Source organism: Mesoplodon densirostris, chromosome 16 (assembly GCF_025265405.1).
Source record: "Mesoplodon densirostris isolate mMesDen1 chromosome 16, mMesDen1 primary haplotype, whole genome shotgun sequence".
Taxonomy (NCBI): Eukaryota; Metazoa; Chordata; class Mammalia; order Artiodactyla; family Ziphiidae; genus Mesoplodon; species Mesoplodon densirostris.
The window spans coordinates 67,803,041-67,945,414 of NC_082676.1; the positions used below are offsets into that span (position 1 = coordinate 67,803,041).

The 142,374-nt window shown below is 50.6% G+C and overlaps 2 protein-coding genes across 2 annotated transcripts; one reads left to right on the forward strand and one right to left on the reverse strand.

Moving 5' to 3' along the window:
• Positions 1 to 8,728: 8,728 nt before the first annotated feature.
• DSTN (destrin, actin depolymerizing factor) lies at positions 8,729 to 46,286 on the forward strand. Its single transcript, XM_060078063.1, has 4 exons — positions 8,729 to 9,015; positions 39,962 to 40,269; positions 42,802 to 42,878; positions 45,112 to 46,286. The coding sequence occupies exons 1-4, from the start codon at positions 9,013 to 9,015 to the stop codon at positions 45,219 to 45,221; spliced, it is 498 nt and encodes a 165-aa protein (XP_059934046.1). The 5' UTR covers positions 8,729 to 9,012; the 3' UTR covers positions 45,222 to 46,286.
• Positions 46,287 to 50,011: 3,725 nt separating this feature from the next.
• On the reverse strand, positions 50,012 to 109,366 carry RRBP1 (ribosome binding protein 1). Its single transcript, XM_060078378.1, has 24 exons — positions 109,102 to 109,366; positions 85,877 to 88,076; positions 73,744 to 73,892; positions 72,547 to 72,669; positions 67,988 to 68,140; positions 67,184 to 67,302; positions 65,054 to 65,207; positions 63,303 to 63,441; positions 61,321 to 61,490; positions 61,171 to 61,205; positions 58,634 to 58,724; positions 57,928 to 58,020; positions 55,957 to 56,049; positions 55,795 to 55,875; positions 55,593 to 55,682; positions 55,060 to 55,152; positions 54,641 to 54,712; positions 54,101 to 54,196; positions 53,557 to 53,640; positions 51,906 to 52,013; positions 51,496 to 51,579; positions 51,247 to 51,345; positions 50,770 to 50,913; positions 50,012 to 50,570 (listed from the first exon to the last, which is right to left on the reverse strand). Exons 2-24 carry the CDS (start codon positions 88,053 to 88,055, stop codon positions 50,529 to 50,531), a joined length of 4,491 nt encoding a protein of 1,496 aa, XP_059934361.1. The 5' UTR covers positions 88,056 to 88,076; positions 109,102 to 109,366; the 3' UTR covers positions 50,012 to 50,528.
• Positions 109,367 to 142,374: the final 33,008 nt, after the last annotated feature.

Consider the following 142,374-nt stretch of genomic DNA (forward strand, 5'->3'; position numbering starts at 1 on the left):
TGTGCAGCCTGGTGCCTGACTCCTCCCTACCCCCCAGCCCAGACCCCTCTCCGGAGGGCCAGGCCGGGGCTGGGAAACAAAGGAAGCCGGAGAGGTCTGAAGCCAGGAAGTGACTCACTGGCTCATGGGGCGAGAAGGAAGGTTTCCCACAGGAGTGAGAAACATAAATGATCAAGTGATTCCTTCCAACCCCAGCGTGGAAAATCTTGCGAGTGGACCACCTCTTAATGACTGAGCCTGAATTTACTGACCAAAAAATAAAAATAAACAAATGACTGTAAGACGTGATATGTTAGCCTCTCACTGACATGAAGAGTATGTGACATGAATGCTATATTCTCCCTTTGTGCCAATCAGCTCCCTTCCCCCAGGTGTGGGTGGCTGAGAGAACCCCATCAGGCCACCACCTGGACAATTACAGCAACTTATTGATTTTGCTGTAAAAATAGGCCCTGTGTCAAGAGCCCAAGGCCTAGAGTTTATATAACAAAATTCGAGGGTCTGCCTTAGTATTACTAGAATAGGATACCCTACAAATTGCCAATACTGTGCTGGACACTCAATAAATCTTCCCTTTAGTGCATTTTTGAGCTAAAGGGGTTAAACTCATCAACACCTTCAGTTTGCAGGTGAGGACAGGAGGCCCAGAGAGTTATGTTGTACAAGAGGTTACACGGCCAGTCAAAGCTGGAACTGGTGACGGCGGTATCAAACACCGCATTGGAAGACTGATGATGGAAATACTGGCGTCTTAGAGGCAAAAGCAAAACAGTTATAGCAAAGGGCCCTGGATTTCACATCACAACCTCTGTCCCTTGGCTGTTCCTGGTCTAGCTGCCTTTGAGCCTGCTTTGAGATCCTCACTGGGCAGAGCTGGGTGTCTCTGTCTGGACCATCATTTGATACCCCTCCTCCCACCCCCAGAAGAAGGGAAAAGAGGAAAGGTAGGAAGCACAGCTGAGCAGCCCCTCAAAGCAAAAACAAACAAACAAACAAAATTCATTTATATCTACCTAGGTATCTTAGTCCACGGAGTCTAGTTTTTTGGTAGAAACATTTGGTGTGCTGTCCTTCCAACCATCAGTCTCTGAGGGAGCCCCTCTCACCACCTTTCCGTACTTGTGTTCACCAGCCTCAGTGAGAAATCATGTGGGGAATTTCCTCTCCTGATACCTCACCCATTAAGCTCCAGTAACATCTCCCTGCTGTGATCTGCCCCTCCAGTAGGAGTCTGAGAATTCCCAAGGGATCCTGGGCGGCGCTGTTCTTGGCATCGATCTGTTTGCACTCGTGATCTCCTTGTGGCAGGGCCCATGACTTATTCATCTTCGTGTTCCTGGTGGCAAACACAGCCACAGCTGGCACACAGTAGGGACCCAGCTGTCAAATCTAACTGAAAAAAATCTTGCAAAGTGGCGTCCCACTGTGAACGCAATGTTTCGCCTCCAAACACAAACTTTCATTTTTTTTTAACATTTACCTCCTCTTTTTCGTATGAGAAATTCGGTTGGTAAAAATAGATGGGATGACGCAAACATCCTTTAAAAGGGCCAGGCTGCTAAGACTCCTACTTGGTTAGTGTGTATTAGATTGAACCATAAGAAAGTCCTGTTTTTGTAAGTCAAAGATAGTTGAGTTGAGTGTTGCCCATTTTCTATGTTCAGACTAACATAAGTGAAAATAATGTAACTACAAATACACCGCTTTTTACTTTTCATCGGACTCTCGAAGGGAACGTTTGGCCCAAGAGGGATGAATAACCACTGGTCGGGGTTATTGTGAGACCACCTACTCCATTTTCTTAAGTATCAATAGTGCACTATTGTCTGAAAAACACGTCATAGTTGTTCAATTTTTAACATTATAAAATAGTGGTATATGACTTTAAGGATTAATAGAGAAATCAATAGTGTTACCATGTGGTACTACATTGTTCCCATGAATGTACTTAAATATATTTAGCCCTTTCCTAAAATAGATGCCCAGGCCCCTGGGGCTGCCTGATCCAGCAGGACTAGGCTACAGTAAAGGAATGTCCAGAATGTATTTCCTATGGTTTCCATTTGCCTCGTTTTGTATAACCGCCCATCCCCCGTGGTGTTAAGGAAGCAACAAGGGGTCCCTAGTTCTCTTGTTCAGCATCACTGTGAGAATAATAATAAGTAGATGGCTTACTCCTCTGGGCAAAGGAACATCTCTCCCCCTAACCTCATCTGTAGAATGGGACTAATACTAATGTCAAGCTATGGCCATCACCACTAGTTATCTCCCAATATCCATTTCCCCTTCTTCCTTGGTAAAGGAATCCCAGTTTCTTAGCTGAGCACGTGGCTACTCAGAGAAGAGACCACACTTCCCAGCCCCCCTTGCAGCCTTATGACCAAGTTCTGGTCAGTGAGATGAAAGGAGAAGCCTTGTCTAGAACTTCTGAGAAGTTTCTTTAAAAGGGAAAAGGCAGGGCCTCCCTGGTGGCGCAGTGGTTGGGAGTCCGCCTGCCGATGCAGGGGATGCGGGTTCGTGCCCCGGTCTGGGAGGATCCCGTGTGCCGCGGAGCGGCTGGGCCCGTGAGCCATGGCCGCTGGGCCTGTGCGTCCGGAGCCTGCGCGTCCGGAGCCTGTGCTCCGCAACGGGGGAGGCCACAGCAGTGGGAGGCCCGCATACCACAAAAAAAAAAAAAAAAAAAAAAAGGGAAAAGGCAGATGTCACATTTCTACTTCCACATTTAAGGAGTTTGCAGCTCTGTCCTAACAACAAGTAAGAAGCTAGACAGACAACTCTTCTTGGATCCATAAGAGAGAAGAGAACACAGGGCAAACCACCGCCCCCAAAGTGGAGACAGACAGGAGAATCCAGGGAGCTGTGGTTAGCCAGAGCAGTCTTACGAGGGGAAACCACCGGGGAACCAGTGCCGGGTGGGAAAACCTGAACTGTGATGGACAAGTTAGGGGAGGCTCAGTGTGGACAAGTCTGAGGGTGAAAAACTCCCGAGAGACTCAGTCACAGGGGGACCCTATGTTTTGCCTCCTGAAGCTTACCATGTTCCCACAGTAGATATCAGAGAAAAATCCCCTCCTGCTTCCTGCAGGGCAGGGCGACAGGAACCATTAGGAAATCCTCCAGAGCACTTTGTTCTTCTTAACAAAGGCTGCCGTCAGGGGAAACTAGTTAACTGGAGCCTAACCAGTCAGGATTTGATCAGAACCTAACTCATCGGAGTAAGGGAAATACCCACCTCCAGCCCACTCTATAGACAACTTGGGGGTGGGTGTAGGAGTGGCTGAGAAACACTTGTGCCGTCCACAGAGGCACGGGCTCAGTAAATGACTGAGACCAAAGCACAGGAATATAGAACACTTCCCCTCCCCTCACACCACACCACCATGTTACTAAAGGCCTATTCACCACAGTTCCTTTTACCTAGGACATCATGTCCAGCTACCAAGAAAAAATGACAAGGCATACCAAAAGGCAAAAAACAAACAAACAAACAAAAACCCACAAAGAAATAAAGAATGCCTTTGGTGGGCTTATTAGTAGACTGGACACAGCTGAGGAAAGAATCTCTGAGCTAGAGGACATATCAGTAAAATCCTCAAAATCAAAAAGCAAACAGAACTGAGACTGAAAAATACAGAACAGAAAATCCAAGAACTGTGGGACAGCTACAAAAGTGGTAACATACATGTAATGGGAATACCAGAAGAAGAAAAAGAGAAAGGAACAGAAGAAATATTTGAAAAAATAGTGACTGAGAATTTCCCCAAAGTATTGTCAGACACCAAACCACAGACCCAGAAAGCTAGGAGAACACCAAGCAGGATATGATTACCAAAAAACTACACCTAGACCTATCATTTCAAATTACATAATATCAAAGATAAAGAAAAAAAATCCTGAAAGAAAGGGAAAAAGACATCTTACCTATAGAGGAACAAAGATAAGAATTACTGACGTTTCCTCAAAAACCATCCAAGCAGGAAGAGAGTGAAGGGAAACACAGAGTGTTGAGAGAAAAAACCCACCAACCTCGAATTCTGTACCCTGCACAATTATCCTTCAAAAGTGAAGGAGAGGGACTTCCCTGGCAGTCCAGTGGTTAGGACTCGGTGCTTTCAATGCTGAGGGTCCGGGTTCAATCCCTGGTCAGGGAACTAAGATCCCACAAGCTGCGGGGCATGGCTGAAAAGGAAAAAAAGAACTTTTACTTTTCTTATTCTTAATTGACGGATTAATGGATAACAGTTTGTTTCAAATAACAGCAACAATGTATTCGATTATATATGCTTTTGTATATGTCATATATGCCTATCTGTGCTTAGATATAAATGAAATGAATCACAGGAATAATATAAGAGGAGGAGGGTATTAGGATTATTTTGTTACTGTAAGGTACTCACACTATCTGTCAAGTGGTGAAGCGTTATTTGAAAGCAGACTTGGATTAGTTGTAAATGTATACTGCAAACTCCAGGGCAACCACTAAAAAAAGTGAGAAAAGTATAACTGATATGCTAGGAAAGAACAGAAAATGAAATCATCTAAAATGCTCAGTTCAAACTACAAATGACAGAAAAAGAGTGGAAGGCAAACATAAGACCAAAGAACAAAGGCAACAAATAGAAAACAGTAGTGAATATTATAGGTGTTCATCCAGCTATATCAATAATAATGTTGAATGTCAATGGTCTAAATGCACCAATCAAAACAGAGATTTTCAGAGTGCCTAAAAAAAAAAAAAAAAAGAGCCAACTCTATGTTGTCTACCAGAAGCTCACTTTAAATATAAAGACACATACAGATTAAAAGTAAATGGAGAGGGGCTTCCCTGGTGGCGCAGTGGTTGAGAGTCCGCCTGCCGATGCAGGGGACACGGGTTCGTGCCCTGGTCCGGGAAGATCCCACATGCCGCGGGGCGGCTGGGCCCGTGAGCCATGGCCGCTGAGCCTGCGTGTCCGGAGCCTGTGCTCTGCAACAGGAGAGGCCACAGCAGTGAGAGGCCCGCATGCCGAAAAAAAAAAAAAAGGAAAATGGAGAAAAATATACCATGTTAACAGTAATCAAAACAAAGCAGGAGTAGCTACATTAATTTCAGACAGAGTCGACTTCAGAATCAGCAAAGTTCTTGGGAACAAACAAGGGGGTTACGTAATGTTAAGGGGTCAGTTCTCCTCTAAGACATAATCCTTTATGTGTATGTTCCCAACAACAGTGTCGACCTAAGTGAGGCAAGACCTGACAGAATTGCGAGGAGGAATGGGTGAATCCATTATCACAGCTGGAGACTTCAACACTGCTCTATCAGACATGGACGGATCCAGTAGGCAGGAAATCAAGAAAATCAGAAAGCAAGCTACGGGACACCACACACCCAGCACAAAACCATGACACAAAGCACCGACAAAAGCAAACCACAACACAAAACACCTGCACATGGCTTATTTCTCCATAAGGCCATTCACCGCATTGATAGCAGTGGTTACCTCTGAGGAGGAAGCTGACGCTGTGGGGATGGAGAGCAAAAGTGCTCTGGGGGCTTTTCTTATTGTATCTTGGAATCTTTCATAATGAGAACACACTCATATCTTACTTACATAATTCAAATTATTTTTAGAAAAGACCACAGACATAAATAAGGGTAGGGGAGAGAGAATAGGTGAATTTGTGAAGAGGCAGGAAAGAAGCTAAAAATAGTTTTTCTGCAATATATACTGGCAGGGTTATGTCCCCTCGCAGGCTTTTCCTGATCATTGATTAACACATCTCTCTTCAAGTGCCTCATTAATGTATATTCTCCCCTGCCACTCATATTTATGGTTTTAAATGAAAGTACCTATATGTTCACAGATGGTTACATATGCAAAATGTTTTCTAAATTAGAAATGGAACACACTCAGTCTCATATTCAAGGGGAGACCTTATGTTAAAACTTTTTCCCTCTGTGGGATGAGAAGGAATGAATATATCTAGGAAACTAATGTGTAAAGGAAGAGGTTAAAGTTCAATGGGGTCTTAAGAAAAATGGGGGCTCATTTTAGGTTAAAATGAACTGATTTAGAGGTTTGCCTGATGGATTGTAAAACATCTTCAGATACTTCACTGACCGAAACAAACATGTATTAAACACCTACTATACATCAGGGGCTATGCCAGTCCATATAAGATGCATCCTAGGGACTTCCCTGGTGGCACAGTGGTTAAGGATCCTCCTGCTAATGCAGGGGACACAGGTTCGATCCCTGGTCCGGGAAGATCCCAGGTGTCGCAGAGCAACTAAGCCCGTGTGCCACAGCTACTGAGCCTGCGCTCTAGAGCCCGTGAGCCACAAGTACTGAGCCCGCGTGCCACAACTACTGAAGTCCACACGCCTAGAGCCAGTGTTCTGCGACAAGAGAAGCCACAGCAATAAGAAGCCCGTGCACTGCAACTAAGAGTAGCCCCTGCTCGCCACAACTAGAGAAAGCCCACGCACAACAACAAAGACCCAATGCAGCCAAAAATAAATAAATTTTAAAAAATTGCATCCTAAACACCCTTTGACCTCAAGGAACTCTCAGTATAAAGTAGTGATGGTGGCAGCAAATGCATATATAAATTACAGCTATACTAACAGTAGGGAAAAACGTTAAGACCTCACTATGGAAGTGTGGTCTGAGGACCCGCAGCATCTGAATCTCCTGGGGCAACTGAGACCCACTTCTAAACCCTTGAATTTGCATTTTAACAAGATCCTCAGGTGGTGTGGATGCTTATCAAGGTTTGAGAAGTGATGAACTGTGGGACTATAGAAGGACCCACTCTTGATCCCTTGGGAAGTGGTCAAAAGTCTCCAGACTCTTGGGAACATTCCAGGATGAGAGACCAACAGGCCCGTGATGATGGCAGTTAGAGCAAGAAGGATTCTGGAATGAGAAGTTTAGTCTGGAAGGAAATTGGGAACTTTGGAAAGTGTGGGAGACAGGACAAAAAAGGCAGGCTGAGGCCAGAGGCAGAAGGGCCAGACTGAACTGCTGAGATTTCTGGAGGAAGCCGCAGGAAATTTTAAGCAGTAAAGTGACAGGATCAGATTCCTCTGTTTGGCCATAACTCTGGTTGCAGTGAGGAGGACAAAACGCATAAGAGAGGCTGGAGCAGGCCCGACTTACATCCTTACATGAGGACGATTCAGCTTTGAACAGAAAAGAAGTCTTTGAGGACTCAGAGATGGAGGGTGGCACTGAGTCCCGGCCGACAGGGAAACACAGGGCTCCAGCTGCAGCTGGATACAGGTGGGTTCTTTCTTTTAAAAGTGCTGATACCCACCAGCCACATCAGCATCACCTGGGAATTGTTAGAAATGCAAATTCTTGGGTCTCACCTGAGATACATGGTCAGAAACTCTGGGGATGGGGCACACAAATCTGACTTGGAATAAGTTCTCTTTCACATTGCAAACCACTGCTCTAGCCTGCCAAAAATCTTGTAGTAGGTGGTAAGGCTTAGAATTGCCACAACTTTCTTTCTTTTTTTTTTTTTTTTTTTTTCTTTTTGCGGTATGCGGGCCTCTCACTGTTGTGGCCTCTCCCGTTGCGGAGCACAGGCTCCGGATGCGCAGGCCCAGCGGCCATGGCTCACGGGCCCAGCCGCTCCGCGGCATATGGGATCCTCCCAGACCGGGGCACGAACCCGTATCCCCTGCATCGGCAGGCGGACTCTTAACCACTGCGCCACCAGGGAGGCCCCACAACTTTCTTTCTTAAAAAGAAAACAAACACAAAACAGGAGAGTAACGAGAAATGAGTCTCTATGTCTAGGGGCCAGAAGAAAAGCCACATATAACCTAGATTTTATATAGTGCCCAGGAAAAGCAAAAGACATATTGACCATCTTGTCCAAAAGCCTCACATTTGGAGAATTAAAATAGTTCTGGTAGAGGCCTATTAAGTTCTAGGTAGCCTAAATTAAGTAAAACTTAATCATCACGGTTGTAAATTCTTTGTTGCCTTTATTCCCCAGAAAAACACCCTCAGAAAAAGCGCTGGGATTCCTTCTGGCCCTCTGAAAATTGTGTTTCTGATGCAACCGCCCATTAAAAAAAACGCAATCCCAAATTAAAAACCCCCAAAACGGAGCAGCGGGGCTGGCGCCACCATCCTGAGGCATCTCTGCCGTTTCCCAGCCACACTGCTGCGGACTGCAGTGCTCCTTTCCCAGGCTGTTCCCAAAGACAAATAAAACACTCCTTGTTTTTTCCAGACCTGAAATTAGCGGTGACTCAGAGCGCTCTGAATCGCCACAGTCGCCTCGGCAAAGAGGAAAAATGTGCAAACTTTTCCTCTCGCCCGAAGGCCCGACGTGCCGGGCTGGGCCAATCAGGCGAGGATGGTGGGAATCGCACCAAAGTAGGTAAAAAATGCGGGACGCGCGGCCCCCGCGACCGACCGCGCCCAGGCTCCCGCTGGTCCTTCCTTCGTCCCTCCCTCCCTCCCTCTCGTCCTCCCTCCTCCCTCCCTCCTCTCTCCAGTCTCCACCGCTGCGGGCCCCGCCCCTCTCACCCCTCCCCCTCCCAGGCCCCGCCCCTCGCGGCGGCGCACACCTGGCCAGGTGGCTACTTCCATGTAAGGGCAACGGCGGCGCAGTGGGCGGGGCTCCACGTGGCCCCGCCCAGGTGAAGGGGCCACCGCCCCTCGCCCGCAGGTGCCAGCTGAAGCTCCGCCCCCTCGTCCAGAGCTGCTGGGGGAGGACCTCGCCCCCACACCACAGGCCAGAGCTGGTGAGGGGTACCCGGTGCCCCTTCTCCGGAAGGCGAGGAAGACCCCGCCTCCGCGGAGTCGGGGTTGGGGGACCGCCGGGGCGGGGCGTTGCCAGGCCGGCCGGTTGCGTAGCAACGGTGGGCAGCGCGTGACGTGCGCCGCCGCGTCTGGGCCCGAGGCGCCCGCCAGTCCCTGGGAGGCTAGCGGGGCTTCTGTGAGGAGGTCGCTCCGCAGACTTGGTGCTCGCCGGCTCCCTCTCCGCTCTGCGGCCGCCGCGGCGAAGATGGTGAGCTGGGGACCCGGGGCGCCACGGGGTCGGGGCGGCGGCGGCGTGGGAGGACCCGGGCTTCGGCCGCCGCGGACCCGCTGGGCCCCGCGCCGGGGCGGCTCCCGGGCCGCTGCATTCTCGCCGTCGCCGCCGGCGCGAGGCCTCCGCCTGGCCTCGGTAGCCCAGCCGGGGTTGACCCCCCGCCCCGGCGACGCCGCCCGGGGTCCGCTCGTGCTCCCGGGTGGGGGCCTCTTTGGCGCACGTTTCGCCGAGGCCGGGCGCAGCCGGTCGGCGACTCGGGCGGTTTCGGCCCCTGAGGTCTGTGCGTCTCGAGGAGGGAACGAGGCCTTTATTGAGCCACCTGGGGGGCGGGATGGCCACCGAGCGTGACCCCTGCGATTCCGAACCGGGCCTGCGGTCCTTTGCTGCCGCCCCTGGTGGTCCGCGTCCCGCAGCTCCTCGTCCTGCGCGTCCGGCCGGGCGGTGGCCTGTCCGGCCTCCATGTACGGTCACAGATTTTCTTTTACCTGCAAACAGGTTGGCTCTGCCAGCATAGCGTGCAGGGGGTGGGCATGATGCTGGGATGCTAATTAAAGCAAATGAAAAAGCTTTTTAAAGTCCATTAAGCTATCCGAGTCGCTAAAAAGTAAACAGATGTTCCTCATATTCTAGGTGTTGGACTTCTTAATTCACGTATTTTCCCCTGTAAACTGTCACTCTCGTTTGCTGCAGAGCCGTGCTCTTAAGTGGACGATCAAGTAGAACATTTTGTCATTTTCTGTAGTCTGCGCATACTGTTACCATTTTTGGTCAATGATTTGCAGGCAAAGGCTTACCAGACTTTGCTGGAAATATTACACTGTTATTGCATCTGTCTGCCGGGAAACAGTTGGTACCAGTTTATCTTCCTACACAATGTTTTCACTGAATGACAATTTGGGTTTTCTTAAGGTATTGCACCTTTCAGGGCTATGCAGACTGGCTCAGTGATGGAAGAAAATTAGAGATTAGACAGTAGTTTCTGGATGACTGAGGATATGTAGTACGAATTTGATGTTGTTCAGTTTTTGGTTCTTCTTTGGTTTGATTTTGTAAGCTACAAAGAAGATCGGCATCTTACAACTTTCTAACTTCTTTAAGATTGTACTGCATTATATACTACTTTATGCTAAAAGACTTAATCTAAGGGCTTTGAGTTTTCATAAATTTAATACCATCCACTCAGACGAAAGTGCTTTGAATCAGGCTGGAGCCGGCTTTAGTGCCTTCTAATTTGACTTAACTTTATTTTCTGTTTGAAAATACGACCAAACCTTTTTACTTTAGCTAAATGCTTAAACTTTAAAGCTTAACTTTCTTATTTCTATACATTCAAATAAAATGAAGAGTCTGTTTTAAATATTTATAGTTCGGAAGGAGGAGGAGAAATAAAAATTAATCAAGATGGGTGATTCCAAGTACGTTTCAAACTTAGGGAGGTCGGAAGAACTTATGAACTACTCTTGTTAGGATGCTTGCAAAGAAAGAGAGTTTAGAATACAGGTGACCATTTTTATTTTATTTTTTTAATTGACACAGTTGACTTACAATGTTGTGTTCATTTCTGCTGTCCAGCAGAGTGCTTCAGTCATACATATATATACATTCTTTTTTAAATATTGTTTTCCAGTATGGTTTATCATAGGATGTTGAATATAGTTTTCTGTGCTATACAGTAGGATCTATATATAAAAGCTTACATCTGCTAACCCCAACTTCAGTCTATCCCTCCCCAACCCCCTCCCCCTTGGCAACCACAAGTCTGTTCTCTTTGTCTGTGAGTCTGTTTCGTTGATCAGTTCATTTGTGCAGATGACCATTTTTAGAGCTTACTCTTGTATTTAGCCTTATGAGCACAGAGCTTCTCCCTTCATTCCAGCTATTAGAGAATATTATGAAGATGTACGTTTATTCCCTGATTTTAGCACTTTACCTCTGTATTTGAAACTGTTTAGATCTGTTGGTTGGATACTTGGTTCCAAGTTTCTAAGCTTTTTTTTTTTTTCAGATTAAATTTTAACTGTTGATGGATTTGTTCTACATTAACAAAATCACTTCCTGGTACTCACCAAGTCTTCTCGAAGCACTTGGGAATAAAGCAATTTGAAACCAACTCAAAAGATCACCCTGAGCACTTTAAGATGAGATTTCATGTTTTTAGAGTCTCACTTTACAGTGCCAAAAAAAAAAAAGGAAAAAAGCCTACCCTCCACAGGACCCACATCTACACACTCCAAACAAAACTTTGGTGTGCGTGTGTACTGGGTGCGCCAGCTTCCTCATACAAAGATTATTTACCAGCCTACCATCAAATTCCTAGGGTTATCTGCTGAGTAGTTCTTCCTGTTGGGTATGGATTGAGACATCACAGGAGACTGGCCTATCTCCTCTTGTTACCAGTGGCTGTCTGGGAAGTCAGAGTGTAGTCTTGTCCCTGAAACAGTAAAGGTCTGCATGATAATCTAACCCTTAACCTTACCCTAATCAGAACTCGGCTCTAACAAACTGACCTGTTGGCTCAGACTGAATTACACGTGTATTCTTCCACTTGATGATTAGCAAAAACACTTTTACTTACAGCAATCTAGTGGAAGAGGTTGGGCATGTGTTCCTGTGCCCATTTAACATATTAGAAAACAGTCTGTAAAGGTTTAATTGACTTGTGGCCTTTTCTGACTCCACATCAGGTTTTAAAATAATTTAAAAATTAATTTTGAAACATTTTAAGCAGGAAGGTACACAGAATAATAAGTTCCTTTGTACAAAAAAAGGTTAACTTTTTGCCATATTTCAGGTTTTTATGTTACCATTACAGGTAAATACGCATCTTTTTCCTCATCCCGTTCCCTTCTCTCCCCAGAGGTAACCACTCCTGTGTCAAAGACGTAATGTACTGGCCAATTAAGGAGATGATTTTTGCAGGTTATTGCATTTGAGAGAACATTAATTAAAATGAGGAACATCTCAAAAACAAAAAAAAAGGGCTTCCCTGTTGGCTCAGTGGTTGAGAGTCCGCCTGCCGATGCAGGGGACACGGGTTCGTGCCCTGGTCCGGGAAGATCCCACATGCCGTGGAGCGGCTGGGCCCGTGAGCCATGGCCGTTGAGCCTGTGCGTCCGGAGCCTGTGCTCCGCAACGGGAGAGGCCACAACAGTGAGAGGCCCGCGTACCGCAAAAAAAAAACAAAACAAAAAACAAAAAAAAAAGGACAGAGACCTGGGGCTGGTAAACTGAGGAGTCTTGAGGAAGCCTGGGGACAGGTCTTAATCTGGAAGTAAGCAAGGGCAGGATCCTTTTGTTGCCCTGAACACAAAATGATGGGAGTGAATTTCTTAATCTTCACTGCTTTTCAGGAGCTCAGGGCTCAGGTAAAGTTCAACATAGTCACCTGAAACGAACACATTTCGTTGATGTTTCCATACTTTCAGTTGTACATGTATGCATCTGTAATAATATATGTTGCCTTGATGTATTTTAAGATTTTATATAAATGTTATCATGCTTCGTGTATCCTTTTGCAACTTTCAAAAAAAGAACTTGGTGAGGTTTAGTTCTGGTTTGCCTCCCATCAGCTACTTTCACAAGCCTGTTTCTCTATTTTCTCTACTTGGCATTATGAGACTTTGAAAACCAATCTGATAGGTGTGATATGGTTTCTCATTCTTTTAATTTGCATTTCTCTGATTAGTAGTAATTGAGTATCTTTTCATTCTTGTTGCAGCTTATGTTTTTACATGCATGGGCTTTCAGTGAACCTGACATTGTGTAAATATTCCTCACATCTTCATGTAGACTCATTTGTGGAGCCATAAAGTAAATCTAACCTTAAAAGAAAATCAGCGAGAATGTGCTTGTCAAAGCCAGACCTGCATAATGAAGACTAATATACCTTGCCTCCGGCACCTGCTTTTCTTTGCGTGCCTCTCAAGCTGCTAAGTAACAGAAGTTCAGTACTCTTAATTCTAGCCACCTGCCCTTGTGAGGCCCTGGTCGTGGTAGAATGCACAGTGATCCAGAATAGAGTTCCATCTTTGCCACAGGCCGTGGAGGTTAACATCCTCTATTCTATACTTATCCTTTTCTTTCTTTTTCCTAGGCGGTACCTCTAGCCAAAATGGTAAAAACAAACACACATGGGATATATGGGAAAACTGTACTTTCTGCTCAATTTTGCTGTGAACCTACAATGTCTCTAAAAAATAAAGGCTATTAAAAAAAATAAAACAACCATAATCGTTTTTCATAAACAGAATTGTTTTAAATCAAAATGGTGTTTATTGTATACAGGAAGATTCTAAACATTTGTGTTTTTATTTATGTTAATGTAACTTATATTTTCTTTCAGTAATAATTAAGATACTTTGAGCCGAACACCACATTTGAAATTTGAAAAAAAAATTGAAACTCTTTAAAAACTGTTGTTTTAACATGTACTTTTTTTTAATCTACAGAGTAATGCTCTAGTCCGATTAACTAGGCCTGGTCTCTGTTGTATTCTTTGCTCTTTGCATACCTAAACCACAGAAAATAATAAACCATAAACATGATGCTGGTTATTTAAGCATCTTGAGCTACGTTTCCACATAGCCTAATATTCCTGTCTATGTTTTCCATGAAAGACATACCCAGAGAATTGTATGTAACACTCAGAAATACTTTAATCAGTTTTTCTTCTGTCTCTGCCTGCTTGCCTTGGTGTTAGAAATGAGTTTTCACTTGGAGTTGTCCTGCTTCTGAAAGCTGTCTCCTGTTCATTTTGCTTGAAATTTTACATCGGGAGAAGCATAGAAAAATAAACATCAGATTGGTTCATCTCAGTAACGCTTTGACAAACTTGTTACTTAATTCATGGAATCTTGGAATTCATGTACAAAGAATCTTCTGTACAAGGGCCCCCAGAGAGTTGAGTACGTAGTCTTGAGTGATGCTTAACTCTTGTAAGATTGTCTTCTAGTAGCTGACATTGTAATGCTTATGTGCTGTTTACCCTATTTCATGATTTGTTTGCTGTGTTAAAGAATCAATTTTTGGTAGGTCTTTTAAAAGTAGCTCATTTCAGGAAAAATGCAGTCAGAATTCTTTAAATTCGTATTTTAATCTGTAGTGTGAAATGGTGGAGATTTTGGTTTTATTTTTTTTATTTTTTATTTTTTGCTTTTCTTTCTTTTTTATTTTTTTATTTTTTGCTTTATAACAAATTTAATCAGTTATACATATACATATGTTCCCATATCCCCTCCCTTTTGCGTCTCCCTCCCACCCTATCCCACCCCTCCAGGCGGTCACAAAGCACCGAGCTGATCTCCCTGTGCTATGCGGCTGCTTCCCACTAGCTATCTACCTTACGTTTGGTAGTGTATATGGTTTTATTTTTTTGACATGACAAGGGACCGTCAAAGAACTCTTACTCTGTTGCCACAAGGCTTAGGACGAGCACTTGAAAGGTAGAAACGTCAGTGCGTACTGTAGCAGGAAACCTATATTTAAAACTGATTTATCTCTGTGTTTGTGCTTTTGGATCACATTAGAGGAAGACTGTTTACTACTTTCAACATTTTTGCGTTACTTTATAGGTTGTTCCTCCTCTTTGCCTTATCACAGAAAAGAAGGATGAATTTTCTACCCATATTCCTATCTTGGCTTGTTTTCAGAAGATTGCCAACTTGTAAATTTTGAAATTCTTTCACAAAGCACATTTTTGTTGGCGGTAGTTTTTTTTTTTTTTTTTTTTTTAAGTAATAGAGCTAAAACTAAAGCATGGGCAGATATAGGTAAAACTTCTCCAGCTTGCTCTGGAGCTATCTTTTAAGTCAGTTATGGAAGCTCTGAAGCTCTGAGGAATTCTCAAATCGTTGAGGCCTTGTTTTAAGAACGTTGTAAGTCATCTTTAGACCAATGTTGTCGAATAGAAATAAAATGTGAGTTACATATGTATTTTTAAATTTTCTAGTAGCCCCATTAAAAAGGTAAAAAGAAAAGATGAAATTTGTTTAACCCAATATATCTGAAATATTGTATCAACATTTAATCAATTAAAAAATGAGACATTTTACATTCTTTTCTCATACAAATTGTTTGAAATCCACTGTATATTTTATACTCAGCACAGCTCAATTCAGATGCTCAATTTTCATTGGAAATATTTGGTATATATTTAGACATAAAATTTATAGTTGAAAAAGCAGAGTCATATACTTAAGTTGCTCCAAGCATACTTAGTTTTCCAGTAATGGAATTGATAATCAATTTTAAAATTTAAGTTAATTAAAGTGAAATAAAATTAAAAATGCAGTTCCTCGGCAGCACTGGCCATGTTTAATGGACTCTCTAAACCACATGTGGTTAGTGGCCACCTTAATGGACCAGCCTCAGACTTTGTGGATTGGCCTGTTTAATTTGTAAGGGGAAGTTAGTGTGGGTACCAACACTTTTGTTAATTCTTGGCATGTCTGCATATGACAAACAGTGCTGAGATAGCCTGTGAATCCCTTTTATGGAACTTATTAAGATGTTTTGTGGGACTAGACTGTTGAGCTCCATTGGCTAGGATTTGTATATTTCAACAGCACAATACGTCTCCTAGTAGGCCCACAACAGATGTTACCGAATGAACACGAATGAGTGAATGAGAGGGCATCCTTCATTATGATGGGGCCGGGTCCCATGGAGATGGATTACTTTAATTTTTATACTTTCTATTCCCACATACCTTTTTTTTTTAATACAGTGGGAATTGAGTTTTAAGTACTGAACTAATTGAATAGTACCTCCCCTTTGTATATTGTGTTATAATTTAGTTCGAGTCTTAACAGTGAAAATCCTTTGAGATAGATAAGGCAAGTATTATTAGAGTAGCACCTTTCAACTAATTCTGACACGCAAAAACTGCTCAGTAATGCCAATTCCCTTTCTTTCTTAAAAATGAAACTGAATGATATTTGATGCTCATTGAGGCATCCTGAACCATAGAAAAGCACTTGAAAGCGTAACAAATGAAAGAACAAGAAGTAATGCTATCTTAGATAACTTATAAGTATTTACTGTGTGTCAGGCATTGTGTTAACTTATCTCACTCAATCCTTATAGCAACCCAGTGAGGTAGGTATTGTTATCATTACTGTTAAACTATACTGAGAAGTGGTTAAGAGCTTGAGCCCAGAGTCTGGCTGCCTAGGTTTTTTGAATCTTGGCTCTGCCACTTACTGACTGTATAACCTTAGACACATTACTGACTGTTCTGTGCCTCAATTTCATCATTCCTCCAAGTGGGAATGATAATAGTACTTAACCATCACAACATTTTGTCGATGCATGTAAGTAAAGCAATGCCTGGCACATGGTAAAGTGCTTATCAGCACTGGCTAAAATAATAATATTAAACAACCTTAGATCCAAGTTTAACAGTCTCTTTTCTTTATATTCTGAGTACACCAGTGTATACTTCAGTAACTGCAGATAAAATGAAAACGGTGAAAGAGTGCATAAAAACATGTTTCTAATTGCTTATTATTTCTTTAAACTAATTTTATTTTACTTGGAGTCATTATATATGATCATTTTTTTATGATCAAGTTTTTAATTTGACTTTTCAGGTGATTTTGATCCTTGATGTAAAAATATCTTGTCTTCCACTCATAGTTATATTTTTCTTGAAGTAATTAATGGAGAATGAAACACAGTTGTTCATTGCCCTCAAGGTTTAGAATAGCAATCATCTATTCAATAAATATTTGAGAAGTTATTATATACCAGGAACTGACCCAGGTACTTGGCATACAGTACAGAAAAACAAAGTCCATTCCTTGTAGAAGTTATATTCTAATGGGGGTGGGCGGGTGGGAGGGACAACCAAAAAATTACAAGATCGTGTCAGGTAATGGCAACTGGTGTGAAAAAAATAGGGTGATCAATTAGGGAGTACTAGAAAAGTTGGCTACCTTGGGGTAGATTCTTAGGGAAGTCCTCTCGGGGTGACATTTGAGCTTAAGACTTGCATGGCAAGAAGGAGCTAGCTAGCCATGTTAAGAGCATTTCAGGGAGAAGGAACTCTAAGTAGAAAGGCCTTGAGAAGAGAATGAGCTTGACATGCCGGGGACAAAAAAGGTTTGTGTAGTTGGAATTCAGTGAAAAGCAGGGAGAAAATTAGGAAATGGACTATAGGCAGGAGCTAGAGCTGGGTGAGCCAAGGTGATTGCACCAGGAAGCTGTCGGGTGTCTGGTGGTAGGGAGGTGTTAGGGTGTTAAGTTGTGGAGTGAGATAGGATTTAGATGTACAAATGGGGACAAAACTGATTGAGTGTTGCTATTATTCAATCAGTCAGTGGTAGCTTGGATTAGGATTGTTAGTACTGGGATAGTGAGAAGTGATTGGATATTGTATAATTGGGGGAAGAGCTGACAGGACTTACTGATCATTTGGGTGTGTGGCATAGGGGAAAGAAAGACATCAAGGATAATTCCGAAGATTTAGACCTGAGCCACTAGGTAGTTGGTGCTGTCATTGTGCTGGGGTCCTATATAAAAGAAGCTAAAATAGTCTGGCAAAAATTGAGGTTCTTGGAACTTTGAGGAACAACAAATTGATCCAGAAGTATTACAGATCTTTAAAATATCTTCACATCTGATTGTAATAATAATGTATGTTCATTATAGAACATTAAGGAAAATTGAGTTGTAATGACAGTCCTATCCAAAGTGCGTTTGGTGCACTTTCTTTCAGGCCATTTTAAACATATGCTCATTCTTTCAATAAATAAGTGTTAGGTACCTTCTGGGAATCAAGTACTGTTGTAGGTTCTAGAGATTCAACAGTATACAAGACAAAGTCCCTTTTCCTATGGAATGTACATTGTCATGGGGGAGACAGGTAAGAAATCAGTAAATAAGATAATTGGAGATTGTAATAAGTACTATAATGGAAATAAGGGAGATAGTGAATATCTGGAGAATATCAGTGTAGATTTTTCTCAAACAGTTGAGTTCATCTGTAACAGTTTTATGTCCTTTATTTCTCACATCTCAGTGTAACAAGGGTGTCAAGCTAATTTAATGGGGAAACGAATAGCATCTTCAACAAATGATGCTGGGACAGCTGATGTCCGCATGAATGAATTTGGATCCCTGCTTCACACTATATACAAAATTTAACTCAAAATGGGTCATAGACCTAAATATAAGAGCTAAAGCTATAAAACTCCTAGAAGAAAACATAGGCATAAATCTTTGTGAACTTGGATTAGGCAGTGTTTTTTTGACAATTTTCTTGGTATTTTTAGGCAGTGACACCAGAAGCACAGGTGCCAAGAGAAAAATAGGTAAAGTGGACTTTATTAGAATTGAAAACTTTTTTGCATCAAAGAACAGCATTGAGAAAGTGGAAAAGACAACCCAGAGAATGGGAGAAAATATTTGCAAATCATATGTCTGACAAGGAACTTGCAGAATATATGAAGGACTCTTACAACTCAACAATAAAAAGACAACTGAATTATATGGGCAAAGGCTTTGAATAGATATTTTTCTAAAGAAAGATACACACATGGTCAATAAGCTCATGAAAATATGCTCAAAATCATTAGCTACTAGGAAATGCAGATCAAAACATAGTGAGATCCTATTTCATACCCACTAGGATGGCTGTAAAAAAACTAACAAATGTTGGCAAGGGCATGGGGAAGTTGGAACCCTCCCACATATGTTGCTGGTGGGAATGTAAAATGGTGCAGCCATTTTGGAAAATGGTTTGACATTTCCTTAAGAAGTTAAACTTAGGCGTTACCATATGACCCAGCAGTTTCACTCCTAGTTATATATCCAAGTGAAATGAAAACACATGTCCACATAAAAACTTGTACATGAATGCTCATAGTGTTATTCATAATAGCCTCAAAGTGGAAACAACCCAGATGTCCATCGACTGATGATTGGATAGATAAAATGTAGTATATGTGTACAATGGAGTATTATTTGTCAGTAAAATAAATGATGTACTGATACATGCTGTGACATGGATGAACCTTAATACATGTAAAGTGAAGGAAGCCAGTCAGAAAAAGACTGCATGTTGTATGATTCCATTTATATAGAATATCCAGGATTGGCAGAGACATAGAGACAGGAAGTAAATTTGTGGTTGGCTAGGTTTGGGGTGGGTAAGAATGGGAAAGAGGAGTGATTGTTCATGAGTACTGGGTTTCTTTTTGAGGTGTTCAGGATGTTCTAAAACTAGACTGTGATGGATGCACAAATGTGAATATACTAAAGCCCACTGAATTTACACTTTAACTGGGTCAATTTTATGGTATGTTAAATAGATCTGTAAAAACTATTTAAACTGTAATGGTATTATGCATATACAGTGATGGTATTAAATCATCTTCCTGTTAGATTTAAATCCGTATTGTAAGTAGTGCTCAGTCATCCTTGAGCATAAATCTTTGCCTTCATTGGCATTGTTTGTTCAAAATAGAGTCCTGGGTATGCAATTACTGAGTCAAAAGTTTTGTGTTTGTGTGTATATATTTCTGATTTTTAAAATTTGCTCATCATAGAAAACTTGGAAAATAGAGGAAACTAGGGAGTAGATAAAAGTCACTTATATTCCCACTGTTAGAGATGAAATTTCTTTTCCCTCTATGTATATTTTACTGTACATAAAGCTTTATATCCAGCTTATTTTTTCACTTAAACCAAATCATAAATATTTCCCCCATGTCATTCAAAGCTTAATGTAAACATAATTTTAACAGCTGTATCACAAGCTATCCTGCAGATATATTATGATTTTCTCAGTAATTCTCCTGTTTTTATTTGGACTGTCTCATTTTTAGTATTTTGCAGATTATTTCCCCAGAATAAATTTATTAAAGTAGGAATACTAGGTTAAAGGGTCAAAGAGTTTAGATTGTTTTAAGGCTCTTGGTATAAATGGCCAAATTGCTTCCTGAAAGGTAACAGTGAGTAATATCGTTGCCTGTGGTGGAAGATAAATCTGGAAGGGTAGCTTGGTTCAGATAATAAAGGGCCTCTTATGCTGTGTTAATGAATTTGGACTTTTGTGGGTGCTTGGGAATTGGTGAAGATTTTTAATCTTGGGCGTGACAGAAGATTTGAAGAGTAGATGAGAAGGAATAGATTTGAAATACACATTTAAGGAGGAATTGGTAGGGCTTAGAAACTGAGTGTGACCACGGAACAAAGGTAGATCAGTTAACCAACAGCATCAAGTCTGCTTCCTGTCTTCGGTTCACTGACATGCAAGCTCATCCTCCAGAGAAGCCAAGTTGTTAAGCTAAGACAACATCGTTTACCATTAGCTTATGGTGTGTTCAGTATTATCTTTCTCAAAAGGGACTAGAGTATTTTTTACATTGTTGCGCTTGAAGTAAAAACTAAAAGTAATGTATACTTTTTCCATTTAGGATAATTTACATAAAGTAAAATTCACCATTTTTAGTGTAAGTTCTGCAGATTTTGGCCATATACAGTGGTGTAACTACCACCACAATCAAAATATAGAATAGCTCCTTCACTCCAAAAAAGTGCCATATTAATACCTCCTCCAATCCCCAACAACCACTGATGTTCTTTTTTTCCTTAAAAAAATTTTTTTTAAATTTAATTTTATTTATTTTTTTATACAGCAGGTTCTTATTAGCCATCAATTTTATACACATCAGTGTATACATGTCAATCCCAATCGCCCAATTCAGCACACCACCACCACCACCCGCTGCTTTCCCCCCTTGGTGTCCATACGTTTGTTCTCTACATCTGTGTCTCATTTTCTGCCCTGCAGACTGGTTCATCTGTACCATTTTTCTAGGTTCCACATATATACGTTAATATACAATATTTGTTTTTCTCTTTCTGACTTATGTCACTCTGTATGACAGTCTCCAGATCCACCCACATCTCTACAAATGACCTAATTTCGTTCCTTTTTATGGCTGAGTAATATTCCATAGTGTATATGCACCACATCTTCTTTATCCATTCGTCTGTCGATGGACATTTAGGTTGCTTCCATGACCTGGCTATTGTAAATAGTGCTGAAATGAACATTGGGGTGCATGTGTCTTTTTGAATTATGGTTTTCTCTGGGTATATGCCCAGTAGTGGGATTGCTGGATCACATGGTAATTCTATTTTTAGTTTTTTAAGGAACCTCCATACTGTTCTCCATAGTGGCTGTATCAATTTACATTCCCACCAACAGTGCAAGAGGGTTCCCTTTTCTCCACACCCTCTCTAGCATTTGTTGTTTGTAGGTTTTCTGATGATGGCCATTCTAACTGGTGTGAAGTGATACTTCATTGTAGTTTTGATTTGCATTTCTCTAATAATTAGTGATGTTGAGCAGCTTTTCATGTGCTTCTTGGCCATCTGTATGTCTTCTTTGGAGAAATGTCTATTTAGGTCTTCTGCCCATTTTTGGCTTGGGTTCTTTGTTTTTTTAATATTGAGCTGCATGAGTTGTTTATATATTTTGGAGATTAATCCTTTGTCCATTGATTCATTTGCAAATATTTTCTCCCATTCTGAGGGTTGTCTTTTTGTCTTGTGTATGGTTTCCTTTGCTGTGTAAAAGCTTTGAAGTTCCATTAGGTCCCATTTGTTTATTTTTGTTTTTATTTCCATTACTCTAGGAGGTGAATCAAAAAAGATCTTGCTGTGATTTATGTCAAAGAGTGTTCTTCCTGTGTTTTCCTCTAAGAGTTTTATAGTGTCCGGTCTTACAGTTAGGTCTCGAGTCCATTTTGAGTTTATTTTTGTGTCTGGTGTTAGGGAGTGTTTTAATTTCATTCTTTTACATGTAGCTGTCCAGTTTTCCCAGCACCACTTATTGAAGAGACTGGCTTTTCTCCCTTGTATACCCTTGCCTCCTTTGTCATAGATTAGTTGACCATAGGTGTGTGGGTTTATCTGTGGGCGTTCTATCTTGTTCCATTGATCTGTGTTTCTGTTTTTGTGCCAGTACCATATTGTCTTGATTACTGTAGCTTTATAATATAGTCTGAAGTCAGGGAGTCTGATTCCTCCAGCTCCGTTTTTATCCCTCAAGATTGTTTTGGCTATTCGGGGTCTTTCGTGTGTCCATACAAATTTTAAGGTTTTTTGTTCTAGCTCTGTAAAAAATGCCATTGGTAATTTGATAGGGATTGCATTTAATCTGTAGATTGCTTTGGGTACTATGGTCATTTTCACAGTATTGATTCTTCCAATCCAAGAACATGGTATATCTCTCCATCTGTTGGTATCATCTTTAATTTCTTTCATCAGTGTCTTATAGTTTTCTGCATACAGGTCTTTTGTCTCCCTAGGTAGATTTATTCCTAGGTATTTTATTCTTTTTGTTGCAGTGGTGAATGGGATTGTTTCCTTAATTTCTCTTTCAGATTTTTCATCATTAGTGTATAGGAATGCAAGAGATTTCTGTGCATTAATTTTGTATCCTGCAACTTTACCAAATTCATTGATTAGCTCTAGTAGTTTTCTGATGGCATCTTTAGGATTCTCTATGTATATAGTATCATGTCATTTGCAGACAATGACAGTTTTACTTCTTCTTTTCCAATTTGTATTCCTTTTATTTCTTTTTCTTCTCTGATTGCCATGGCTAGGACTTCCAAAACTATGTTGAGTAATAGTGGTGAGAGTGGACATCCTTGTCTTGTTCCTGATCTTAGAGGAAATGCTTTCAGTTTTTCACCATTGAGAATGATGTTTGCTGTGGGTTTGTCATATATGGCCTTTATTATGTTGAGGTAGGTTCCCTCTGTGCCCACTTTCTGGAGAGTTTTTATCATAAATGGGTGTTGAATATTGTCAAAAGCTTTCTCTGCCATCTATTGAGATGATCATATGGTTTTTCTCCTTCAGTTTGTTAATGTGGTGTATCACATTGATTGATTTGTGTATATTGAAGAATCCTTGCATCCCTGGGATAAATCCCACTTGAACATGGTGTACGATCCTTTCAATGTGTTGTTGGATTCTGTGTGCTAGTATTTTGTTGAGGATTTTTGCATCTATATTCATCAGTGATATTGGTCTGTAATTTTCTTTTTTTGTAGTATCTTTGTCTGGTTTTGGTATCAGGGTGATGGTGGCCTCATAGAATGAGTTTGGGTGTGTTCCTTCCTCTGCAGTTTTTTGGAAGAGTTTGAGAAGGATGGGTGTTAGCTCTTCTCTAAATGTTTGATAGAATTCACCTGTGAAGCTATCTGGTCCTGGACTTTTGTTGGAAGATTGTTAATCACAGTTTCAATTTCAGTGCTTGTGATTGGTCTGTTGATATTTTCTGTTTCTTCCTGGTTCAGTCTTGGAAGGTTATACCTTTCTAAGAATTTGTCCATTTCTTCCAGGTTGTCCGCTTTATTGGCATAGAGTTGTCTGTAGTAGTCTCTCAGGATGCTTTGTAATTCTGTGGTGTCTGTTGTAACTTCTCCTGTTTCATTTCTAATTTTATTGATTTGAGTCATCTCCCTCTTTTTCTTGATGAGTCTGGCTAATGGTTTATCAATTTTGTTTATCTTCTCAAAGAACCAGCTTTTAGTTTTATTGATTTTTGCTGTTGTTTTCTTTGTTTCTATTTCATTTATTTCTGCTCTGATCTTTATGATTTCTTTCCTTCTGGTAACTTTGGGTTTTGTTTGTTCTTCTTTCTCTAGTTCCTTTAGGTGTAAGTTTAGATTGTTTATTTGAGATTTTTCTTGTTTCTTGAGGTAGGCTTGTATAGCTATAAACTTCCCTCTTAGAACTGCTTTTGCTGAATCCCATAGGTTTTGGATCATCGTGTTTTCATTGTCATTTGTCTCTAGGTATTTTTTGATTTCCTCTTTGATTTCTTCAGTGATCTCTTGGTTATTTAGTAACATATTGTTTAGCCTCCATTTGTTTGTGTTTTTTATGTTTTTTTCCCTGTAATTCATATCTAATCTCATAGCGTTGTGGTCAGAAAACATGCTTGATATGATTTCAGTTTTCTTAAATTTACTGAGGCTTGATTTGTGACCCAAGATGTGATCTATCCTGGAGAATGTTCCATGTGCACTTGAGAAGAAAGTGTAATCTGCTGTTTTTGGATGGAATGTCCTATAAATATCAATTAAATCTCTCTGGTCTGTTGTGTCATTTAAAGCTTCTCTTTCCTTATTTATTTTCATTTTGGATGATCTGTCCATTTGTGTAAGTGAGGTGTTAAAAGTCCCCCACTATTATTGTGTTACTGTTGATTTCCTTTTTTATAGCTCTTAGCAGTTGCCTTATGTATTGAGGTGCTCCTATGTTGGATGTATATATATTTATAATTGTTATATCTTCTTCTTGGATTGATCCCTTTATCATTATGTAGTGTCCTTCTTTGTCTCTTGTAACATTCTTTATTTTAAGGTCTGTTTTATCTGATATGAGTATTACTACTCCAGCTTTCTTTTGATTTCCATTTGCATGGAGTATCTTTTTCCAACCCCTAATTTTCAGTCTGAATGTGTCCCTACGTCTGAAGTGGTTCTCTTGTAGACAGCATATATATGGGTCTTGTTTTTGTATCCATTCAGCAAGCCTGTGTCTTTTGGTTGGAGCATTTAATCCATTCACGTTTAAGGTAATTATCAATATGTATGTTCCTATGACCATTTTCTTAATTGTTTGGGGTTTGTTTTTATAGGTCCTTTTCTTCTCTTGTGTTTCCCACTTAGAGAAGTTCCTTTAGCATTTGTTGTGGAGCTGGTTTGGTGATGCTGAATTCTCTTAGCTTTTGCTTGTCCGTAAAGCTTTTGATTTCTCCATTGAATCTGAATGAGTCTTTGCCAGGTAGAGTAATCTTGGTTGTAGGTTCTTCCCTTTCATCACTTTCAGTGTATCATGCCACTCCCTTCTGGCTTGTAGAGTTTCTGCTGAGAAATCAGCTGTTAACCTTATGGGAGTTCCCTTGTATGTTATTTGTCATTTTTCCCTTGCTGCTTTCAATAATTTCTCTTTGTCTTTAATTTTTGCCAATTTGATTACTGTGTGTCTTGGTGTGTTTCTCCTTGGGTTTATCCTGTATGGGACTCTCTGCGTTTCCTGGACTTGGGTGGCTATTTCCTTTCCCATGTTAGGAAAGTTTTCGACTATAATCTCTTGAACTATTTTCTCCGGTCCTTTCTCTCTCTCTTCTCCTTCTGGGACCCCTATAATGTGAATGTTGTTGAGTTTAATGTTGTCCTAGAGGTCTCTTAGGCTGTCTTCATTTCTTTTCATTCGTTTTTCTTTATTCTGTTCCGTAGCAGTGAATTCCACCGTTCTGTCTTCCAGGCCACTTATCCGTTCTTCTGCCTCAGTTATTCTGCTATTGATTCCTTCTAGTGTAGTTTTCATTTCAGTTATTGTATTGTTCATCTCTGTTTGTTTTTAATTCTTCTAGGTCTTTGTTAAACATTTCTTGCATCTTCTCAGTCTTTGCCTCCATTCTTTTTCCGAGGTCCTGGATCATCTTCACTATCATTATTCTGAAATCTTTTTCTGGAAGGTTGCCTATCTCTATTTCATTTAGTTGTTTTTCTGGGGTTTTATCTTGTTCCTTCATCTGGTACATAGCTCTCTGCCTTTTCATCTTGTCTCTCTTTCTGTGAATGTGGTTTTTGTTCCACAGGCTGCAGGATTATAGTTCTTCTTGCTTCTGCTGTCTGCCCTCTGGTGGATGAGGCTATCTAAGAGGCTTATGCAAGTTTCCTGATGGGAGGGACTGGTGGTGTGTAGAGCTGACTCACTGATCTGTTCTTTGTCCCTGTAGTTTCTTTCACCTTTGCACGAATATCATATAAATGGAATTGTGCAGTCATAACCTTTGAGTCTGGGTTCTTTTCAGTTAGGATAAGGTATTTGTGCATCAGCAGTTTGTTCCTTTTGTTGCAAACAGTATTCCATTCCCCAGTTTAGGAATATATTCTTTGTTTCTTATCTTAGTGAAAGATGAGGCAAAATATTGTGGAGATCTTTTTTCCCCCTAATATTAATAAGTGCTTGAAACAGTCATTCTCTCCACCTTGGATAAAACCACTAATAGGCATTATCTTATTATTAAGTATTGCTTTTTAAATTTTTTCAACTGCAGAATCAAATGGCTATTTAACAAGGGAGGGGATTGCAGAAATTTTGAAATGTGTCCGTTTGTTTTATGGGATATTGACTTCCTAAAGGTCATACACTTTGCATATTGAATGCTGTATACATTAATGTCTCTTATCTAGCATTTATTCTGAAATTAAGTGATGCTTACATATCAGTTTTAGAAATAAAATGTATGTACTTGTGACCTTTAGAACAGAATATTAAGTAGAAAACTTACATTGATTAAGTAAACATTTATTAAACAGCTTCAGTTCCTGGTAGATGGGGGATTGTGTGTATGTGTTAGGCAGAGGGCATTGATAAAGATACCAAGAGTTGAGGTGATGTCTTATGGTGGTTTCGATTTTTTCCCTGGTGATTAGTGATGTTGAGCACCTTTTCATGTACTTCCTGGCCATCTTTATGTCTTTGGAAAAATGTGTATTCAGAGCCTCTGCTCATTTTTTAATTGAATTTTTTTTGTTGTTACTGAGTTGTATGTGAGTGAGTTCTTTACATATTTTGGATATGTACCTTATCACCTACCTGATTTGCAAACATTTTCTCCCATTCAATAGATTGCCTTTTCATTTTGTTGATGGCTTCCTTTGCTGTGCAGAAGTGTTTTCATTTGATGTAGTTCCACTTACTTATTTTTGCTTTTGTTGCTTTTGTTTTTTGGAGTCAGATCCAAAAAATCATCACCAAGACCTATGTTGAAGAGCTTACCATCTGTGTTTTCTTTTAGGAGATTTGCGATTTCATATCTTCCATTCAAGTCTTTAATCCATTTTTTGAGTTAATTTCCTTATGCTATAAGATAGTGGTCCAGTGTCATTCTTCTGTACGTGGCTGTCCACTTTTCCCAAAACCATTTATTAAAAGAGATTGTCCTTTCCCATTGTACAGTTGACCCTTGAATAGCATGGGTTTGAACTGCACAGGTCCACTTAGGGGTGGATTTTTTCAGTAAATATGTGCTATAGTACTACACGATCCATGGTTGGTTGAATCCACCAATGCAGAACTGTGGATTTGGAGGGCTGACTATAAAATTATATGCAGATTTTCCATTGTGCAGAGGGTCAGCACCCCTAACCCCCAAGGTGTTCAAGGGTCAACTTTTTATTCTTGGCTCCTTTGACATAAATTAATTGACCATATATGCATTAGAATGTCAATTATCCAAAAGACAGAAATAACAAGTGTTGGTGAGGACATGAAGAAAAGGGAACCCTTGTGCACTATTGGGGGGAATGTAAATTGGTTCAGCCATTATGGAAATCAGTATGAAGATTCCTCATACTGATTTTTTAATTTAATTAAAAATTAAAGAACTACCATATGATCCATCAGTTCCACTTCTGGGTATTTATCCAAAGGAATAAAAGATGTATGCAACCCCTTGTTCATTGCAGCATTATTTACAATAGCCAAGGCATAGAAGGAACCTAAGTGTTCATTGATGGATAAGTGAATAAAGAAAATGTGCACACATATATAAATACATAAATGGAATATTATTTAGCCATAAAAAGGGGGATTTTGCCACTTGCAACAACATGGATGGAGCGTGAAGGCATTAAGCTAAGTGAAATAAGTCAAACAGAGGAAGACAAATACCTTATGATCTCAATTATATGTGGAATCTAAAGAAAAAAACCCAAACTCATAGATAAAGAGAACAAATTGGTGGTTGCCAGAGGCAGGGTGGTGGGCAAAATGGGTGAAGGTGGTCAAAAGGTACAAACTTCTAGTTATAAAATAAATAAGTCCTGGGGATGTGATGTACAGCATGGTGACTATAATATTGTAATAGTACTTACTGCATATTTGAAAGTTGCTAAAAGAGTAGATCTTAAAAGTTCTCATCACAAAGGAAAATTGTAATGACGTGTGATGGATGTTAACTAGACTTATTATGGTGATCATCTCACAGTATATACAAATACTGAATCATTATGTTGTACACTTGAAACAACAGGTATGTTGTGACATAACAATGCTGTGTCAGTTATAGCTCAAAAAAAATGTCTTTCAGTTTCACCATCATCACAAGTACATTCATGGTTCCATGATGTGATATGCAATGAGTTGTCCTTATAAAATCAAATGATGTAAAAATTTTCCTTCTTTACAAGTTGTTTTTGTCAATCAGTTATGAGGAGTCTAAAAAATAAACATTATAAATATATGCAAACAGTATGTCAGAGGTCTAAAGTTCTGTATCTTTAGGAAAAAGAAAATAATAGCAGATCTGATCAGGACCAAAATATTCTATGGAGATCAATAAAAATTGCTTAGAAGTTTTTTGCTTGCTTCTTTCAGAAAACCCTAAAGTTTTGAGATGTAGTATTTTCCTTGGAGAATTGTACCATAAAGAATGGGGAAAAAAATACAACATTTCATAAAAATTTTAAGGGATAATCATTTTTCAAAACCTGATAAAGTAGGTGATATTTCTTAGGTAGAATAGGGTTGGAGAAAAAATGATACTGTTAGTCCTTGCTCTTAAGGAGCACAGTCTAGAGAATCAGACACCCAATAGAAAGTTCATCACAGTCGTGATGATGCTGTGATGGAAATAATCATCCTCTGTGGTAGCATATGGTGGTTGAGAGACCAAGTAAGCATTTCCTTCCCAGAGGGGAGGCCTGAGCTGAGCCCTGAAGGACTTGGCCGGGGGGAGAGGAGGAGGGTGAAGCATCACTAGAGAATGTGGTGTATTCAGGGAATCCCAGAGGTCGTGCACGACTGGAATTACGGGGTACACGTCAGGGAGAAGTGGGAAAGGAAGCTGGAAAGATAGGGCATAAAGGGCTTGGCATGGATTTTATGCTGAAGGAAACTGGGCGCTTGAAAGAAAACAGGAAAGACCTAGGACTTTTTGCCAGTGTGCTTACTATCCCTTGGTTGCTCTTACCCCCTCCCATTATTCTATCTAGATTTGAGGCGGGTGGGGGGAGAAATGGGGGCTGTTACTTTCTCCGTCAGGTTTATGAAACTTCTTATTGTTCCTGCCCTCCCTTTCTGACTCCCTGCCTCTCAGCCTCCCAGCCGGTGGGGAACCTGTTACACCTAGTAAGATTGTCTGTAAATAAGATTGCATACAATCTGAGTGAGAGAGATGATGTTCAGCAACTGGGCCTTTATTATATCTAATCTACTTTGGCTGTTGAGATGATTTTTCTGTAAGTTTTTTTTCTTTTGGTGGCGGTATGGGTGGGGTTCCTAGAATTTAGGTTATTGAGTGAGTTTTTTTCCCTACTAAGTAAGGTGTAACCATAAAATTGTTTTTGTGGAACTCGAAACTAACATACAGCTAGTAGAGAGTTGCTGTTTGGTCTACATAGGCTGTCTCAAGGACATTGTACTTTGCTATGAGGCGAATGAAGGACTTCTACAAGTGGAAATTGGCTGTAAATTTAACAGTTTAGTCACCCTGGCTTTGGGGGATGAGCCAGTGTATGAGGGCAGAGGGTTAACTTGGAACATTTTCTGGCTCGCTGCTGGCCCGTGTAGTGACTCTGCGCAAACGACAGAACGGCGCTTCCCCCGGTGGCGCGGCCCCAGGAGGCCGGCAGATGGCGCTGCTGCCAGCTTCGCAGCCCTGCAGAGGCGCCTCTCTTGGCTAGTGGAGCAGGGGCTTAATTTAGCTCTTTCTCGGCCCCCTTGGCCAGGCACGGTCTAGAAAACTGTACTCAGCAGCTCTGGACGTTTTGGGCTTATCGAGGGATGGAGGATTTGCTGTGTGCTTGCCTGACTGATCTTTGCTTACTGGGCAGGAACAGATTTTAAGGCAGAGCCTGTCAGCTCGCCCCACAGCAGGCCCCAGTTTTCATCATTGTGAACTTTGCTGCACACCTGTAGCTGATAGTTGTGCGGAGGATAATGGTAAGAGGTGGTGTGGCTCAATCTTGACTGTTAAGACCGTTCTCATCCTCTATGTTCTTCATGTCTTTGCTGTTCATCCATTTAGTCGTCACGGGAAGAAAGGACAGAGATACATCAGATGTCAGTATGATTTTTAAATCTGTAGTTGTGGTCGTCAGAGAACAGGTAGAGATTACTGTTTCAACTAAAAGTTTTAAGCTGTCTGGTTGTTCTGACTCTTCCAAATTAACACTCAGAATATCCCCGCACCAAAAAAAGAGTCTCTTATAAGTCTCTTATCCCCCCAAGATTGCTTCCTTACCTCCAGAAATAGTTGGCCATAATTATTACAGTAAACTGGAGTTGAAATCCTTGCCCTTGGGGGCATTATTTTAGTGCATAGGATAGTAACCGTGGTTCCTGAGGACAGGAGGCATCCATAAAGCTAAATAGTATAGTGTTTTTCCAAGGTAGAAAACTACGTAATATGTTTTATAGATTTGTCTACCCAATATGTACTATTTTGGTACATATTGAGTTAATTTTATGTGTTATTTTATGTTAAACTATTTTAAATCCTCAGTTGCATTAGCCGTATTTCATGTGCTCAGTAGCCATGTGTGGTAGTGGCTGCCATATTGGACAGTGCAGACAGAGACCATTTGTATCATCACAGAAAGTTCTGTTGCTCAGTGCGGCTTCAAGGTGGTGTTGGAGGTGGAGTGTCTTAGCATCATTTGCATATGGCCACCTATTTTCCTGTTTTCAGTATGATAACTAAGCCAGAAAGACATACTGTTTACCTCCTCCAGAGAATAACCTCCAGAATTCCAGGGAGTGGGGTGGCGGCAGAGTGGAGTTTAGGAGGGGATCTAGGGACCTAAATGCTTCTCAAACTAATTTCATTCATTCTTATTTGAACTCTCAGTAGCGTTTTGGTAGGGAGAGAAATTAAATGTATGTATTCTGCCTCCCATCTTGACACAGGATCTGTGAGGTTCTTAAACCTTACATGTAAAAATGTCCCTGAAGTACTTGTCACTCTCATTTTACTTGTTGTGTGAACATTATTGCTCAGAGGCACCAGTTGTAGTAGCCAAAAGCCTAAATATTCTGTAGTCAGTAATGGTGTAAATAAAGAATAATTGTGAACCCATTTTTAAACTCCCTAACTCCTTTGATTAGCAGTTATGGTGGGTGTTTAAGAGTTGGTAGGTTGAGAAAGGACCTAATTAATGCCATTTTTTTCTGCCAGGTGTTTGTAAATTTGAAACTATTTGTCTGCTATGCAGTATTCTACTTTCAAATGTTTCACTCTCAGCTTAGAAAAATAATTTTTTAAAAATTAATAATTTTCTGAGGCAAAACAATAGCTTTCATTCCTGTTTTCTCCAATGAGGATTGGGTTAAGTGTAGCTGGCATCAGTTATGGAGCCAGTCAGGCGTCCTGCTTGAGTTTGGTAGTGTAGATATAGACCACTGTTTCTGAAGTTTTGTTGAAAGGTGGGCTGCTGTAAGCCATCACATTTCGTTTTTGGCCTGGTTCCGTTGTCTACAATAACTGAATCAGAAAACTTGAGCTTCTTTCAAAGATTACCACCCTTACTCTAGAAATGGAGAGAGTTGATGTTTTAACTTTAAAATACCCAGTGTTTCCTAGTCTTTGTAGCTTTTACTTCCCCCTCTGTGAGTAGTAACTTTATTTAAAGAAGCGTACACTGGTTGAATGTTGAATATAAAGACAGTGCCTCTGTGTACAGTATGCATTTAATCTCTGAATCAGTGTTTTACACAAGCTCTGCCAGAGGAGACTCAGGTTTGAGATCCATTATGCTTCAAGAAGAAGTTAAAACTGGTAGTCACCAGGGGCCTTCCCTGGTGGCGCAGTGGTTGAGAGTCCGCCTGCCGATGCAGGGGACGCCGGTTCGTGCCCCGGTCCGGGAAGATCCCACATGCCCCGGAGCGGCTGGGCCCGTGAGCCATGGCCGCTGAGCCTGCGCGTTCAGAGTCTGTGCTCCGCAACGGGAGAGGCCACAGCAGTGAGAGGCCCACGTACCGCAAACAAAACAAAACAAAACAAAAACAGGTAGTAACGTAATCATTTAACAGCAACTATTTTAACATGGGGGTGGAGTTCTAAAAGCAACTGTTATTCTCCAGTGGTCACTGCTACAGAACAGAGAGAAACTGAAGTCGTGGATAACATATCTTTTTAAGGTAATCACAAGGCTCTTGTAATAGCAATCTATTTTTGCTCTCAAGATTTTCTTTCCCAACAGTGCAGCAGATCTTGGTCCTATGTCAGAGTATCCTTTAATGGTCTTTATTGTTAAAACTTTGCAGTTGAATATAAATAACTCTTTAGAAATAAATTTAAAATTGCAACTGAATTTGGTTTTGCTTTAAAAAACTAAACTTTGGATTTCTTGACAGCTGAGCAGTTAAAATGTTGATAATTAACATTTTAGAGAAATACTAAAAACTGAGACTTATGGGAGGGGACCTTTTCTATTAGGTAAAAAACACAGTAAACAAATGATTCTGAATATTAGTGTTACAACTGTTTTTAAGAGATTCATTGAAATGTCTCTGTGATAACAAATCCACAGAATTTAATACTCACAGGAATTCTTAACCATCATGATAGATGAACTGTATTTCAATATAATTGGCTTCTGTTTTTATGCTGTATCTTTTATTTTGATTGAAATACCATGTTGAGAAAGGACCCATAGGCTTTACCAGGAGTCTGTGGCCCAAAAAATGCTTTGACTTTGGGCCTATTCGTTTTTATAATGTACCCTATCACTACTGCTTCATTATAAAGGTTAAACTTGTAGGCAAAGAAGTAAAATAGCAATGAGCTCAGATTTTAATGCTTCTTGAAATCTTAGAGCAACAGTTTAGTGATTGTCACCTGGAGCTGATTGGAAATGCAGAATCTCAGACTCTACCCCAGATATTCTGAACCAGAATCTGCAAAATCTGCAGTTTAACAGGATCCCCAGGTGATCCTACTGAGCTGGTGCATGCCCCTAAGTAAACCAGTTGAAGGAACTCATTTACTCAGATGTTCAATGACACGCCCGAGGTGACACAGCTGTGGGGAAGCTTGGGCGGAGCTGTTGCTCGCATAATTCTGGTGCTTTAATTTCAAGTTACCTGCTTTTAGCCTCTAAAAGGTTAATAAACTGTAGTTACTTAAGGATTAGTTTATCTTTTTTCCATCCCACTAGTCCGTACCCCAGGTTTTCCTGTTCACCCCCCAGAGTCAAAGGTGGAAGAAGAGCCCTGCTGGTGCCCGTGAGCCGGTGGAGGGGCAGTGGCAGAGGCGCCGGGCTGGAGGAGCCGTGTCCCCTGCCTTCCCAGTCTGCCCTCGCGGTTTTATGTTAGTCCAGCATTATAAAAATCACTACCAAGAGTCTAGGCACCAGTTGTTTAATCTTCTATATCAAGTGTATTCCAAGTATATACTAAGTAAATCAAGGTCTAACAAATTCAAGCATATTTTATTCACTACAATTGAATCTAATGTACATGTTGCCTCGTGCATGTTTTAAATCACTTTCAAGGGCAAAAGTTAGTATTACAGGGTTACTAGTCATAAAGAAATCGTACTTGTTTAACATCGAAGCCCCTAAAGCCACCACAGTGGGAAGATGAGAGAAAATGAGCATTGGGTGATATCAATCAGCCTCCTGGTCACTGACCTGAACACTTGATTCTGTCTGCTTCCTCGCTGTCTTCCCTTCGCAGCCAGCGGCTGTGGAGCACAGGGGATGTCCTCACCACCTCCTCCTTGTACTGTGCCTGCCACGCCGGTGGAGGCCTCATGGCCCCGGCCTTGCTGACCGCAGTGGCCTCTAGGTGGTCTCCTTGCCCCAGTCTCCTCCTGTCCTGGCTCTCTCATGCATGGCTTCGTGTATTTTCCAAAAAATACCCAGTGCCTCCAGACTCCTGGGCCTGCCGTTGGTGGCCTCTCCCCCGAACCCAGTCCACATCCTGGTTTCCTCCTCTCATACTGGACGAACTGCGTTCTGTTTGTCAGGAACTGTCTTTTCATCCTTTCAGCCCCCTTATTTTGGAGTGCTTTAAGTCACCTTCCAGGCGAAACTCTCCTTGGTTTACCCGCGTCCCCTCCCTGCCCCCAGTTTGATCTCTACCTTCTTTAAACGCCCTTCTGTTGGAGTTTATCAGGGAATAATGAATGTCTTACCAAGTATTGAAGCACCATATGTGCTCTTTATCTTCTCCACTAATCAGTACACTTCCTTGAGGGTCTGATTTATCCTTGATTTCCTCAAGGCAACACAAAAGTGAACAAGACAGACATAATAGTCTTAAGGAGCTTACTGCCCCTTTGGGGAGACAGTCACGTAATCTTGAAGGTAGGACATCGAGACTGTAGTCAGTGCTATGGGCTAGAGGCATGTGATCTCATGGAAGCGCGTGATAGTGGTTTTGACCCAAACAACTTGTTTTCCAAGTGAGAGTTGACCTGAGGTGTAAAGAGTGGATGAGGCACAGTGAGCAGAGGCCCCGAGCCGGGAGGGAGCCTGAATGCAGACGACTGACACAAGGCCGGTAGTGGGCTTCCTGAACTTCCGAGCGCAGGTGCTGGAAGGTAGGGCTGCAGAGGTGGGCGGGGCGGGATCTCGCCTGCGCAGATCAGTGGAAAGCCGCCACTGAAGTGTTTTACGCACGGTGATGGGATTCCTGTTCCAGATCTGTGGCTGCAGTGCAGAGGATGAACTGGGCGGAGTGGAGGGGATCACAGGGCGCGTGAGCAGTCTGTTGTGTTTGGGATGACAAATTAAACGCCAAATATCAGTGGCCTAATAATAGAGTAAAGGTTTATCTCTATCGTGCAGTGCAGTGGGGTTGGGCAGCCCTCTTCTGTCTTGAGGTGTGTCTGCCACGGTCATCTTTGCAGGGGAAGGCAGAGCTTGAAGATCAGCTTTAAAGGGCCAGGCCTGGCAGTGCTTTCTGTCACGGTGCCCACCCCTCACCGAGCAGGGCTCAGTCTTGTGGCCCCAGCTGAGCTTGGGAGGAAGGCTGGAGAATGTGGTCTTCCTGGGTGCACGCATGTCCTCGACTCCCTCCCCTGCAGTGACTTGAGAGGTTACCGGCACAGTTCCGGTAATAGGCAGTGGTAGCTCGGGCTGGGAGAATGGCAACAGAAATGGGGAGAAATGAATATCTTGGAGAAAAACTTGGAAATTCAAAGGGCTAAGTGAGGTGAAGGTAGAGGATTGTTGAGGATATGTCTTAGGTTTGGGGCTTATATGAAACTGGGATGGTGGTGTGTACTGGGAAAGGAAAACTGCTGAGAAGGAGACCAACCTGCATATGATTTTGGACATGCTGAGCATCAGATCCCTTTGAAACATCCAGCTGCAGATGTTAGATAGGCAATTGGGTGTAAAGGCTGTGAGCTCAGGAAGGCAGAAGTCTGAACGATGTGCAAGTCATTTGGATTAGGTGATGGAAACCTCGAGCGTGGATACCTCGGGAGAATGCAGAGTCCTTCCTTTCCACCAACGCCGCCATCAGCATCTGCTTTCTGCCAGATTGCTCAACCGTTGCCTCTCTGACCTCACTGAACCTGTGGGGTCCTCGGATCCCTTTGCTGGTCCTTAGGGGATTCCCTTTGGAACTCCCCATCCTAGCTATTCTAAATCTTTACCCTCCCTCTTCCTATTTTAGATAGTCTTTCCTAAGACTGACTCCCCCGTCTGTGCCCTGCATCTCATCAGTCTCATTAGGATTCTGACTGTTGTTTGAGTGGTTAAGTATCCTCTGGAGCCAAATCGCCTGAGTTCAAACCTCAGTTCTTCTGTCAGTTTCTGTGTGACCCTGGCCAAGTTACTTAATCTTTCTTTGCCTCAATTTCCCCATCTGTAGGACGCAAACAGTAATAGTAGCTAGCTCATAGAATGGTGATTTAGAAGCGTGTGACAATAGAAGTACTCAATATTAGTATTTTTTCTTTTTCTTTAGGGTTTGGCTTTCTTTCTCATGTTCCTTCAAGCTCTTAAACTGTTAGTGTGGCCGCATCTCCCCAGTGGAAGACAACTTCCATGCATTGGAAGTCAGCGTTCAGTCCTCCCCTTCGCCATCAGCTGTCCCGTCTGCTGTACCTCAGTTCCCTGTGCATCCCCAGCCCACTGCCCTGGACTCCTGCCCATCCCTCTGTCTCCTGAAATGCTCAGAGGCCCAGTCGTCAAGCCCAGTGGTCCGTTTCCAGTCATTCTCGAGCTTTACAGTTTCTGGTATTGCTGACCTCCCTTCTGGAAATATTTTCCCTTGGCTTCCAGGATGGGCTTTTCCCCCTTCTTACTTTTTCTTCTTAGCCTTCTGATAATTTCTTCTTAATTCCACTGACTTGTTTCTCTTTTGCTACTTAATGTTGATATGCCTCCGTGGTATTGACTTTGGTCCAAAATACCGATTAAGTGGAGCCTTCCTATTAGACTTGTGCTGTTTCCAGTTACTAACTGGTCATCTCCACCTAGATGTCTTGCACATTCTTCAAGATTAACGTGTTAAACTGTGCCCCTCCTCTCCCTTCTGTTTATCCATCAGTCTTTCTAGTCACCAGTCTGGAGAATCCATGCAGGGTCGTCTTTGATGCTCTTCCTTCCTGTTTCACTCAGCTGTATTGGCTCTGCTTTGAAATGTCCTTGGATTTGTTTTTGTTTTCAGCAGCACTGCTGTAGTTCAGAGCTTTCTCTGGATATTGGCAGTTGCCTCCGAAGTGGTCTTCCTGCTTCCAGTGTCTTTGCCAGTTTCTCCTTCACAGTCTTCGGTGTTAGTTTCCTCAAGCATAAATGTCTCTAGTATTCCCCTCATCAGAAACCTCCATATTCCTCATTTCAGATAGAAAAAAGCCAAAATTCCTCCTTACTGAGGCTTCTAAGGTGCCTGTAAGTTACAGCCAGATTTGGCTGAGGTTACTTGCATTATGATTGCAGGATACACATTTACTTTGTTTTCAATTACTGATACATAATTAATTTAATTTCCAAGTCGGAATTGAGTGTTGTTTGAAATACTTCACTTAGATGTTGACAGATACATTCAAATATTAATTGGTTGGATTCAGGGCTTCAAATGTTTCCTTCATGCTTTTAAAGATGGATTAGTCAAATGTGATTTACAAATCACCGTTATGGACTAGGGAGTTAGAGGAATTAGGGTCTGTTTCTAATTCCTTGTTAATTTTTGTCACTTTGAACATTTTATTCATCTCTATTCAAAAAATCAAAATAAAGATTCTTAACTTGCTTTCCATAGATGAACTGTGAAGATCAGAGAACAGTACTACTCCTAAAGCAGTAAAAGAAGGTTTAAGGTAGTATTTTTTAAAAATGGGAAAGCGGTAAGATTGTGTAACTTTGGAGGTAGTTTTCTAGCCTTAATTTTCTATACATTCCTCTTTGTTAGAGTAAAATGTTCATTTAGGATTAGATTAGGTAGGATTGAAGTGGATTATGATTAGATGTAGATTAGATTAGATGGGATTGAGGTGAGGTCTTTTAATGAATGAGATGATTAAGTGGCCCAGTTACCTTAATACTAGGTAACTGCTAGGATCTTTGTGTATTTTAAACCCCAGAATTCTTACATGCATTTTTTTTTTTTTTTTTTTTTTTTTTTTGCGGTACACGGGCCTCTCACTGTCGCGGCCTCTCCCCGTTGCGGAGCACAGGCTCTGGACGCGCAAGCTCAGCGGCCATGGCTCGCGGGCCCAGCCGCTCCGCGGCATGTGGGACCTTCCCGGACCGGGGCACGAACCCGCGTCCCCTGCATCGGCAGGCGGACTCCCACCCACTGCGCCACAAGGGAAGCCCCTTACATGCACTTTAAAGTAACAACTTATTGAGATATAATTCACATATCATAAAGTACAGTTCGCTGATTTTCAGTATGTTTCCAGAGTTTTGCATCCATCACCACTGTCAAATTCCAGAACATTCCATCACTCCAAAAAGATGCCCGTCCCATTAGTAGTCACTCTGCATTCCCTCTCCCACTCGACACTGGAAACCACTAATCTGCTTCCTGTCCACGTATTTGACTGTTTTGAACATTTCAGGGAATAGACTTGTGAGCAATGTGGCCTCGTATGTCTGGGCCTTTACTTAGCATGGTGCTTTTCAAGGTTCATGTGTCGTGTAGCGGGTATCAGCACCTCATTCTGTTATGGCTGAATAATATTCCATTGTATGGATATGCCACATTTTGTTATTCATCAGCTGATAAACATTGGGTTCTTTCTACTTTTTGGCGGTTAGAAATAATGCTGCTATGAACTTTCACGCACAGGTTTTTGTATGGACACACGTTTTCATTTCTCCTGTGTCTACACTGAGGAGTGGTGTTGCTGTGTGTTAACTCCATGTTTAATGTTTTGAGGAGCTGCAGGATGGTTTCCTGAAGCTGCTGCACCATTGTTGCAGTTCTTTCAGCAACGTTTAAGGACCCTAGTTTCTCAACAGCCTCACCAACATTAGTTTCTGTCCACAGCCATCCTGGTGGGTGTGAAGTAGTTTTTCATTGTGGTGTTGATGTGCACTTACCTAATGACTAATGGTGTTGAGCGTTTTTTCCAAGTGCTTCTTGACCGTATTTTTAAAATCTTCTTTGGATAAATGTCTATTCAAATTGCTTGCCCATTTTTAAATTGGGTTGTCTTTTTTATTGTTGTTATAAGGTTTCTTTATATATTCTGGATACAAGTTTCTTATTGGATATACGATTTGCAAATATTTTTTCCTAGTGTGCAGGTTATTTTTTCATCTCACAGGCATTTATATTTAATCAAATGATGTGATGTTAATTTTGGTTATCATTAACATTTAGGCATTGTTTAGTATTTAAATTCTATTAAGTTTATAATTCTTGCTTTAGAAAAGCTAACATGCAAACCAAAGTAGTTAATGAAGCATAAAAAATTATAAAGTTAATGGAAAGTTAATGGAAATGGCACATTCCTTAAAGAAGATGAAAAGATCAAAAAGTGATTTTAGATCTTTGGTTATCAAGATCTTATGTAACCACTTCTTCATTTTGGAATAACAAGTATAACATGGTAAAAGGTTATTTTCTGTAGTCAGTATAATGCTAAATTAAGCTATCCTCTTTGTTATAGCAGTAAAAATTTATTTATTTATTTTTAATCGAGATATAATCGACATATAACATTATGTAAGCTTAGGGTTTACAAGGTGTTGATTTTTGATTCATTTATATATGGCAATATGATTACCATCGTAGGTTGGCTAACACTTCTATCACATCACATAATTATCATTTCTTTTCTTGTGGTGGGAACGATTAAGATCTAGTTTCCTAGCAATCTCATTTATTCTAATTTTAATTTAAAACTTGGAGATTTTATAAATGAAATTTTACAGGTATGTGACTGATATGTTACTGGATATTAATCATATAATTTTGACATGTGAGTAGAACAAAGACCTTTCAATTGTTTTATCAGTGAAGGATGTGCTGTAGGAGTGGAATTTTCCCAACCCAGCCACTCTGACCATCTATTATTTGTTATGAAAAGAATTTCGGGTATTATTGACACCCAAACTGGGCAGATGACTGCCCTAGTCAGGGCTCTGAGCAACCTGTATAAGAAGAAGCTAATCCAGCACCCCAGGAAGCACTGTTTTCCAGGTTTCAGGGCTGGAGGAGCTCCTGTAGCTGAATCTTCCCTTACTCCGGCATAATAGTGATGAATGGCTTAGATATGTAATCTTTTTAAAAGTTTAATGACTGAAATTAGTGTTTGCAGCTCAAATTTTCTAGTCTTCCTATTAGATGGTAAATATACCTTAAAAAATTGAAGTGTATGCCAGTCTGTAAACCAGAAGTTACGTAGTGTTTTGTATTTGGCATGATAAAAACTGTAAGCCTCCTTATGATTTTTTTCCCCTTCTCATTCTAGGCCTCAGGAGTGCAAGTTGCTGATGAAGTATGTCGCATTTTTTATGACATGAAAGTTCGGAAGTGCTCCACACCAGAAGAAATCAAGAAAAGAAAGAAAGCTGTCATTTTTTGTCTCAGTGCAGACAAAAAGTGCATCATTGTAGAAGAAGGCAAAGAGATCTTGGTTGGAGATATCGGTGTAACCATAACTGATCCTTTCAAGCATTTTGTGGGAATGCTTCCTGAAAAAGATTGTCGCTATGCTTTGTATGATGCAAGCTTCGAAACAAAGGAATCCAGAAAAGAGGAGTTGATGTTTTTTTTGTGGTAAGCATTGTTAGAAATATTGAACCTTTGTAAATCTCAGGGTTAATCTCTTATTGTTAGTTTAGCACCTCACCAGATTCTTCTCCAACACGCCCTGCCAGGAGCCAGCCTCCCGCTTCACTTGTGCCTCTGTGGCTGCCTTTGAAGTTGGTGCTGCCGTGGCCTCCAGCTGGAATTTGCTCTGCATTCACACTGTCCAGTAGGGTAGCTGCTAGCCTCTTGGGGCTGTTGAAGTTAAAGTCTGAAGTTCAGTTTCTCAGTTGAATCACCATATTTCAAACGCTCAGTAGCCACATGTGACTAGTGTATAGGTAGCACAGCACCTATAAAGAACATTTCCTTCACTGCAGAAAGCTCTATTTATTGGACAGCGTTGTTGTAAATAGTGAAACTGTGCTATGAAGTGATTTACATGGCCTTAAAAGGCTGTTTAAATTAGTTATTCTGGTCTTTTCAAGTAAGTTCATAGTTGAGATTAAGCTTAATTTAGAAGTCACCCTATATTCGTCATTTAATTGTATTGTATGTAGTACATTCCTTGATACGGAATTCTTACACAGTGAGAATCTTCTTTGGCTTCCAAGGGGAAGGGGGAAGCGGTAACGGCCTCTGATGTGGGGGGAGTGAGTGTCCTCTGGGCTCTGGCCTGAGCCGGGCAAGGCAAGGAGGGGCTTAACTCTCAGCTGTGTGCCACCAACAACGTGGGACCATGGGGCTGGGAAGTCAAAAGAGTTCAGGTCTCAGGGAGTGTAACCCTAGGCCACGGCTCAGTCCCTTGCAGCCCTGGCTGCACCTGGTGAGGTCAGATGCGCGTATTGGGCGCTCACTGTGGAAGGAGCCTGGCAGCCACAGACACAAGTGCATAAAGATAGTAGTGAGACTTAAAACCAAGCATGTTGAATGAAGGTGCATCGTTTAAACTTTTATTTCTGCTACATGCCAGGCATTGTGTTAGGGCTGGGAAAATAGCTGTGAAAAAAACAGCTAAAGCCCTGGCTCTTCTGGGCTTTACTCTTGAGTGGCAGATATGGCAGGTAAAGGTTTAAGCTTTTCAGTTGGTTAATATTTCCTTCATTTGCACTATTTTTTATCCTGGATTTTTATCCTTTTTTTTTCCACTATGAAAATGATACATCCTTATTAAAGAACATTTGGAAAATAAAAGTAGAATGAAGAAGAGAAGATTCAGTGTTAGTGCAGTGTTTTATTTTTGCATTATTACTTTTTAAAAGAAAGATAAAACCTTATAGGAGTTTTCCATAACAGGCTCTGTTTAGGGCCCAGGGAACGGCTCTTACTTCAAGTATTTTGAAGAGCTGGTTAGAGTAAAATCAGAACAGCTAAAGCTTTTTTTGTCCCTGACCTATTTTGCATAAGAAAAGCACCCACTTAATTTTGTAGCTGGTGCATCTGAGGTCCTTGTTGTGGCTTTGCCTCCCTCCTTGCACCTCAGAGTTGTGAGGAATGTGCGCTGAGAGACCGAGAAACTGTCCTTCGCCTATCCCAAGAATAGACTCAGCCCGCTGTGTGGGCGGCAGACTAGGTGAGGGCCCCACCGGGCCACGGTGTTCATGACCGTGGAACATCCTGGAAATACGGCAGCTAAATGGAATCGTGGTGGTGTGGAGTGCAGGCAGGCCTGAGGTTTGGTGTATAGTGAGAGATGATGCCTTCGTAGATGTGCAGTTTGAGTAGATGAGATTTTTCTGTGCATTGTTAGTATTTCTCTTACTTTCAGCGTTGCAGGTAAAGAACATGGTAAAGCGTATGCTGTGCTTCCAGTATTCATTCAAGACGGGGAGGCACTAAAAATTTTGTAAATATAAGATGATAGTTATATGAACAATTAAGGCATAACGATTGCTGAATTGCCATTAAGCTTAGAAAAAGAAATCCTTGTGACATGTTTCATTATGTTAGACTGAGATGGAAAACAAGTGCCTGAGGTCAGAATTTGCTGCTGGAACAGACGTGAATGAAGGGACCGGGTGGGCAGGGCCAGTAAGGGGACTTGGACTTTATATGCGTTCTTTTCCAGAAAACAACCTGAAGCAAAAATTGCTAGCATTTCTTAATTCTGGGTGACAGATACTTGACTTACAGATTATTCTCTGTACTTTTCTGTATTTTGAAACTTTTCCACCAGAAAGTATTTAAAAACCGCATACAAAGATGGTGGTTATTAGCCTGAACTCAAGCCTTTATTGATACAAATGAAAAACAGTTATTTTCAAGAAAACAGTTGGGTCATATACAGTGAATTATCCAGTGTTGTTTCTTTTATTCTAGCGCCATTAACTGATTTCTAATCATTGGTCCTCCACTTTTTTCCCACCTTGGTCAACCTGAGTTATTCGGTATACACTCAGCCACCACGGTCCGAGGAGCGGAAATGGAAAAACTCTGTATTTAGAGAAGCTCTCCCAGAAGATTCTGAGGACCCTCCCTGCCCACTGCTGCAGATGTTTAACAAGATGTAAATTGAACTTTCTCTAAACCACTGTTTTTCTTCTTTGGCGCTTCTGTATCTAGGGCTCCAGAACTAGCACCTCTGAAAAGTAAAATGATCTATGCGAGCTCCAAGGATGCAATCAAAAAGAAATTTCAAGGTAAGATCTAGTTGACTTCCAGGTATTCGGCGGTGTCGTGAGCCCTGGCATGGGGACCACCTTTTCTAAGAAGCACCTTACTCTCCTTGGAGGGCCCCAGCCACAGAGGAGGGCATCACTGCTTGTTTAGAGGAAAACCGTGGAGGCTGACCCGGCTTTCTGCACGTCTCTGCCTTGCGCAGGCCACCCTGGGCCGAAAGGCCTGTGTTCGATATTCTGTTCCCTCGACGCTGTGTGTGTACTCCTGTTCAGTCTGGTGTGAAACTAGTTTGAGATGCTGTCAAGTTTCTCACGTAGCAGGTGGGGACCAAGTGGTCATTCTAAGTAATAAATTTGCTGTTGCCTCTGACTGTAGTTGACAGAACAAAGTTGCACAAAGGAAATGTTCATGAATGGGAAGGGCTGCTCTTGTCACTGGCTTTTCTTTGGAATGGTATGATTTTAGGTTATAGACTCATCTGTGTCCAAAGGAAAGTGGCCTCAGTCCTTGGGCTGGCCAGTTATATTTGACTTGCCGCTGGGTGATTGGGATCCCGATGAGATGGCCTGGATGCACGTACCGTCTCCAGCCAGGAGGAGACGTTGGTATGATGGACGGAGCATGGGGCAAGTGCCCTTAGCCCGCTGAGAGCTAAGCTTGTCGTCTGAGTGCTGTGTGACCTGCACGGGCCGGGTTCTCCCAGCTGTGAACGGGAGGCGCGCAGTAGAAGAGGTGGCCCCCTACCTTCCTGCTGTGGCCGCTCCAGACAGCTGGGAGAGCCGCGGTCACAAGGGCTTGGCCTAGGGTCATTTTCATTTTGTTTGTTTTACTGTGACTGATTTTTATATTCTTGTAGTAGATCAGGTTTGCCCTAGGTTGTTTTACTTGGGAAAACAGAATTCTCGCTTCCTTTCCTGCGTCCTGCAGTCCTTGTCAGGCTCCTCGTGTGCTTGGTTTGGTGTCGGGCTGCCCCCTAGAAGTGTGTGCACTGGCCGGGGAACTGGTGTTTTGACATGACCCCTTAGCTTCAGCACTGGCACAGGCACCCCAGAGGGCGTCGGAGTGGATTCCTCCTCCTCACTCTGTGGTGTGTTCCAGTAAAGGAGCTGCTCCGTGGACTTGATCTGCTGACCTGAAAGACCGTGTCCCTGGTGCCTTTTTTTTTTTTTTTTTTTTGCAGTACGCGGGCCTCTCACTGTTGTGGCCTCTCCCATTGCAGAGCACAGGCTCCGGACGCGCAAGCTCAGCGGCCATGGCTCACGGGCCCAGCCGCTCCGTGGCACGTGGGATCTTCCCGGACCGGGGCACGAACCCGTGTCGCCTGCATTGGCAGGTGGACTCTCAACCACTGCACCACCAGGGAAGCCCCCTGGTGCCTTTTTTCCTGGTGAAACCATCGCTGGCTTTCTCCAGTCAGTCCTGAGTGGTCCAAAAGCTGACCTGCTGTGCTTTCAGCAGCTTAAGAAATGGTCTTAAAATTATGGAAAATCAGAAAATGCAGCTGTTTAAAAGAGAGCAGCTGTTTACAGAGAAGCTACTGTATATGATTCCATAATTGAGCTCCTTTTGTGCAGTGTGGTGTTGTAATTTTTATGAGAAGGCGATCAGTAAAACATTTTACATAGTCTTCGTTGTGATAGATTTCTTAGATGTATGGTGTGGTGCCGCTGGAGACCTGTTTTCTAGAGCAGAAGTGATCCCATTTGTAAGTGCTCTTACTCCTCAATTCAGTTGACTAAATCAATTATACTATCAAAACATCAAATTCATATGTTTATTTCAAAAACCAAGAAAAATTATTCCTAGACCTGCTTTTTAACTTGTTGAAATACAGCACATCTGTAGAAAAGCGTACGTGAATTACGGTTGTTTCCTGGTTTAATGACCAGCGCCCCGAAGCCTTCCTGGTGCCCCTCCTCACACCACTGCCCCTACTTCTTCCCCCCAGGGACACCAGTCCCCTGGCTCCTAACAGCATAAGGTAGCTCTGGCTGATTTTGTGTTATACGAGTGGAACCGTCTAGAGCATACGCTATTAAGTCTGGCTTCGTTTTGTCAGCATTAGTCTGTGAGTCATTCGTGATGACGCATGTGATTACAGATTACTCGTCACTGTGTGGTATTCCGTGGTTTGTATATGCCACGGCTTTCCCACCCACCTTTGAACTGGTCTTTTAAAACAGTTTGATATCTTAGAGAAGTACGTAAGCTACTGCCATAATTCTAAATAGAATTGTTGTTTTTCCTCCCTAGGCATAAAACATGAATGTCAAGCAAATGGGCCAGAAGACCTCAATCGGGCTTGTATTGCTGAAAAGCTAGGTGGATCCTTAATTGTAGCTTTTGAAGGATGCCCTGTGTAGACCATCACTCGGTGCCACAAACTGAAAGCTTCCGTGTTTAATGTTATCCTTTTGCTATGTAAGTAAAGCTGATACGTTTAGGCCAGGGACTCGCTGAGGGGAGCTGTCTTGTCATTTGCTAGGGTAAACTATTCCATGCACTTGTGCAAATGGCCCTAAATAAATCTAAACTCTAAAGTTGTATTGGTGTGAAATTAAATTCTTACTGGCCAAATGCCTGTTTTGGTTAGTTGACTTGTAAAGATTTTTGCTAAGCTCATGATGTTTAATAGTGCCGTTCACAGAACAGTCCAAGGCCACATGAAAAGAATGACTGCATCTTCACTAACCTCAGCAGTTACTTTGTTTCTTTTGCTTAGAGAATTGGTCATAATCTGGTTATAATTTTGGCCCAAATTCTTTTTTCTCTGTTGAGCTAAACTGAGTAATGGAAAATAATTCTCCTCACAACATGTAACAGCACTAATGTACTTACTAACTACGTACTAAGATTCCACCAGACGTGTGGAGACCGCTTAGAACTAGCACCGATCTTGCACAGCACTACCGTATGCGCATAGTTGGCACACAGGAAGCGGCTCCTGCACCTGCAGCTGCTCGCTGGTCTAGGCGGGAGGCTGTTCTGAGAGTGACCTTGCATCTTGGAAATCTGGAGAGTGTGCACCGTCTTGTAACAGCGAATTATAATGCAAATTCGGGCTCCAGTGTAATCCACTTTGTTGATGAAAATGGTGAGGTGGTGTATTGAGACTGGGATACCGGGATGTCTTTAATTGTCTCCTTCAGAACTGTGTTGCTTCTGGTACAGTAAGGTTTGGAAGAACATGATGTTTACTCTGGGGCCTGGGCAAGCTTCTTAATTTCCTAGAGTAGTTTGCTGACTGTCTGAAGCGGGGAGCAGCGGGTGTGACGGCCAACAGCCACGGGAAGCCACGCTGAGGACACCTGGAAGTGACTGTCTTTCACGTCACAGGCGTAACACTGAACAACACAGAGATGCACAAACAGTGGAATTTAGAAGTAGCAGTACTGGCTTTATGTAATAAAGGAAGCATTTTTAATTTCTCTCTCGTGTAATTATTCATGGCTGAATTGGGGATAAAGGACTTTGCCTTCCATGTGTGGGGTTAGGTGTGGAGGTTCGGGTATTTCGGACAATTAGCGTTGAGGCCACAGCTCCCTCCTCCTCTGATTGAATGAAAAAGTTGGTATAAAAATTGGGAGTCTTTCTCTTATTCCAAATGTTTATCCAAACGCCAGGATTTTGTCTCCTCTCTGATTTATTTGGGAGCCAAAAAAGGATATGCTTTGATCAAAGTACTTCTTTCAAAATTAGCTAGAAAATAGTGCTGGCTACTGGTTTACCGATAAGCTGCTTGTCATTCTTTCATCCTGAATTTGTTTTCTCTTCTGCAAAGCAGTGCTTTTAGTGAGTGTACATTAACAGGCCTCCGAGAAGCGCTGCGGGCCCAAGACTGCCCTTTTCAAGAATCAGCTTTGTAGGTAGAGCCAGGAGTCTAGAAGGAGGTCTTTTCTGTGGCTTCATCTTGTGATGTGTGGCCCCACCCGTATGAGTACCACCGCTCCTCCGTGCAGGTATGTCGGGGCAGGGGTGCTGCCGTGGGGAGGGTTTCGAGCACAGGGATGTGATGTGATGTAAACAGCTCCCAGCGCTCCGCTTGACTCCAGAAATTGGGAAATGCTAATAGTCACTTATATCTCTGCCTAGGGGAACTTTTGGATTCCTGAGGTTGGGGCCCAAGAATCCTGCTAACCAGCACTCCGGGTAATTCTGCTGCAAAATTAGAGCTTTGAGACCTCAGCTGACATTGGTGAGGAATAAAACCACAGGTATTGTCTGCTTTCAACACATTTACACTTTTATAAGTGTTAACACATTGCAGAAGTGTGTGTGGAAAGCTGACTTAGGGTTCATTTAAAGGGTTCTCTTTTGTTCCGAGGAAGAAGCAATTAAAGCCACTGCTGACAGAAGTGCAGAGCTTGACTGAAGTTTGTTACTCAGAGAATATTAATCTCTAAGAAAACTGAACACAGTGACTCAATAAGATTAGGCTTAGTTGAGTGGTTTCCTTTTTTTTAGAACTCCTCAGAGTGCTGGCTGGTCCACACACAGAAGTGCAGCTTCTGTTTCTTCACCAGTTTGTGCCCTTTGGACTATCAGAGCCTGGATATGCCCAAGGCAGACTCATCACTTTGTCATGACCTGGAGCACTTCTGAAATGTGCAAACAGTCTTTAGCCCAAGTTCCAGCCAGGCTGCAGCTGGAAGAAGGGTCACTGCATGGTTGGCTGGAGGGGCAGCAGGAGGGGACTTACTGAGCTTGCAGCCAGTGCCTCAGTAGCCAATCCAGAGAGGTAAAGTAACTTGTCTAAGGTCACACAGCTCATGGGCGGCACAGCTGGACAGCTCAGGTCTCATTTTCTGGTCCTAAGCTATTCCCATCACACCCCTGGCGAGTTCTTCACTTCTAAAATCTGGAGTTCTGAGATTTTGTTCGATTCGGGGCGGGAAGGAAAACAACACTGTTCTTTTGGGTTTTGAGTCCTGTTGGCTCCAAACCTGCAGGAAGCTCAAAGAGAAGGCGTTTGTGGAGTGTCTGGTGGCTTCTAGGATCTTGTGTCTTTGCTGCCTGCAGGCCAGGCATCCCGGTGTTTGTGCATTTTATTGACCGTCACGCGGAGGTGACTGGAGGAAGCTAGTCCAGAAAGCCGCCACCAGCGTGACGGGGCTTCTGGGTCTGGAGGGGATGTTGATGGGCCTCGTGACCCTGAGCCTCAGGTCAACCCGGGAGCCTCTGCAGGGGGACTTTGGACCAGATGCTGTCAGAGCTCCCAGCTCTCCTGTCGGGGCCTGAGACACGGGCCGGGTCTGTGAGGGCAGCTGCCTACCCACCTCCCCAGCCTGAGGGTGGGACATGGCCCAAGGACAGTGAGGCCCGTGGGCTCCCTCTGCCGGCCAGCCGGGAGCCGCTGCTGCTGCTGCTGCTGCTGCTGCTGCTGCTGCTGGGCCTCAGGGCGGCGGGGGGCGGGGTGCTCACCCTGCCCTGGGCCGCCTCGTCCCTACAGGTGGACGCTGGGCCCCACCAGGCAGTCTGAGGACGGAGCCCAAAGGCAGCAGCTCCCCCAGGGTCTCCTGTGCCTTCTTTCCCGGAAGTGACCCATTCCTGTGCCTTCAGGGGGCTTCTGCCCAGCGTCAGGGTCCTCAGTTCTGCAGCTGGTGTGGTGAGGGAGGGGAGCTTAGTGGAAACGCAGGCTCCTGGGCCCACGGTGGCCACTCTGATGCCAGAGACCTGGTTTGGGGCACGAGGCTGGCCTGCTTCCCACCAGAAAACGGCCCCAAACCCCTACCCTTTCGTGAAGATCCCTGTGTGCCAGAAGGTGAGTTGTGAGTCGTGAGCCGGGCGTGGGCTCCATGCTCACAAACCTCCCCAGGCATCCTGACCTTGGCTGGTGTAAGAGGCGGGCCTGAAGCCTGCCCAGCCTTTCACCAGGTGAGCCACTCTCACTTCTGCAGGGTTCTTTGCAGGATGGGGGAGGTTCCTCTCCTACAGGCACTGAAAGATGTCACGTGAGAACTGAGCCTGTGGGCAGGCCCATGGCCGGGTCAGGTGTCATCAGTCACTTCCGCTCGGGCTCCTGGCCAGACCTGTGTCCTGCGTCCCGCGGGCTCCCTCTGCACTTTAGCCCCCTGCAGAGTTCCAGGACAGGTATGACTGTCCCCCTCAGTGGCTCTCGGTGCCCTCCTGTCTAGACCCCTTGACTTCATGACCCAGCTACACAGGGTCCTCCCAGACACTCACCCTGTGTGCCTCTGCACCACTGTCCCCTTGGCCTTGACCCCTCCTCCCTGACAACGCCTCTGTGCTGAACTCCAGCTTCCGCTCACATCTATGGGGAACCATCCCAGAATGTCCAGCACCCTGATCCCAACACAGGTGCAACATACAAGTGCCACACAGCAGGGGCAGGTGGCCCGTGTACCAAGTGCCCCTGAAAGCCAGGCCCAGGTCTTGGTTGTGCAGACTGAGATCAGCACTGCCCGGCCTCTGGCAGTGGCTCGCATGGGGCCTTGGGCAGCACCCTGATCTTTCCCTCCCCAAGGTGACAACCACCCCAGAGAGGAGTCAAACCCCCCACTGCGATGCACGGGATGCAGAGCTTCTCAAGCAGGTGGTGAGACCCCTAGCACTCAGCTGCTTTCCCTGGGAGCACCACCCTCCCTTCCATCTGGCTGTATCTGCAGTCTAAGTTCAGCCCATCAGCCCCCTCTCCTAGGATTATGGGCCCTGGAATTGAGCTGAAAGTACCAGCGAGACCCCCAGGGTTGCTCCGATTCACCTTCTGTTCCTAGGTTGGTGCAGCTGCTCCTGCCACCCTGCCTCTAAATCCATTTTTTTTTTTGCTTGAGCTCCAGGTTCCTTACAAAGCCCCTGACACACCTCCTGACCAAAGAAAGATTCTGTGGGCCCCTCAGAACACAGTGGGTCCGAGGATCACCCCAAGTTCAGCTGCCTGCCCCCCACCCTGGGCCAGCCCTCCTGCGGCGTGGATGCTTGCCCAGGTCCGTGTTCATTCCTGGGACTCGCTTCACATGACAGCCTAGGCTGCCCACAGCCCTGCTAGGGAACCGCCTCAGTTCCTCAGGGTGGCGCCCACAGGGCATCTGGCCACCAGGTGTCACAGGCCCTGCTCCCTCATCCTGCCCGGTGGGCACGGCCCGGGTGAGGAAAGCGCGGGGGGACCAGAAACCACACTCACTCTCTCCCGAAGTGCCGGGCGACACGCAGGTTTTAATGGCATCAACATCCAGGAGGTCACACATCAGTTGTGGTGGCAACGTCTTCCAGGGGTGAGAACTGCTGCCTTGCTGGGCTGTGACCCTACAGTCTGCGCTGCAGCCTTCAGGACTCACCACCCGGACCGCCCATCGCCCGACCAACCCCACAAAAGACACAACAATTGCACTGATTGATTGACATACACACCCCAAGGTCCCAGCCCCCTAGCACACACCCGGGTCTGTCACACAGCTGCTGAGGGCTTTGGCGTCTGCTGGCCGGTGGTCCGGGGCCGGTCCTAGGGAATAGTGTTTATCGAATGTGACAAAGATGCTTTTACAAACTGGGGTCTGGAAGAGCTACGTCTGGTGCTAAGAGACTCTCGTCTCTATGGCTTCTCAGAGCTACCCAAGTTGGGCCCAGATAACGCTGTGTTGGTTTGTTTATTGGTCAGGAATGTGTAAGGCATTTTGGTAAGTTGAACAGTGACGTCTTTTTCTGCAGGAAGCTCAGACAGAGGTTCCCTCCTTCGAGCTGCTGCTGCCGGCCTCCTGTGAACAGAGGGCAGGGGAGGGGCAGGCTGGGCCTAGGGTCCTCGTCCCTACACCACCCTACCTACCACCTTCCACCTTGAGAGGCCCCTGGGGCTGGAGGAGGCGCCCGAGGGCTTGGTGGGGCAGAGGACAGCGTCCAGGCATCCCGGGGCGCCCAGCCCTGCCCAACCCCCGAGGGATGGCCGGCGGCACTCACTGGTCTGTCCAGCTGCTCCTGCAGCTTCTTCACCGTGTCTTTCTCCTTTGCCAGCTGCTCCTGGGTCGTCTTCAAAAGCTCCTGTAGTTTGGTGGCCGCGCGTCCCAGGTCACTGGTTAACTTCTTCTCCTTTTCTAGTCTCTCCTGCGGGTCAGAGTGTTGAAGGGGATCAGCCTTCACGTGACGCACAGCAGGAAGGCCACCTGGCTGCGCCCGTGGGGCCGAGGGTGTGAGGACGAGGCCTCCGGGTCACAGGGCTGTGCTTCAGGGTCGGGCACTGGCTGCTGAGCACCTGCCCTGTGGCCAGGGTGACGGAGAAGCTCAGTTTCAGTTCTACTTGATTTAAATCGTCACACTGACTGGTGGCCTCCAGCTGTGACACTGGAGACTTAGGGATCCCCCTGACCTCGCCAACCTCCAAATTAGGCTGGACGCTGCCCGAGGGGCCTCCGGGGGTGACAAGGGGGAACCTTGTACCTTGAGCCGCGTGGCCTCCTCCGCCTCTGAGGACCCGAGGGCGCTGGTGCAGCGGAGCTTCTCCAACTCTCCCTGCAGACGACTCGACAAGAGCTGAGCCTGGACAGGGCGGGGCGGCGGGTCAGGCCCCATGCGGACAGGAGGCGGGTGACGATGGCGCAGCGACACCCCCTGGGATGGGACGCGGCTCGACCCCCCAGACCCGCCGCCCTGACCCAGAGAAGCCCCGACAGCGCGGGGCAGCCTGACCTCCTCGAACTCGGCCGTTAGCTTCTGCCGCTGCATCTGCTCGTCCTCCAGGATGGCTTCCGTCCGCTCCAGCTGCATCTTCAGCTGCGTGCAAACACCGCAAATATGCTCGAACCTGGGGCGGACCCTCCTGGGCACCCAGGGCTCCGGGCCGCCTGAGACCTGGGGCCACATCTTCTGGCTGGGCCCAGGGCCCTCTGGGCAGCCGCCGCCCAAATCAGGGGTCTGGAGGGCAAGGGCCACAAGTGATGCCCCAGCCCCCCGCCCCCCTCCCACTCTGGCGTCCTGAGGAGTCAGGCGTCTGGGCAGTGGGGCCGGGAGCTGCGAGTGGCCAGAGCAGAGGCTGCTGTCCCTGCCCTCCAACACGGCGGTCAGTGACGGACACCTGGGGACGGGCTCACCACCCTAACCTCGATGGGGTCCTGCTCTGCTGAGGGGGCCTCTGAGGGGGCAGCCGGGGACCCGGCTGCGTCACCATCTTCTACGTGGCTCTTCATCTCACTCAACTGCTGCCTGACCTGGAACAGGGAGGGTGGGTTTGTGCCTGATGTAGCTGGATGCACGCCCGTCTCGCACGCCCGCAGGAGGACGGGAGGTGTTCTCAGCAGCCGAAGCCCACGGGGGACCTGCTCTGAAAACTGTGGCCCGTGTTGGCTCCCATGCAGGTTCCCTGGGGCAGGAGAGCTCGTACCCCGAGCCCTCACCCGAGCCAGACTGCGGCCAAGGGGCCGGGCTGACCCCACATGCATGCTCCGTGGCAAGGCCAGCGGCACGGAGCCCCCAGCGCTGGAAGCCAGATGACCCCCAAAGGATGCGGTACGCACGGGGCTACGGAACCTGAAGAACGGCAGGCGGCCGGTGGGCTTGGTGCGGATACCGCCGCCTACCTCCCGCTGCCCTCCTGGATGCGGTCCCCCATCAGGGCCTTTTGTGGGGTCCCCGATGAGCTGACACTCTTACCTCTTAAGGTCCCCTCACCCCTGAGCTCCACTGCCGGGGGCCCTAAGCCCCAGACCACTGAGCCTCAAATCTGAAGGGGTAGCAGTGTCACCCACAAAGCTTGGGTGAAGGTTCCCAGCGGAGATCTGGGGGGGCCTGACAGCCGCCCCGTAAGGGGCGCCCCAAGTGTGTGGGGCCTGACCCTCCAAGTCCTTTCCTCCTGCCAACAGCCCCGAAGGTCAACACCAGACCGCAGAGGCCAGTGACGAGGAGAAACTCGGGGCGTGTCCTCTGCATGTGGCCCAGGCCCGGCTGGGACACGGCTTTGGAGAGTGGCCCTCAGACTCGGCACCTGCCCTCGGGGGCGATGGTCCCTGGTCAGGCCTGAACGACCGGAGGGGGCACCCGCGGAGCCAGAGCGTGTGCCCAGCAAGGGGGCTGCTCGGTGGATGCTGCTTTGGGAACGCCAGCCCCCCGGACCAGACCTTGGGTCTCCTCGCAGAAAGCCAGACACGTACGTTTTTCACACACACACACCCCGCTACCCCCGCCGGTGGCTCAGTGTTAACAGCCAACTCGTTATTTAATGAAAGACCGTGCAGATCACACGGACTGTGTCTGTGGCCTCATGGGCTGGTACTGGAACCAGTGCCCCCCCCCCCACAAGGCCAGGCTGACCTGGCCAAGGAGCGGGGACCAGAGACACATCAAGGCTGAAAACCGTAAGAACCAGAGGCCCCTGCGTGGCTGGGAGCTCCGCGCGGCTGCGGACAGGTCACCTGGTACCGCCCAGTGTGCAGCAGGCCGCCCCGCACACCGCAGATCTGACTGACCTGACCTGAGCCACCGCTGGGTGAGGAAGGACCCTAGTCCCAGAAGAAGGACCCTAGTCCCACAGAAGGCCACGGGGCATAAGGACTCCTCCCCCCCCCCAGAGCTCCCAGTGCAGACCCGGAGCCCCGTGGTCCCAGCAGCCACAGGCCCAGTGTGCAGCATGGAGCAAACGTGTGAGGGGCCGTCCACACCGGGCCCAGCACAGACCGGCGCACGCCCCCTTTGACGGGACACAGAAACACACACACCCGACCCCAGGGCACACGCCGGCCGCACCAGTTCGCTCACCAGGGCAAGCTCGTCGCTTTGTTTCTGGGCTTCACTCTTGGCTGCATCCAGCTGAGACTGAGATTCTAATAAAAGCTGCCTCAACTTGGACAGAAAACAGACCCGGGTGGTGGGAGAAAAGAAGAGAGAGCCAGTTCCGGTGAGTCAGCACCTCACACCCAACCAAGCACATCCACATACGCCACCCGGAGAGCCTGCGGGGCGTGGGGGAGGGGTGGGTGCAGGCCCCCGGGAGCTTCTGCTCTTTTTTGAAGACAGAGGAAGGATCGTGTTCAGTACACGCTAGTCTCAGGCCTTCACAAACGTTTGTGGATTGTCTTTTGCAAAGCGAGGCCAGAAGTCAGAGATCGAACCAGGATCGGGGGTGCCAGGCTTGTGCTCTCTGCTCCCCGAATCAGAAAGCACTGTCAGATTTAAATGCCTTCCCCACAGAGATGGTGTCTCCACACCGGGTAGAGAGATCCTCTCGCTGCCAGGCTGACCTGGCTGCCCCCTGCCCTGGCCACGGGGCCCCCACCAGGCCCACCCACGCTGGGACACTCACCCCTGCCACCTCCGTGGCGTAGTTCTGGCACTCGGCGCTCGCAGCCGCCATGTGCTTCTCCAGCTCGGCCTCCAGATGTGACGTGTGCTCCCTCACCTGGACACGACACACATCAGGAGCCTCAAGCCGGCCAGCAGGACGGCCCGGGCCATGGGGACAGGGCGCTGGGGCCACCAGGCCCTGGGTCAAGGGCTGAGAGGGGCCCTCGTGGCCTGAGGGCTACGAGCCAACTGAGGCCAGGCAGGGGGTGCCCCCCAGGCCAAACACCTCCTGAAGAGGCACCCTTGGGCCGCACGTGTTCTCAGACCTCAGCAGCTTTTAGATTTACTTGCAAGGAGGGTGCGGAGTGCGGCGGGGCCACCCGGCAACCCTCCCACGGTTCATGAGGCCACGGCAGAAGCCATGGTGCACCGGGGCCCAGCCACCCCGAGGTCGTAACGGCTCATTAAGGACAAGCAGGGACGCGCGGTCGGGGAAGGAAAGCTGCTAGAGGAGTCTCTGCAGCAGGACGGCAGCCCCCTGGACAGCGCCCGCACGCACCTGGTCGGCACTTTCAAGTTCCCCTTTCAGCTTCCCCACAGTCTCTTCGAGGTGCTTCACTGTGACCCGCGACTACAGAGCAAGAAGGGGGAGCGCCGTCAAGCACGAGCCCCGGGGGTCCGTCCCGGGATGCACCCCACCACCCTGTGGTGCCCCCCCCACCCCCAGGTGTGACCAGCAGCCTCTTCCTTGGGAGTGGGGCTGGTCGGTGGGGGGGGTCCTCCTTGAAACCATTCCTCAGCTGTCGGTCATTCCGCAATGACACTGTATGTGGCATCACCAAAACCCAGCAAACGTGACTCCCAAGTGACCCCGATAACCCCGTGGGCGTTCCCCCTGGATTGTATGGCATTCTGAGGGAGTGGAGTTTGGGTTCCGAGGGAAGGGGGGCCCTGGGGAGACTGGGGGCCGTCCCGTACCTTCTGGAGCTCCTCCTCCGTGGCGCTCACCCGGGCCTTCCACACCTGTTCCTCCTCCTCCACGCTCTTCTGCAAGGCTTTGAGCATGGCCTCCTGCGGGGACGGCACTGAGCAGGGCCTGGAGGCCCCCCCCGCCACACACAAACCCGTGGCTCCCCCCAACCCCCTGCAACCACCCGGCTCGGATCCCAGTGCGGCCGGCGCACTGGGGAGGAGGGGGTACAGTTCTGGAGGGGGGCCCCCGGCCGGTGTGCAAACAAGGCTGTCAGGACTCTCATCTCCGGTGGGTTTGCACCAGGTGGGCCTCAGCGGCCCAGGACAGGGGACCCAGGACCGGCCATCGCAGCGGGAGGCTGAGCGAGCGTGGCCCCTGGAGTCGCAGGAAAGCGGATTCAAGCCGAACGCTGCCCTATCCCTTCCCAGACTGGGACCCAGACCTTTAACCTGAGCTCACACCCTTCACCGTTCAGCCAAAGAAACTGGGCCCAGAGAGGGGCAGTGACTCGCCCAAGGTCACAGAGCCCTGGCCTCACCGTCTCGGCCAGGATGCTGCGGTACTGGTCGCACTCGGCCTGAAGGCTGCTCTGTGTCTCCTCTGCCTCCCTCAGCTTGGCAGCCAGGTCCTGAGGGCGGAGGGCAGGACAGGGGCCTGCTGAGCCAAAACCCGATGGCTGGCTCCAGGCACCCTCCATCCCGCGGACAGGGCAGGGTGCGAGTGACAGCGGCCGCACTCACCGAGGGCTCCGTGTTCCCTGGTGGCTGCTTCAGCAGCTCTGGGCCTTTCTCTTTGAGCTCCTGCAGCCACTCGGCGTAATTCTGCGACAAAAACGTTCAAGGTCAGGCGGGACATGCCCCCTACCCGCACAGGGGTTCCCCGGGAGCTGCCTCCCCTCCTACCTGGTGGGTGGGGGCAGAGAGGCCCGGGAGCAGGGCCAGCAGGGCCTCCCTGGTCTGGGCCTCCGTCAGGCTGAGCTGCTTCTCGGACTCCTCCTGGGGGCAGGGCAGGTGGGGCATGAGGGTGGTCAGCCACGGAGCTTAGGGCAGCCCCGGGGGTTTCACCCCAGGACCATGTCCTCAGCCCTTCAGGGGAGGGACAAGGATCGGAGGAGACCAATGGTGGCTCCGTGGGGCCGGCTGGGCGGGGGTGTGTCTAACCTTAGCAGTCAAGTTCCAGCCACCCCACCCCAGGCCTGGACAACTTAAAACAAACTCAGCTCTAAGGAAGGGGGACGGCAGCACCCCCTACGGGACGTGCAGGTTCGCGGACGCCTCCCAGCAGACACTCAGACTCAGGTTTTCTTTCTGAGTGTGTGCATATGGGGGGCGGGGAGCACAGAGGAGACGTGCATATGGGGGGCGGGGAGCACAGAGGAGACGTGCATATGGGGGGCGGGGAGCACAGAGGAGACGTGCATATGGGGGGCGGGGAGCACAGAGGAGACGTGCATATGGGGGGCGGGGAGCACAGAGGAGACGTGCGGCCACCAGGGTCAGGAGCTTCTGCAACCTGGGGGCGGGAGGATCAGGGCTCCCACGTGCTGAGGGGATGAGGCAGGTCGGGGTCTCGGCTCTCCGAAAGCTCCTGGGCCCCCTGCTGCAGCCGCGCTGGCCAGAACCCCCGCCACCCTCCCTGATGCTCCCACTCAACGCAAGAAAAAGGAGCCCAAGAAAGAGGGAAGGAGCCATAAGCAAAGGCGAGAAGGACTGCACTGTCCCTGGGGACAGATAACCCCTCCCCACACCCTGGGGGCGGCAGGGCGGTGCAAGAGATTTCTGGCTGAAAGTCCCATCTGGTCACCCGTCCCCAGCAGGCTGAGCCTGCTGCCTGCCCCTCAGGGCCCGAGACCTGGAGCAGCACTAGGAGCTCCCGGACTCGAGCCGGGAGTGAGGCTCTTGTATTGTGATTTGGGGCCCGCGGGGGGATGGATGGCCGGCAGATGGATGCCCAGCCTGACCACAACACCACATGCCTGGACTTGAGTCTCAGAAGCCGACCCTTCTCGCTCACCCGCTGATCCATGGCCTGCTGTGGGCCCCCGACCTCGTGACCACCATTCAGGTGCCGGGGTCATGGGAGTCCAAACAAGGGCCGAGGACCCAGTGGCCAGCTCCCTGTCTTTATCTGGCTGTGTGACCACAAACAAGTCAGGTGACACCTCTGGTCACAGCTTCTGCATTTGCCACAGAAAGGCCAGACAGGCGCCCTGGTCACTTCTGGGGAGTCTAAGTGTAGCTCCACACGGCTCCCCAGCTCCGCCTCTCGGAGGCCTCATCTGACACACCCTCAGGCTTCCTGGGGGGCTTGTGAAAGTTGCTGCAAAGCTCATGATAATAGGACAGACATTAATTCTGCATTGGGGTGGGGGAGGGAGAGGGAGGGCAGGCCTGGCCAAAGCTGGTGGTGAGGCCCCGCCTGCTCGTGCTGCAGCTGCAGACCATGTCCCGGCCAGGGCCCTGGACACTGACCCACCTGAGCTCCCCCGACCTGGGCCTGAGTGCTTGCTACTAAAGACTGTCCTTCCCCCAAAGCTCAATCACAGAGCCCCTGGGCCAGGACCGCAGGGGGCCTGAGAAAGCAGACAAACACCAGGGGAGAATAACATGAGCAAGTCCATGAACAGACCCATCTCGGGGCCCCCATGGCCTCCGAGGGCAAAAGGCCCAGCTGAGAAGCAGGAGACAAGGGCTCACCACTCCCCGCATCTCGGGGAGAAATGCGCAGCGGGAGGGCAGGAGGGCGGGCAGGAAGATGCAGTGGCCGGGCCCTGGGTGGACTTCTGAGACGCCCTGAGGCTGGGGCTGCCCTGCACGCAGTCTGTGTGGTCTGCTGAGCTGCTAGACCGAGGCGAGCCCGAGGCCAACGCTGACCTTGGCCTGGGTCAGGGACCGCAGCTTCTCCTCGCAGCCCCTCTCGGCCGAGGCTAAAGCCTCCATCGCCTTCCAGTTCTTCTCTCGGAGGTCCTGGGAGGAGAAGGGAGACGGTCAACAGCCAGGCTGGTCTCCGCCGGGCGGGTGAGCCCTCTCCGACCCATCTCTGGACTTCACAGGCCACCCCGGGCAGCACTGGAGCCAGGCTGCTCTCGGGTAGCTGGGGCCCCCGGGCGCCTTTCAGGGAGACTCATCTGCGGGCAGCGGGGATCTGCCGGCTCTTCAGTGGGAAAAGGGTCCGCCACCAAACGGCCGGCTCTGGCCCAGCCAGGCCCAGGGAGGCACGGCGTGTGTGTGTGTGTGTGTGTGTGTGTGCGCGCGCGTGCGTGTGTGTGTGTGCGCGTGCGTGTGTGTGCGCGCGTGTGTGTGCGCGCGCGCGCGCGCGTCAGGGGTGGGGGTGGGGTCTGGGGGCACAGCCCGGGTCGGGGGGACGCAGCCGAGGCTCCCATGCGCCCACCGCAGAGGAGGCGCCCTACAGCCCCCCTCCTCACACCAGGTGACCACATGACCAAGGTGACCACGTGACCAAGCCAACCCAGTGGGAGTCAGGACCCCTGAGCCCCACCACGGGGAGCAGCCGGAAGGGACAAGGAGAGGCCCCGAGGCCCCTCCCCATCCACACGGCAGGCAGCCCCTCGACACTCACATTGTTCTTCACTTTCTGCTGCTCAACTGCCTCCTTGAGCTCCGTGGCCTCCTTCTCCAGACACCACACCTGCGACTCCAGCTCCATGAGGCTGAGGGGGGATGGCGGCGTCACTGCCGGGCTCCAAGGGCCCGCGGCCGCCACAGGCCCTGTCTCGGGGCCCCTTCCTCTGCCCCAGAACACCCGTGGGGCCTGGGGCTGCAGTCAGTCCCCTCCCGAAGCCGGCACAGGCTTCAGGGGAGCCTCAGCAGCCACCGTGGCCCCTCCTCTGAGGGCTGGGGGCCCAGAGACCAGCGGAGTCCCACTTGGTGACACTGGCTGCGGGGATGGCAGCGGTCAGAGCTGCCACAACGGCCAGCGCGGGGACGTGCCCTGGACAGTCAGGTTTTCAGATGCTCTTTCTTCTGGTGAACTGAGCCTGGCCCCACTCTGTCCCGCAGCACGCGTCGGCTGGCCCTTCCCTGCGGCCACAGCTGCCCTCGAGACTGGGCTGGGCCTCCTCGGAGGACGCCGGGGCCGGAGGCTCGGGTGGCACCGTGGCCTGCACTCCCATCAAGTGCATCCCTGCTCTTGGCGCTGGGACCGTCCTGTGTCCAAAACCTAACTCTGCTGAGACCCGAAGGCTCCCCCTCAGTCCTGCGCCCGGGCTCCAGGGAATGAGCCCGAGACGACCCCGGATGCGTGCAGCTGGCAGGCCGGGGGGGCCATCTTTTCACATTTCTCTCCGGACTCTAGGCCCTGCGGCTCCGTCCACCCCATCACCCGGAAAGCGAGGGGTGGACGCTCTGGAACTTCTCTGGCTGTTCCGAGGAAGACGCTTCAAATGGACACTTAATACGTCACCTTCTGCGTTAAGATTTAGGACAGGGAAGCCCCGGGGTCGCATAAAAGCTGACATCCAGAAGCCGCCAATGCCGACTTGAAGCAGCACAGCAGGGCCCCTCTGGGAGCAGGAGGAAGCCCGTCTGAGGATGCCCCCGGGGGGGACAGGTTCGTATTTCTCACCGTGGGCCGGCAGTACACCACGCTAAGGAGGAGCATGAGGACCAAACCACCTCAGCGAGGCTGTGCGTGCTGCCCACCCTGACGCCCCCGAGCACCATCTCATTTTCGTTCTAAGTACCGGTTGCACGTGGCCTTGAAGACGGCTGTCGACTTCTTAGATGTTGGTTTCAGGCCACAGAACCTGACCCCACCCTCAAAGCTCCACTGGGACCCCTCACAGCTTCTCCTCAAGCCGCCGGCATTCTGCACCAGCGCTGGCCCCCTGCACACCCCTGCAAGAGCATCCCCAAAGGCACGAGGCCCTGAGGAAGAAGGCACAGCAGGCCGGCGGCAAGGACACGCTGACAGTCACCCCCCTTGGTAGCTACTGACCGAGTTCCAGAACATCTGGGGCTGGATCACTCATCTCCACCCCAGAACACGATGGCCTGGCCTAGACACAACTTCCAGATAAACAGTCTGAGAAAGAAAATTTTTAAAAACCCTAATTCTGCCAAACATCTACATGATGCAAAAAGCTAGAATCAACCCTGCTTGCAACATGACTTAGGTAACTAATAATTAGCTACGCCGTCCAAGAATCTGATCGTAAAATATAAGGAGCAAAACGCTAAACAAACACACCCTCTCTACCCTGGCAAGTACCATGAGAAACAAAGTTTGCCCAAAGCTTTCTGGAAAGGTGCATGGAGAGGGTTTGCTTCTGAGTCTCCAGCAAGGTGCTTTGGGGCCTCCGTGAGGCCGGCTTCCTTCCCCAAACCCGAGCCGAACGCCATGGAACATGGGCCGTGGCCTGGGGAAGCGCTGGGGAGGGGACTCACTGGCAGCAACAGCCGGAACAAGGGAGGTTGGTCAGTGGACAACCCGGGACATGACCGACCACCGGCACGCTTCATTCCACGTGGCTGCCCTGGAGACCCCCAGCCACGGCAGCCAGGACCACCCCCCGAGCTCATGGGCATCTGCTGAGGGACACACACCCGGAGCCAACGGTCCTAGGACTTCCAGGCCCCTGGCTTGAGGAGCCCACCGGATCTTAGCAACAACAAACACACAGTCCGAGCAGGCCTGGGGCTGGGCCACTGAAGTTACCCAGCATCAACCCTGTGACCTGATCAGCTGTGAACCACACCGCATCCCAGATCCGTGCAAAAGCCCGGGCAGCCTCCCGGGTTCTCCACTCTGGGCACGTAACCACTTTCCCGTTTGGGTTACGACTTCAGCCCCTAAATTCCCTCGCCCTGTGGACGTGGAGAGAACACCCTGACCAGCTGGTCCTTCCTGGGCAGAGAAGAATGGATGGATGCATAGATGGACGGATGGACAGCAAGAGGCCCATCCCCCTGCCGAGGCACAGCCACTCTCCCCACAGCCTCGCTCCTCGAGGCAGGAGCTCCCTGCAAGGTGCCCTCTTCCCTGCCCAGCCTGTCCTGGTCCTCGAGGTCACTGGAGGGATAGGGAAAGGCAGGGCCTCTCAGAGGGCTCCTCCCTGGGACCCCCACACCCAGGCCACGGCCCCTGCCTCCTCTTACCGGGCCTGCTGCTGGTCGGCCTCCTCTCGGCTGGCCTGGAACGAGAGACAGAGCCCTGCGGTCACCACGAGACCACCTCGCGTGACAAGTCATCAGGGCAGGGCCCCTGTGGGGTGGGGGGGGGCACCCCCAGGAGGAGGTGCAGCTGACCTGGGCGTCCCGGGCCTGGCTCGCCTCCAGCAGGGCCTCGATGGAGCGGATCCTCTCCGTGAGCTGTGAGTTTTGCGCCTTGGCCTCGTCCAGCTGCCCGTGGACACTGCTCAGCTCCTCACACCTGCTCCTCACCTCAGCCTCGGAGGACTGCAGCTTGCCGTGCAGCTCTGCGGGGAGGGAGGCCGGCGGGTAGCAGGGTGTGGGGAAGGCCCGCACAGGCACCCCATGCTGCCCAGTGCATGCCCGCGGGCTTCCAGGCTCTCCCCTGACCCCTGGGTGTCCCGTTAGCTGGTGGAGAAAGTCACAGCCTGGCTTCCTTCTCAAGGACTCACTAGGGTAGAACAGAACGCCCCTGGATCACTCAGGAAAAGATGGAAAACTGAATGGGCTCCTGTTGCAGTTTCTAAAGCCTTGCTCTCTGGGAGATGGGCTCACGTCGCTGAGACCAGGGCCAGGGGGGCGCCTCAGCGTGTCCTCCCTCGGTGACCGCCGCTAAGCCCCACCACGGCTCTGAAAGTCCTCCACGTGTGTCTGACTCCGAACGGCGGCCCGGCCCGGGTCTCCTCCCCGAGCCCGGGCTCAGACGCCGGCCACGTCCACACGCAGCTCTGCTCAGGCCTCCTGGTCCCCTCGCTGTGGCTGTTCTGCTTTCCTGTGCCCCCGCCTCTCACTCATCTACCAGGCCTGTGGATCCAACGTCCATTGCCTGCCGAATCCACCAGCGCCTCCATGGCTGCCTGGGCCTGGCCCAGGTGCCTTTGGTCCGACAACTGCAAGGCCCCATCCCTGGTCCCCACCCGGAGCCAGAGCATCCAGAAGTGCAGATGGGATCCCGCCAGCCCTGCCCACGCTCCCAGCCCCCTCATCACTCCACACGGCCCCTGAACTCTTCAAAGGAGGGTCACCCGGCCCTGCCCGTCTACCCCACACTAGCCACTGCCTTCTTCTCCAGTCTCGCTTGCTGACCTGCGTCTGTTTCTTGTACAGGCCAAGTTCAAGTTCACTCCCATTCTCAGGGGCCCCTTCGCGGTGTCTGTGAGGCTGGCCTCTTCCCATCGTCCAGACCTCGGGCTTAAACACCCCCTTCTCCCCAGAGAGGCCTCCCCTGACCACTCAAAGCCACACCTGGCCCGTCATAGCAGGGGTCAGCAAACTAGGCCCTTGGGCCAACCCAGCCCACCACCTGTTCTTGAAAATAAAGCTTTACTGGCACGCAGCCAGGCCTGTCTGTTTAGGGTGACCTTGGCACTGTGGCAGCAGAGCTGAGCAGTTGTGACAAACACCGTTTGGCCTCAAAGCCCAAAGGACTTACTGCCTGGCCCTTCACAGACACAGCCTGCCGTTTCTAGGACCTGCTCTCGGTCACGCTGCCTACTTGAAGTCTGTCGACATGGATCCATCTACTGTGCCCGTCTCTCCTGCTGGAACACGGCCCCAAGCCCGCTGCTTCACTCCCGGCCAAGCCCCGGGCACCCACATGGGTGCTCAGCCCCCAGCAGTGGCTCCAGAAGTACCGGTGAGCCCTCACCGGCACGGTCTGCCCTGCTCCTCTAGGGGCCCTTGGTGCCCTGGGTTTCGTCACCACCTCCCGTTTGAGAAGGTGACTTGTGAGCACACGAGGACCATAAACCCACCTTCCAAATCTGGCTGGCCTCTAGGCCTGACTGGGTTGGAAGAGAAGGCCGGCAGCAGCCCCAGGAGCATCACAGCCCCAGGTGGGCCCCACAGCAAGTGAGGCCGAAGCGGCAGCATCTTCCACCTCGAGCCCGCCCCCGTATCCCGCCCCACAGGCTACGCCCCACCCCATATCCCGCCCCCACAGGCCACACCCCCACAGGCCCCGCCCCCCACGTCCAGTCCTCCGCAGCCCAGGCCTGACCCCGGGCACCCCCGGCGCGTCCCCTGACGGGTGGGGAGTCGGGGGTCCCGGTTGCCCTCGCCCCCCGCCACCACGGAGCCGGCCCCTACGCCGCCCTCACCAGCCATCTGCTGCTGCTGCTCCCGGGCCTTCTCGGCGTCCGCCCGGAGGCTGGCGTGGCTGGTCTGCGAGCGGCACAGCTCCCGGCTGACCTCATCCAGGCGCTTCTGCAGGGCCTCCTCGCTCTCCTTGTGAGACGCCTGGGGGCCGGCAGAGGGAGGAGGGCCGGGAGGACGCGGCAGGAGGTGGGCCCTCAGCCGGCTCTGCCATCTAGAGTTCCTCACACCCTGCCATCCTGTGCCGGTGACTTATATAAGCCTCCTGGATTTCCAGGTCAGTTCACCTGCTAGAAAAGGCCAAGAGGCCACCCTGGACCCTGAAGAGCGGGTTCCTGGGGAAGAGGCCTCAGGTGAATGCAGGACAGTCCCAGAAAGGCAAAGGCCCATTTTCACCTGAGTGTGGCGCAGGGAGAGGCTTCCTACACGCTAAACATCCAGCCTGAGCTGGAGATTTCCCGAGGGGGCCTGGTAAAGGTCATATGGTTGTTAAGCAGTTCTGGGCAAGGCATCCATGTGTGTCAGTGTGGTTAATCCCCAGCCACCCCAAGACACAGGTACCACCACCACACCCACATTACAGGTGGGGAAGCTGCCGCTCTGAAATCCGGGCCTCACGATCAATACCACGGGGACTCTGTGACCTCAGAGGGAGGAGATGCTCGCGGCCTGGGGCTTCCTGGCTACAGTGATGGTGACAACCCGGGCGCCACAGTGAAGGCTCCAGCCTCAGAAGCACCAGGACCACCCGACAGCCTTCAGAACATAACCGCCAGGCCCTCCCCAGGGGCTCTGATCTCACTGCTCAGGGTGGACCTACTTTACACCAAATTATCCATCTCAATTCCAGCCAAACAATCCGAACTTTGTTTCTCTGTGCCTGTTCTTAGGTACACACACATCAGTCTTACAACTTCGTGTCTGTCGTTCTAGTCCCTTCCATAAAACAACCCCACTGCCCCACATGCTACAGCCGAGAGCTTCAGTGACTGAGCAGAAACAGGTGCAAAGCTGCGTGGGTCTCCAGGGCTTCCTTGTCCTCCAGAGAAGTTACACACACAGAGGTATGACAACTGCCCCACGCCCGGTCACCCTACCCCGAAACAGGCCAGCTGGGGGACGCAGCACTCGTCAGGCCAATGAGCAGAGAGGCCCTGAGACTGAGGGGCCCCACTGGTTGCTGCCCAGCGCCTATGGGGCAGGGAGGGGACAGTCTTCCTCCCTCTGGACAACAGGCGTCCCCCTGGGAAAATACGAGCTTCCGGGCCACATCCAGAGGCTGAGGAGAAAGAACACCCACTGGGCCTTGAAGCCAGAGGCTGTGCCTGCTGGCCTGGCTGCGGCCGGAGCTGTGACCCCACAGGTGTGGCAAGTGTGGGACGGTGACTGCTCTGGGGCTGCCCTGGGGCTCAAACCCTGGCTGTGGGTGAACTGGCAGAGTTGCTTAACTTTGTGCCTCCAATTTCCTTCTGGGTAAATTACAGATAATAACAGTATCTACCCCATAAGGTTACAATGAGAATTACCTGAGTTAAGCTTGTAAATGTTCAGAACAACGCTTAGCACACAGAAAGCACCCACTCGATGCTGACCAGGTATCACTACTAACAAGGCCAAGGTCGAGGGTTCCAGCCCCAGCCCTGCCTGGGTCCACTGCGGTCACAGTCACAGCTGAGAAGGGAGGCCCCAGGGTGGCCGTGCGTAGAGCTTGGTGGGCAGGATGCACGGGCACTGAGGCAGCTGCACCCCAACTCACCTGCAGCTGCAAGACCTGCTTCTCGAAGGCGCCTGCCTTGGCCTCCAGGGCCTTCCGCTGCTGCTCCTCCTGCCGTGCGGCCTCCGACTTCTCCACCAGCTCCTTGCTGACCTTGCCCAGCTCCTGCCGGAGCTTGGCCAGCTCTGCATTCTGCCTGCAAGACAGTCAGGAGGCCCCGCATGACGGACAGAAGAGGGCTCAAGTCAGCTCTCGCCAGCCCCGAGAGCCGCCCGGGGAGATGGGACCGGAGGTCTGAGCCCTTCCTCTGGGGCACCTGCTGTTTCTTAAGTAGATGCCCAAGTCCTGGAGCCCTTCTGAGGCTCTCTATATAATCAGCCACGTGGGTGTGACGTGTTTTGTTGAAGATGCTGTTTTACAACAAGCACGGTGGAGGGACCAGCAAAAGCCTAGGGCAAAATGTGCACTAAAGCAGCCCACGGAGCCCCTGACAGAAGTGGCTGATTCCTCACGGCTGGTCTGGGCCCAAATGAGCCCTGGGATGCTGCCCTGCAGGGCCGGGGCCAGCGGCCCGCTCGAGTCCACACGCTGGATTCACTGGCCAACTGGACCACAGCCAGGCAGGGAAAGAGGCTGGAGCATTTTACACGAGACCCCTCAACGCTGCACAAGAGCTGGGTCTCAGGACCGGCGAGGAGCTTCAGGAGGGAAGGAAGGAGATGTGACTGACAGCAAACAGGGGCAGCTCTGGACCCGCCTTTCCCAGCATGAGGAGGTCGTCAGCGTCCGGCCTCCTTCACAGCACAAAAGACACCGCTTTACAGCAGGACTGACCGTCCAGCCAAGGGACAGTACCAGACCAGGCGAAGGCGACAGAGGAGACGGTCCGCAGCCCTGGGAGGCAGGAAACCTGGCCAAGACCAGCTCTGCCCTGCTGCCTGGGGAGGGGAGATGTGGGCTCCCCGTCTGCACGGGGGAGGCCGCCCCAAAGCCCTCTGCGGGGCCCTCAGTGCACGCTTTCCAGGGCCAAGATTCGAGACTGGGGAGCCCACGCGAGGCTGGACTCCGGTACCAGGGATGGGGATGGGGATGGGGGTGGGAGGCCAGATGGGTGGCCCCTTGGGACCAACATGAAGCTCTGGGAGGGATGTGGGGACACCCGTCCCCCACGGCAGAGTGTCCGCAAGCTGATGGAGTCAGCAGCCGCAACTCAGGGCCAGGCTTTAGAGCTGTCCCCAGGATGGAGCCTGTAGTGGACCCTACATGAGAAGGAAGCCAGTGTCCCTCCGTCCCCACGGTCACCTTCTGCCTTGACTGCTGAGGAAACCGCAGCCCCAGACCATCAACCTGCCAGCAGGTCAGGACGGAGGTGAAGACAGGGACCCCTGAGAAAAGGGACCAGCGAGGAGGGTGGCCGTCAACCTCACTCCGAGTCAGCGGGGCCGCCAGGAAAAGCAGCCTTGTGAGCACAGGCTTCGCTCCTGGTGCTGCTCGTGGGCGACTCTTCCCACCTGCCCTCCCGCTACGGGCGCCTGCTCTCTCTGCTCCCGTCAGCCTCCTCTGGGGGAGAGGGGATGCTCTGGGGATAACAAGCACCCCAGAAATCCCTACAGGACACCCCGGACGAGAGAAGGCAAAGAAACAGGAACCAAGAGAAAATGCAGTGGGGCTTCCTGCTGGCCAGCCTGCTGGGATGGTGATGCTCAAACCAGGGACACAGAAGACAGTGTCCCTAACAGGGTGAGGCTGAGCCCTGCCCCCTGGGGAGTGGCCTCTGCCAGCTCACGGAGGCCTCCCGGCTTCAGCTCCTGAGCGGCAGACGTCCCCTCCTGCACAGGAGACCCGACCAGGGGGATCAGGGCACTCAGGCCCACGGCAGGGCCCACACCACACCAGACCCTCATCTTGGATGGTCAGCCTGGCTCTGATACTCTGGGCCAGAAGCAAGACACTGTGATAATAGACATGAAAAAGTATCTGCTCTCCCAGCAAAGCCAGGACCTGAGGGGATCTGGTGACACGGACGCTGGGCACGGGCTGGAGCTCACTCGCCCTCCCAGGGCCTGACCACACGAGAGGTCGCCGGCCACGTGCTGAAGGCTCACAGAGGGACCCTGCCCACTCCGGGCCCTCGGGGAGGTGCCGGGGTCCGGCCAGGGAGGAAAGGCTTACTTGCTCTCCACCTGGCTCGTGGCCTGGTTCAAAGCGTCCCTCAGGATGGAGTTCTCCTGCTGCAGGCGGGCCAGCTGCGTGTTGGGGCCATTCTCCAGCTGCTCCTGGAGCGTCCGGATCTGAAAGGTCATCCAAGGGGCATCAGAGGCCGCTCGGCCTGACAAACAGAGCCACGTCGGAGCAAGGCCGGCAAGATCCCAGCCCGCAGACAAAAGCCCGGAGGGCTCCGCCTTCTCTACCCGAGGTGGGGAGGCCCCCTCAGAACAGGGGCCGGAAAAGAGCAGAGCCAAGCACTCAGCCCAAAGCCCCCGACGGTGCTGGTGCGCTCTGCCCGACCGAGGCTCTGAGACCCAGCGAAGGGCCGCAAGCCACAGCCCACGGTTACCCCGAAGATGCCCGTTTCCTGCCCTCTGACCCACCGTGGCGCAGCCCGCTGGGAGCGGAGTGCAGGGCTCTGACTGTGCAGGCCAGGGCTGGCCCGGCCCTCCGCTGGGGCTGTGCGGTTTTTCGGGCCTCTTGTTTTACAGCGTTCTCCCAACCTCGAGTGGAGGAGGTGGAGCCGGCATGACTCCAGGGTCATGGAGAGGCTGTGAACTTGACCCATGGGCCCCCAGGGAAAAGGATGCAGTGCTGACCACTTGGGACCAGAGTGCTTTCAGACAATCCTCTTTAAAATGTACATACATCTTCCTGGTTATTAACGTTAAACACACACACCATCTGGCCAGGTAAAACAACCCTCCCCCAAACAAACCCGATGGTGAGGGCCCCCCCGCGGGCACCCGTGCCCGCCCTGCTGCCCACCTTGCCCTGCAGCTGCTGCACCTCCTGCACATGTTCCCGGTAGCTGGCCTGCATGCGCGCCTGCACGGCTGTGATCTCCTGCTCCCGGGCCACCAGCTGCCTTTTCACTTTGGCCTCCCCGGCTGCTGCCTTGGCCTTTTCCGCTGCCAGCTCCTGGGAGAAAGCAGAGGGCAGAGAGGCCGGTGATGCGGGCGGGGGCAGCTTACGAGATGAAACCAAGACCATCATGACCCGGAGCATGACCTGGGGCCAGGAGAAGCCTGACCGCAGAGCCACAAGACCCCCGTCCTGAGCTCTCGGACAGACCCAAGCAGCCACAGCCCAGAACGAGCAGGGGATGAGGAGGGACCCCCGGAATCCCTGCTGGCCTGACTGGTGGAGGGCTGGCCATCAGGCCTTGAACACAGTGGGCGCAGTGGATACAGGTAGGAGCTGGGGAACGTGGCACCCTGTCCCTGGGCTCTCCAGGGGCACTGGCTGAACCCTGCTGGGATTACAACACCCTGGTTTGGCTCAGTCCCCGACAGCCAGGCCCCGGAACGCCCTCTTCTACTTGAGTACCTCTGTCAGGACTGACAAGGCAGCAAGGCTTGATGGCCGAGGGGTCAGCCCACTCCTGGAGGGCCTAGGTCCCCGTGGACAGCCGCTCGGTCCACCGTCCTATCCCTGGAATGTCTGCTCCGGTCAGTGCCAGATGCCCACAATGAACACGGGACACGGGGCCTGGGGACCCAGAGCCTCAGGCAGGGGCAGAGAGCAGGGTGGGAAGGGCTGGCCGAAGGACGGGGTCTCCATCATCACAGAAGGAATGGCAGTGGACGGAAACCATGGGGGAGCAGGAAGTGACAGTGTGAGGAGCGGCCCGTGCACTGGCCCCCGGGTGGGGGTGCTCTCTGTCGAGGGGGCCTCCAGCCAGACTGGCGCCAAGTCCCACGAGATTCAAGGCCCCTCCCCGTCCTGGGCAGTGGACCAGAGAAGCGGGAGAGCCTCCTCTTCTCCAGGCCGGGATGCTAGGGAGGTCTATCCCAAAGGGCCAGACGGTCCCTCCCGTCTGAGATGGGACAGAACCGGAGGCCAGGGAAGGGCCCGGCTGAGCGGGTGGCCACTGGGTGCCAGGGCAGCTCTGCATGCCTGGCGTTCCCTGGGACCATCCAGGACCCCTGGCCCCGCTCTTCAAAGACAATCCTCTTCCTGGCTGTGCCCAGGGTGAGGGCCCACAGGGGCAGAGGCCACTCTGGGACACGCATGTGCCTCGTTCCTTCAATCCTCTCAGTAAGGCGAGGCTCCCCATCTCTGGTTTGAAGCTGAGCTCACAGAGCCTCGGGGAGGACACGCTTTCGAAGGCCGAGAGCAGCCCTAAGTGACAGGATGGGCAGGAACCTGGGGCCTTGTGGGCCCACGAGGGTCCCAGAAGGGATGGTATGCGAGGCGCCCCTCCTCTGGCTGAACTGGCTGCTCGGCGGGGACTCAGGGCTCCGGCAGGCTTCCTCTGACCCATGCCTAACACCCCACCCCAAGCAGAATGGAGGGCCCTAAGTACACGGTCCAGCCCCTGATGAAGAATCACGGCCACACAGAGGTGGCCCTCCGCCCACCATGCCAGACGCCCGGAGGCTGAGCATTGGTCTGGGGATGGCCTTCCCCACCCTGAGCAGGCCTTGGGCAGTTCTGGGCATCCACCTGGCTCAGGGTGTAAAGGTCCCAGTCTCCTGGGACAGGGTCCCAAGGCCACCAGGATTCAATGGGATTTCCCTTCCTTTTGCCCCTGGGGCTTTTTAATGGCAAAGAAAGGCCAGATTTTCCTCGGGGCATCTGTTTCATCCTCCACAGCTTCTCTTTCTTCTAGGAGCTCAGAATCCCAGGACTCCTCCTGTCTGTCAAATTCTTAATTCACTTGCAATGGTCGGAATTATTTTCTTGAAAGACAGGCCTGCTGCTGGGGACCGGAGCCCCACTTCTTCTGACTGAGCTGGGAGGCACCGTCACGACGCCACCAGCCCAGAAACTCACTCTGCTCCCCAGGCCAAGCGGGCCCCTGCACCGAGAATCTCCCGAGGCGGCTGAGGCGTGGACTGGAGCACCTGGCCCTGAGGGTCTCCTTGTCCATGGAGGATTCGGAGCCCAGCCTCTCGGGCCCGAGCGAGGACAGGATGGGGTCCAGCCCAGAGTGTCACCTCGGGACAGAGGCCCCGGTGCCCAAGCAGATGACAGCTGGAAAGACGGTTTTCCAGAAGGACGGCTCCGGAGCCACGTGTGGTTCCTCAAATCCCTGAACACGTCCCCGAAAACGCTCAGAAACCAGGAAGGAGGTCTCAGGACGCCCGAGCCCGTGAACTGGTGCCCGGAATGGTCTTTGAACCCAACTCTGTTGACTTCACCCACTTGCAAGGTGCCCACTTGATCTGGCAGACAGTCCACACGGCCTTTGTGTCCTTTAGCCACAGATCACGAGAAAAGGAATTCACCAAAACCCTCTTTTGCAACCATAAAAACTTCTGTACAAGGACAAAGAAATCGTGACGGGAACTAAACATGAAACGCGGATCCTATCCACCCGCCCCAGCTCCTGGGAAGATCAAGTTAATCGGAACTTCTACATTCTCAGAAGTTTCTCATATAACTTTACTCAACGGTGCTAGGCTGGGAGACGTGCCACAGCAGTGGAATCCCCTCCGCTCTGTTTGAAACTCTCAACAGAGAAATGCAGGGACTCAGCATCCATGGACTCCAGGGCACAGAAGGACAGATGGCGATGCCTGGGCCTCAGTGGCCCCTGCCAGGCAAGGTGACCTCTGAGCTGAGACAGGAAAATGGGGGCCCCGCCCTGGAGGGCTTCCTGAAGGAGGGGGCTCTTTCCAGTGAGCCAAGCAGTGAAGGGCACTCGAGGCTAATGCAGGAGCACGAGAGGCCCCGGGGAGGCAGTGAGGAGCAGGCGCGTCGGGGAGCAGACTCGGGTCTGAAGGTCGGGAGCCAGCTGCACGTGAAGAGGCGGCCCTCCCGGGACCGTGTACGCGCTGAGAGCCCGCGAAGACCCCCTGCGGCTCAGGGAGGAGGATGCCGTGGGGGAGGCAGGGCCCTGGCTGGACGCACCGTCAGACGTCTTGCCTCAGAGCCAAGGCCTGGAGCCCCAGGGGCTGCGCCTGTGTCCCACAGCAGGGAGACCGTGCCGTGCCTGGGCAGGGCTGGAAATGCGTCCGGTTGGGGAGGGGGAGGGGGTGGGGGTCTGTGGGTCAGCTGCGCTAGGGTTTGGAACTCAAGTGGCCGCCCCGGAGGGGAGCAGCAAGTGTCCTGCACAGGCAGCAGCACCTAAGGGGCCTCCTGTTGCAGGGTGCACCCCCAACCCCAAACCTGCTGTCCGGCCCGAGGTGGCCGGAGACCCCAGCAATGGCCACCATCACCGTCAGAGGCTGCACCTGCTCACTCATGACACGTCCAGTCCACCCTAACCTCAGGGGCCGGCACGAGGAACTGGCCGGGGAGCCACACAGCCACCAGCCACAAAAACAGTCACTCCCCTTTCCTCTCACGTGAGCTTTATTTTGGAGGTCAACACATCTTCTCAGGTGGTCCAGAAAGAGGATACGGAAGAACGGCCCCCAGAACCACAGACTCCACAGTGGCTGCTGGCCGTGGGCCCTTGGGGCAGGAGGCCTGTGACTCACGGCCCACTTCCATGGGGCAGAGGCTCCTGGCCTGGGACGCGCCAGCAGCCGGGCGGGAAGGGAAGCGCAGTCGGCTCCTGGGAGCAGGGTGAGTGGCTCCGGCCGCCCTGCATCCAACCAGCAACCCGAGGCCGCGGGGGACACTCCCGAGAGAGAGGACGAAGGCCACCGGGCAGGAGGCTGCACTAGGGGAGGCCTCGGAGACCGGCCTTCCCCTTCTACCTCCCGGGCGGAGCCTGACCAGGAGCGACCACGGCAAAGCCTTCCGCTCCCGCCGCCTGTCCATCCCTCACTGAACAAACCTTCCCGTCTGGCCTGGAGCCGCGGCCGTCGCTCAGGACAAACTCTGACGCCTCGTGAGCGAGCGACGCAGGCGCCCAGACGTGTGGGACGTTCCGAGGCCCCGGCCGCCTCCCTGCGCCCACTGGCCCGCAGAGGAGGCGGGGACAGGGCTAGGGCCACACAGGGCGCGATGCTGGGAAGGACAGCTTAAACGGGGAGGGACCAGCCCCGCTGCAGGGGACCCGGACCCCCTCCTCACAAGGAGCGGCCGCGTGCTGACCCCTCCTGAATGAGGCCCCCAGCCCGTCGGGGCAGCACGGGCCCTCTAGACCAGTGTTCACTGGGTACACACGTGTCACGTGCTGAACCACCACGGGACCGCTCCCCAGACAGCGGAGAAGGGGCGGCAGCCCCGCTAAGCCCTCCCCACAGTTTTCTGCTCCAATTCTCAAGAAAAGACCCTGGGACCCACTGTGCCCGCCCTCCTCTCAGGGCATCACCCTAAAAGACGGGGCCACAACCGCGGGGCCGACTGTCCCCTCCCACCCGTGCGTTCCCAGTCCCGAGAGGGACCCCGCTGTGCAGGGGTCCTCACGCAGCCGGCGCCGGCCCTACCTTATTGAGCTCCCTCAGTTTGCTCTTGGCGGCGGCCGCGTCCTCCTGCTCCGTGGCCAGCAGCTTCTCCTTCTCTTCCAGCTGGCGTTTCAGAATCGCCACGGGGTCACCCTTCTGAGTGGCCTAGAGATGCCCACAGAGTCGCGTTAATGGGGTGGGCAGAAGCCTGGTTTGAGACTCACCCCAACCATCAGACCCCGACCCAAAAGCAGAGCAGTGGCCTGATGGCGCATGAGCGGTGCCATCCCGATGGCACACACTTCTGGGGGTGGCCCCTGCCTCTGCCGCCCAGTTAGCCAGGCCTCGGGCCCAAAGCTCTGGACCCCTGGGGTAGTTGTGGGAGCATGGTGCTTCCCTAACCCCAGTCGATGGTGGCCAGGGCCTCTTCCCGGCCTGCTGGGGGCCACCGGCCATCGTCCCTGGCTTGGTGCCCATCCCTCAGCTGCTGGGGCCGGCCTGAAGGCTGCCAGCTGAAGCGTGGAGGTCCAGGCACGGGGTGGGAGTGGGGGGTAGGTATCTGGGGACAGTGGCCTGAGCTGAGTTCAGGCCTCTCTTGTTGGAGGGGAGTGGCCGGCCACCTTGACCTCCGGCCACTTCAGGCCCAGAAGACGGCCCAACGTTCACTGAGCGAGGAGCTCCTGTGACCGCAGGACCCGTCACTACTCAGCAAGGGCTGGGGCGGGGCGGGGGGTGGTGACCCAGTGGCCCCAGGACACTCCCAACATCTCTCACCACTGAGGTGCCACAAAATCCTCCAGCAAAATTACCTACAATTCCAGCTGTTTAAGGAACAAACACGCCCCGCGGCACCTCCTGGGGCAGCTCGTGGCCACAAGCACCAGACAGAGAGAAACCAGAGAGACAAACACCCTCCTTCCTGAGCCCGAGCCCCGGCCACAAACCAGTGGGTCCCAGTTCCTGGCCCCCCAGACGCCCCATCCCGGCCCTTAACAGCCCTCCTGCTGCAGCGGCTGGGCTGCAGCTGAAGCAGAAGTGTCTGCGGGTGATTCACGCAGCCCGACCTGGGGAGGGGGACAGAGTTCTGCCGAGAGGCAAGCGGAGGTGTTCCAGGAACACTCCGTGAAGCTTGTCAAGTCGGGTGCGGCCGGCCTGCGAGGCACCATCCAGGGGAGGCCAGGGCCCAAGACCAGGAAACCACTGCCACGCGCTGGCCCCTGGGGTTGGGGGAGGGCGCACCTTGTGCCACGTGTCCTGGACGACACCTGCTTTCTCGGACAGGATCTCGATGAGCCGCTGGGCCTCGCCCTCGCTGAGCACCATGCTTCCGACCGTGGAGACCAGCGTCTTGTAGGGGAGGCAGAGTGGGCTGTCGCTCTCCGGGGGCCCTGCACAGAAGGGAGGGGGCAGGGACTCACACTCGGGCACCAGCCACCAAGCCCGTCACACCCCAGAGCAGCAGAGGCCAGTCAGAGCCGAGGCCTCTGTCCGGCTGCCCAGGGTCCGCAGGCCGAGTGCAGCGAGCCCGCCCTGGGGTCTCGACTGGACTCAACTCAGGTCCTGCTCAAGAACAGCAGTGGGGAAGGTCCCCAGGAAAAAGAAAGGCCGAGTATTCCTGGGTTGGAGGAGATGTGCCCCTACTTTTTCACCATCAAAGTGAGCAGACTTGGGCAAGGCATACTTTCCCATAGGTGCTTTTTTCCTTCCTTCTTTTCCCAGCAAACTGCCTGGGCGAGCTCTGGCCGTGCGCCACCCAGCGAGGCTCACGCCCCTGCCAAGACCGAGCCCCACCGGCGGGGAGCAGGAGGCCGCCTCCCCGACGTCCTGGTTCAGACCCTCTATTTCCAGCTCTCCCTGGGCGAAGCTTAAGGCAGGTTTCAGGACAGGGATGGCTGGGTTCGTCCAGAACAGGGCTGCCCGCTCGCCGGTCCATGAGCGCGTGACCTGCTGGAGGACACAGAGCCATGTGCCGACAGCCAGCTGTCACTCCTGGACGCCCGACGCCCCCGCGAAAGCTTCACTCTCACGCAGCCCCTCGCACAGCCCCAAAGACACGAAAGGGTGAACAGAGACGCCCCCCCGTCTGGCAGCTCCTTGCGCTGAGGCCCCAAACTGCCCACGAGCTGCGGAACGACAGGGCCCCAAACGAGCTGAAACAAAGCCAAGCGGCCGCCTGCAGCGACACCTGCAGCCAAGCCCACCTCACTGAGGACAGCCAGGGGAAGGTTTCCATGGCAACCTGAAATTCTCTGGCTTGTCACAATATTTTCACTCCCTAGTTACAATATTGTCATTACAAGTCAAAGCACTTAGCAGGATCCCCTAATAAAGGGGACGTGGCACGTGGCGAGCTGGTTGCTACGAGCACCTTCACTTTAGAACTTTTTACCCCGCGAAGCTCGGGAGTAAAAACAACCGTGTTGACGTTAAAGGCCTAGGAGGTTGAGGGTGTCATGAAAACTGGGAGGTGGGGGGAGGCCCCCTTCAGCCTTCATTCTTTTCACTGAAATATGTACGTAAAATAATTTTAACGGTAAACTTCTGCACCCTAGAGAAAATTCAAGTACAGCTAAGCCAAAATAGAAGGAACCACTCGGACGAAAACCTCACGGTCAGCATTTTGGTCTCTGGGCTTCCTGCTCCGCCCCGTCGGCCTGCAGACCGACGTTTCTGCCAGGGTTTCTCAGAAGAGGGAGGTCGGCCGGAGTCAGACTGGACAGGATGGCCTCTCTGAAGCTGGACACTCAGATGTTTTCCTCTGCGGACTCAGAGAGGCCTGCTCCTGCGCTGCCCCCAGCCATGCCGGCTGCCAGGCACCTGCCACGTGGCTGGTGGTGGGAACTGGGGTGGCTCCCAGGGGAGCGCACACCAGATTCTGAAAACTTGGTATGGAAAAACAAAAGAATGTAAAATACCTGCAATAACTTTTTTATATTGATTGCATATTGAAATGATAGCATTTGGGGTAACTGGGTTAAATGAAATATATTAAAATGAATTCCATGTGTCTCTCATTTGCCTTTTTTTTTTTTTTTTTTTGCGGTACGCGGGCCTCTCACTGCTGTGGCCTCTCCCGTTGCGGAGCACAGGCTCCGGACATGCAGGCTCAGTGGCCATGGCCCACGGGCCCAGCCACTCCGTGGCATGTGGGATCCTCCCAGACCGGGGCACAAACCCACGTCCCCTGCATCGGCAGGCGGACTCTCAACCACTGCGCCACCAGGGAAGCCCCTCATTTGCCTTTTTTAGTGTGGCTCACAGTGTACTTCTGTGGGGCAGGCTGGCTACTCCTTTCCAGCCCTGGGGCCCCAAAGCACCGCCTACTGAAGCCCTGGCAGTCTGGTCCCTGCAGAGGTCCCCGAGTGACCATCCTCCTAGGCCCCAGGGCCCCTGCTGCACTGCCCCCCACCCACCTGGGGGAGGGGACACAGACCTGGATGACACAGATACGCTTCCCTGTGGAACACCGCATCCTTCACGCCACTACCCCAGTGGTCTCACAGATGCATTCCCTCCAGGAGGGCCCTGTGCACAGAACGTTCCTGAGAGTATTCTGGGAGTGTCATTCTAACATACGTTGGTTAAAACTTTCTCATGTAATTATACTAAATTGTATTAGATGTTCCAGTGAACAAAGTCATGAAAACTTGTAACGAGTGGAACACCCCAAAGCTATGTAAGAGCAGAACTTAACTCTCCTCGCCCACCCCCCACAGAAACTTCCACAGCCTTCTCCATCCTCATTCAAACACTTCAGAATGATTTTTACAGAGATATGACTTTACATTTTTCATTAAGGTAAGAATGGTGCCATCTTTATTCACCCCAAATCGGGGAAAGTAAAACTGAAAGAAAGGAAGGTACTGGGAACCAGAACTCTGGGCCTCACGTGAGTGGCATTTATTTCTGGGTTTCAAGGCCCACGAGGTGGGCACGCTGACCCATACACAAAGGACTAACGTGTCCTCCGGCAAAGGATCGAAGGCTAGAAATAATCCTTGGGGTTGTGAAATCTTAAGGCCCTAAGAGAAATTTGTCAGAGACTCAACACCTATTCTGTGAAGCCACAGGCTTCACAAGGACCACGTGGCAGTGAACTCCCGTGAGACAGGAGCAGCCAAGGCTTCGCCCATGTTAGTGAGCCTGAAATTCCAGATACGGACGGGCCCGGAGGCCTGGGGGAGGAACCAGGCAGCAGAAGGGCACAGTGGCCGGGGAGGGCCGGCGTCTCACTGCTCTGGAGTAACCCAGGCTCCTGCCTGGCCGGGGACACAGCGAGCACCCCAAACACTGTGCCCTGCAGGGATGGGGCAGCCTCCCCTGAGCGGGTGGCCTTGGCCATGGTCCTTTCCCTCCAGGCGACAGCTCCCACGGGGTCCAGGCCAGAACCCGCAGAGCTGCGGACGCATCGAGGAGAGCTAGAAACGAGATTGCTGTGTGCCATCTCCTGACCTTCAGTGCTGACAGCTAACTCAGTGAAAAATAAATAAAACCACCCCGGAGCTGAACACATTCATGGGCCAATTCCGGTCTGCAGGTCATCCCTGCCCTTGGGCTGTGGGCACCCTGGTCAGAGCAAGGCCCCTGGAGCCAGGTGGTCTGGGCTTGAATCTTGGCTCAGCTCCCTCCCCCCTGTGCATCCTCGGGCAAGCGACTTCACCTCTCTGAGCCTGTTTCCTCGTCTGTGAAATGCGGGCAACAGCAATGTACTGGGCACAGGGTAAAGCACGGCAGAACCGATCAACAGGGCCAGGAGCACCCCACACCCTGACCCCTCCTTGGGCGGACAGCGCCCCAGTGAGGAACTTGGGTGGGGAGGCAGGGGTGAAGCAACTCTGCCTTCCTCTGCTCCCCCAGCTGGCACCCACGCCCCCGTGGACAGAGCAGTGGGGCCCACGGCCCCTGCTCGCACCACTGTCTTTGCACATGAGGTCAAGCGGGCAGCGCATTTAGGGAAACGAGGGGCCCTCTGCCTCCCTGGGCTCTGAGCTGAGAAGCACTCAGCGCTTGGATAACGTGCCTCAAATTCCAAAACTACGCTTCCTTTCGTGACCACGCCGGGAGGCTTAATCACCTAAAATTAGACCTGTCCTGCAAAAAGGGCTTAGGAGTCTCCCCTCTCACCGCTGACCGTGGGGTCTCACCCACCAGGGACCTGGCGCTGTTTCAGCAGCAGCCCCTCCAGGTCTGGGCCCTGGAAGCCCTGCCTGCTTGTGCCCGGCTCAGCCAAGCAACAGGGGGCGTCAGAATAGCTGCAGGAACTGCGCGCACACAGCTGTGATCGAGGGAGTTACTGCCAGGCCCTGGCACGGGCATCAAGAGCTCCAGCTCCACTCCAGCTGCTGCTGCAGGTGCCTGGCAGCCCTGTGCAGATGGTCTCCAGACATGAAGTATGCACCTACTGTGTACCCTGCAGTCTTCAAAATCCTGGAAGGGCCTGTGGGACTCCCAGCTAGGAGAGGGGAGGAGACCCTGGACGTGGAATCAGGCAGCAGAGCCACAGGGCACCTGAGGACGCAGCCATGGCAGCAACACCGGCGAGGCTTTTAACGCAGGAGATGCTTGCGCCAAACACTACCGGGTGGAGAGCAGGAAGGGGAGGGAGTGGCAGGGATGACCCGAGGCTGGTGGAGCAGAGGCAGGTGGCACTGGCGTGGGTCCCAGGGATCCAGGCTTCACCGCGTGGGCAAAGGGGCAGTGCCTCGGAGTGAGCAACGTTTGCACTTGAGGACACCCAGGGGCCAAGGCTGGAGGCAGGTCAGGGAGGAGCCCAGGGCCGGGGCTGAGCGCACTCAGGAAGTGGGGTGGCGGTGACAACCCAGGGCTCTGACAGCACACACGGGTCGGGTACTGGAGGCCGGAGGAGAACTCCAACGGCAAAGACGCTCACGTCCCAGGGAACATCCAGACCGGTTCTGAAGGCCTCCGCTCACACACGCAGGTGCAGGCCGAATGGCAGCTGCTGGCTCGGGACCCTGCAGGGGCGTCACCCCAACAGTGTGGGTGGGGGACCTGCATGCTCCCCCCAACAGGAAGCCAGACCCCAGCCTCAGGAAGCCCCCCAGGACATCCCCAATCACCTGAGCCAAACTCAGGTCAAAGGCCAGGGCCCCAGGAAGGGCCCCTGTGCCTCCTGGAAGCCCAGCACTTCCCAAGCAATCGTCAGATTCAGAAACAGAACCAAGCCCCCGACTCCCGCTGACCCCAAGTCCAGAGGGCGGCCACCATGTCCAGAAACAAGGAACCTGGGCCACCCCCCCGCCAGCTGCATGTTCACGGACAGTGGCCGTGAAGGGTCCTTCTGAGCCTTCGGGAAAGAGACCCTTCGAGGCCCTCAATGGAAGATCCACCAAATGCTTCAAGAGACAGAGCTGCAGCTCCTGCCGCCCTCACAACTGCTGGTCTGCACCATGGCAGTCAAGGGCAGCACGCACGCGGCCGACCCCAAGCCCGGCTCAGGCTGAAGCCCGGCACTGCCCAGGGCTTCTGCCTCCCGACAGGGCGCAGGCCTCAGATCAGCAGCTGCACTGGACCCTGGCAATGGCGTTTTAAGTGCACTGGAGCAAAGGACAAATAATGTCAAGAGCAACCCTACTTGGGGCCTTTGAATCAGGCCTTTTCATTTGGCTGGAGAAAAAAGTGATCTCTTGACTAACTGCGAGATTGTACACATAATGATGGCTAATGGAGTTTTTAAAAAATCCTATAAATTGAATGACTGTATTTTTCTCTTTATACTTTTGCTTTTCCCCCCCAATTTTAACAAAATTAATTTTAAATCTGAAAAAAGAACTAAAACACATCACAGTATTTCTTAAAGAAATACAACCCCTGGAGGGCCTTTGCGCAAGCTCCTTCCTCGGGCCTGAGGGGACCAGGAGGTCTGACCTACTGCCTGCAGGAAGGACGGGGGACGTACAACCTCAGCCTCCTGCCCGGCAGTGACGGGAGCCACAGCGCCACCCCGTTTAAGAGAAGTGAACGGAGAGCCCTGGAAGAACGTCTTCCAGCAGCTTCTCTGAGACGTGACACCAGACTCGCTTCCCCAGGGGATGTTTTGTTCTTTCAAAAAGAAGAAAGGGAAAAGTTGAGTTTGAAGAACTTACACAGAAAGTGAAAAAAGCTCAGGAGCTCTGCAGTTTTCTTCAGAGCTTCAGACCCTGAGAAACTGAGTTAAGTTCAAAAGAGAGGCTCAAACGTAATCTCCACACCCCCCGCTCTGTGCCTCGGCCTGTGCCGGAGGGGCAGCTGCTGGTAGCTGAGCCTGGGCGGGCGCAGGCGGAGACCCAGGCCCGGCGTCCCAACTCTCCCTTCTGGGAAGTCTTGAAACAGAGCTGAGCTTTGGTTTCTGCTGTCCTAAAACAGGTAAAAATACAAACCCACCTTAAAGGAAGTTGGGGGATAAATGCACAGAAAGAGCCCCTCCCCACACACCAGGCTGGAGCGCAGTGGGGCCGGTTCCCCGGGACCCCAGCCTCAGGCACAGCAGCCCACAGGGCACAAAGGATGCGGGGGGGGGGGGCGGGGGGGGACAGCAGGAGGCAGGGGTACAGCTACTGTCCAGTCACACGGCTCAAGATGAGGCCCTGCAGGCCACAGACACCCCGACTGAAGGTCTCCTGGTGGGTCTGGCCCCTGCCCTGTTACGTTACAGGACACGACCCTATTCCTGCATCTCCCGGGGTCCGGCAGTGGCAGGAGGCCTCTCACAGCATGGAGCTGACACCCCTAGGATGCTGCCAGGTCCCGGATGTAGGAACTACCTTTATCTCTCACCTGACCTCAGTCACCACCATCTGCTGGGTGCCCAGGGGCTGGGGCAGCCCAAGAAGCACTGGCCACTTCCCTTCCTCAACTTGCGCCCCCGAAGGAGCAGTTCTCTCTGCGGCTCAGAGGACGCTCGGGGCCCTGAGGTCAGGGCTGGGCCCCCTCCTGGCGCCCGAAGGGGTGGGACCTCCACTTTGGTACAAGGAGGGCCTGTTTCTTCAACTCACAGACAAAGAATGGAGTTTTGGTTTCTCTTCCATTAACAAGAATACGTGTTACAGAAAAACTGGAAAATGCAGAAGGGTGAAGGGAAGAAAATAAAATTCACCTACAGTCCTCCCCGCAAAGATGGCCTTTCTGCCCCGTGGACCTGTGAGCGCATCGGACTCAGCCGTCGTGGGGTCGTGCGGGCCGGTCTGAGGGTACCTCCACCTCCTGGAGGCTGGCTGGGCCCTAACGTGATGGCCTCTGGCCCCTGGTAGATGGCCCGCGTCCGCGTTAAGGGCCAGGGTCTGGCATGATGCCAGGCACAGAGTCCAAGAGGAGGGCCCCCCGGCCTCAGCCTCGCTCGGCAGTGATGCCCGCAAACCAAGCCCCCGTGGCAGCACGAGTCCCAGGGCTCGGGCCCAACTCGGTTTCCAGAAGGTGCCTCCTGTCCAGCCCAAGTCTGGGCATCCAGTTCCCCAGGCCTGGCCCACACTGTGTTTGCGTGGACTCCCTTCCAGGAGCTGAGGAACGGCCCTGCCGAGAGGGCCCCAAACCACCCCCACATCCGCTTGCTTCCTGGGCAAGAAGCGTGCTTTCCTGATGAACACGAATACTCGCCGCGGTGGCTCTTAGAAAACAAACCAGCAGAGGCCTGGACGGTGCGGCCGACTCGGAAGCTTCCGTTCTGGAAGTTTCCACTTCGTGATGATTCCGTGAATCCTCTCTTTTCCAGACACTGGGAAAAGAATCCGTGCTTCTGTTTCAAAACCAAGTGTTTTCTCGTAGTCCACACCTGGGCTCCTGATGGCCCTGAAATCGCCCCCATCTCCACGGAGCCATGTGAGCACCGAGGTCAGGTTGGGGGGGGCGCTCACGTGGGCCCATCACCGCGGGAACCGTCCACTGCGCCAGGCCTCCAGAGGGTAAGGCGGATAGAGCTTGTCGTCCTAAATTAAAAATGCACCTGCCTTTTGACTTAGCAGTTACCTATCTAGGAATTTACATTACAGAGATACCCAGCGATACGTGTAAGCCACTGTAGCATTAATTTCAGCAGCAAAAGAACAGCACACTGCTTCATGGCATTTAAATAAATGACGTTATGGCCACGCCGTGGGCTACGATGCAGCTGAAAGCGGCAGCCCCAGGGTGTGCTGAGGAACGAAGGAGGCAAGTCCGTCCCTGCAACGCAGGCCTGCTGCGTGTGCCATGGGATGAGCGGGGCATCTCCGGGGGCCCCCCAGGAGGTCGGTGGTGGCTGCGATGGAGTGGAGGGGAGGACTCTCAATTCTCACCTTCCACGCTTCCACACTGTTTGAATTTTGTTTGCTGGAAGCACGCATTTACACAATAAATTTAAAAAAGGATTAGGAAGGTGGGTGTCCACTGTCAAGTCTGGTCAGGGACAAGGGGTGAAAACCTGTCACACAGCCTCGATTTGCTCCTGTACGAAGATCAGATCAGAAGTTCCGGAATAGCTCCAACTCGGGCCTGCGGAAGCGTGTCCTGTGCCCGCTCTCCTCTGGGGCTCCTGTCAGCGGAGGCCCTGCCGGGACAACCGGGTGTCAGGTAAGGCCTGGACAACTGAGGGAGCCACCCCAGCTCCAGGGCTGCTCTTGCTGCTGACGTGCCACGTGTGTGGGCCAGCCACAGGCTCTGGGAGCTCACTCACGGCTTGGGTGACGCGCGGGGCGACAGGGAGCTCACTCCCACCCCACTCAGGACACAGACAGAACAAAGACGGAGGAAGTCCTGACGCCACCACAGGGCTTCAAAGACAAGTCCATTTTCACGGGGCCTCCTGCAAGGTGACCCAAGAGGCTCCCTCATTCCCAATGGCTCTTGTTTAGAAAAGCTTTGTCCAATAGAACCTTCTGTGCTGATGGAGATGGTCTTCATCTGCACTGTCCAAACGGGTAGCCACTGGCCCTGTGGAACTACTGAGACCTTGAGTGCGGTTTTCACTCTGACTTTTGACTGATTTGAATGTTAACTGGCCCCACGTGACCAGCAGTTCCTGTACCGGTCAGCGCAGCCCCAGAACCTAGCTCTCTGGTGCCAACGGTTAAACGTCGTGGCCCTGGATCCTTCCCTGCCCGAGCCCGGGTCCCCTCCCCCAAGCTCCCTCCCCAGCCTGCTCCGCACCAGCGACACAGACCACCCCCCCCAACCATCTCCCTCATCCCCGTGGCATGGTCATCAGGACACCTCACCCCCCAAGGCATTCACACCTCCAGGCCCCTGAGTTTCTGGATGCCCAGGGCCAGCCAGCCAGCGGGGATCTGTCCACAGTTCCCTCGAGGGGGTACCCGTGGCCCTGAAGAAATGGACTGGGCGGCCCCCAAACCGACTGAGTCCCGGCTGGCAGGCAAGGAGATCAAGGGCAGGCAGCCAGGGGTGACCTCAGCCTTTCAGGTCAAGGGAGGAGCACAGAACATGAGGTGTAACTAAGTGAAGGGAATGCGGCCTGCTTCTCACTGGGCAACACGGCCACAGGGCCAAAAGCTCGATGTGAGTCAGATGAACTGGACCCCAAGCTCCACAAACAAGCTCTGACCGCGAGGGCAGTGTCAGCCGGTTCCATGAGCCACGGGAAAAGCCGAGCGGCCCGTCCACACCCGTCCTCGTATCCTCAACCACCAGACATGGCTCAGCGGGGAACGCGGGGCAAGTCGGAGCGACGGGCGCACGCTGCCCTCGGGAAGCGGTCCTCCACAGGCGCAGCTGCAAAGCTGCTCGAAGCCAAGCCCTTACCGCAAGAGCCCACCTCCCTTTCCTGCCCCCACCCCCAGCAGACTCGGGGCCCTGACCACCACTGCAACAGCACCGGCATCTCCGGGGAGCTGCTTAGAAACGCAGCACCTCGGGCCCCGCTGGGAACCACTGAGTCTTTATCTTAACAAGACCCTGCACGTCAAAGCCTGAGAAGCCCTGCCCTGGGGGGATCTCCACGGAGACGGTGGGGAGGGGTGGGGGGGGCAGCAGCGGACAGGGGCCTGCATCCACTTTGAGGGCCCCCCAACCGTGGGAAAACGGGGGAAAGCACACGGGGCACGTCCAGGAAAATGAAAAACCGCAAGCGTGTCCCCCACGTTTCCGACTCTTCCGAGTTGAAGACTGAAGCAACTGACCGCTCAGGTGTCACATCACCCGCCGGCCACCCGGTGTGGCTGTGCTCTCTTTGGGGCCTGTCCGCATGCTACGTGGCTGGCCGTGTGGCCCAGCGCCCCGCCCTTCGTGATTTTCCCCCTGCCACCTCGGAGTCACGGCCCCCTGCCACCTGAGTTGATCGGTACTAATTTCGGCCATCTTTCCTATTTTCTAGGGTTTGATTTCTTTTTACGTTAACTCCAATATGATACACACCTGACATTTTCACAGGGGCTAAGCAGACCCTTCCAAACCGTAAACATCCTGCCCAGGATCACTGCCTTGACCTGTCCCCTCCCCGCCCTGAAGTGCAGGTGAGATGCAGTCTAGTTAGGACCACTCTCTTCCCTGACCTGCTGGCCTCGGTCCAGCACCCTACTGTAATTACAATAGTTTGGGACTGTGTTCACACATCAGACAGAACCGGTCTTCCGATAGCCACTTGAAAATCTATTCAGTATTCTTACTTATTTTTCCCTCCAAAGGGGACTTTTAAGCCCACTGAAATTTTGGCAGGAAGAATAGTAAACTACTAAGTTAACTTGGGAGTGACTATCATTTTATCTGCAATATTTAATCTTTCTTATCCTGAACCATGGTATTTTTTCTGTTCAAATTTCCTCTTATACCTCCTCAGGTGAGCTGCTCTGTGGGTTCACACAGGTCGTTAAGTTAGGTCTTCCTCCCAACAAGGTTCTTTATTACCTGCAAATTAGGACAATTTTGCCTTCCTTTCTAATATTATCATGTTTCTGTTTCATACCTTACTTCAATGGCCAAAGCCATACACAGTAACGATGACCACAGGAAGCTCTAGTCTGAACACACCTGATGCGCGAGAAGCCAGAGAACAGGCGGCTCTCACCTGCATCCCCGTCTTCTGCCTCGAATGCCCTCCTCCCAGGGTCAAGTGGAGCATCCCCGTGAAGACAGGGCAGTGTGCTCTCCCTCCGCCACGGAGTCAGGGCTGAGGCTGAGCGCCTGGGTTTTCAAAGGGCCTGAGAGGCTGACATGGCCTGTGGGGCAAGGTGGGCCGGTCCCTGACCCTCACATGGGACAAGTGTTGCCTGAGTAAATGTCCCCCCAGAAGTTGGGGCGGAGGAAACAGCAAAGCGGATACAGCTCCACAGAGGGAAAAAACGTAGGGCCCTGCCTACCTGGCACAGGTCCAAATGTTTCAAAGCCCGTAATGTACCTCACCACGACAAATGCAATTAATTTTCCAAATCAACTAATGGCTAATCTAAGAAAGCAAGAAAGAAATCTAGAGAGAAAGAGAAGAAGAGAGAGAGAGAGAAACGGAGGGAGGGAGCAAGAAAACATCAGACTACTGTATCAAGTGAGAGATGAATATGAAACAGGAACTCACGGGCCCAATTTCTACAGTAATCCGTACTAAAAAGATAACAGAAATTCATGTTCTACATTATCTAATATATGTATCTGATACATTATATCTATTTTAATGTTCTATTAATGCTCCATTACATGATGGGGGTGGGGGGGTAGCGAAGAGCGAAAACTGGGAGGCAGGGGTGTGGATGCCATTGTTTCTCAGAAACGTCATCCTACTGCTATTCATGCAACGAACATCTAGAAGAGAACAAAGCTATGCTAAAGCACCAGGTGAGGTAAGAATGCAGAACAGGCTGACAGAACGCAGCCAGACATTTGAGAAAGACTGCAAGACACGGAACTGTCCTAGACTGGGTGTGGATGGAGTCACTGCTCCTAATTCCTCACCTCTCCTCAACTCACACCTTTTCCCAGGTCACTCCGCAGCCCCTCCCACTGGGGACAGTAGACTTCCTGCCCTTTGACTCAGGCTCAGTCTCATGGCCTGCTCTAGCCAACAGGATGCTGGTTTGAACAGTGCCCTTTCACAGCTCTGCCACAACCGTGGGAGGGCCTCTGCCCTCGAGAGTCACTGATGCCTCGGCCAGGGCCCCAGAAGAAACACGTAGAAGAGACCTATGTTCAACCTGCAGCAGGAGCTGAACCAATTAAACTGCAGCACGAAGCAGAGCCACCAGCCGAGATAACCCCGACCAGTCAACCTCCAGCCAAGTCAACAGAAACATGAACAGGAATAAACGACTGACACTGTAAGACCCTGAATTCTGGGATGTTTGTTATGCAGCCATGTGGCGACAGCTGACTGATACAGACGGCTTCCCCAAAGGGAATCCATAAGCCACTTAAAGACAGCTTTTCCCTCCAAATTCATAAAGAAATCAAAGCTACTCACCAGGCTCACCTTTCTTCTTAGACCCAGACTTCTTCTTCGCAGGAGCCTCTTGCTTTGGTGCCTCCTGGCTCTGGACCAAATCTGCATTTTTGCCCTGGATAGGAGCTGACTCTGCCTTTTTACCCTGGTTGGCAGATGCATCCACCTTTTTGCCCTGGTTGGGGGACCCTTCTGACTTTCTGCCCTGGTTCAAGGTTCCCTCTGCCTTTTTGCCTTGATTGGGGGCCCCTTCTGCTTTCTTCCCCTGGTTTTCTGCCTTTGTGCCCTGATTAGCAACCGAATCTGCCTTTTTGCCCTGATTCTGGCCCCCCTCCGCTTTCCTGCCCTGGTTGGAGGTCCCCTCTGCCTTCTTCCCCTGGTTGGAGGTCCCCTCTGCCTTCTTCCCCTGGTTGGGAGCCCCCTCTGCCTTCTTCCCCTGGTTGGGAGCCCCCTCTGCCTTCTTGCCCTGGTTGGGGGTTCCCTCTGCCTTTTTACTCTGGTTCTGAACCACTTCTACTTTTTTGCCCTGATTGGGGCTCCCCTCTACCTTTTTGCCCTGGTTTGGGGTACCTTCCTCTTTTTTGCCCTGATTCTGGGCCCCCTCTGCCTTCTTGCCCTGGTTGGAGGCCCCCTCTGCCTTCTTTCCCTGGTTGGAGGCCCCTTCTGCCTTCTTGCCCTGGTTGGGGGTCCCCTCTGCCTTCTTGCCCTGGTTCTGGGCCCCCTCTGCCTTCTTGCCCTGGTTGGAGGCCCCTTCTGCCTTCTTGCCCTGGTTCTGGGCCCCCTGTGTCTTCTTGCCTTGGTTGGGGGTCCCTTCTGCCTTCTTGCCCTGATTCTGGATCCCTTCTGCCTTCTTGCCCTGATTCTGGGTCCCTTCTGCCTTCTTTCCCTGATTCTGTGTCCCCTCTGCCTTCTTACCCTGATTCTGTGCCCCCTCTGCCTTCTTGCCCTGATTCTGGGCCCCCTCTGCCTTCTTGCCCTGATTCTGGGCCCCCTCTGCCTTCTTGCCCTGATTCTGGGCCCCCTCTGCCTTCTTGCCCTGATTCTGGGCCCCCTCTGCCTTCTTGCCCTGGTTGGGGGCCCCCTCTGCCTTCTTGCCCTGATTCTGGGCCCCCTCTGCCTTCTTGCCCTGATTCTGGGCCCCCTCTGCCTTCTTGCCCTGATTCTGGGCCCCCTCTGCCTTCTTGCCCTGATTCTGGGCCCCCTCTGCCTTCTTGCCCTGGTTGGGGGCCCCCTCTGCCTTCTTGCCCTGGTTCTGGGCCCCCTCTCCCTTCTTGCCCTGGTTCTGGGCCCCCTCTGCCTTCTTGCCCTGGTTGGGGGCCCCGTCTGCCTTCCTGCCCTGGTTGGGGGCCCCCTCTGCCTTCTTGCCCTGGTTCTGGGCCCCGTCTGCCTTCTTGCCCTGGTTGGGGGCCCCCTCTCCCTTCTTGCCCTGGTTCTGGGCCCCCTCTCCCTTCTTGCCCTGGTTCTGGGCCCCCTCTGCCTTCTTGCCCTGGTTGGGGGCCCCCTCTCCCTTCTTGCCCTGGTTCTGGGCCCCCTCTCCCTTCTTGCCCTGGTTCTGGGCCCCCTCTCCCTTCTTGCCCTGGTTCTGGGCCCCCTCTGCCTTCTTGCCCTGCATAGCACTGGTGGCAGAGGCACTGCCCTTGGCACCCACTGGGGACACCACCACCATAGGGACCTCCTTGGGAGCGGCTTCCAAAATGGCAGCCTTTGAGGCAAGAACCTGGATGGAATTTACTACTGAACTGACTGCTGGTTCCACCTTTGCCACTTTTTTCTCCTTCTTCTTTTTGTCCTTAGGGGAAGAAGCCGGCTTCTCCTGGGGCATGGCTGGTACTGTGGCTACAGGGGGAATGACCACGGGGGACTGGACTGGGGTTGGAGCCACCGCCACTGCGGGCGCCCGCACTGGGTCCTTGGGGAGGATGGTCACGTTGGGGCCTGGCTCATGGTCAGGTATCTTCCCGTTGGGTTTCTCGTCCTTTTTCTTGGTCTTTCCTTTCTTCTCCACTGTTTTCTCCTTCTTCTTCTTCTCCACTTTCTGGTGGTGAGTCTTCGCCATCTCCTTGCGCTGGTTGGCTAGAGCTTCTTCATACGACGTCTCCTTCATGGAGAACGTCGACACCAGGAAGATGCCGATGGCGGAAACAACCATGAATCCACCAAAGACCACAACCCCCAAGGTCTGGGTGTCGTAAATATCCATCCTGGCTTGCTTTCCTTTCACCTGCCGAATACATACATGTCAATTACTTTTTGTAGAAACTGAGGTATTCAACAAGCGCCAACCCCACCCCCAACACCTGACTTACAGTTTCACTAACTCTTCATAATGATAAAGTGAAGGAAGAAACAAACTCAGGCCATCTCTGACGTCACCCATTCTCCCCGCCCCCTGCAGAAGTGAGCAACTCTTACATAAGATATTCCATTGGTGCCAGGATAGACGAAGCCATGGAGAGAGAGCAGCGAGGAGCTCTATAACCAGGGCACATCACACCCAGGAGACTCAGATGCCGTGCTCCCAGTTCACGATGTTCCCCACCACAGGGGTCAAAGATGCACATGTGCACAAGCACCCGCCAGGTGTGAGACAACTGGGGGTAGTGAGGACTGTAGCAAACTGCCCCACTACATTAGGGCCAGGTGACGTCCAGCCACAGCTGATGACTGTAGACATGCGGGCACTGTGTTGAGAGATCTTTTGCTTTCTCACATTAGGACAGAAATTTTTTTTTTTGCTTAACGTGAAGTTGACTGATTTTAAAAATACCACGTGGGCTTCCCTGGTGGTGCAGTGGTAAAGAGCCCGCCTGCCGATGCAGGGGACACGGGTGCGTGCCCCAGTCCGGGAAGATCCCGCATGCCGCAGAGCGGCTGGGCCCGTGAGCCATGGCCGCTGAGCCTGCGCGTCCGGAGCCTGTGCTCCGCAACGGGAGAGGCCACGACAGTGACAGGCCCGCATACCGCAAAAAAAAAACAAACATGTGAGTCAAACCAAACACAGCTGCGGGCTCTCAGCCACAGCGTCCAGGCCAGCAGGCCCTCGCGAGCCATCTGACTCTCTGCTGCCTCCACTTCCTCCAGTGCTGATAAACACAATTACCCAGGGCCCAAGATGAGAACTTATGTGTTACAATCCGGAAAGGTGATCAAAATTTGGTGAGGAAAAATGACCTTTAACCAGTGATAGCTCCGAAGAGCTATGCAACCTGCAAACGTGCACGTTAGGAAACAGGAAATATCAGTCTTGGGACGCCGACCAAGTAAGACTCCAGGTTTGGAATTTCACATCCAGAGGCTGCCAAGAGGGAGGAGGGCAGTGTCACCAGGTCCACTCCTCGCCCTGGGGAGGGGACCCTTTGCCTGATGACAAACTCCCCATCAAGAGGATGAACCACCACTTCTTGCTGGCCGGGGACCAAAGTCCATAGGGTCAGAGGTGGCCAGGTCCACACCCATCAGCTGTCAGCCGGGCTAAATCTGACTTCAGTGAGAAACTCCAACAGGTTCATTTCTTGGATACGTTCAACTTTTATCAACTAATTTTGATGCTACTACAATCACATTCCAGTCCCCTGAACTGGGGAGTGAGAAACAGCTCCCCCAGGAGGACCAGCAGTGGACCTGAGCAGGGAACGCAATGGTGAGAGGTAGGGGAGGAAGGCAGAAAGGGGGAGAGCCGAACGGCCCCCAGGTCCCCAGAGCACAGTTTCGCCGTCTTTCTACAGAACCCTTGCGGGAAGAGGGTGGAACGCGCTCCCTGCTCTCCACAGTGCTAAGTCCCGCAGCTGCGGCTGTGACACTTACTTCACCCAGACTGTCGCCGGGCCTGCAGCTCCAGGACAAGCTCCACAGTCCACTCCTCAGGCCCAAGGTGGACTCCTGGGGCAGCGGGTTCTGACCCCGGGTCATGGGTTCTGGCAGCGAGATGCACAGCCAGGGCCCCTCACGCATGACAGTCGGGAGAGGCCACCACACACGAGCCCTTCGGGATCCTCGCAGCCAAGTGTGCAAAAGGCCTGGAGGGGGGTCCCGTGGGCGGGAGGACAGGGACAAGAAGCTGGAACGTTCCAGGCCCCGTTCTAACCCTGCTGCTTGGAGGGCGTCCACCAACTGAAACTCCGGGTCCTCACAAGCACGCCTCAGAACTTCGCCAACACGGACACGTTTCAGGTACAAAGCAACACCATAATCACTATATCCATCCTATTCAGATGACAAAAACCTTTTGACCTTCTGTGCAGCACAGGGAACTCTACTCAATGCTCTGTAATGACCTACATGGGAAAAGAATCTGAAAAAGAACGGATACAGAACTCCTTTGAAACACCCCTTCTCCAGAGGGAGCACCACGCCTGGGGCCCGGGTCACCCCGGCTGAGGGTCCCTAAGCCCCGGGTGGCGTCCCCAACAAGCCCTGGAAGGCGGGTCCCCTGGAGCCCCAGGGCCACCAGCCCCCACGATGGGCGCCTGCCCCCACCGTGGGCTCTGCAGATGTGTGGTTTGGTTAGAAAAGCCACGGTTGAAAAGTCAGCTTTGACTCTCAAGTTAGGCAAACACAGGATACAAAAAATATATTCTCTGTCAGGGGCAGAGTGGAGAAAAGCCAGCTGGGAGAGCACTTCCCTCCGCAGTGGACAGTCGGATATCTGAGTCCATCACAGATGTGCCTTCCCAACTCTGCAGGACCGCTGCTCCAGAAAGAAATTGCATCCCCACCACTAACTCCTGAGTAAGAGTTTCTTTGAAAGGACGCTTTCACAGGAAAATGAAAAGCCCCAGATTTATGGTAACTCAGTGAAACAGTGAAGGCTCAGGACACATCACCATCACCACGGACAGCCAAGAAGTCGAGGTGGAAGCCGCCTTCCCGCTGCCCCGCAGAGTCGGCTCCTGCTCGAGGGACGGGAGTACCACCCGTGCTCACAGGCACAGCAAAGACGGGGATGCCTCAAGGACGCTCTCAAGGTCAGCCTTCAAGGTCAGCCTTCCGGCGCTTCGCTTCTGAAATCCCCACCATGGTAAAAGGCCCCCAGCGGGAATATCCCGCAGGGTTTTCCCAAGGGCCGTGCCCAGGAGGGCAAAGAATCCGGCCAACCGTGCCACTGCATCCTGTGTGGGCTGACCACAAAGAACCTGCACTCTGTCAATCCCGGAAACCTCTGAAATGTGCACTCTTATTTACTATGGCCAGTCCGCTTAGAATGCAAAGCAGAAAGGTGAAGGCCTGCCAGGGCAGGGGGCAGGAGACTGCCCAGAGGCTCGGGGACCGCTCCCAGGCTTGGCCGGCTGACACGCCCTGGGCCACCTCGGGGCTCCTCAGAGAATGGCTTTCCTCTGCTCCTGGGAGTAAGGACTCGGGAACAGAAGTTAAGTGGACGCCCCAGGCACGGACTACATTTGCTGATCCGTGTGGCCTGACCTGGCTTGTCCAGTCTGGCCAGTTCAGTCCAACTTGGCAATGGGGATCTGGGGGCGTTTTGCGAAAAGGGCCCTCAACAGCACCCCTGGCGCGGGGTCTCATCACTCTCCAGCTGCTCCTCGGGGGCCACACGTGGGCACTTGGAGAAGCCACGGCAGGGGTGCGAGATGAAGCCTCCCGACTGAGCCCAAGCCCCATTTCCTGGGCGTTCGGTGACTTACCGGGAAGGCACGATCTAAAACACGACGACAGTGACCTGGAGACAGTAGCAGATACGGCTGCATCAGGATCACTGTCTCCTTGTGTTTGTAAATAGTGTGAAACACTTCAAATATACGGAAGACGAAGGAAAACATCGTGAACGTCCATTTACCTACCACCCAGGTTTAGCAAATCCAAACCTCTTTCCCCATTTACTTGAGATACATTTATGCAGTAGCTCACCCTTCTCTCCAGAGAGAACCAACACTCAGAATGCCACCACTTCCACACGCGTGCGTGTGTGCTTACACATGTCCAGCACCGCTACGGTGAGGGCTGCGGGGGACACCACTGCGGGCATCACCGGGCAGCACTTCATCCTCTAGGACACACCGCCGGGCCCAGGGCTGCTCCCCCAGGGCAGTGCCGCGAGCCCCGCCCTCTGCGTCCCCACCATCTCCTCCTGCGCTCACCCCCGGATGCGTCCCCACGTGCCTCCCATGGTGAGCAGCCCTTCACGCTGCTTCCACGACGTTGTCTGCTCATACCCTTGGCCCATTTTCTGAAGGGCTGTCTTTTCCCCTCATTTGTAGGTGTCCTTTTACACATTTGGATATTAACCATTTGTATCCAAGTCTGTGGTTTCTTTTTCAACCAATTTTGTTTGAAAAACTGTTACACTGTTTTGTTTTACAGTGTTTTCTTGTTTCATTGCTACCACCCCAGAGTCAAAGAGAACCTGTTTCCTTTTTCTTTTTTTAAGGAAAAATCTGTTGCTATCCTTTAAATCTAAATAATTACTCAGTTGTGTTGGAGAAAGGCAACGCATTCCTAGGGGTCACAACGCAAAAGGAACAAAGGGGTTGATACAGAGTGAAAACCTCCCTTACACCCCTGACTCTCAGCCACCCAGGTTCCAACCACTGGGAGACAAGTCCTTTCACTGTTTATTTTCTTCTACAAACTTCAGAACACTTTTCACAGTTGGGTTTCTAATCACCTGGGATCTACTCTGGCATAGGACAGGAAATAGGGTCAGCTTCCCCCACGGCTTAAGTTACCCAGCGCCCCTTCTGGACTGGTCCATCCCCCCTACCCCCTGACTTTCACAGCCGCCTCTGTCCCATCTGGTGTGCAGTACACGTGGATCCCTCACCGGACTCACACTTTGTTCCACCTAAATGTTATTTACGCCCTGCATCAATACTACATTTTGGTCTATGCATCCCTTCCAAAAATTCTACTGGAACTTTTATTTGAAACACACTGAATTTACAGGTGAACATGGGGAGAGCCGATGCTGTATACTATGGGAGCTGTCGGTGAATGGAGTGTTTAGCACTCCACTTATTTCAACCTTCTTTTATACTTGCAGGGAGCTTTTATGATCTTCTCTATAGAAGTCTTACACATCTGTTGTTAAGGTTATTGCTATTTTTAAATGTACTAGAAAAAGATTTCTTTTTCTTTTTCTAGCTACAGACAACCAGCAAAGTTATTCATTTTTGCATGTGTGTCATTTACCCAAATATTATGCTAAACTCTCATCAAATCCAGGAGTTTGTGGATTCTCTTCAAGAAAAATCACCTATGAAAAGAGTAATTTCTTGCTTTCTAAGCCACACCATCGCTTCTCTCTCGTCTCACAGGGCCAGCTCCAGGCTCGCTGGTCTCACAGCCGAGTCTCCACTTCTGATCCTTCACTGTTAGATGCTGTGTTGACTGTAGGCTTTTGGTAGAAACCTTTGATCAGGTTAAGCTATCTTATATTCCTAGTTACCTTTCCTTTTTTAATAGGGTATTTTAGCAAATGCTTTCTCTTTACCACTTGACATTTAATCTGAATTGGATTGAATTAAAAGAATATATTCTAATGTTAACTCACAGATGGTTCTGATGGTGTAAACACTCCTTGACGGTGGGTCTTTTCTTTTCTAATCCCTCACTAGCTTTGGTCTGTTCACATTTTTATGTGGGATTCGGGTGGCTGTGCTGTCAAGTGGGGGAAGTCAGAGCTCATTCTCAGACTGTTCTTACACAGTCTTGGTAGCAAGGTCACTTGAGTCCTGTTAAGATGAGCTACAGAGCATCCCTTTTCCTCCATCCTTTGTAGGTTCACAAGAACTTGCCTGTAAAACTGTCAGAATCTGGTTTTTTGAGATCTGTTCTTGGAGGGGGTAGAGTGGGTAGAGAGCTGATTTTTCTTTAACTGAAGTATAGTTGCTGTATATGATATAAGTTACAGGTATACAATTCAGTGATTCACAATTTTGAAAGGTTTTTAAAGTATAAACCTACTCCATTTATAGTTATTATAAAATATTGGCTATACTCCCCATGTTGTACAATAGACCCTTGTAGCTTATTTTATATCTAATAGTTTGTGCCTCTTAATCTCCTACCCCTCTCTTGCCCCTCCCCGCTTCCCTCTCCCCAATGGCAACCACTAATTTGTTCTCTATACTGTGAATCTGCTTCTTTTTTGTTATATTCACTAGTTTGTTGTATTTTTTAGATTCCACATATAAGTGACATCATATGGTATTTTTCTTTCTCTGTCTGACTTATTTCACTTAGCACAATACCTTCTAGGTTCACCCATGTTGTCGCAAATGGCAAAATTTCATTCTTTTTTATGGCTGAGTAGTATTCCATCATATACGTGTATATACAAATATATATGCCATATATATATCCTATCTTCTTTTATCCATTCATCTGTCGATGGACATTTAGGTTGTTTCCATGTCTTGGCTATTGTAAATAGTGCTGCTATGAACACTGGGGTGCATGTATATTTCTGAATTAGTGTTTTTGTTTTTTTCAGATATATACTTGGGAGTAGGAGTGCTGGGTCACATGGTAGTTCTATTTTTAGTTTTTTGAGGAACCTCCACACTGTTCTGTTTTCCACAGTGGCTGCACCAATTTACATTCCCACCAACAGTGTATGAAGGTTCCCTTTGGCAGAGAGCTCATTTTTAATTGCTATTTCAATTTCAATGATGATTCCAGAACCAGCTTTTGGGTTTGTGATCCAATCTATATAATTAATTTTCATTATTCCTTCCTCCAACTTCCATTGGTTTATACTGTTCTAACTTCTTGACATGAACACTCCACGATCACGGATTTATCAGTTTCTCCTGGGAATCTGTCATTTGTGCTTTATTTGGAGGGCATCTTATTAGGTGAATATAAGATCAGAATTGTTACATCTTTCTGATAAAGTGCCTACTATTTTTTCATTTATTATAAAGTGATCCTCTTTTTTTTTTTTTTTTTTTTTTTGCGGTACGTGGGCCTCTCACTGTTGTGGCCTCTCCCGTTGTGGAGCACAGGCTCCGGACGCGCAGACTCTGCGGCCATGGCTCACGAGCACAGCCGCTCCACAGCATGTGGGGTCTTCCTGGACCGGGGCACAAACCCGTGTCCCCTGCATCGGCAGGCAGATTCCCAACCACTGCACCACCAGGGAAGCCCCTAAAGTGATCCTCTTTATCCCTAATAATGATCTTTTTTCCACTTCATTCCAATTGTATGTCTGATTTGACATGAATACACTACTATGTGTAAAATAGACAGCTAGTGGGAACCTGCTGCATAGCACAGGGAGCTCAGCTCGGTGCTCTGTGATGACCTAGATGGATGGGATGGGGGGGACATATGTATACATATAGCTGATTCACTTCATTGTACAGCAGAAACTAACACAACATTGTAAGGCAATTATACTCCAGTTAAAAAAAAAAAGTTACGCCAACTTTTGGGGGGTTAATATTGGCCTAGAATCATTTTCTGTTCTCCACATGCAACCTTTCTGGGTTCATATGTTTTAAGTGGAGCTCTTAAAAATAGCATATAGCTGGATTTTATTTTCAGACCAGCATGGCAATTTGTTTTTTTAACTGGTACGGTTAGTTCACCAACATCTACTGTGATTGCCTATGTATCTGGACTCATTTATACCCTTGTTTTGTTACTCCTATTTACAATACTTTTTCTTTGCTTATTCCCATTTTATCTGTTTGTTTGTTTGCATTCCACTGGACATCTTTTCTTCTGTGTTTGAAAGTTACACTTTTCTGTTCTTCTGTGTGTCTGTGTGCAAGCGCTCTTTTAAAAAACTGTAATTAAAATGTCTTTTCCCCTTACGTTCTCCTAACATACACACCTGACACTTCCCAGGAGCCTTGGTGCTCCACCCGCTTCTCTCTCACACATACCTGGGTGACCTGCAGGTGCTTGGAGTTCCAGACACTCATGTTAAATTACCCAAATGGTTCCCAATCTGTTGCTGGCCACTGCTTCGTCCACCTCATGCCTTCTTTTGAGTCTCCCCAAAGTACATCCTCGACTACTTGTTTCAGCAAGAATCTCCTCTTGATAAACATCCTCAGTCCTCACAGCCCCGGAAGGATTTCTTTCCTTCACCCTCGCTCTTCATGAATGGATTAACTGGGTACAGAATTCCGTGCTGACAGTTATTTTCTCTCACCACTCTGAAGATATTATTTTATCTGTCTTCTGGCTTTTTTGGTGGCAGGGTGTGTGCCTACTATGGAAAAACATGTTGTTGAGCTGTCATTCCTTTGTAATACCTTTTAAAAATACCTCCTCACTTTTAAGATCCATGTTTCGGGTTCTAAGCCTTTACCAGTGCCTTGAGATGTGTATTTATCTTTATTATCTTAGGCTCACTGTGCTTTCTCATGTTTTTCACCAGTCCTGGAAAGCCCTTGGCCACTTAGTTCTTTTGAGATTTCCTTGCTCCTGTTTCTTGGTGGTAGAAGTCCTAACTAGACCTCAATCTCTCTGTGCTACCACTCAGACATATGTTCCACTTCGCCAATTGTCTCTTCAGTTGAATCTAACCAGCTCTATAATCAGTCCTTTGAGTTATTCTATTTTTTTTCAAGTTCGCCTTGTTTTTTCCCGGTGTTATTTTTTCCCATTAATGTTTTCCACTACCTACTTTTATACCTCTGACAGTGACTCTGGCAGGACTTTATTAAGTTGCAACCCTGTCCGGGCTGAATTTCAGGCTTGTCTCTAAAGAGCTATTTTATCTTTGCTTCAACGAGGCCTTCAGAGAAGGCAGCAGGTAAGGACACATTTTTTTCTTTTTTTTTTTTTTTTGCAGTATGCGGGCCTCTCACTGTTGTGGCCTCTCCCGTTGCGGAGCACAGGCTCCGGACGCGCAGGCCCAGCGGCCACGGCTCACGGGCCCAGCCGCTCCACGGCACGTGGGATCCTCCCGGACCGGGGCATGAACCCGCGTCCCCTGCATCGGCAGGCGGACTCTCAATCACTGCGCCACCAGGGAAGCCCAGGACACATTTTCAGATGCAGCAGCTCCTGTTAAATATTCCCAGGAGACTCTGCCTCCCCCGCCTCAGGACAAAACAGATAAGCTCCCATGCCATCTCCCCTGGCCACTAGTCTGTCCCTTCGGTGCAGGTTTTACATGGGAGTGTGAGTGGGGTTCCCACTCCCCCCACCCAGCTCCCACCTGGACATAAAAACCAAAGACCCAAGACCCAGATTTTGGAAGACTACACCACACCCACACTGCAGGGTCAGCTCACTTCTGGACCCAGACAGTCCCCGCCCTTGGCATACGGGATTTGGTAAACTCTTTTACTACCTTGTAAACTCAGCTATGCTTTTTAGAGAATGCTTATTAGCTCCATCTAACATTTCTAAATGTTTATAGAGAAGAGAGTTTTCAGGTCATCTCATCTCATCTCTAAAATTTTAAGTGTGACCTCTAATTCTTCTCTCTTTTTCTTTTTTTTTTTTTAACCTAAAACTAAGAGAAAATCTGGTAACTAAAAGATATAACTGACTTCTTACTTCAAAGAAACAATGCCATTCATTTTAAAGAAAGATAAAACACTAAAAATAGAAATGTATCCTACTCTAAGCCTTGGCTTATTCATCGGCCATTTCAGATTCAATTTCTTTGCTAAGGAAAAAAAACAAAGCATTGACATGTTTTTGTGTTTCTCCAATATAACAGTCTTTGGAAAAGTAGGTACTTGAATGGACCTAAATCTGAGCGCTTACGAGGAGCCTACAGGGCTCACTACACGCCCCTGAGGTAGGGGTCAGGAATCCTGAGTCCTCAAATCGCCCACGAGCAGTTCAGATGTGCAGAGTTCTTCCTGCAGTGGACATGAAGCTCCCAGGAAGCAGGATCAGTGGTCTCCCCACCGTGTCCAATCAAACCTCAGCACATCCACGCTCCAAGCGTCTGCTGTGTGAAGGCTCCACTAAATACCAATCAGGCAGGGGCCACTCATTTACACGGTCACATGGTTATGAGAACCACCTTGAAATAGAAAAGCACAGGCATCCTAGTGGAGGAAGAGAACACACACTGTGGGGTCTCACACGCTTTGGGAAAGAGTTATTTTCTTCTTGGTTTTTTTGTTTTTACACTATTGCAAATGAGGTCTCTCTTAAGTTTCATTTTCTGTTTGTTGCTGGTAATACTGACATGTAATTGATTTCTGTAGGGTGGTTCCCCCCTACCCACAGCAGCCTTGCCTAATTCTACTAACACTTTCTTCCCAATCTTTCTGTCTTCCGCTTCACTCCTCTTGAATTTCTGCACAGGGCAGGACCGCCAACACCGTGCTCAAGAGAACGTGTGTCAGCTGGCATCCTGTTCTTCCTGATCGCAAAGCAAAACTTTTGGGCGTCTTGCTATGCAGTGTGATGTTTGCTGTAGACTTTCCTGTAGGTGTCCCTTCATTAGGTTCTTGGTTCTCTTCTTAGCTTAGTGTTGTTAAGTTATATGTTCCCAGAAATTCACTGTTAAAACTTGCAAAATTATCACCATGTTGATATAAAAAATGAAGGCTCATACATACAATGTGTGGTAGAGCCCCCTCCTCTGGTGGTTAATAAACACCTATGACACTGCTTTGTTTTTATTTATTAGCACAAGTTGTTCATGATAACCACTCATCTTTTTAATTTCACCGCATCTGTAGTGAAGTCCCATTTTACACTCGATATTATCTGTGCCTTTTTCTTGACCAATTTTGCTTGATATTTGTCAACATTATTCATCTTTTGCAAGAATGAACTTCTCCACTGTATATTTACTTGTTTTCTGTTTCAATAATCCCTTCTCATTGTCACTTCCTTCTGAGTGGTTTATTTTGACTTTGTCACTTCTGGAGACAGATGCTTACTTAGCTCATTAATTTTCATCTTCTTTCTTAATATATGTATTTAAAGTTATCAATTTCCCTATAAATAATATTTTAGCTACATCCTACAAGTTTTGATGTGCAGTATCTTCATCATTCATTTCAAAACATTTTCTATTTTCCTTTTTTTTTTGACCTACAAATACATGCTAGAAGTGTTTTATTTTAATATACACATACATGGAGATTCTCTATTTATCTTTTTATTCATATTTCTAGTTTAACTGACCTCTGGTCGGACTACCTGCTCTACATAATTTCAATCCTTTCATTTGTTGAGATTGACTTTAAGGCCCTGGATACAGCCAATCTTTGAAAATTCTGAAGTCAAATATGTATTAGCTGGCTACAGTGTTTTGTTGTATTTTACAGAGTCATAGATCACATTCCTAATTTTGTTCAAAGTTCTAATCCTTAGTGATTTTTGTCTGCTTAGCTGTCAATTACTGAGAGGATATTGGAAAATTCTCTACTCTGCTTATAGATTTGACCATTTCCTGTAGTTCTGTCAATTTTTGTTTTATACATTCTTTCATTTTCACCCTGTCTCTTGTAAACACGAGTTGGATTTTTAAAATCCAGTAAGATATTTTTATGTTTTAACTGGAGTATTTAGTCAATTTACAATTTAGAAAGTTTTTTTTTTCTTTTTTTAATTTATTTGGTTGCACCGGGTCTTAGTTGCGGCAGGTGGGATCCTTAGCTGCGGCCTGCGAACTCTTAGTTGCAGCATGCATGTGGGATCTAGTTCCCTGACCAGGGATTGAACCCAGGCCCCCTGCATTGGGAGCACGGAGTCTTAACCACTGCGCCATGAGCTAAGTCCCCAATTTACATTTTAAATGCTTATATAGTTGAGTTTAACTCTATAATCTTATTTTGTGTTATTTCCCCACCTGTCCTGGAGTTCTTTGTGTCTCCTTTCTTATCTCTTTTTGGATTGTTTTTAAATCCCTCCATTTTTTCCCCTCTACTATTGCAGAATACAGTTTCTATTCTTTAGTGACAACCTTTAAAACACAATAATACGTGAGGTTCGCAAAGTGCAAAATTAAACAAAACTTTACTCCCTCTGCTAATTCTAACACCCCCCTAACTCAGGTGTTATTAACCATATCCTTTTTCCAGTGGCCCCCCCAAACATTATTATTATTCTTTCACATTTGTTTAGAGTTGCCCAAATGTTCCCACCTTCTTCATTCTTCTTTCCTTTTGGCACTATTTTCCTTCCAAGAACATCCTGGAGAGTTTCCTTTAGTCAAGATGTCACTAATTAACGGTCTTGGTTTTTGCCTTAAAAGTTACCTTCATTTCACCCTCACTCTGGAATTTTTTCCTTTGGTTGCTGTAGCACTACACTTTATACCTGTGGGTGTTTTTTCCTTGTTTGGATGGGTGTCTCCTCCATTCTGTACAATTCTCAGTCATTATTTCATCCAACACGGGCTCTGGCACACCACCTCTTCTCCCTGATTCTGTTGGTCTTACAAGTTACTGTCCTATTTGGTTCTAAAGTGAAATCTGTACATTCTGCTCTATCTTCCAGTTCAGTCACGCACTTCAAGCTGTTGGGTTTTTAACTATAGTGGTTGAGCTGCCCGTGGCTAGAAACTGCACCTGATTCCTTTATCAAATTTGTTAGGTCACTTAACAGTTTCCTTTCTTTGTAGGTATTTTCCACCTTGTCTATTACTTTAAGCACTTAAAAGAAGTGCTTTTAAACACTGTGTCAACCACTCACTGTCTGTTTTCACAGACGTTCCTGCTGGTCCTCATTCACTGAACGCCTGGCATTCTGTGTTTGGTTATTCTCAACCAGGGATGCTTGTTTGCCTTGAAAATTACACGTGGGGATTCTCTGAGCCGAGGATAAAGGCACAGTCCTTCAAAGACCTGCTTGCTTGTGGACTGGCCGTGGAGCACTCTCTACAAAGAATCAGAATTGGCTTGAAAATGTCCTACCACTGAGGTCACAGGATCTGCATGAAGGACAACACCTCAGGAGGGGACGGGCTTACTTCTGACTCACCTTCACCCTGGAGGTGCAGGAGTCCTCGGTGGGCACAGCTTCCATCATCCTGCCCACCTTGGTTTCTGCCCCCTGCACCCAGAGGTGCCATCAGAACTCACAGTTTGCCCAGCTCACCGAATGCCCTCAGGACTGTGCTCACCATCCGGGGTTATTCTTTGCACTGAGACTCTGGTGTCCTCACTACCTTCCTCAGGATCTTCCAAGCCATTCAGTGCTTTCCACAGGTGTTGTTTTCATCTGTTCTGTAGCACTTGCCCCACCCGAGTGAGAAGACTGGTCCAGCCCACCAGTCCACCCTGTCACCGGAACACAGCCCGCCCTTACTTCTTCAAGCTACTGACATTTGGCACCACAGCCACTCGTGGCCAAACCAAATCCCAGCCAGGCAAGCTCTTAAAAGGAAAGAGGTCATTCCTGCGATGTGACCGGAGGGCTGCTGTGTAGGGTGACTCCCAGATCCAAGCCTGGATGCACATCTGTCCCAGGAGGAGGGGAGCCTGCCCGGTGCCCTTGCCTCCTGGCCCTGGGCTCTAAGCAGGGTCCCGGCAGGTGGGCAGAGGCTTAGGAGAGTGACCTCTGGTACCCAACGGCCGGCTCCTTTGTTTTGAAGAAATCCACTTAACACTCCAACAGTCACTACGTCTACCTTGTTGGAACCGGGGTGAGGTGGGGGATCTGATGAAGAATCTCCCCGCAGATCAAAGCTCTGTGAGCCCTCTCTCATGTACTGCGAGGGGCTGCCTTTCTGCTTGGACAGCATCTGCTCACCGGCAGTAAAACCTGACCCTTTTCCACAAGCCCTATGCAAAGGCTCATCTTTGATGAACCATTTCCAGGACACGGGGAGGGCAGCACGAGGGGGTGCTTCTTAGCAGTAGCAGTGGTAACTCAGCTTCACCCTGGTTCCTTGCTGAAGTCATGTTCCAAGATCCTAGGCTGCTGGTGGGAGTACAAATGAGGACCAGCGCTCTGGGGAGTCCGCACTGTTGTCCACAGCTGAGCATACGCCTCCCGTGGCCACAGCCCCACGCCTGGGAACAGACCCAGTGGAAAAGTGGACACGCGGTCGCCAAAGTCAGGGGCAAGACTGTATTTTACAGTATCGTGTAATTTAGAGTACATCAAAACAGAAGCCCCAGAGGGGAAACTATCCAAGTGCCCCTGCACAGTGATGTGCAGAGTATATACAATAGGGGGATGAACTACAATAGCCCAAGACCACGGATGGACCTCATGCTCACACGTAACGTCGAATGGGAGGCCACGATGAGCACGGGCCGTGTGTCCACTTGCCCCGAGTTCACGCGCAGGTGGGAGGGACCTGTGAGCTACAAGTCAGGGGTGTGGTTACCCCCGGGCATGGGCAGCAACCCGAGGGGCACGAAATGAGCTGCTGGGGGACAATGTTTCTTGGCTGGCTGGTCACACGGGGCACTGCTCCGTGAGCTGTAGACGGGACAGTGCATTTTTCTATATTTGTTCTACTTTAGTAAAGAGTTAAAATATGTATATACACACATGCCAACTTTGGTAGGAAAATGAACCCACACGGCTCTCAAAGGAGGAGCATCTCTGATGCCAGGCGGGTCTGTCACGGCACGTACACCCCTGCCACCCCCAGGCCCCTCACGTGCGCTCACCACGCAGCTCCCAAGAGAGGGGAAGTGGGGACCGAGGTCACGGTGGGCACCGCCTCCAAGCCCCACAGACCTCGCTGTCCCCGCGGCTTCCGAAACCAGACTGTTTAGAACAAACCTCAGGGCCTCCCTCTGAGGTTGGAGGCGACAACATAGGCTGCAGTGGCCAGCTCAGCTGTGGCTAAAGGCCCGTCCATGCCCCTAACGACATGTCACTAACGAGGCCGCTGTTGATGGTGTCGTCACCACTCACTCTTGCACACTGACCCCTTCCCCGAGTCACTGCAGTTACTACGAAATTCCCCAACTACAACGATCTAGAACTCACCAAGAAATGAAAACGTGTTCAACAGAAATAAAGCTGCATCTAATTCCTATGTAGGATGAGCCTTAATTAAAAAGGAAATAGTTTTTGCTACAGCTGAGTTGTGCATTTCAACCACTGAATGAAAAGTTCCAACAGAACATACTGCCTGGGCTGAGGGCCAGAACCCGGTCTCTCACGCTTCTGCGTGAAATGCGTAGGCCAGATCCTCCCGTCAGGAGGGGCCAGGAATCTATGATCTACTTTTCCATTTCTTTGCCTAAAAGCAAAGGCAGGCAGACAGGAGGCAACGAGGGATGTGGGCTCGGCCTGGAAGGGGCTGTGACCAGCCAGCCTGCCTGGCTCCAGTATCCCACACCTGCCCAGCGTCCACGCCCAGTCCTCGAGGAAACGCCATCTGGGAGGCGGGAGGTTCACCTCATCCAGCCCTCTTAGTCCGACAAAGTCTGACTAAAAGAAGGGAGAATGGAATGCCAACTACCAGAAAAGAATTTCCCCTCCTACCACGAAGGAACACGCTGGCTCACGAAACACAAAACCCACCTCTTTTCAGAGGCAGTGCACTGTTCAAACCAAAAATAACGTTTTGTTTCCTGGTGAGGGCGGCGTCACCGATACGCCTGGCTGCTCTGCAAACCCATCTAGCTCATCCGCTCCGCCGGGAAATCAAGGATGCTTGCTGCGAATTCTCCTCCTAGAACCAGCGCAGGCACCTGGGAAGGGCCCGGTCTGGTGAGGCCCCCGCGTGGGTGACGGTCAGCGGAGAACAGGCAGTGCTGAGACCAATCTAACCGGCCGTGAGTGTGCCGGAAGGGCACCTGGGAGAGAGCGAACGCCCAAGCCTTCTGCCAAGGGTCACTTCAGAGACTTGGCTTCTGCTGGCGGAGCAGGATGGGCCCCATGTGGCAGCAGTGCCGTGAGTGTGACGGCCAGTCTCCCAACTGGAGCCAGGCTGGGGGGGTCCAAAAGCCACTTGGCTTTGGAATATGTTTTTTATGTTTGTATCTGATGCTCTAGGAATCCAGGCTACTTGGGGCTAAATGATAAGGGACTCACCGAATACAGGCACTAGAAAATCACCTGTTAGCTCGGCAAAGATGGGCACCTACTGTGTGCCACTGTCCAGACACTAGGGACACCTCGGGGCAACAGGGTGGCCACATCCCTGCACTGGGAGAGCTTACAATCCAGTGTCAGAAATGACAAAGTCAGTCACACATGCGACACATGAGGTGGTCATAATGAAAACAAAGCCACGCACAGAAGTGGGACAGGGGTCACCGGGCCTGTCACTTTAAATAGGGTGGTCAGGGAGGTCACAATGCACAGACCTGAGGATGGTGGGGGAGCAAGCCACGTGGCCGTCTGGGAAAAAGCTCCCCAGGGAGAGCAAGAGCATGTACAAAGGCCCTGCGGCAGAAGGGCCTGCCCGGGAAAGAGAGGGAGGCTAGTGTGACCAGAGCAGGGGGTGGGGGTGGGGGTGGCAGCAGTGAAGCCTGAGGGAAAAGCGGGGCCTTGGAGGCCACTGGACAGACTCTGGCCAAGGAGGGTCCTGAACACAGGGTGACACGATCTGCTCTGGGAACAGACGAGAAGGCACGGGGTGAGGGCAAAAGCAGGCAGACCACTTCAGACCTAGTGAAATAACCCGGGGGATGAGGGGTCTGCAACAGGCTGGCACCAGGGGATGCGGTGAGAGTGGATGGAGCTGATAGGTTTGCCGTCATAAAGGATACAAGTGTGAGAAGGCATGGAGTGAAGGATAAACCACGATGTGTGTCCTGAAAGATGGAGCCAACTGGCCTGGTTTCATATTACACGAGGAGGAAACTGAAGCCAAGGGAGGAGAACAGTCACATCCAAGGTCACACCACTTACTCTAGGGACTAGAACCCAGACCAGTGCTCCCCCCGCTGCCCCAAGCTGCAGCCGGTGGGGGACGCTGGTGACTACTCAGGTCACATGTGGACGCCCTCCGACTCCTCTTTGCTCTCAGATGCTGGGGTAGACAGTGTCCCTCGGGGACCGCCAGCACCCAAGCACGTACTGTGAGTGAGCCTGGGAGGAGAGCACAGCCCCTGCCCAGGGAAGACAACCACAGTCCACGGCTGCCACCCGAGAAAGCAGAACTGGTGTGCCCAGAAACTCCCACTTTCCCCAAGAGAAGCCCCAAATCTAGATTTTAACAACAACAACTTCTCCAATTTTAAAAGGTGGCTTAGTTCTTTAGCAACCCGGGCCTGAACAAACCTCACGTGCCAGCCAAGTTCCATCCACGCAGGGCTCCAGCTGGGAACCAGTCTCAAGACAACCTGAAACACACCTGGTTCACTCACACCTCAACCAGGGTCAGGGCACAGAATTAAAGCTTTGGGTCTAAGATGGTCTTCTATTCCAACTTTGGAGCCAGCAGATGATATTCACTATCACTATAAATAGCTGATCACCTCTGGCACAACCTTAGGGGCCTCCTGTCTGACCAACAAGAAGGTAGCTGTCTATCAATCTGGGTTCTTTGTTAACTGGTTTGACGTTACTCTACACAACGTACTAAGATGAGGCCACTAGTACAGCCAAGAATTCAGAAATTCTCCCCAGTGATCCTTTCAAAGTTCTATGGAATATAACAAAGTTATATTCTATGGAATATAAAAAAATATAACAAAGCCCTGCAAACAGTCAGGAAACAACTGCTGCCAGCCAAACAGGAAAACGCCTGGACCCTGGACAGTGTAAGGTTAGGAGACCGGCAGCTGTTCCAGCCTTGCCAAAATAATCAAACGTAGAAATTACAGAACTTTCTTTATAAATTAAAGTTGCCCTGCGTTGCTAGGCAGGTGGGAGATGCATGTCATTTACGGCTCTTAAAGGAAACACGCTACATGTGTCTCGCCTTCAGTCGTGGGAGTCGGCCTGCCTGTTTCAGGAGACTCATCAGAACTTGTGTGCCTAAGAAAACAGCCTCCTACGAAGTCCCCAGGTTAATTTTCCATAATGCTAAGTGGCCCTCTTGCCCAGGCTCTCTCACTTAGATGTAAATATTTACTTTCCCTACAAGCCATATGTTTTCTGCCCAATACCTATTTTCCGTGTCTGTTACATTTGACCACTTTGATGCCCTTGGTGTTAGGTAAGAAGCTCTCCAGGGCAGGACCACTGTCTGTGCTGCACCCCTGCTCCCCCGCCTTCTTTCCCTTAACATGCAGTTTATAATGCACACCAAGAGTCAGGAACAACTGCTTTCTACAGGTGACATCTTATTAGGTGGAAGCGCATGAACTGCCACTAGTTTAATTTTATTTAACTTTAATTAAGTTGAAATACCTCCGCGTGGCTACCGTACTGGACAACACAGTTCTAGATGGAGTGTCTTCAGACACGAACGAGGTTCCTTTGTGGTGTCTGAAGGCCTGGCACACAGGAGACGCTTGACAAAGACATGAAATGAAAGCACTGTCTTGGTACTGCCACACCCCATACTGACTCCCCGCCTTCGTTTCCATCTTCCAATTCCAGGTGTTCCCTGGGGTACTTACTGTCCCAACGAGTGTGGAATTATACGGCCTGTAGGTGTTGGTGAACATTCAGAAGGCCGTGCCCACATCGCCCAGCAGCTGGGCAACAGGAACTGACCTGCTGGGTCTCTACGTTCTCATTCACAGGATGGGAACAAACCACATCTACGCTACGGAATCGGGCTGCTGTGAGGCCGAGGTGTACACCAAAGCTGTGAATCTGACTCTAAACAGTAAACCTTAAAAATCAAGTTGGGCTGAGCTTCAGTTGTCCAATAGCTGGAGAAAATTTAACAGGTGTGCTGGTCTACCTCATTTCATCCGCAATTACTGTGTTATGGGCCAGGCCTTAACCGTCGCCGGGCCAGGACGTACAGATGGACAGCACTGTCTCCACCATCATCATTCTCACTGACCATATTTTTTCTCCCAAAACAAGATTTTAGCACAGAAAAAATCTGGATTCTCGAAAGAACGGTTGACTCCCTGCCTATATGTCCCTCACCTCCTCATTACAACTCCTTGGGATAAAAGAACAAGTAAGAAAAGTCTGGGGTCCTGACATTTTTAAAAGGCGTCCCTGCTACATAATAAACCAGTATGCCCATCAAATGGTTTGCGTTCAGCCACTTACGTGGAATTTGGTGCTGTATCATCACTACAGCCTACTGACTTAGGGCTCGTTTCAGCAAAGAGCGTAATTGCTCAAATGTGACTCAGTGGCTTGGGATTTATTTAAAATTCTCCCATCACCAAAAACTATTCATGCACCAAGGTACCAAACTAACGTCTTAATCTCTGTAGAGATGTTCAGAGGCCGACTCCTAACTGTGAAAGTGAAGAGTTTTGATCCAGCACAGTGCCTGCGGCTCGACTCCCTGGCGGCTGTTTCCAGTCCCCGAGACGCCTTTCTCTCCCTATCTGGCCACCCACCCCACCACGCTGCAGCTCAACGGGTCCAGAAGCCCTGAACGTGCAAGCCCTGCTCCGCCTCCTGCCTCCAGCTTTCCTCCTTCGCTTCATCAGAGAGGGAAGTGGCATCTCCAGGCCCTCAGAACCGGAAGCTTCTTTCTGGAAGGGAAACAAGTTGGCAGCCCACAGTGGGACTGACCTTTGGAGAGTTCATAAAGGAACAGAGACGTCACCACAGCCCGCTGCGGGATCACCGAGCCTTCTCTGGGGTTGGATCAGGGGCAAGTCAAGACAGCCAAGCACAGAGGAAAGCGTAGGGGGAGGCAGAGTGCTTCCCAGCCCCGCGGGAACAGCCAAAGCTCTGAAGAGACCTCCTCCCCAAAGTCCAGAAAACGCCACGCAGACGCCCCCGCTCTGAAGGTTCCAGCACACCAGGCAAACAGTGACCTGCGAGGCTCCCAAGAGCCTGCAAAGTTTCATTTTCTAGATGCTTCCTAGACTCTGCTGACCTCTGACCTCCAGGAGTTATTGCCAAACTTCCTTCTGCTGGCACAAGGTCCCAGGGTTTCCCAGCACTTACCTGGGAGGCTGCCCGACCCTACAGTGAGTGGGTGGTTCTATCTCCAGGCTACAGATAAGGAAACCCGGGTTCAGAGAGGTTAAGCACCCTGAGCAGAGGGTCTGCAGCGTGGCAGGGGTGGGATCCAGACGACAGGACGTGGCAAGGCTGCATCCGCAGCGGGCGGGCCGGAGCCAAACCCAGACCCCACCTCCCTCCCGGCCCGAACACCCTAGAAACTCATACAAAAACAGTAACAGTCAACACCTGTGGACTACTCCCTACACGTGCTGGGTCTTCACGGTTCTCTCTCCGGCAGCCCGGCTGTTCCGACGTGGAAGCGGACCCCGGAGTGAAACAGCCTGACCGACTCCCCACGGTGCCGGCTTTTGGAAGCCCACCCCTTAGCCATGACCACCCGAGCTACCGTTTGTGATCTGCAATGTGGGGAGGGTTCCCCGAGGCTTCCCAGATGCTGCCCAGGGAAGCGCGGACCCCAGCCCGCCCTCCCCTGCCCGGCGCCAGGCCGGGAGCCCGGGACCCGGGGCGGGAGCCAGGCGGGGTGCCAGCGCGCTTGACGGCCGGGCCGGAGGTGCCACTTCCGCCGGCCTGGCACTGCCGGCCCATTCATCGTCCCCGCGCCGGGCGCCCTCGCACCGGGTCCGCGCGGCCGGCCGGGCAAACAGCGCCCCCGGCCCCGCCGCCAGGGGGAGCAGGGAGCCGCCTCCCGCACTCCGGGAAGTTGCCACCGCGGCCGCCGGGCGTCCGGACCCGGACGGTCCGGGTCCCCGCACGGCGGCCCCCGCGGCCCCGAATCCGGCCCGCACCGTCGGCGCCGCCCGGCCCCGCCGCGCCCCCGGCCACAGCCTCAGGCGGGCGCGCTCGGCCCGGGCCCCCATTCAATCCCGCCCCCTCCCCCGCCGGCCCCCGCCGCCTTCCGCCCGCCCCCACCCCCCCCCAGCCCGGACTCCAGCCCGGCAACGTCATCCAGCCGCTTCCCGAAGCTTAACCCCTTCCTCCGCCAGCTGTGCGCCGCCCCGCCCCGCCGCCAACTTTCTTCGCCCAACTTCGGAGCGCGCCGGCCGGCCCGACGGCCCGGCTGGGAAGCACAGAGAGAGGTGGGGGGGCGGCCACGTCGCACGGCGGGGCCGCCACAGGTCCCGCAGACGGCGAGGGCGTGGGGTCCACACCTCGGGCACGCTCAGCCAACGCCCCTGCACCGGGTTCGGCCCGGCACACGCCCCCGGGGCCTGCCCGGACCCCCAGGGTCCGCCGCCGCGGCGACAGCCGGGGGCGCCGCCGGGGGAGGGGCCACCAGGGAGACGTGTCACTCCCGGTGCGGCCCGCCCGGCCCGGCCCCGGCGCCCCGACGGCCCGGCCCGCGCGCCGCCGCCGCCGCTGCAGGGCCCGGCCAAGTTTCTTACCTGCAGCCGGAGACGCGGGAGGGAGAGCGAGAGGGCAGGAGACGCCGCCGCCGCCGAACCGGCAGAGAGGAGCCGGCCGAGCCTCCGCCGAGAAGCCGCCCCCGAGCAACTGCAGGCGTCGCAACCCCGACGCCACCCGCCCCGTCCGCCGTCCGCTCCGGCCGCTCGCTGGCTGCGTGCGCGCGTGTGGAGTCGTGGCACTTTCTGCCTCGGAGCTGGCAAACGGCCCCCTCCGCCGGGATCGCCGCCTCCTGCCTTCCCCACCCGGGCCAGCCATTCATCGAGCTGCCTCTCCCCATTGGCCCGTGCCCCGCCACTCCGCCGGCCGCTGACCAGTCAGAGCGCCGGCGGCCGAGCCGCGGCGGCGGCCATTGGGCGGAGAGGCGGGTCTCCGCTTCGGCCAATGGGAGAGGGGAGGAGCTGCGGGGAGCCTCGGGGGCGGAGCCGGGGAGGGGCGGAGCCGCGCGGCGCGGCGCTCGGCCCTGCGCGGGGGCGGGGCGGGGCCGGAACGCGCGGCCGAACGGGGGAGGGGGCGCCGGCCGGCCCCGCCCACCCCGGGCCAGCGACCCTGCTTGCCGGCGCTGATTCCGGGAAGGCTGTGGCCCGGCGGGTCGCGAAGGTTCGAATCCCAGCGGCGCCGCGCCTGCGCCCCTGGCCCCTCAGGGCTGAGATGGCGGTGGGTGTCACCCTGAGCAGGGTTGCGCAACATGCGAACAGTAGGGAGAAATGCTTCGTTTAAAACCAACTGACTTCCCCTGCAGCAGCGCCCCCTCCGGGCCCTAGATGTGAGGACAAGTTATGCTGGGGGTCAGTCCAGAAAGGGCACGTCACTATCTTCAAAGAGATTGCAATCAGCACCAGAAAGAATTTTCTTGAGTAAACTGGGGCGGAAAGGCCAGACGGTGCAGGAGGAATGGAGGGTGGACGTCATTTACACCCATTTTTAGGGAGGTTACAACTGAGTCACTGTCCAAACCTCAACTGGCAGCAGGGCAATGACTGCAGTTGACCTTCCGGCATTTTACTCTGCAATGGGATGGGTGAGAGGGTCTGACCCACATAAACTCACCCACTTAGCAGAAAACTGAGCAAACGGTGCTTCATGACAGGACTTCCTTCCCGACCCCTACTCCACCACTCCCATATAACCTAGCACTCTCTCTTCATAACCAAATAAGTCTTTCAATTAAGATAATTTTAGGCCTGGTTTTTAACCATTATATCAGTGTCTCTTAAAGCTAACTCTTTGAACTTGAGTCAAAGCCAGTTTCTTTGAAATTAAGGTTTCTGGGAGGCCAAAAGGGCTGCTGCTGCAGGCTGATCTGCCCTGTACCACTTCCCCCACCCCCGTGGCTGCAGAATCCTGTTCCTAATAGCTGTTTCTTGGACAGTTTCACATACCCCCTCCCTCTTTGTCACTGGTACCGTACAAGTCGTTAGATGTGGAAATACAAGCCATCATGAGGGAATAAAGAGGGGCTGGGTTGAAATTAAACCGTTCATTCATATTTTTAATCTCAGCAGTTCCCTAGCATATTAATGATTAATCCGCGGGAATTAACCTGGATTAGCTTTCCACACTCAGTCTTTTTCCAGTGGTGAGCCCCGGCTTGACATAAAAGTCAAGAATCCCAGCTTCTTGCTGGCATATGCTACCAACTAGTTCTAATTGGCCGTGGGTAAACCAGTTAGCCTCTCTGAACATGGATGTACTCTTTTAGGACAATCGCTCCCCTCTCTGGGTTTTGGAGAGTCATTCTTCCATCCACCCATCCATCCCATCCATCCATCCACCCATCCATCCACCCATCCATCCCATCCATCCACACATCCATCCACCCATCCACCCATCCATCCCATCCATCCACCCATCCACCCATCCACCCATCCATCCCATCCATCCACCCATCCACCCATCCATCCACCCATTCACCCATCCACCCATCCATCCCATCCATCCACCCATCCATCCCATCCATCCACCCATCCACCCATCCATCCCATCCATCCACCCATCCATCCCATCCATCCACGCATCCATCCACCCATCCACCCATCCATCCACCCATCCACCCATCCACCCATCCATCCCATCCATCCACCCATCCACCCATCCACCCATCCATCCCATCCATCCACCCATCCATCCCATCCATCCACCCATCCACCCATCCATCCCATCCATCCACCCATCCATCCCATCCATCCACGCATCCATCCACCCATCCACCCATCCATCCCATCCATCCACCCATCTATCCCATCCATCCACCCATCCATCCACCCATCCATCCCATCCATCCACCCATCCATCCCATCCATTCACCCATCCATCCCATCCATCCATCCATCCACCCATCCACCCATCCACCCATCCATCCCATCCATCCACCCATCCATCCATTCATTGGTGTCTGTGGAGTGCCCGGAAATCACTACAGGCTGGGCAAGCCAGTAAAGACCCAACTGCCCTCAGAGGCCTTGCTGTGGCACAGACCTCCTTCATCTTATTCACACTGGTTTTCCCAGAAGCAGATCCTGACCAGGAGGGTTTGGGTGCAAGTGACTCATTTGAGGGATGACCACAGGAAACACTGGTAGGAAAGTGGGATGGGAAGGGGCTGGTTAAGAGCACAATGTCAAGCAAGTGGCCTCTGCGGGCAGCCAAGGCTCAGCATCGCTGGGCACTAGGGAACCATGTGGAGCCCGCCCCAGAGGTGTCCCACCCGCGGTGCGGGACTCCCAATCCTCATGGTGGAAGGCTTCTTCTGGGGGGTTTTAACTCACCCTGATGCTCTGTCAGCCAGAGAAAGCCTTCCAGCAGAGAGAAGCAGCTGTTTGCAGCAAGAAGCCCTTGGCAGAAGACTGAGCACCTGGGGCGTCTGGGGACCACGATAGCATCTTCTACCGACCCCACACCTGCACAGAGTAGGGGCTCCGTAAATGCACATTCCATAAATGTTGTTAAACGAATCATAGGATTACAAAGTCCCTACGAGTGAAGGGTGTTTACAAAAAAGGGGCTCTCTGTCTGCTCCCTCCCATGATTGACATTTTGTTTGGCCTCAACACAACACAGGGATCAGTATGGACAAGTGGCCTGGCCTGAGCCTTTGCCTTTGCTCAGTCCCTGCCCCTTGTCCAGCCTCCTCGAGGAGGTCAGCCCCTGCCCCACCCCACCCCCACCTCCAAGCTGGCCTGACTCACAGCCACTGCTGTGCCTGCAGACCGCCCCCTGCCTTCTCAGCGTGTCTCAGCCTTGGTCTCTCCCAAGGCGTGTCTGGGAAAAATGGGAACCACCCCCAGGACTAGATGGACAGGGGGTGCCTGTGGGGGAGTGAGGGGCTTCCCCCAGGCTCAGAGCCCCTGGCCCTGCCGCAGGCCTGTAACCATCAGGCCACCCAGCACGTGAGGGATCCCATTGCCCAGTGCAGCCTCCAGATCCTATCTGCTCAGTGCCAGACACAGGCTGGAGCCTGGGAATCAGGTCCCTGCCGCCCCTTGGACGACAGGCCAGTGAGGGCTGTCACATGAAAACAGGCCAGAGAGAGGCTGAGGCAAGCTCAGACTGCGGAGAGCAGAGGGGTGAGAGCAGAAACTTGAAAGAGAAGGGGGATTAGCCAGGCCAGGAGGTGAGAGAACGGGGGATGGAGGCCTGGGATCTAGGTAGCCTGGTGCACGAGGGGCCTGCCGATTTGTGGTGTTTTGCCAAAGCTTGAAGGGTGAAGGAGAGGGTAAGAGGAGCCGAGTCTCAAAAGGCGAGCCTCACGGGCACGAGGGAACCATTTAGAGGTGATGTAAACGCTCCACACCTTGGTGATAGTGACAGTTACACGATCAAATTATGCGCTCTTGAAAAGGGCGAATTTGGTTTGTAAGCAAATTATTCTTCAATCAACCTGACTCAAGAAAAAAAAAAGGATATGTCCTTTTTGGGTTTTAGTTGTATATTAAAAACAAATAAAGCATTCTTATTGGGAAAAACTAAACATACAAGAGTAATTACCTAGAACAGCCCATTAACTCATGACAGGGCTTTGCTCTCTATTACTAACTTGCAAATATTATTTTTAAAGAGTAGGCCGAAAGAGAAGATATCTTACAGTGTGAAAAGAGGTTTTACTTTATTATCAACAACTAAAAAAGGATGATACATGACAAACAGAAGAAAAATATCATGTGAAAAAAAGGACATAACCTTTTTAGGTCTTATCATGTGCCAGGCACTATTGGAGGTGCCTTATAAGTAAAATTATTTAACCCTCAGAACAACCCAGTAAAGGAGGCACAGTTATTATCTCCACTTTAGAGATGAGGAAACGGAGGCACAGAAAGGTTGAGTACCCTGCCCTTTGTCACAGGGGTGGTCAGAGGGGTGGGGGTGGGCACCAGGGTCCATGAGCATAACCACTGCATTCGGTGCCAGATCCCAGAAGGTGTGCTGTACCTGTGTGGGTTGCAGTGGTGGTTCAGGGAAGGCTTTGTGGTCAGTGACAGTCAAGGCCGCTCCCATGGCCCCTTATTTCGGCTGACTGTGATGCTCAGCTAGGTTGGGGACCCACTGGGTTGGAGGCCATTGCAATAGTTCTGGTGGTGAGGGCTTGGAAAAGATCACCTTAGCAGTGGTGGGCAGAATTGTTAAGACGTGGAATGGAGGCTCCCAGGACCAGGTAGGAGGCTTTTGTAAGATTCCAGGCAAAATATGGTTGGTGTGCTGGTAAATATGTAGCTATTGGCTACTGGAGGTGGGGGCAGGGATCATTCCTAATTTATAGCATTTGCCAATTTCTGGGGTGTGAATACTCCCATCGGAGCTGATTTCAAGTAACCAAACACAAAGATGGGAAGAAATTCGCAGTAACATACCATTATAAACCGTACAGGTAACCTCATGAATAATCTCAAAGGCAGATATAATAGTAAAATGTAGTCAAATAATTAGGAAGTGATGAGAATGAGTATTTATTACTTTTGTGTTTACTATAATCTATGTCATTGTAAGTTTATATCATAAAATGTTTAATAATGGCTGTGTTTAATGAACTGCTTGAAAAATTCCTGAAAATGCAACAATCAGCTCTTATGAGGTGGCTGGTTCCTTCACAGCACTGAATATAACAGTCACCTGGACTGGAGTGGAGGGTGAGTGTGTGTGTGTGTGTGTGTGTGTGTGTGTGTGAAAGAGACTCAACAGGATTTGAAAATGTTAGAAAATGAAATCCTGTTCACGCTCATGTTGACATTTCTGCACACATCTCACGCCATGTCTGAGCTGTGGACTCGTTGGGGGCAGTGGCTGGAACTGATGCATCATTCTGTTCCCTGAAGACCTACCCAATGCCTTGATTCTGGTAAAAACTCACCTTAGGTTGGCTCTCCTTAGAGGAAGACCTTGAGAAAAAGATTTGAGTGAAAGCATTTTATATGGAAGGTGATCCCAGGAGTCACCAGGAAGGGAGTGAAGAAGTGAGCCAGGGAAGGAAGACAGCCAGTAAACAGTGCATCACCAGCAAGTTTCCACCGTGAGCAGTTGAAGCTTAATCCCGCTGAGGAACCCTGGGACGCGGGGGTGTATGCCCCAGAGGTACCACCCTGAGAACCGAGGAAGCCAGAGTACTTACTCACCAACACCTACCCATCACTGGTTGAAGGCTGCTCCTGGCATTTCCAGCCCACACCCCAGAGAAAGACCTGAGGAAGGGTGCTGGTGTTTGCAGTCAGCGGCTGTGGAGATGCCCAGGAATGGCAGAGGGGATGTGAACAGGGCACCAACTGGGCTGATCCAAAACTGATAAATATTTCTTCAATGAATGAACAAACGAATGAATGTAGGGCCCTCTGAGCTTCTATAAACACAAATTTAGGGTTTAAAAGCTTTGAAACACAATGCAGATCCTTCCACTCCACAGTCAGCACATTTATCTTATACTTTTGCAAAATCTAGAGCAGGGGACCTATGACATCCCAGACGATTTAAGTTCTGCAGCAGTGTTACTCGAAATCAGAGTAATGTTATACACTTAAAGAAAAATCTCTGTAGATAGACGATACTAACCATCAAAAGAAAAATAAGGGGCTTCCCTGGTGGCGCAGTGGTTGAGATGCAGGGGACACGGGTTCATGCCCCAGTCCGGGAGGATCCCACATGCCGCGGAGCGGCTGGGCCCATGAGCCATGGCCGCTGAGCCTGCGCGTCCGGAGCCTGTGCTCCGCAGTGGGAGAGGCCACAGCAGTGAGAGGCCCACATACTGCAAAAAAAAAAAAAAAAAAAAAAAAAAAACTTACACAAAGAAAATAGATGGTAAGAATGATCCCAAATTACAAATTTCTATGGTTGCTCGTGGTAGTAAAATACACCTTGGCCAAAACTGTTTGGTTTGTTGTGTGGGTGATGTTGGAAGTGAGCTTAGAGATAGGAGCTTTTGCAAAATTGAGGGCTGACCTGGGGCAGGCTGGGTCCCCAAAGAAAATACAGGGGAAAAAAATAGATGGATGATGTTTGCCTGGTACTTTCCTATTTCTAAAGTGCTTTGCAAATGATCCTTACTAGAACCCTGAGAGAGAAGTATTATTATCATTACCTCAGTTTACAGGCGAGGCAGCTGGTGTTCAGAGAAGTGCAGTAGCTTGCTCAAGACCCCACACTTATAAATGACAAAGTTAAATAAATCTAGAGACTCCAAAAATGGCATCTTTCCATGATACAACCCTCTGCTTTTGCCATGGAAAAAAACAGTGGGGAAACGAGCAGGTATAACAGACCCTACATGAGTTACTGAAACCTTTCTCCTTTCTACTGTCCTTCCAGGACTCCATGTGTTTCCCCTTCAGCCTGCTCCTCAGATAACAGTGAGCACGTGGTAAGCTGTCAGAAATATTTTAATTGAACTGAATGTGGTCGGCCTGGCTTGGTTAGATGCCTCACACTGGGCATTCAGATTCAAAATCTGAGGGCCATCAAGTTAAAAGGCTTTCCCTGAGCAGAAAGCCTCCTTTACTAGTCTAGCTAGTTAGACGTCTTGACTCTTTTGAAAGATTACCAGCAAGGAAGAACTCAGGACTCCCGAACTTTGTCCCTCCTGCCCGGTTTACTTTATTCGTTCATTCGATGAATGTATCTGGAGCCCTGCTACACACTAGGGTCTATGCTAGGTGCTAAGAACTCAGTGGAGAACAAGAAAAACAGGACCCTGTGCTCGGGGAGTTTGCGGTGTAGTAGGGATGGGTACAGGCAATCACTAATTCATCAGCCTAACGTTCAGTTTGTGGTAAACGCTCCAGTGTAAATAGAGTGAAGTGGTGTACAGAGCTGTGAAAGACCCAACTGTCTTTCTTCTCTCGCTCTTTCCAATCCATCCACTCGCTTTTAGCAAACTCAACCTTCCAAAACCGGTGCTTCCATCTTGTCTTGTCCCCGCTTCAGGAGCCTCAGATGGTCCCCTCTACGTCAAATCTTTCTCTGCCTGACTTGTGTGGACTCCCGTCGCCTGGTCCCCCCGACATTCGCCAAGCTCTACCCATTCCCGCCCGTGCCCATGCGGTGCCTCGGCCCAAAGCATGCTCTCCCAGCCTCTTGCCGACCCCTCCTGCCCCAGCTCTCAAGGACTGCCTTTGCTCATTCATCCTGGAATAGGGCATTACGTTCGCCAAGCCCCCGCTTCTTGTTGTGATGCAGAGCTGCATCGAACTTGGTTTCTCTCTGCCCTTGAAGAGCTCTCAGAACTGCTTCCTCCACAAAATCTCTGAACACATTTTTCCCCCATCGCTGGCTCCACGTAGAAGCTGCCCCAACACAACCGGGCACTAGTTTGCTGGCAGATTCTGTGAACAGGAATTAGAACTCTTCAACCAACGTTAAAAGTTATAAAAGGCCTGAGTTGTACGTTTTTCCTTCTGAATCCACTGTGATTTCTGGTTGTGCAATGAGATGCTTTTAGCTTTGGGGAAGTCCTTTCTTGTGTCTATCTTAAATCCCTCCTACCTCCTTCGTACTTCTTTCTTAAAGTCTTATTCTTCTTGGCTTTAGGGCACAGATAAGGCATCCCCACGCAATGTCCATTCAGTGTTCACAGAGTGCGTCTCAGTTGACTAAGTGCCTGGCACTTAAAAATCAAAAAATCATTATTCTATCCCCTCTTCTGGGTTCTTTTCTCCAAACTGCAGCTCCTTAAACCTTTTTTCCACGTCTTTTCCCGAACCACTTAATCATCATGTGGCTCTTCTCAACGCTGTTAATCAGCTTTTTTTTTTTTAAATCATTAGTGAGAGTTTTGAAGAAGGTCTTTAAACCAGAAGCAAAAAAGAAAATAAAATCCAGAAAGGGCCTGCAAGGGCGATTGAGCTCAGCTCTCTGCCTTTGGCCTGGCAGCCCCTTCAACCAGCTAACAGATCAAGCAGACTGTCTCAGTTCGGCACAAGCGTCCAGCCTCCAATCTGAACGTGCACTGAAGACAAATTAGATTTGGTGGGATGAAAACATAGCCTGTGGCCGCACTGACACCTTCTTTAGATTGCTGCTGGCCACTGCAGTCAGAAAAATCCAGGCCTGGGCAGAATTTAGTTAGCTGGTTTAATTTAGGCAACTTTTATTCCTTCTTCCATTGTGAGTCCACAGACTCTCACAGAGTTCTGGGTGCCACCTGTGGGGTGTGTGTGTCTGTGTGCATGTGTGTGTTGGGCAGGGGGAGATGAACTCTGGCTAATTCACACTAAAGTATTACTGGCTTACCATGCAATGCCTCTAAAGGCAGGGGAGGGTGAAGGCAGCCATTGGGGATGGGGCTCCAGCCTCTAAACCATCTGTACCAGGAAGGCATTAAGGTTTACATTAAAGATCCATGAGATTTTTGCATTCTTCTCCACAATATATCCACAAAGGCAGTTTTTCTAAAAACGGAAATCATTTTATCATTATTTTTATGACACAAGGGTAACGTATATGAATACATAATGCAGATAATACAGGAAAAGCTATCAAGAAAAACGTGGAAAATCACCTGAAGTCCCAACCCCTGCCATGTGACATTTTTTAGTTTTCCCTTCTATACTATTTTCTATTAATAAATACAGTTTAATATATATTAAATATTTAACATTACAATATAATATATTTAAGATGTGTATAATATAATATAAAGTTTTAAATTATTTACTACTGCGTAAAAAGATCCTGGCAATTTACCTGGTAGTGTCAGGTCCAGGCAGTGAGGATGGCTCGTCTGACCTCAGGAGTGACCCCTCCAGGAATCATGCACATTTCAAAAGAGGAAGAAAGAGAGAGCAGAAGAACTTTCTAGAAATGTGCTGGGTGGGCACTTTAGGGAGAGGGGGCGTGCATCCCGGCCTCTGCCCAAGTCTCCTAGGCCCTGCCCGGCCCTCAGCCCATGGCAGCAGGCAGCCGCTGGCATGGACAACTCCAGGGCCTGGCAGGTCTGTGAGCGCTGTCGGTGCGCTGGGTCTTCCCTGAATGACCCACCTACAAACCTAGATTCATCTTCCTTGCAGAGAGGCCTCACTCTCCTCCAGGAGAAAGAGAAACACGCCCATTCCTAAAGAAGTGTTTTCTTTCTTTCAGGCAGGAAAATTAATGAGCTCCATCTTTGGCATGGATTAGAAAATTCCACCGTGGCCTTGTCAGGGCTCATGCCAACACCAGAACTTTAAAGAAGCCCCACATTGAGAGCTGCGAGGAACAAAGGTAAGGCTGGCTGACCTGATTTCCTTGCTCACAGTTGGGAAGAGAAAGGGGAGAGGAACAAAGCACCTGGCTGGAGAGGTGCGCCGGGTTGAGGGAGGTGCTTCCCACCCCTTCCCCGAGCTGTTCTCGGAACTAGCAGCACAATGCCCTCCTTATTCCCTGGTCCTCACCACACGGACTGACGTAGAGCCTTCCCCGGCAAACGTTCAGACTGTGGCTGCCAGCACGTCTCGGGCAGATTCCTTCAGCCACTGGGGTGGGTGCCCGGTCTCAGCAGAGGAGGAAAAAGCCGTGTTTGCTTCACAGTCTCTGGTTTTTGGAAAACAGTTGGCAGACTGAATAAATACAACATGTTGCCTAGTTATCAATAAGTATCTGTTCACTCTCAGTACATGAGTTTTGAGCACCAACTTTGCTCCAGGGGCTGGAGACATAGCAGTGAACAAAACAGACAGAGACCCTCTAACGCAAGGAGGTTTGGGATGGGAGGTGGACAATCAGCATTTAACAAACAAAATAACTTCAAGTACTAATAACACCAGATGATGAGGTAGAACATGGTAGTGGGGAGGAGGCTATCTCAGGACGCTCAGGAGAAGCCTCCAGTGACGTTGTTGCTGAAATCTGCATCACCTGAAGGATCCGGCGGAAGCAAGATATGGGCACAATAGTCTTCTAGGCAGCAGGCACAACACGTGCAAAGGCCCTGAGGGGGGAACGTTGTTGGACAGTTTCAGGGAACTGAGTGGAAGCTGATGAGGAAGGGGTGGTAATGAGCAAGGCATAAGGAAAAGCAGAGACCAGGTTTATTACAGGAATCATCACATCTAACATTGTAGAGTGTGTTACAGTTTGCAGAGAGCTTTGAACACACACTATCTCAATTCAATCATTTTCCTTAACAATATTCCTTACCCAATAGATGAAGAAACTGAGGCTCAGGAGGTAACTTCCTCAAGGTCACAAAACTAGGAAGTAATGGGACAGGACTCTGACCAAGGAGTCTGTTTGCATAACTCCAGAGGGCTCTATCCACGTGGGAGGGGAAGATATTTGTATCATTGCTTGGCGTTTGTGCAGCACATGGCCTGTGCCACTGTACATAGTGACCCTGTGCCAGCTCAGGTCTATTTTCTCCAAATTTCTGGGGTTTTTTTCTGTGCTGGGCGATTGGAAACACAAAGAATAAAAATATTGTTTCAGTCCTTGGTGAGCACATGATGTGGTTAAAGAGAAACAATATAAGAAAAGATGGTGGATGATAACAGTGTTTGTGTCCAGCAAAGACATTATGGATGATTTGGTAGGGGCTGCGAGATTTGCGCCCGGTTTGAAAACTTAGATTGGTGGGCATACAGGAAAAAAATCATAGGACTTCATGACACAAACATGCAATTAAAACCTGGTGAGTCTTCGACCACCATAAGTGCTTGTTTTCAGTGGCTGCAGAATTTTTTAAAAATGAACGTTTATTTTTCTATCATATAAAAAATAAGATCATACAGGTAAAATTTTGGCAAATCTGAGAAGAGAAAAAAGATCATCTATAATCCTATTCATGAAACACAACTGCTTTTCACATTTTAGTGTAGTTCCTTCTGGTTTTTTCCCCAGGGAAGCAATGTGTGTATGTGTGTGTGTATTTATACATACATACATATATATATGTATCTGAACATATATATATGTAATACACATCATATATATACACACCGCAAGTACACACACACATTCTCACCCTTATTGCAGTATAATTTACATGCTTTAAAATTCACACATTTTAAGTGTGATGGTTGACAAGTTTTTTTTTTTTTTTTTTGCGGTATGCGGGCCTCTCACTGCTGTGGCCTCTCCCGTTGCGGAGCACAGGCTCCGGATGCGCAGGCCCAGAGGCCATGGCTCACGGGCCCAGCCGCTCCGCGGCACATGGGATCCTCCCAGATCGGGGCACGAACCCGTGTCCCCTGCATCGGCAGGTGGACTCTCAACCACTGCGCCACCAGGGAGGCCCGGTTGACAAGTTTTGACAAATGTATGCACCCGAGTAACCACCACTATACTAAAGATTAGAACATTTTCTTTTCCCCAAAAGATCCCTCATCCCTTTACCCCATGCGCCCCAGGCCCTTCCTTCAGGCAATCACTGACTCACGTCTGTAGCCTTGGACTAGTTTTGCCCGTTCCAAAACTTCACATAAACGCAATCAAGTGTGTACTCTTTTGTCTCTGGCCTCTGTTGCTCAAGGTATTTTTGAGGTTTATCATGTTAGCTTGTATGTACCAGTGGTTTATTCCTTTTTATATCTGATTAACATTCTATTATAAGAATATACAAGAATTTGTTTATTCAGTCACCTGTTAATGAACATTTGGGTTGTGACTGGTTTCTGGTTTGCGGATATTGTGAATAAAGCAGCTATGAAATTCCTGTACCAGTCTTTTTGTGATGTTTTCATTCCTCTTTGGTAAACACCTGGAAGTGGAGTTACTGGGTCATAGGGTAGGTCTCACTCTATGGAAAACTACCAAACAATTTTCCAAAGTGCTGTAGCGTTTACAACGTACAGAATTCAATTGCTCCACATCCTTGTCAACACTTAGTATTGCTGCTTTTTTTTTTTTCTGTGATGGGGCACCCGCAGGTCCCCACAGCATGCCTCCCCCGCAGGGTGTTGTTCTGGGGCCCACGGTTTTGAGCAGCTCCTGGCTTTACCCGAGTGTGTCAGGCAGTAAGCGAGATGGGTGCGCAGAGAAACCTTTTATCCTGAGGCTTCACCATCACTCCTCCGTCTTCTTGGGATGCCTGACCCCTACCCCGACTCCTCACACGTGAGTCCCTGGTGTCGGTGGTCTCCAAGTCCGCTGAGAACTCTGGCTCCACCCAGGTCCACTGACCGAGACGAACAGTCTAGGGGCCAGAGATAGAGGGCCCCTGCGCCAGCCCCCATTTGGAGAGGGGGGAGGGAACACATGTGAAGCACCTACTGTGTGTCAGACCTGCTACCTGTGCCATTGCTCTTAACTCCTGCCACCCGGAAGGTGAAGCTTATAGACACAGAAGCCAAGAACTGTGTTTCAAGAGGGGCATTAACCTAGAATTTATATATACTCTGTGTTCAGACTGGCTCTCCAACATGAGAGCGCTCTGAAAATAGAACAAGCTGTTTTGCCAGGCAGCCAGGGTGCACCTTTGGAAGCGTCCAGGCAAGCCAGGTGCCTCCGCCAGCAGGGCTGGGACGCGACCCTTTTGATCAGTCAGGAGATGGACCAAACGATCTTTAAAGGCTGCTCTGGATCCCAGATTGCAGGATCTGGTTCTCAACACTTTTGCTAATCTTCCACGTTTGAGTCCAACTGGGTCAGGCCTCCCAGGGCGGCTACAAACTTTGTCAGGAGGGGAGAGCCGAAGGAACCACAGAGATCAGCTCTGTGGACCTGCAGGGCCCCAGGTAGGAAACAGGGGTCCAGGCTGGAAAAGGGTGTGGTCCAAGGCCACAGCCAATCCGCAGAATGAATGTTTGTTGAGTGAATGAAGGAGGGAGTGACAGCGCCGGGGTTGGAAGCAGCCTGGGTGTGAATCAGACAACCCTTCACTCATCTCTCCTCCTGTCCTAAGACTGTTCCCGATCAAATGATGCTTCGGCTAACACATGCTGAGCACCTGCTGTCTGCCAAGCGTTCACAGAGACTATTTCATGCAGTCCTGCCCTAACCCATCAGGTGGGTGTCCACGCCCCCATTTCTCAGATGAGGATGGTCAGGTACCTGCCCCAGAGGTTGGTGAACTTGCGGAGGGGTCACAAACGCTAAACAACAGCGCAGTCCTGCTAACTCCAGGAAGGGCGTGCGTCTCCACCTTCGGCCTCCTGGCTTGAGGGAGGAAGCACTGCTCTTCCTAACGCAAACTGCCCACGACTTGACCGGTCCCTCAGGGGCTGTCTTAGCCCCGCCCCCAGACTTTGGCCTGGCTGACATCGGGCTCCCCGTGGACCCTCCTGGTTCTCTGCCCGTGTGTCTCACTCTGACAGGACACCAACAGATGTTATGTGCCAAGGAAGAAAATATGCTAATCGAAATCAGCTTCAGCTAATTGTAGCAATTTCCCTTCTGCGAGTTGCCCTGAAATAGTAGCCACGCTCTGTTCTTTTTCACATCAGGGAGCCCCAAATTGGCAGCTTAAATGAGGTTGCAAAGAAGGCAACTAAACAGCCTCTTTGCTGCCAGTTACTGTGAATGAGGCCTTGAACATGCTCTCTGGGCAAGACCCCAGCTCCGCTCTCTGTGCACTTGGCATCTCGCTGGGGATTACAGGGACCCGCTCTTGGGCCGGAAGAGCCTCACTGAATCCTGGGGAAAACCAGAACCTCAAGGGATGTAATGAAGTACCAAGCCCAAGAGCACACAGTCTGACCTTGAACCCTGGCTTACTTCTGATTTGTTCTATAGCCAGCACCGGCCAGCAGGGCTTTCTGCATTGACAGAAACGTTCCCGTCGGCGCTGCCCCATATGGTAGCCACGAGCCACGTGTGGCTGTTGAGCTCTTGAAATGTGGCTCGTGGGACTGAGAAACTGCATTTTCAATTGTACGTAACCTTCGTGTAAGTTTAAGTTTAAAGTAAGATAGCCTTGTGTGGCCAGTGGCCGCCGAACGGGATGGTGCCTCTGTAGCCCTGCCAACTTCTGTGACTTCATCCCCATCCCACAGACCAGCCGCCCGTGCCTCAAGTAGGCAAACGTGTCCCCCGTCCCTTGGCTGCACCCCTTTTCCTCTGGCTCAACATCAGGACCTCAGGTCAAGTGTGTCTCCTCAGAGGGACCTTCCCCACCCCCACTCCAAATCGGTCCTTATCCCTCTGAAGTCATCGTGTGTCTTAGTTCAGGCTGCCGTAACTAAATACCATCGACTGGGTGCCTTCTAAACAACACAAGTGTATTGCTTCCCGTTCTGGAGGCTGGTTGTCTGAGACCAGGGTGCCGGTAGGGTCGGGTGGCAGACGGCCACATTTTCACTGATCCTCATGTGGTGGAAAGAGAGGGAGAGAGCTCTCTGGAGTCCCCTTGATGTGGGCACTCACACCATTCACAAGGGCTCCACCCTAATCAGCCCCCAAAGGCTTCATGTCCTAACACCATTACTCCAGGGGTTAGGATTTCCACCTGTGAATTTGGGGAGACACAAACATCCAGGCCACTGCATTGTGGTTGCGTGGTCTCCTGTCCATTGCTGTCTCCCTGGACAAGAGCGTCAGTCCTGTGAGAGCAGGGGCGCTGTCTATGCTTGCACCTCCACCCGTGCCTGGAACAGCATTTGGAACAGCGCCTGGCAGGGGGCAAGTGCTCAGCACAGAGTCTGGAGTGAGTGAACACCCTGCAGATGGGCCGGTTGCCATTCCTCAGCTAAATAACAAAATGACTCCAAACTTAGTGGCTTCAAACACCAATGATGAGCTATTTCCCCTGATTCTGTGGGTGAGATACTTGGGCAGGGCTCAGGTCCATGTGATATCAGCGAGGGTCACATGCTCAGCTGCATTCATTTGGGGGCTGTGCTGGATGAGGCGGCCCGAGAAGGAAGGCCCTCCTCACTCATCTGGAGCTCACAGGTCCCCAGGCGGCATCCCCACAGGGTTAGCCTAGGGTCAGACTTGTTATACGGCAGCTGGCTTCTGCGGGAAGAAGCAGAGCCTCCAGGCCACTTGAGGGCCCAGCAGGGAACAGAAGCACCACTTCCAGCACACTCCTGGGCCCAAGCAAGTCAGGGGGCAGCCCAGATAAAAGGGGAGGGGAAACTGTCCACCGCTGATGGCCAAGGCAGCAGTACACGCAGGGAGGACCAGCTGATGTGGCCACAGTCACCACAAGGTGTTTCTCAGGCTGGAATGTGCACCAGACCACCTGGGGTCTTGTTAAAATGCAGATCCTGGGACTTCCCTCGTGGTCCAGTGGCGGTCCCTACACTCCCAACGCAGGGGGCACGGGTTCAATCCCTGGTCGGGGAATTAAGATCCCACATGCCACACCACGTGGCCAAAAAAAAAAAAGTGCAGATCCTGATCCAGTGTGGGATGTGGCCTGAGCCTCCGCATTCCTAACAAGCTCCCAGGAGACGCCAAGCCTGCGGGCCCCCACCCACACATGCTGGCGCAAGGCTCTCTTAGAGCACAGTCCATCAGCACTGGCCCTCTGTTTAGGTTCGGCCTCACAGAGCCCCAAATACCACCACAACTGCATCCCTCCACTGGGCTGAGCCTTGTGCCCTATTGCTGGGGTCTGTGTGATCTGTCCCTTATCCTGGCACCCAGGCTTGCGCCCACACTGTCATGGGGAGCCATCCCACTCCACGTCCTGAACAACCCCCTGCACTTCACCCTTCCTCCTCCCATTTAACATTTCTTTTTTCGATACGTGGGCCTCTCACTGTTGTGGCCTCTCCCGTTGCAGAGCACAGGCTCCGGATGTGCAGGCTCAGCGGCCATGGCTCACGGGCCCAGCCGCTCCGCGGCATGTGGGATCTTCCCGGACCGGGGCACGAACCTGCGTCCCCTGCATCGGCAGGCGGACTCTCAACCACTGCGCCACCAGGGAAGCCCCCCATTTAATATTTGATGCTGCCCATGCCCCTGGCAAAACTGGTTGGGGCTCTTTCGGTTACAGGATTAGAACCAAACTCAAACTAGTTTAAGGGAAAAGGATTGATGAGCATGCAAGGGCTTCAGGAATGGCTGGATCCAGGGCCTCAGTGATTCCAGAAAAGTATTTGTCACCATCTTCTCCGCTTTCTCCTGGGGTCTTGCTGGCAGACTCTCCAAAGTGAGGAAGAGACGCCCCTCTGCTTTGCACTTTCCAGCAAATGTGCCAGAGTTCTCTCTGGTTGGCCTCGTGGGGTCCCCTGCCCACAGTGAAGCAATCGCTGTGGCCAGGAGGATGTGTTACCTCACGGCCAGGCCTGAGTTCAGTGTAGGCCCTTGGAGCCAGGCGGTGAGGCCAGCCCCCCTGAGTCACATGGAATGAGGGCAGGAAAGGTGGGATTCTCCATGGAAAACTGGACAGAAGGAAGAACTGCTGGGACGTCAGGAAACTAGCACGGTCGACATGAGACAGGTGCTCTATCATGGTGGGGGAAGCAGAGGGCAGGGGCCCTATCAGTTCCAGGGGGCTACCTGGGCCTCCTGTCTCCCAGCACAGACTCAGAGGGACTGCTGAGCTAAAGAAGAACTTTAGCACCAGAGGAGACCTGAAAATTAGCCAAGGCATGTTCCACAGAACGCTGGCCCAGGGATGTGAACTGATGTTATTTCAAAGGTCGTGTGGTCCAGGAAGGTCAGGAGACAGTGGGTTAGGCCACGTCAGCAGTTCCCTCTCTGTGCAGGACTTGTCAGGGCCTTGAATAAGCCGGCGGACACTGAATTGACAGGAACTGGGGGGAAATTAGAGGCTATTGTTCTGCTGAGCACACTTTGGGAAATTATTAACCTAATTCCACCCCACTCATTTTATGGACGAAGCAACCAAGAAAGGGAAATGACTTGGACAAGGTCATGCAGCTCTTTAGTTTCAGGCTGAGCCCCACCTGCTGCTACGGTGACATATGTGACGCTGCATGGAAGCATCACCTTGTGCCTCAGGGGGCCCTGTCCCAGGGTTTTTCTTCCTCTGAAGGGTGTTCTCTTTTCTCTTAGACATTCCTGCACAAAGGCCCTGTGAGGGGCTGCCGGCACCCAGAGGGCTGCCCAGACCTGAAGGGACTATGGAAAGTGCAGGAAGCGCGTGGGTCTGCACTTAGGAAGTCGCGGCCTCCTGACGGGCAAGGTGCCTGCATTGTGAGGTTGAAGAGGCTCGATGCCTGCACAGACATGGAAGAGTCAGCAACAGCCAGGGGTGCCAAGCCCGTCAGGCAGGAGGGGCCAGAAAGAAGGTCGTGTTCCTGGAACCAAGCACGCACTCGAAATCCAGACAGAGGTGGTGCGTCAGGACCACAGCGAGCTGACGTGCATGACGGCTATAACAACATGGTGTTTGCGGACCTGGTCTGGGCACTTCTCAGCCACTCCAAGACCCACATTTATAAAGAGAAAGCGGCTGTCAGTGAGTCGGTGGGACTCACAAGTATTAGCTACACACGGAGGATTCAGGCTCTTCTCCTTGCTGAGTTCACCATCTTGGCTCTGTTATTAAACTCTCTAAGCCTCAGTTTCTTCATCTGTTAAATAGAGCTAAAACGCATTCCTGCCTCATGGCTCTGTTAGGAGGATTAAATAAGCCTGTAGCAAGGGCTCCTGAAGCGGCAGTGGGAATGGAGAGGTGGGATCAGGGCCAGGTTCCCGGCTGCTAAGGAGCCTCTGCACGGCTACCCCCGGCCCCTACACTGCCACTCAGAGAGAAGCAGCCTCCGTGAGCAGACAGCAGCGGCCCGGAGCCCAGAGAGGTGCAAAGGGCTTCTCCATATCGGGCAGGGGGTGTGTGGCATATGTGTCCCTGGTCACTTCGAGGTGACTCTATCCAAAGGCCAGGCGGAGCAGCAGATGTCGTGAGCAGAGTGGGGTGTGTGTACCTAACCCTTGAGAGCAGAGTCAGCGCCAAGCGTGGTTTGGTGGACTTTGGCCATCAGCACTCAAGGCCACCCAGAGGGAAGGGACTGGAGTCCACACCTTGGCATTTTGGGCCCGGTTTGCACACACAGGAAGTCAAGCCTTCACCAGCAGATGCTTTGACAGTTGAAAGTCCCAGTGGGGACTGAAGGGGAGATGCTGGGACCATCTGGCCACTGAGTGGGGGATGGGAGCAGAGGCGGGAACGGTGGTTACCTGCTTGTAGATACACTTCGTGGGGAAGGTCAAACCACGTCCCCAGGAAACCCTGTCCGAGGTTGAAGATGAGAACCACTCTCGTAAGAGCTGAGAGTGGCAGCAGAGGTTCCTAATCTGGGGCACTGGTCCACAACCCCCAAAAACAGATGTCAAATTTTATTTATATGTGCGGGTGCAGCGTTTTTCTGGAAGGAGAGTCTATAGCAGGAGAGGCAAACTGGTGGCGTGGCTTGGTTTTGTTGGGTCCACACTGTGTTTCAGGTATTTGAATTTTTGCCCAACATTTAAAAATTGGGAACTTGCATATAAAAATCAAAACTTTTATGGGGCTTCCCTGGTGGTGCAGTGGTTAAGACTCTGCGCTCCCAATGCAGGAGAGCCCAGGTTTGATCCCTGGTCAGGGAACTAGATCCCACATGCACACTGCAACTAAGCGTTTGCATGACACAACTAAGGAGCACATGTGCCACAACTAAGGAGCTGGCGAGCTGCAACTAAGGAGCACACCTGCTGCAACTAACACCTGGTGCAACCAAATAAATAAATAATTTTTTTTAAGTTAATAAATAAAAATAAAAAATGTTGGTGTCTCTCGAAATAACTCACAAGATCTGGCCACCTGGGACCCACACCCCTGAGGGGGGCTACCTCATTAAGGTGGGGTGTGGGGCCCCAGACGGCCACATCCACACCACCTGTGGCCTCCTTAATGAACCCCAAATGCTAGTCCACACTAACCATTGCCCTTGCACTGTTATTCCTCATGGATTTATTTTGTTCACTTGCCTGGATCCTCTGGCTTTTGCGTTTGTAACCCCTAATCTGAACTTCGAACAGAGGCTCAAAATGGTGTGTTTTCAACAAAGGCCATTGAAACTGAGATCCCTTCCAGCCTAAACTCTTCCCTGACAATCCAGGGTGGAGACTGATGCTTAGTAGGGGCAGATCACAGCCCTGCCAACGCCAGGGAATGCAGAATCTCTTCCCCGGAAGGAACGTAGTTATGCTCTGGGTCCAGGAGCGTGTTTACAAACGGGCAAGCTTATCTCGTGATGGCTACAGAACACCCAAAGGTCTCCAGAAATAACTGAAACTCCTTTGTATAGTCTCTGCAAGGGTCCTCTTTACAAAACACATAGTTTGTGTTCTGCTCAGATGATAATGTAATGAGTGAAACCAATGGCAATCTTTGGGGAAACCTTTCTTTATGGCCTCGAGAACCTGGCTTTTGAAAGCGGACAAATCAGAAAGAGAACAGAACTCTGGGTGAGACCTCCTCTCTGAAGCCAGAGCTAATAAGACTCTGAGTCTTAAGAAGGACTTTGCATTTGGGAAGATGGGGCAAGTCACTGAGAGCTGCTTTCTGAGCTGAGATTCACAGGTGCATAGACGCCTACTCTCACAACCCTTAGAAGGTACTGGACCTGCTGCGCTGAGGACCCAGACAAGGGCAGGCACACAAGTGAGAGCAAAGGGATAAAGGAAAGTGGAGTCTTGGACTAGAATTTGGACTAGAATCTTGGAATCTTGCCAAAGAGCAAGTAGAAGACACATACGTACGGGCCTTGCATGTCTTAGAATGGACTGAATACACGACTTAAAATGTGGCGCTATGGCAGGTCTCCTCCCGTACAATGGCCGCCAGCTGCAGCCCTTGCTCGTATCTGCACCAGAGCAGAGAAATTCGGTCCAGAGCTGGAAGGAGAGAACGTGATTGTCCAGAAATCCAGCAGAAGACTTTCTTGATGACTCAGTGTTTGGGAACCAGATGTTAGTCCGAGCACAGTCGGGTTTGAGGCCTGGTGATGCCCCAGGCCAGTTAATGTGTCGTATCTGTAAAGGGGGCCATCGTAGACCCCGCTCCCTTGCACTGCCAGGGAGATTAAATGAGATGATACACAAGAAGAGCTTCTCATGACCCTGGAAGCCGGACCAGCGCTAACTGCTCTCTCGGGCTGGATTTCCCAGTCACCGACCCTGAGAAACTGATTTGAGCACAAGAAATAATTTGCAAGGGGATCCGGGTCACACCAAGGGAGGCAGGGAAGGGACGGCGGTGCGGTGCTCAGAGCAGGTCGCCACCTGGGGCCATCCACCTGCGGGTCCCCACCCGAGCTGTGCAGGGACTGGGTGTTTATCCACCTGCAGGTCCCTGCAGTGGGAACTGCGAGCCCCGCCCGAGGGGACGTGGGCGGGCAGGGACAGCCTCTGAGAAAACTGCCCTCCTTGTTCTGATTCTTCGAATTCCGACCTGGGAGAGGCAGGAGCCACGCAGACCTCAGCACACATCCATCCCTGCCCTTTACTGGCTGCGTGACCCTCTCTGCCTCTCCGGGCCTCGGTTTCCCCATCACTCAGAATGGGAACAATTCCCCACTGCTGCCCAGTTAATTCTGAGAATTAAGTGTGACCACAGCCACGGACAGGGAGAGGCGGTCGGTACCCTGCAGACGTGAGGCCCTTGATTGCGTTTCCCTCACTTCCCCGCAGTGGACGTTCCGTTCTTGCCCCAGGGTGGGCCCAGCCAGCAAAGACGGTCCATCCAGAGGAGCAGGACACGCTGAATCCAAACTAGTGTTTGCCTCCGAGGCGACTTGTGAGTGATGCGCTGTCCTACAGCAATTATCTCCCCGGCCGTGTATTATCAGGCTGTTTCCCCTCTCTAGCTCCGTGGGTCTGTAGCTTTCATATCCAGAGAGGGAGGCGAGGGGCTGGCCTGAAAGGGGCCAAGCCAGGAGAGAAATCTCAACAGGAAGGTTTTCTGGCCCTGCAGCTCACGGGGCAGCCCAGGGGCCAGAGTGTGGGCGGACCTAGGGGCTTCTGCTGAACCAGAGGTGGGGAGAGAGCTGCCGGGAGAAATGCAGGATGCCCAGCAGAAATTGAATTTCAGATAAACTACAAATAACTTCTTTAGAATAAGTATGCCTTGTGAAATATTTAGGTCAGACTTACATTAACAGGTTACTTGTTTATCTGAAATACAAATTTAACTGGGCATCTTGTATTTTTATTTCCTAAACCTGGCCACCATAGTCTGGAAGAACAAACCCTCACAGGAGGTTTGGGTTAGAAATCAGCCCAGCGACCATCCAGCCGGCCCTGCAGGCCAAGAGGAGCGGAAAAGGGTCACCCGACCCCGGACTGGGCCTCCGGGGGCTTCACCCCAGGGCCTGTAACCGCCCCCTCAATTGAATCGCTGTTACCATAAAGCATCGTTAACCGTGCAGTGGAGTCGGTCACAAATGCACTCGCGCTGCACCCCATGTGCAAAGAAAATACACTTCTTTGTTCTTACGCAGTGGGGTCCAGGCAAACATAGGCTAGCCGGTCAGTTCCGGGAAGCAGACCTGAGACCAGGATGCAGGTGCACGTGGCCCGGAGAGGGGGAGGGGGAGGGGAGCAGGATGGGGAGGAGCGAGCAAAGGTGTTGCCGCTCGGGGCCCCTCCCGCTGGATCTCACAGGAGCCCGGCAGCAGCAGTGGTGCCAGAGAGAGGGTCCCGCCCCAGATGAGGGGACCGGGCTTTGTACTCAGTGTCAGGGTCACAGGCGTCTCCAGGGGTGGCCGCTTCCACTGCAGGGCCGGGAGAGCCGCCGCTGAGTGTGGGAGTGTGGGTGGCTGCACTTTTAGCAGCTGGGCCATAGGTGCTCCAGCTGGTCCAGGGGATCTGGGCGTGCGCCAACCGCACCTAGTACACGCTCTGTCTTCAGTTTCACGCTGTGTCCTTTCAGTGTGAGCAGTCAGCTATCCAGGCTGATTTAAAGAGTGTCTTTTGGGAGATGGTCTCCTTAGCAACCGCTCTCCCCCTCCCCAGCCTCCCTAAGGAGTTCTGTGGCTGTGGGGCTGGGCAGCGATGCTTATGCGTCTTTAAGGTGGGGGCGGGGGGCAGGGCTTTGAGAACTCGTGGTGTCTGCAGGATGATGGCCTGAACCCTGAAGCAGCGGCTGCTCTGGGGGTCATCAGCCCCTTCTGGTCTTGTAGTGATATTTTGGCACCCGGTGCTGGAGTCTATGGCTCGGCCATTGCCCTGGTTGTAAGGTCCCCATTCCTGGGACCGCTTCATCCAGATGCCAGACTCTGGCTCATCCATCAGCCCTCAAAACATCTTCTGCCTGGTGCTCAGGCTCATGTATCCAAAAGTTGCTCACGGCCGCTGCACCACTGACCCAAACACCTTGGAAGCAGCCTGTTCTTGTCATCTCTTGATAAGCCCAGTGAAGCAGGCCACTGGGTCTCATGCACCATTCCCAGGGCCTGGCCAGGGAGCCAGAACTTTCCCTCTGGAATCTTAGGTGTCTGCCCACTATGGGATTTTTGTCCCAGAGAGGGAGCTCCCTGCCCCTATTACCTGCTTCCCAAACAACCTGTTCTCTCTTGTGGGTAATGGGGTGAGCTTTCTCCTTCCTCTTTCTAGAATCTGCGGGCAGAAAAGGAAGATTCTGTCTTCTTTTTTCTTTCTTCTGGGGAAGCTCCTTCTCCTTGTCTCTGGGGCTATAATGGCAGAGAGAGGAGGAATCTAAAGCTCTACCCAAAAGGGGGTATAAATCAAGAGGTTAACAAAATTGATCTGTTACAGCACACCCGTGTTCATAGCAGAATTATCCACAACAGCTAAAAGGTGGAAGCAGGGCTTCCCTGGTGGCGCAGTGGTTGAGAATCTGCCTGCTAATGCAGGGGACACGGGTTTGAGCCCTGGTCTGGGAAGATCCCACATGCCGCAGAGCAACTAGGCCCGTGAGCCACAACTACTGAGCCTGCGCGTCTGGAGCCTGTGCTCCGCAACAAGAGAGGCCGCGATAGTGAGAGGCCCGTGCCCCACGATGAAGAGTGGCCCCCGCTTGCCACAACTAGAGAAAGCCCTCGCACAGAAATGAAGACCCACCACAGCCAAAAATAAATAAATAAACAAATGTGGGGTTTAAAGGAAAAAGAATATTATTTAAAAAAAAAAAAGGTGGAAGCAACCCAAATGTCCATCGATGGGTGAATAATGATAAAATGTGGCCTGTGCATAAAATGGGATATTATTATTCAACCTTAAAATTCTAACACATGATGCAATATAGATGAACCTTAAGGACAGTATGCTAAGTGAAATAAGCCAGTCACAAATAGACAAATACTGTACGATTCCACTTATATGAGGTCCTTAGGGGAGTCACATTCATAGAGACAGAAAGTAGCATGGTGGTTGCCAGGGGCCAGGGGGGGTGTTGTTTAACTCCAGTATGAAAAAGTTCTGGGAATGGGTCATACAACAATGTGAATATACGTAATACTACTGAACTGTACACTTTTAAAATGGCTAAGATGGTAAATTTTACATTACGCATATTTTTTCCACAATTGAAAATAAAAAGTGAGGGAAAAAATATCTGTTACAAAAGCCGATGTCCATGGAGGGTAGCTAATACACTCATCCGTTCCTTAGGTGACGTATTTTATTAAATCAGCCCTGGATCCTTTGCAGAGAACAGGGCCCCAAAGAAGAGGAAATACTTTCATGAAAGAAAAATGCAGCCAGGAACAGTCCCAGCTAGAACCACCACCCAGACAAAGGCTATCCAGCAGAGACAGGATTTTAGAGACAGGGCAATTATATTTAGGGAAAGGGGGTTAGGAGACTGAGAATCATGAGACAGGAGAGGTGACAGCTGGAGAAGCTGTGGCTTCTTCAGGGGACCGTTGCAGGTGGTCTCAGCTCAGCACCGCTGGGGCCACAAGTTTTGGGGGACTCAGATTTTTTTTGGATTTTAGAAAAGCAATGTGGTGCCTATTCTGTGCATCCGAGACCATTCCCAGCAGAGTCCGGCTCGGCCCCCTGTAAACAAAGCCATTAATATGCCTGTGGTATAATGTATAAATATTCACACTAAGTGGGATAATAAAGACTATAAATAGCCTCACGTCAGTTCAGACTAGGTTTTGCTGCCAAAGAAGTTTCCAAAAAAAAAAAAATCTTCTGGTTTCCAGAGCTTTTTGGATTTTGGATTTGAAAATGGCAGAATAGGGATTGGGGATGTGTGTGAAGTTTCCACCATCTACAGACGATAAATTAGCAAAGACACACGATGCTGGGAGGGACCAGAATGATGAGTTCCTGTGAACCCAACGTTCTGATTTTATAACAAAAGCTTCTCGCCCAAGGTCACACTGCTGGTTGTGGGCAGAGCTGGGATCAGACTCAGGTCTCCTATGCCCAACCAGCACACCCAGTAGGGGTCTAGCCGAGGTCTTCACACCCAGATTGCGCTTTGAGTGGAGTCTGGAATCCGTGATGCCAACCCTCCCTCTCCTTTCTAGTTCCCTGAAGAGGGGACCTCTTGACTCCAGGCATGTCCTCCCACATAGGTGAGTTCACCTTGTTAAGTTTTCTCTGGGCAAGGCACCCACAGAAGGACTTGTCCTCCAGGTTCATAGACAACTCAATGCCTTGCCTATAGATGGTGCTCAGTAAAGATCTGCAGAATCAGTTAATTTATTTGGGTATTCATCACTTGTAGACCCATCTAGGGAAAGAGCTATCATTAAAAAGCCATGGGTAAGACAGCCACCAAAGATCTTGTTTGCCATTGTAGAACTGGAACTAAGGGGAAGGAAGGCAAATATTACCTTTATTTTTGAATGATGCACATTAATGGTCATTGAAAATTGATTTTTCCACCCCTGATGCCTAAGCCATGGGACTGATCCTGCCCCGGATCTCTGGGCAGAGTGAAGATGCTTTTGTGCCTAGAATAGTACCTATAGCATATAGTAGGTGCACCACCTCAAATGTTGAATGAGTGAGTGAAGGAATGAACGTCGGGGGTGTATTAGTTAGGACTCTTTGTTACAAACAGCACAATCTCAACTTAAACTGATTAAACAGAAGTAGAAACTATTGCCTGACGTAATTGAAGTGTCTAGGGGTAGATGCCTTCAGGCGTGGCTAGATCCAGGCCTGCAAATGATTACGGGGGAACCTCTCTCTTTCCTTATCTCAGATCTGGCTTTCCTATATGTTGTTTTCCGTCTTAAGCAGGCTCTTGGGAGCAGATGATGGCAAAGATGGTTACAGCAGGTCTGGTCTCACATTCTACCAAGCTGAGTAATCCTTGCAGAGAAAGACATCCTAGACTTGGCCTGGGCTAGGGAATGCACCCATTTCTGAACCAATCACTGAAACCAAAGTGATCCGCTAGTTTCATTGGCCAGGCCTGCATATGGTTGCCGCCTGGAGCCAGGGTGTTGGGATGACAAAGACTGAGGTTTGGGGAAGAGAGGTCAGCAAAGGGAAGTGGACGTGATGGTCCCAGAAGCAGAAGGAGCAGGCACTGAGCAGGGGTGGACAGCTGACGTCTCTTACAGAGCTGGATGCCAAAGCGTCTTCCCATGGCATGTGAAGGATGCAGCAAGCTCATGTTTTAGAAGATGATAGTGCTTAGAAACAACAGACACCAACTTGATCCTATACCCACAGAGAGTTGGCTTGAAGAATAATGATTAAACACAACCCCAGTGAGTCAGCTCACCTGGACTGGGGCTTACTCTATTCCCGACTGTGCACCAGGAGTTGACATTCTTGTTTGATCTGAACAGTCATCCTGGGGACACTCATTATGCCCACTTTACAGATGAGGAGACTAAGTCTTCGGTTCAGGAATCCTCTTGAGCTCTCCCAGCTAGTAAGCAAAAGGGCAGATAATCCCACCCTCTTCTTTCTGACTCCCTAGCCTGGGCACTTCTTGGGCCCATCTGTGTTGCTGGGCCTGCCATCTCTCAGATCTGCTTTTCCCCGTGATGCTTGTCCCCCTCGCCCCGGGGGTGGCACGGATGGCCGCCTGCAGGCTTGCGTCCCCCCAGCCGAGCACTCCTCACAGAGAGGCATTCATGGGTGCGCCAGGATGTGGCCTGGGAAGGTGAGGGGGAGGTCCCACGCCAGCCAGCCCCAGGCCATTGTAGAGAGTATGGTGTGGCCTGAAGAGTAATTCTTGAATTGACTAAACAAAACGGAGCCCTGGTCTTGAGCCCATGAACTTCCATCCTAAAAGGGAGGCGAACTTACAGTGGCTCCTCGGACCCTCAGCGGATTAAAGGAGAAGGAGTCAGACCTCAACGCCACAGGAACATCACCACCCTTCCGAGGCGGAAGGGCCAGACCCGGTCATCTGAAGGGAGAAGACTTGCTCTGAGGAGTGAGGCAGTTACCAAGAGCCTGGGGTGGTATTTGACAGACAACGTATCCTTGGATCCTGATGGGTGAGATTACTCCCTCCTGGTCCAAGTCCATCAGAACTGAGTTGAGTGCACTTGGGTGCAAACGTCCATCCGTCCTCTCACTGGAGGCCCAGGGTCTCTGTGGAGACCAGCCTGAGGTCACTCTCACCCTCGCTCTCTTGGTGCTACACAGCTGCCATGTTTTGAGGACACAGGGAAGGATCCTGAATTTTCCCATAAATCTGCTTAGTTTAGGAGCTATTTATATTCTCCATAGCTTTCAGGCATTGGGCAACTTTTTAATCAAGGGTGTGAGGACTTTGAACACATGAATTTAAGTTTTAAAATAAAGGGAGAAAGAGAAAATGAAGACATTGAGTTAAAGAAGCAAACATGATAACTAGGAAGGGAGAGAGGTTTTAATCCACGCTAGTTTCTCTATATGGTTGTCAAATTTAGCTCAAAGATTCCTAGTAAAAAGGGAAATAGGATGTTTGCAAGTCCTTTCTGTCATAAAGGTAGAAATATGCCAATTTTGAAAGGTATACTTTTTTCTTCACATTAAATTCCAAAAAATGTATCTTGTGGGACATTTTATAGAACAAGATGTAAGCAGAAGAATGCTCCCCTGTACCCCCTGTTACCACCCCAATAAAGGGTGAGGGCAAAACACAAAGTCTAAGTATTAAATATACCGTAGTTTCCTGGGGAAGGCAATACCATAAATGCCTGAATAGAAAGCAAACACGAAAATAAGATAATCTTTCATTTGCTCAAAATGCTTTTTGGCTCTTTGAATATATAAACTCTCAGGGATATAGATAAAATAGTCTACATATACTATTTGATTTTATAATTTAATTACACACATTTAAAGTCACATATTATATAAAATGGCATATTTAGAAATATATTATGTTTCCCTTTCCATTTCAGGAAAACAATAGTATTCTAATTATACTCCTGTACAGTCCACTTCAGTGTCTTCCTCACTGGGGTTACATTTCGTGTCATTTCCCATGGTTTTCAGTGAATAATGACTTTGCTTCCCGCTAATGGGTGTTGAGCGGCATCACCTTTCGAATTCACATATTATGTCCCCGCTGGAAACGGCATCCCAAGCCCCACATGCCCATTTGTCTGGTATCAGAGTCCTGCACCCACACCCCATTTATCTAATGGGGCGGATAAATTTGTGATCACCTCCTCAAAAGACCGATTGTGTAGATTTTATAAATGATCTTTAAATGTCGTCAAACATTTGCAACTAGAAGGTCTTCCTTTGAGAATCGTGATCAAATTCCCTTGACTTGTATTCTTTATTTAAACAGGTGACTCCTCTAAGCATCTAAACCCGGACTTGACCGAGGTCATTTCCTGCCATGTGTCTTCCCCAAACACTACTTTGAGGTTGAAAACGATGTAATTGAGAAGAACACCCTGTAACACAGGAGTCTTTAGCGGGACGACACTACGTTAAAGCATTGCAGTCGTTTTGTCATATGGCCCTCAAGCAAGTGCTTAATCTGACCCTACTGCAGCGCCCCATCCTGAAGCCACCCCCCCACTGGGAAGTGCCACTGACTCAGAAGGGGGTGCCCTTATGGGAAGCACAGCTGGCCGTGCTTTGCTAGCTGCATGGTCTTGAGCAGGTCACGTAAACTTTGGGGCTTCCGTGTTCTCATGTGTGACATGAGGGGTTTAGGCTGGATCACAGAGGGGCCGGGGAAGCACCAGGGACCACCCGACAGCTCCGTGTTTGGGGCAGGGGTTGGTGCTCTCACCTCGTTCCCAAGTCAACAGAGTAATTCTGCTTTGATCTACTTTATATAAAGGGATTCCAGGTAAAATTTCCTTTGAAGTAAAGATCCCTTTTTAAAAGATTTTAAAAACAGGGGGATAGGCCGTTATTGAGGTCTGCCTGCTCTGAAGTTGTCTGACCTCAAAGCCGTCAGGGTCATAGTTAAATCTTCCTGTTGATGTCTAATGAGGGTATGACGTGCCTGGTGATCGGGGTGGGAGTGTAGACTATGCCTGAGGGTTGGTGAGCTTATGCCATCTGGCAACACAGACAGTGGAGTCTCCACCGTAAAGTGCCCACTTAGCTGGAACCCCATCATCCTAGAAAACCAGCTCATAATTTTATGAGAAAGAAGCAAATGACAAAGCAGCAATGGTTCTCAAACTTTGCAGCATATTGGAATCACCTGGGGAGTTTTTAAAAATTCCAATGTTCAGGGAATACTCCATGTTAATTAAAGCAAACTCTGGAGGAGGGACCTAAACATCAGTAATTTGTAAATTTCCCAATGTGAGTCTAATGTGCTGTCAAGTTTAAGAATAAGTGGCATTGGTACAGCCACTATGTGACACAGTATGGTGGTTCTTCAAAAGAGTAGACATAGAATTACCATGTGATCCAGCAATCCCACTTCTGGGTACATACCCAAAAGAACTAAAAGCATGGTCTCAAAGAGATGTTTGTACACCCATATTCATAGCAGCATTATTCACAATAGCCAAAAGGTGGAAACAACCCAAGTGCCCATCAATGGATGAATGGATAAACAAGATGTGATATATATGTACAAGGTGAGCTTCCTTAAAAAGGAAGAAATTCTAACACATGATGCAGCATGGTTGAACCTGAAGGACATTACCCTAAGTGAAAGAAGCCAGTCGCAAAAGGACAAATACTGTATGATTCCACTTACATGAGGTCCCTAGAGCAGTCACGTTCATAGAGACGGAAAGCAGAATGGTGGTTGCCCGGAGCTGAGGGTAGAGCAGGGTGAGGTGTGGAATGAGGACTTGTTTAATGGGTTTAAGAGTTTCAGTTTTGCAAGATGAGAGACTTCTGGAGATCAGTCGCACAATAATGTGAATATACTTAACACTACTGTACACTTAAAAATGGTTAAGGTGGGCTTCCCTGGTGGCGCAGTGGTTAAGAATCTGCCTGCCAATGCAGGGGACACGGGTTCGAGCCCTGGTCTGGGAGGATCCCACATGCCGCGGAGCAACTAGGCCCGTGAGCCACAACTACTGAGCCTGCGCATCTGGAGCCCATGCTCTGCAACAAAAGAGGCCGTGATTGTGAGAGGCCCGCGCACCGCGATGAAGAGTGGCCCCCACTTGCCGCAACTAGAGAGAGCCCTCGCACAGAAACGAAGACCCAACACAGCCAAAAATAAATATAAAAAAAAAAAAAAAAATAAATTAAAAAAAAAAATGGTTAAGGTGGTAAATTTTACGCTACATGTATTTTACCACAATGAAATATAAAATAACATGAAAAGAATAAGTGGCATCAAGTAATGCCTTGCTACTCAAAGTGCAATCCACAGGCTGGGAACGTCAACATCTTCCAGGAACTCATTAGAAATGCAGCGTCTCAGGTCCACTCCAGACCTGCTGCATCTGAACGTGCATTTTTCTTTTTCTTTCTTTCTTTTTTTTTTTTATTTTTTAGAAAGACAGTTCCATTCTCACAGTGGGAATTTTATTTATTTTTTTAAATTTATTTATTTAATTAATTTATTTTTCGTGATGTTGAATCTTCGTTGCTGTACGAGTGGGGGCTTCTCTTGTTGTGCAGCACGGGCTCTAGGCACGCGGGCCTCAGTACTTGGGGCACATGGGCTCAGTATAGTTGTGGCTCGCGGGCTCTAGAGTGCAGGCTCAGTAGTTGTGGTGCACGGGCTTAGTTGCTCTGCGGCATGTGGGATCTTCCTGGACCAGGGCTTGAACCCGTGTCCGTTGCATCGGCAGGCAGATTCTTAACCACTGCGCCACCAGGGAAGTCCCTGAACCTGCATTTTTCAACAAGACCCCCCGTGTGGTTGGTGCATACGTTAGTCTTTGAGAAGCACTAGTTGCAATGGACCGAATATTAGTCCAAGGTTTAGAAGATGGAGCAGACAAGGTCATTCGTCCACCCGGCACCCACCTCCTCCCTTCCTACTTCCTGAAGACCCCAGCATTCTCCAAGCAGCCATGTGCTCAGGAGGATGACCTCATACACTCCCCCGCACCACCCCGTGGTCTTACTCCCCTGGCCAGTGACTTGTGTAGGACTGGGCATGTGGCCTGGTTTTGGCCAGTAGAAGGAAGGGAAGTTCTGCCGTAGAGGTTCTGCTGCCAAAGCAGAAATGACCTCTCCTTCCTTTCGAAGTTCTCACGTCAGGATGGGACCCGAGAAAATCCTATAGCCATCTCGGGACCTTGGGGGCAGCTAGACTGGTACTTGAAAAACAGAGCCACTGACTGACAAAATCCTGGGTCCACCTCACCAATGGATTTCTGATTATGTGAGATTAGAAATGTATTTATTGTTTAAGACCGTTTGAGTCAGGGTTCTCCATTCCTTGTAGCCCAGGGTTCCTCAGCCTTGACGCTCTGGATGTTTGGGACAGGATAATTCTTTGCTGTGGAAGGGCTGCTGTGTGCATTACAGGATGCGTGGCAGCAACCCTGACCTCTGCCCATCAGACGCCAGTGGCATTCCTGCTCCCCCAGTTGTGACATCGTGTCTCCAGACACATTGCCCCATGTTTGGAGGGGGTGACAACTGGCCCCCAGTTGAGGACCCCTGTCGCAAAGGCACCCTAATAAATGCAAAGACCTTTCCTCGGTGTTCCGTGAGGAGGGTAAAAATCACCGTCTGTGCTCCAGAATGTCTCAAGGATCCAGCTGTGTGAGAAAAGCAAACACACAAGGTGCTGCTAATGACTGGCTGCCTTTAATGCTGCTGGTGCTTTGATAACAATGTGGTACTTTCCATTTATTCTTTGAATAGGCAGAGATGTTTAACTTAACAGATGGCCAGTGTGGATAGGGAGTGGAATTTTCCCTGGGCAAAGTTGGTGACCCGGCCAGCACTCTCTCAGGCTCTTCCTCCCGCTCAGAAATCCTGATCTCTTACCGCCAGGCCCTGAGCTGGGCCACCAACCCCGACTCACCGTCCCACGAGGTGATGGGTGCTGCAGACTCACGCAGTATGGCATTTTCACAGATTGAGAGATGTTCATATTTAACTGCTGAAGAGAGAGATCTGTGTCCTCCATGTAATGTTGTATTCGCAGCTCACACAGCCGTGGATTTGAAACTCGCAGAGTCGGTGGCTCCTGGACAAGAATCAGTCGACACACCAAGACCACTTTCCTTAGGAGCCCCCTGGCCCCGACAATCAGTGCATTTGGATTCATCACTCCTTGGAGAGTTTAGTTTCATCCAAAATGTTCCCTGGGGCAGGAAGGCTTACAAGGGGAGCTGGGCTTTACAGGAAGGACTGGAGGAGAGCTGGGAGCATGGGGACGGGTTGGGGGACCAGTGCTGCGAAAGCCACAGATGCTTCTGTGGTTGAGGTCAAGTGTTTCCCGTGGGCCAGCGCAGTACTCAGCACTGGGGCTGGGGTGCAGAGCAAAGGCCGTTTGGGAGGCGCTGCGGCCCTCGGGGGCCTCACAACCTACTGGGGAGCATGTGGAGGGTGCTGGGTTGCTCTCCTACCCTCAGTCCGTATGGTGGTCATTTCCCCAGGTAAGTGCCCCCAGGAACATGGCGACTACCCTGATTTTGTGTCCCAACCCCGCCCCTGCAGCCTGTGTGCTTTGCAGGTCACTAACCTGCTTTCTGAACCAGAGGGAAGACACATGTATCAGGCCGTAGTCAATGTCTTAGGCCTGGCGTACGGTGATTTGACTGGAGAAGGCACACATTTACAGCTTCTGGAGGAAAAGCAGTGTTTTCCTTTGGGGGAGGGGGCGTGGCTTGCAGGCCCTGCAGCAGCCCGATTATTTCCAAACAGGAGTGGAGCTGAGGGTTGAGCCAACGAACAAAGGGAGGCAGTCGAGAGTCATAGGGAAATCAAGTGGGAGCCTTGATCAGACCACACGTGACCCACCTCGGGACATTTAGGTGGCACATGTTAGTGAACCTCCGTTAAGTGTAAGCCAGCTGGAACTGGATTTTCTGTTGCTTGCATCATAAACTAAGGAGCAAACCTCCAGTGGGGACTGGCTGAGAGGAGGCATCCAGGCAGAGAGGAGTGAGGGTGTCTTCACACAAACGAAGAGGACAGTGACCCTCGTGTAGAGAAATGGCTGGTTCTGGTGGGCCCGCTTCACCCGGGGACACAGACCTTATGTGTATGGAGACGACATCTGGAGATCTGACGGGATGTTCGGTATGCTGTGCACCTCTGCATCCTCATTAAGGCCCTAGGAGACTCACATCCAGGGGGAAGGTGGCCCATTGGTGGGGTGAGAGGGGTGAAAATACAGCTTTGCTAAGAGAGGGCGTTTCTGCCTGTGGCTCGAGCAAGTCCTGCTGGGTTGGAAAAGCTGACTTTTCTGGCTGAATTTAGAACACAGGCGACCAGTCAGGTGACTTAACAGGAGAAAGGATTAGGGCCCCGGAAGAACACTGCCCCCGTTCCCAGGTGTCTCCCGAGCCTCTTGTCTGAAGGATGTCACGCTTGATAAAGGGGACAATTGCCTTACTGTGAAGATGCAGCTGGGATGCAGTGGGGCAAGGAGCAGACCTGGGGCACCTCCCCACCTCGGAGATGTA

Bases quoted from the DNA above. Each gene is read 5' to 3' on its own strand.
- RRBP1 (XM_060078378.1), bottom strand. From the start codon at position 88,055: ATGGATATTTACGACACCCAGACCTTGGGGGTTGTGGTCTTTGGTGGA. The intron at 63,442-65,053 runs GTGAGTTGGGGT...GCCGGCCCCCAG, and splicing joins AGCAGGTCTTGCAGCTGCAG to GCGTCTCACAAGGAGAGCGA. The intron at 51,580-51,905 runs GTTAGGGTGGTG...GTTTGCACGCAG, and splicing joins CAGAGCAGGACCCCATCGAG to CTGAAGATGCAGCTGGAGCG.
- DSTN (XM_060078063.1), top strand. The intron at 40,270-42,801 runs GTAAGCATTGTT...TTCTGTATCTAG, and splicing joins GAGTTGATGTTTTTTTTGTG to GGCTCCAGAACTAGCACCTC. The intron at 42,879-45,111 runs GTAAGATCTAGT...TTTCCTCCCTAG, and splicing joins AATCAAAAAGAAATTTCAAG to GCATAAAACATGAATGTCAA.